The sequence below is a fragment of the Rhipicephalus microplus genome, chromosome 6, assembly GCF_043290135.1.
Source record: "Rhipicephalus microplus isolate Deutch F79 chromosome 6, USDA_Rmic, whole genome shotgun sequence".
NCBI classification, from domain to species: domain Eukaryota; kingdom Metazoa; phylum Arthropoda; class Arachnida; order Ixodida; family Ixodidae; genus Rhipicephalus; species Rhipicephalus microplus.
In genome coordinates, this window is record NC_134705.1 from 197,371,022 (window position 1) to 197,514,877 (window position 143,856).

The 143,856-nt window shown below is 47.8% G+C and overlaps 2 protein-coding genes and 1 long non-coding RNA gene across 5 annotated transcripts; 1 reads left to right on the top strand and 2 right to left on the bottom strand.

Annotated features, from left to right (window-relative positions):
* The first annotated feature begins 1,337 nt into the window (after positions 1-1,337).
* On the top strand, positions 1,338-120,470 carry smg (sterile alpha motif domain containing protein 4 smaug). 3 transcript variants are annotated; one of them, XM_037418227.2, is made up of 15 exons: positions 1,338-1,475; positions 38,448-38,496; positions 86,024-86,406; positions 89,893-90,047; positions 93,412-93,728; positions 93,996-94,135; positions 96,285-96,462; positions 100,193-100,302; positions 103,593-103,679; positions 105,297-105,693; positions 108,123-108,372; positions 109,015-109,234; positions 111,412-111,514; positions 117,829-117,927; positions 120,048-120,470. In XM_037418227.2, the coding sequence occupies exons 3-15, from the start codon at positions 86,074-86,076 to the stop codon at positions 120,065-120,067; spliced, it is 2,409 nt and encodes an 802-aa protein (XP_037274124.1). In that variant the 5' UTR covers positions 1,338-1,475; positions 38,448-38,496; positions 86,024-86,073; the 3' UTR covers positions 120,068-120,470. The 3 variants fall into 3 exon arrangements, with proteins under 3 accessions (XP_037274124.1, XP_075723587.1, XP_075723588.1); XM_075867472.1 differs by lacking the exons at positions 1,338-1,475; positions 38,448-38,496 and adding an exon at positions 60,353-60,536; XM_075867473.1 differs by lacking the exons at positions 1,338-1,475; positions 38,448-38,496 and adding an exon at positions 60,353-60,536 and having other exon boundaries at positions 96,285-96,447.
* On the bottom strand, positions 68,558-73,780 carry LOC142765109 (uncharacterized). Its single transcript, XR_012884061.1, has 3 exons — positions 73,447-73,780; positions 73,228-73,374; positions 68,558-68,733 (listed from the first exon to the last, which is right to left on the bottom strand). It is a non-coding gene; the product is annotated as an uncharacterized LOC142765109 (long non-coding RNA).
* Positions 120,471-132,397: 11,927 nt separating the features above from the next.
* On the bottom strand, positions 132,398-133,680 carry LOC142766120 (uncharacterized). The gene is made up of 3 exons (XM_075867970.1): positions 133,614-133,680; positions 133,176-133,406; positions 132,398-133,083 (listed from the first exon to the last, which is right to left on the bottom strand). Exons 1-3 carry the CDS (start codon positions 133,678-133,680, stop codon positions 132,398-132,400), a joined length of 984 nt encoding a protein of 327 aa, XP_075724085.1.
* Between the last annotated feature and the right edge of the window lie 10,176 nt (positions 133,681-143,856).

Genomic DNA, 143,856 nt, shown 5'->3' on the forward strand with positions numbered 1-143,856 from the left:
GATGACACACGCTCTGTATACAAAGTCAGAAGACTGATAACAAAGGCTAGCATAAAACAAAGAAAGATGGCGACTCACGCATGTCCCTACAGCAATCAGAACGTGTCTTGCAATTCGAAAGCGAGGAATCTAGAAACCCCCTTACGTCCCGTCTTCTCTCTCTTCTCTTTCTGTCGTGTTACTCTCATCCGTGTAACGAGTCTCAGCCAATTAGCGTGACAACCATAATAGTCGTACGGAGTGAGGTGCAAGGGGGTTGTGGCTGCCCCCCCCCCCCCTTTTTTTTGCCTTGGAATTTTGGATATTTTTCTATGCAGTTGTAATAAGCTACTCTGTTTGATTAGCACACTCAATACTCCTATACGTGAAATGCCCTTCAGTATTACTAGCCAACTTAACACGTCGTACGGTCAGGTCATGGAAATTTGGTTACCTCTAGTAAATGCCCCCACACACACACGGTAGATACAGAAAATCCAATATACGTCTTGTGCGGTACTTTTCGGCTTGGTTTAAAACTTCACTTAGGAGAATATAAAAACTGTACGTGTCAAATAAGTGTCTACGTGCATCGATCAATATTCCTGTTTTACAGCTAATTAGTTTTCTATAGTTCCTGTGTTCGCGCGCGCGTGGCTGACTGTGCCAAGCGGAGGAAATACGTCTGCAACGTTAAACTAACTAACTAACTAACTAACTAACTAACTAACTAACTAACTAACTAACTAACTAACTAACTAACTAACTAACTAACTAAATGCAAAATATTTATAAACACACATGACACGCTTATCCCTTCCCTCGCGCCTTTGACATGAAGAAGTCGCTGTATTGGGGAAAATTATTATATGACTTGTAGACATGAATGTTGAAAGCGTGGCAGCGTGTGCCTTCCGCCATTGCCCAGCGAAAGGCAAACGAAGTTCATAGCCCTAAGACTGGCGTCAGGCCAGGCCATTGGTGCTTCCGCTAGCTGCGGAGGACGCATGCACGCTTCAACAATGCTCGCGGGGTCATATCGCGCAGGTGCCAGGTGCGTCTGAGCAGCCGCCACCGCTACCTGAGCGCGACCCAAGAGAACAGCTGTTGCGCCGCCGTTTCAAATCCGCTTTCCGTTGGCGCGCGATGACGTAAAGTGTTTCCGCGTTCGTTTTCAGCAGCCTATCAGCCTGAAAATGCAGCCACAAACATTTTTACGGTGGTTTCTGAGGCAGCGTGAGCTGCCGCAAACTATTGTAAACGAATAAATCACACTATTATTGCACAAAAAAGTATTCCGATGAACGTCACCGATAGCTGTGACGCAGATTGTAAACAACTTCCTGTGACGTGCGCAACGCACCACGACATGAGTGGAGCATGTGGGTGCTCGCTGAAAAGTGATACTTCGGTGTTAATCCCTAGAAGGCTACCGAGTTAGCCTTTCCTCAAGGCGATGACATGTTCGTGATCACGAAAGACGCAGCGAAGCAAAGGTGAGCGCACCGGCCCTCTTCACTTTCACCTCCGAGACGGAGTTTTTCCTGTTGAATCGGATGACCTATTTTTCCCACTGCCATTAGGCCTATCGCAGCGTATAACGTGTATGTGCGCGCGCGCGCGCGTTGCTCTCGAGTGCGGTGTGTGTGTCGCATCTGTGATCGCTGTTTTGGTAGAGTGTCTGTGCAGTGTTAAGCCTAAGCATCAGTCCGCTTTATCGCGTGTCAAATCCGTAATGAACTGGTTTCCGTTGCCTCCCGGAGCATCACCATACTCGTACCAACGGAAGCGACTTTTAGAGCTCGCCGGGTGAGTCACGGAGTGTCGCTTTTCGCGTCCGCAAAGCGGAGAAAACGCGCACGGTCGGATGGTCCGTTGCATCTGTCTCGCTCTGGCGAGTGTTTACTTGCCACTGATTGCGTGCATTTCTATGCTGCCCGTGTGCGAGAGGCTCGTCGGATCCCCGTCGGGTGATACAGAGCATGTCCGAAGACTTTGAAAGTCGCATCCGTAAAGCTTCTTCAAGGGCGCCGCATGGCAGCGTTGAGGAAATGTAAACATACGGAGTGCACGATCACAACTTTCGCTCGGCCGCTCACGTCTTCCCCGTGACACTTTCGACTTCGGAAACGTCTTCTTTCACGAAACCTTCAGCGAAGCTTTCACGCGTCGTAGGTTGTGTGGTCGATTCGTGGACTCGGTCGTGCGATATGAAAAACGCTTCGTCCGGCGAAATGTGACGTGAGTCGCCTCTGCGTTGTCATAATCGCGATCGAGTTTCGCGTCGGGTGGTATTTGCGCGGTTCTAGCGCTTGCGAAGCGATGCAAACATGACGTTGTGCAGCGTTATTTCGTAGTCTGCTTCTAGGCTTACCTTCGCACAAACACTGCTCAGGTGCGGTTGTTATGTTGTTACGTCATTGCGTTCAGCGCCCGGCAAAAACACCCTTGGTCAACACGCATATTTTTGTGGCTTTGATAACGAAGCTGTCGAAATGGACTGTCAGAACGATCGCCGAGGGCTTGTGTCGGTGTTGTTTCCGCTTGTCGATTTGCTCAGATGTCTCGCAAGCCGGTTTTCGTGGTTCGTTGGGGGATCCGGTGGCTAGATTACCGTGTTAATCTCGATCTGTGATTAGTACCGAGCATCGAATTCTTCATTTTATCGCCGCCCGAAACTAGCATATGGTACACTGAAATTAGTGGCATGTGGATAGTTTTCCTGAAACATTGCTATCGTCCCCTCCTTGTGCGTGTTGCTGTTGGAATACTTTAGCAGCTGTCATGTCCTTAATGCACACTTTGAAAGGGAGATGCGTAGGTACTAGTAGCCTAACATGTCGCCGTTCGAAGCAGGATAACTATTTATTGTGTTGCTTTAACGCTGTGCAGTTGTCACTTTAGATAAAGCTGTGTCGTTCATCACAGTTACATGCAATAATGTTGAGTAACGAAAGTGGAGTACATTCACCTTGCTGTCACAGCAAGTAGGTTGCCAAGACTTTGTCGCTTCTTTTGGAATTTCAATGACAAATCATGCTCATTGACTTGCATGACATTTCTGGCACATGGGAACAGGTGTTGATGTGTCATATGATTGAATGGAGCTGTTTGGCAGGGACTGAAAGGGCACATGGTGCACCACTTCCGTTAACCGAGGCCTGGGTTACGTCACTGGTGGAATTTATGTTCTTTCTTTTACGAATAAAGCTTTATTCTGCAACATTGCATTATCTCATTAGCTGGATTTTTTTATATGACGATCTTATATGCTAATGCACCTTTGTTACATTAGAATGCTACATCTTCATGACATTTTATCGCTGTTATTGTTTGCGTGCCTATTTCACTGTTCATTATTTGTATTTTCTCGCACATATTTCACCAATGCCTCGTTGAACTTTCCGTTGACCATAGGCACCATATGCTCTGCAACGTGATGCTTTCAATGCTATGCACTTAGTCGATCGATGGCTAGACGATATGCGAGACAGAGTGGTTTAACCTCACACATTGTCCGGTAACACCTGCTCAGTTGAGGCCTGCATTTTCAAAACAACGCACATGGTCGGAGATGTGTTTTGAAGCAAGTGTTAACTGGCCTGAGGAACAGAACTGGTGCTTGAAGGGTTACGGAGAAGTACTGCTGGAGTGCGCAGCAAAGTGTCGTCCTTAGGGGAACTCGGCAAATTCTGACATTTGCTTTCATCGATGAATGCGGTGTTGATTGCACGTATCTTTCGAAGACCTGCAATGGCAATGTGCACTTTGCTAGTTCCCTAAGCTTGGTTGTTTAGCAGCCCGTTCACTGGATACGAGTGGCAGGAAGATCGGTCAATAGTTGCATGATGCTGATAGTGATGTGACACTACACATTGTGTGTGATGGAGTCACTAGGAGCACGTGTCATTGCTGTGTTTGTCGCCTTGTGCGGGCAACAAATGTGGTGCGTCCCAGTAAACCATGTGGCATGTTTCAGCACATTATCTACTGATTCAAACTACTTATACATCTTGTGTCCATGCTTGCCAACTCAACCGTAATGACGCTATTTTCCCATCTTCTGAGAACCACAGTGTTAGACCGTCCTAAGCCCTTTCGTATTATGACACCTTTGTCTTCGTGTTGCGATATTCTTCAGTAGTGAGCAACATAAAGGGGTACACTGTGCTTACCTTCAAGTGGCCATCGTGGCTAAGCATAGTTTCCAAGCATAAAAGTGTTTGTAACGCTATATGCTCAAGCGGAAAGGTGTATCTTGAGTGTCAGTGCGTCAGATTTTTATCCTTACATCGCTAATATTCGTGGCTTAAACATGAAATCGGTGATCCCGTTTGTGTTGCTCATGACTACATTGCAATTGGTACTTCCTATACTCTTCCCACTTGCTATTGGCTTCCGCAACACTTTGATCATGCCGGGAATGGCTGCTTAGCAACACGGATCAGAAGGGAATTAAATCTGAAGAAGGATCTCTGATATTCTCTTGTTTTTTGGTTATATTTCAATTTTTTTTTGTCACGTGCATTTTGCTTATTATGCCATATTTTTTCATTCACTAATTCCGCTTTGGCATCATTACTAGCTCCGCTCCTGTGGTGCGTGCCAAAACGGATGGCTTGCAATAAATTTGCGAAGTGAGGAAGGGACATACAACTGCAACTCGAGGTGTTTGTTTCCAAGGTGGATGTTATTGTCAACATGAGCAGTAGAGTACAAATACGGAAAACGTGGACTGTTTGTGGCAGCTGCTGCGTGCAATTGCGATGCGGAGTCACAACTTCAGGGAGAATGTAAGCAGGCTAGTTGACGCCGCTGAGGCGACACAGCATTTTGCAGGGACCCAGTTTAGGGATGCCGCGGCGTGTACGTTTGGCTGCGTAGGGGAACTTTGTACTTCCACTTGATTACTAGAACTGCGTTGTTGCACCTTTGAAAGATCCAATTTTGGTGATTCTGGATTCATTCATTTTACAAGATGCCATTGCATTGCACTGAATTATGCTGAGTACTCTGCATTTCTTTCTGGGACATTTGCCTCCCATCCATTTGCGAAGTTGATGTTGTCTTGTTGCCACAAAAGCTGCCTCGCATTTACAGATGGTATGGGCCTTAGAAAATGGTACAGTTCCTGGTTACCACATTGCGGTGAACCTGTTATGTCGACTCCATCATCCTCCTTGGTTGTGTTTCTGTTCCTCGAATTGTGTAATGTGGGTTATGGTCGGAACGGACTTGCTGGTACAGCCTAATTTGGTACAGTTTGGTCCGGTGTGGCCGTGTCACTGAACTCGACGCATGTCTTGCCAGTGGTTTATCGTTCGACAGTGACTGACATCGTTGCTTGTGCCTGTACGGGACATTTGTATTCATTTGTCAGGGATATGCATGCAATAGCTTGAAAGGACTGACAACCGTTCAGAGCACGTGATTTTATTCTGGTGGCAATGCGAAGACCGCAAATTACGGCCGAAGTGTCCACCACTCCACTTGCTATATGAATGGGGTTCGCATATTTAAATTGCATTTGAATGTCGCAAGAATCTGCATTTTGGGCAACCTTGTGGAAAAGCTCTTGCACTGCATGAATGAATCGTTTATGTTGCTGCATGTAGTCTGCTGTTGTTTGGAGTCACAGTGATTTCTGCTCAGAAATAGCATGAGCATGTGAGGGGTTTCAAGCTCACCTTAGCTAGCTGGTCGTAGTCGCAAAATTTAGTCTCATAAGAGCCGGGATCGTGGGAGTGGAGATAGAGGAGGTGGTGAGAGCTCGAACAGGATGGCGCCTAACAGTGCCATCATTTGAAAGAATGCCTTTCAATATCCCATATATGGGTAATTCTTGAAGGGGATTTGATGTCAGGTTTCAGTACTGATTTCTACGATGACTAATAAATTTTTCATTATCATCATTTTGTCATCATCATCATCATCATGACTATGATCTGGATGCTGATTCTGAAAAGTAGTGTTGGTTTTGACGGTGATGCTTATATTCATAGTGACTGCATCGGTAGCCTCTCGGGAAAAAAAGAAAGAAAAAAGTGATGGTGCTGGAACGTCTGTGTTTTGCCAAACAAATTATTATTAATTGTAATAGGCAAGAAAACAATGTGAGTAGTATAGTAAAGTCGTAAAAAATTGTTCTGTGAAGCCAAGGGCTGCTTGCAAAAGTTTCTCAGGCTGCATGGGGCCTATGAACTGTGTGTTTGAGGCCTCTTTTGTGTAATATTAGGCATGCCTACCTTATTCAGTGCTTACTACACTCAAACCTCATTTTAACAATGTTGCATCTTACAAGAAATTAAGTTCGTTATATCAAAAGATTTGTTATAAAGGTTATTCCTAACACTGTATGCATTCTAATATTATTTTTTATTTACTTTGTTATAACCAGTATTTCGTTATATCGGGGTTTGAGTGTATACGGTAACAGGAGTGGACACTGAGGTGCGGGGCACCCTTCGTGGTGGCTGGTAGAACGGTTTGAAACTCGTGTTGAGCAACAGGGCAAGCGTTCGACGTGAATGCATAAACCGCACATGTGGGACTGCCACATTCATGTGCGGTGAATCTCCACATGCAAACGGGAATCGCAGCAACTCAGGCTTCATAAATGCAAAGCTTTGTTTGTTTGCAGGTGTGCAGTCATTGTCGCACTCGCCTACCACTGCTGCATGTGTTGTGTGTACGGCTTGATTGGTGCCTCGGATTGAAAAAAAAAATCTAGAATGTTTCACTGCGTTTTCCACGGTATCATGATCACTCTGAGCTTTCTGTTGCACTAAGCAAAAGTTGCCCTGAAAAATTTGGTTGCCAGTTCCTTTGAATAGATACTGAAATAGACTCTTTCACAATTCCAAAATCACCGCGCTTGCCACAAAATAACGTTTGGTAAGTGAGAAAACGTGCAAAATGGGTTACAATGCCGCATTGAAATTTCCTCACCGAACGCCGTGACATAAGTTTTGATGGCGTCTACTAAATCCTGTATAGTTTCTACTTCATATTAATGACATACATTATCCTCTGATAGGCCACAGACTTAACATACCAGGTTTTAGGTAGTTTCGTCATGTAAACTTCACCAAAATAAGAAAAATACACTTGAAATTCTTGATCTAGCGCATGCAAAGGTTTCGGCGTGAAATTTTAAAACGAAACTTCAATGTTGACTTTCTCCGTTATTAGTGAACCTATGATAGCGATATTTAGAGTTCAGAATACAATTCATCAATCGAAACCTACTCGATTAACTTTAGTTTCTCTTTAAACTTTACCAGGCGGCCTCTAGGTATGGGCCTCTCGAACGTCTGTTGTGGCATCAACGTGCAGTAGAAAAGTTCTGGGATTTGCAGTCTGCGGCCATTGGCCTCATGACTCGAATTGCACACCTTTTAATTAAAATTCACTATATGGACTGCTCGCAGTCCTGTCACATGCTGCAGTCCTACTTAGCTTCTTTTGCGAAGGTTAATGGGGGGGGGGGTGCATCTATTTATCAGAGTACATTTATGTGCTGTTCTGAAAGTTCTTGCTGTACCTGCGACTCTCCAAGCCGCCCGCTACGTAGGCAGTGAGGTGTGCATGCATTGGGAACAGATTGAATAGTTTGCGCAATGCTGTCAGGTGGCAGACGAATAAGGTAACGGTAGTTCCTCGATGCACTGTAGTAAAGCAGTGGAAATTTTTCATTCACTTACTACACAGCGTTCCTTCTTGAAATGGTGTGGGCGGTAGTGGTGTGATTCTTTGTTGGTGATAATGTTGCTTTTTAGGTTACCGACAGGTCGCTGAAGCTTCGACCTTTTTTTAAAAGGTTCTCGAAATTTCACCGGTGAGGCATGGGTATTTTAGACTGGAAGACAAGCACTCTCACCTGTTGGCAAGTAAATTAATATCTACCGTGTACGAGTAAATCGTACTGGTAATGTTGTGCCTCTGGGCAAACGTGAAATATTTTGAGCTGTTTCCAATTATTATTCGGCCATCACTTATTTATACGATGTGGAACCAATGATTACGAGCTAGTATTTTGTGTATAAATGGTCATCGACATATATGCACTAACTTTCCTTGTAGGCAAATAATAATAATATCCAGGTTTTTACACCCCAAAATTATAGTGTGATTATGAGCGACACGTAAGTGAAAGCTTCTGGAATTTCGGCCATCTGGTGTTCTTAAATGGGCGCTGACTTCACACAATCTACACAGGCCTCTGGCATTTCGCCTCCATGTAAAATATGATTGCCGTGGCCGGGATCAAACCCCTGACCCCCGGATTAGCAGCCGAACATTATGAACGCTACACTGCAGTGACATAGTTTTTAATATAAGCTCTGCGCTGCCTGTAATACAGATTAGGGTAGTTTTTAAAGGTGAACCATAACGTATCGTGTGTCCTTTCTGCAGAGAGAGAGAGAGAGAAATGGCGAGTAAAGGCAGAAAGTGGTAGCCAACCAAACTTTGGCTTGGTTGGCTACCCTATATGAGGGGGGAGGTGAGGAGGATTGATGGCAAGAATAGAGAAGAGAGAGGAAAGTAAGAAAAATACAAATAAACAGTCTGCTTGAAACTACACAACACGATCTCGCGTTGTTCATTCACAAGTGTTTTCAAAGCCTGTTCTATATACTTTCTATAGAAGGCATATATAACTTTCTAAGAAATATACATTCTATAGAAAGTAAATTGAGAAGGTTGTGGCTCAAAAATGTTGTTGAGCAAGATTGACATGCAATGGCAGGCAGAAAAAGTGATTCAAAAAGTGTAATGCTCTCTTTGACACTTGCTGTCTTCTGAACGTGTTCAATTTGAAGCATAGCGTGTCACGGAAGTGCTTGCTTTCACTTTCCTCCTGAATAATAAATCTCGCCACTGTCTGATTTACGCAAATCAGTACTATGGGCTGTAGGTGGGCTCAAGCTAAGGGCAACATTTTGGTTTCAAAGCCAGCCACGGCAGCTGCGTTCAGATTTACCCCTGATGGTGAAAATTTGTCTAAGGACTCTCCATTGCAGATGAAACGCTCTTGGTGGTGTTATACCTTCAACATTGTAATCTATGCCAGTCCCACACTGCTTCGTTGGCAGCAGTGCTGCACATTGTCGTGGCAAAGTCAGCCTAAAAGAAAATTTTGTTTTTCGGGAGCTTGTTTTTTTAGGGTATCTTTATTGTCTGAGCCTACCTAGGCAAAACTACGTTGTATGTAATGCTGTACTTCCCGAGCGTGCGTGAGTGCACCTGCCCCATTGTCCATTGTGTGTTTCTCGAGAGAAGCTGCCTGATGGTCAAGATGTTGTTGTGCCCAACCCAGGTGCCTTAAGCCTAGTCACTGTGAGCAAGGCGGGATATTTCTTCCTGCTCTTGTGAGGGCACTTGAACAAAATAAAACTTTACAGCAAGATGTGAACACGTGACAGCTGTTGCTTTCGCGTGCCGCCTAAGTTATTGTCTTTAAGGCGACCGAACTGACGCCAAAAGGAAATCAATGCGTCTATGAAATGTGCATTGCGCGTTGTGTACGTGGGGGGTAGTACTACTACAGTGCGGTCCCCATTGTTTTGCGTTGGCCTATGTGTTCTTGCATGGCTTCAACCTGGCGTTCGGCACTGCCACGTGTTAGGAAGTGTGTACTGCGCTCAGATCAACTAATAGAACAGTGCTCATGGTTGAAAGCGAGAGACTTGACTAGCACTTTTGCAAACACGTGGCAAAAATTTGTGTAATAATGGGCATTTAGTAGTGGCCTACAAATAAGATGCATGCTTCCTGGCAAAAGTAACACGTATTTAATTTTGCATAGCTTTCAAATTACCATGAAGGTTGCCTAATTTTTTCTGGATACAAATAACACTGCACTGGAAATGTATTGCTCGTTGTGCTGTAGTTGCCAACAGCAGAGGCACATGGCCAAAAACATTTCTTATGTGAAAGGGATGAACTACCCAACATGCCTATCACTCATAGGTATTCGTTATTGATTTTCATTAACATTGTGTCTAACAAAGAAAAGCAAACCCTCAAATTTCTACTTCTTTCCTTCATGGGTTACTTGGACTCACAATAGTGCATAAACTATTATTGTAGTAACAGGTTGGGTCCAGTTTTGATGATGTTGCAAAAAAATCTGCCGAATAACTGTAACATTCAGCGTAAGCTATGGAAGAATTGCCAGCAGAACTATCACCTGCAGATTATGTGATAGTAAAAAGGAATTGCCAATGAAACAGTCACACCTGCCTTGGTGGCCTAGTGTTTAAGCTGCTTGATTGCTGACCCACAGATTGTGGGAACAAATCCCGGCGGCTGGAGCCACATTTTTCCTGGCGAAAATGCTGGAAACCCGTGTGCTTAGATTTAGGTGGCCATTATAGAACTCCAACGAGTCAAAAATTTCAGAGCCTTCCACTACGTCCTCTCTCATAATCAGTATGCTGGTTTTTGGTTGTTCAACCTTAACAATTACTATTATCAATGAAATAGTCCGAGATGTAGAGTGAATGGAGTCTTTTGAGTCGGAGTACTATGAAGGGCGACATATATTCTTGCATTTGGCGGTTCGGCATGCCGTCATAACGTATCACATCATCGTTGCTGCCATCGTGTATAAGGTGTTGGAAAACATTCTTGAAATTGCTGTATGTATGTAGACGGGCAAAAGAACAGTGCGTGTTACAGTTTACATGGTATACATGAAACACTGTAGCTAACAGGCCTGTTAATATGAGTGGCCTCATAAGTGGCTCTAGCTTGTGTTCTAAATTTTAACTAGACTGACACATTATTGTGACAGTCCCCTCCTCTGTTAAAGAAAACAAAAAAAAATGAGAGGCACTGAACGTAAGGATCGTAAGGAATGTAAGACACTGAACGTAAGTGCGATCACCTACCGTTGGGTGTGACTGATTATATTGTAACCATCCTTACCTCCACAAACACACTCCTTTCATATGGTGGAACCACATGGGCGTCTCAAAGGCATGTCTGTGCCATTGTGACTGAATGCTGAATATAGAGGTGCCACTATCTACACTAGCACTGCCGTCTCCAGGCTTCAGTAATGGGATGTTTAACGAAGTATATTGTGGCATTTATTTATTTATTTGTTTATTTACTTACTTTGTGATACCATCAGCTTCATCAGGAATTTTTACAGGAGTGGGTTGAAAGAGTTTGCAGACATGGGTTCACACTGGTATAAAATAGTTAGAAATGGTTACATAAAATTATTGTAAAATATAATGATGGCTGTGGACCTATGTTTTTGATTGGGGCTCAAAGATAAGGCATAATCTCTTCTCAGTTGCATATGAAACACTGCATAAGAAAATTAAAAGAAAAGAAAGAGTGAGCAAGAGAAAGCTTTGCACATGACATATAAAATAGTATATGTACGAACAAAAGCATTTCATTCTTGCACTGACATTTTCGGCAAATTACGGGAAGTCGATCGCGTTGCAACATCTTGTTGGTTCTAGCCCTAAAGTAACCCAAAAGATTACGTGAATAGACTTGTTGTTCTTGTGTCTTGTTCTTTTGTCAGTTGGCATTTAACTGCTCTTCAAACAGCTGTCACATTTGTGGATGACTATAAAAAGCCTTTATTTTGACGACTTTGCACATGTATGGTGTGTTCCATCATTCAAAGGGCTCACGGAATGTGTGACAAAAGCAATATGAGTGAAACATTGGGTTGTCTTTATTAGAAATGAGTAGCCGATATAATCGAGATCGCTTTAGTTTGATATCAGTCCCTGTGTGTTCGAGCTATATCTTGGCACCGTGACATCACAATTCTAACTGCCTATTTCTTTAAACACTAAACCACTACCGTTTCAGAGGCCCGGTTTTGCATACATGGTTACAAAAATGCTGCCTGTTTTTTTGTTGTTTTTTTTAAACTATTTAGATGACTGCATAGTTTGTGTTTTCATCTGGGGTCTGTTTATACCACTGCTTAAGTGCTGTCTTCCTTGAAAGATTAGGTGAAGGGGGCACTTACATTGTTTGTATGTATGTATGTATGTATGTATGTATGTATGCATGAGTGGGTATACGTGTGTGTGTGTACTGCTTATTATCAGGCATGAGGGTGAAGTGTGGCCCCCTGTTAGATTTTTGTGAAGCCCACTGTTCTAACTTCAAGCCCTAGTGCATACCATACCTTAGTAATAACTGTTATCAAAGTGCTAATGTTTTCTTCGCTTTCACATGGTATTATACCGTACTTTCGTTTTGGCAACCATCTTTTTAAGGACAGAGCTCATGAAGATGTCTTCTTCATGACATTTTTTTTTGTTGCCTTTTTAAAACATTCAGAATATAGCAGGATTGCATAGCTTTGGTTGTGGCCCACATTAATTATGGCTCACACCAGAGTTTCCACTTCCACTTATAATAAGTGCACTTGGGCTTTTTTTTTTTTTGCCGAGTCATGTGTAGAATTTTTTCAGTTGCTTGTCGCATTTTTTGGGGGGTTTATTTGTAGTTATTGTAGTAATCATCGCGTTTTCAATAGCGTGTTTGTCGTTCATTAACAGTGCATTCATTGATACCATTAGTAGTTGAGTGTTGAAGTCAAACATTCATTGGGAGAATCAACAAGTCACTTTACTCATGCAATTTTAAAAGGTAAATATGTGCTTTCATCCATAGTTGTGCAAATTTTCTCTCTACAAAAATAATGAAAGCAATTTTTCAACTCCCCTTCATATTTGAAAGACATATTTATTATAATTACAAATATTTTTGAGGATGAAAAATTAATTAAGCTTGTGTTTATCGCGGGGATGATTATTTGCTTGTCAGCTCACTAGCATCTGACAGCTCCGGCTCTAGCCGTTATGGGAGATTGGCCAAGTATTGAGTGGTTCTGCAAGTTTTTACATACTCAGAAGTATGGTAATTTATAGAGTTGAAACGTTGTGAAATTACACAGGAAATTTCGGTGCACGGTGCAACGTATGCATACAAACAAACAAATACGTAATACTAGAACTGAAATCTTGGTGAGTTTTCAAGATTACATACCTGAGCGGGTAGCGCAAACAACGAAGACAGAAGTGACAAACAGACAATATGCCATCAAGAGCACGAGACGAGCACTAACTTCTCTTAACTGCGTCGCCATTCACTTGTGTGGGTTTTGTTACACGGGCTGATTATGATGCGGCGTTTTGTAATTGATTATCGTTGTGAAAGTTGGATGAGGCGCTCTTTCTTGAGGGACGATGGGGTGTTATCTCTTCTTATGGGTGGTAAAGAGGCATGGATACTGAGGGTAAACTTTAGTTTGAAGTTAGCGCTTGTCTCGTATGCCAGTTCCTCACTTGTATTTTGTTGTTTGGGGTATCAGCTCAAGTAAGATATTCTCTTTTTACCAGTAATAGATAGATATAGATTGCTTGCTAGATTGAGTGATTGAAGCGTGCAGAGAATTGTCTCCCATGTCGCCCAGTGAGGTACGGGAGCTTATTAGCGTAAACATGAACAAAAAATAGATGAATACCCCGATTCGCGTTGGTTTCTCTTCGCTCTTTTTTTTTTTGCTTTAACCGCGTGCTGCACGTGCGACGTGTGTGGGTTTCGTTCTGCCGAAGTCCGCGAGGGGCCGCCATCGTCGCGCCCCTATTCGAGGCCCGGCGTCGAGGAAAGGGTTGGCGAAAGAAAGGGGGCGACACGGGCGGGCTTGTTGTAGAGGCCATTGCCCCATTGTGTACGCAGCTCTTCGAGTCCGCCTGGGCGGCTTTAACTGGACGCGCGCGCTACGCACTCAGCTGGCGTGTTTGATGAATGCCTCCGACGAAAGGGTTGAAAGACGCGAAAGAAAGGCCGCGTGTAAACGGGAGCGCGCTTGGGGGGGCCTGATTGGCGAAGAAAGCCGCCAGTTTCTTCGTTTTGGGCGGTATTGTTCTTGTAAGCGATGTCTGCTGCCCGCGAAACGCTCGAGTGAGTGCGTCGGGTGTTTTGGTCTCCTGCCGCAACGAACGATGGGCGACGGCTGGTCCCTCGGCCGGGCCTGCCTCGAGATGTCGGCCGGGTCGCTCACGGACGGACGTCTCTGGGAGCCCAACAACGCATGCTTAGATCCGTCCTAACCGTTGTGGTGGTTGTGGGACTCGGCTGCTGCTGACCCGAAGGATCGAATCCCAGCCGCATTTTCGATGGAGGCGGAAAAAATGCTGTAGGCCCATGTGCTCGGATTTGGGGAACTTTCAGAGCCCTCCGCTACGGCGCTCCTCGTAATCATATGAAGGTTTTACTAGCACGTAAAACCCCTACAAATATTCATTTTTTATTAAGGTGGCGTCCGATGTGTTTGCCCTGAAGATAGTGCGGACCGCTCAGTCAGCCGTTCAAGGAGGACGCTTTACTTTAGAGCACGGCTTTGCAGCAGATGACCTTGGTGGTTTTGGGACGTTAAACCCCACAAATCAATCAATCGGCAGATGACCTTCGCGTAGGGTATACCTTTGTGCACGCCTGCTCAAGGCATGCACCTTCAGACTGACAGTTGCACATCCGGAGTACCGGAAATGCGAGTGCAACGTGATTGGACGGACGTTCGTTCGCTTTAAGGTTGGGCCTTGACGTTTAACGTTGTGGTGTTGATTGCCTACGTACTGCTGATATGTACCAATGGCCGCACGATGGTTATCGCCTATGACGTGGTCGTCAGTGTGGTGATGGTCACGTAGCCTGTGTAAGCAAAAAATCACGTACGGGCTACCATATTGGAGTTTGTATTTGCGCTAGAGTGCTAGCGCATCTGGCGGCAGAATGATGTCTGCAGCATCTTGGGTTACCAACTCCTCCATGAAGTCGAGACTGCGTTCCTAAAACGTAATTCATCCCAAGTAGATCCGAAGCCTGTACTTCTCATCACTGCCATGGTACTCGATCGTGCCGGCCCCTGCAAGTGCAACCACGGTGGAGCCACCGTGAGTGCAACTGAATGAGCCGGCATAGACAGTAGGGAGTTTCAGAATGCCGTTTGCAAGCTCTGCGGGCGTAGCCGGTGCCGTATGAGTTTTAGAATAGCGCTTGCCCTGCTGCAAACCGCAACGCACGATCGCAGCGACACCGTAGCCTCGAAACCAGCGTTTGCGGGCCAAATGCGAGCCGCGATCGCCGCACGTTATTTCGCATTTTCTGCGTGCGGTCCGCGAACGCCGACTCGCGTTACGACGCATGCGCAGTGGCAGCGACCACACCGCAAGGGCTCGCAGTGCGCTATTTTAGAACTCCCTAGTAGCGCCAGATTCCCCTCTGGGTATTACAGCACGAAACTCTGTGGCCATTAGGGTTGCCAACTCTTTAACGAAGAATGTTGGGATGGCCAAGGGGAGGAGTTGAGTACACTACTCTAGCGCGCCAGCAAACGAGTTTTTGTTATTGCGGTGTCTTCCGGGCAAATCCGTCGTTTATAGTTGCGGCCTCTCGAAGCTCTTGAGCTGACTACGTGCTTTAGCAGTACTTCCCCTTGAATGTACTCGCAAAGGGTGTCGCACTTCGCGCGGAAGTTCAGCCGAAGTGGCTAAACCTTCTCGTACCCAACGCTATAGCCACCGCTGCATTACTTTGCGTGTGCGATTTGTGCGACCTTCATGCTTGGAGGGCGTGCGTTGTATCGCATAAAAAAAAATTAACTGGATGGTTTGTAACGAATCCGTGAAGAACGGAGCGGCACTCGGGAGGGTGCCTGTAAAGTCCGTACTGTCCCGCGAAATTCGGGACGGTTGGTAACACTAGTGCCATTCCCTCCCTTTCTATTTTTGAACATTTAAATAACATTTCTGTGTTATGTGAGTATATAATGGGTATACGTGCGCAAAATGTATTATTCGTTCTTTTCATGTTTGGTTCCCCCAGAGTCAGAGGGACCTGTGGCTATGTGTGTATGATTTAAATCATACAAGGTAAACTGTGCCTGTGGCGTTACGGCCGTTCCAGTCCTCGCATTTCATTCGATGTTCGCTTTTTTGGTTTTTCGCTGCCGACCTGTTGACCCCCCCTTTCACTTCAAGTGCTATCATTATGGCTTTCATCGTGTCTTGTCCCGGCCAGTCGAATCATCGTCGAACCGTCGGCATCAAACTCTATCAATGCTTCAAAGGACAGATGGTTTGCAATCAGATCTCGCAGTAGATTAACGTATTCGCCGACTGACGGTAAAACAGCGCTGTTTGAAATCTGTCGTTGTACGCCGATTTCGCGAAACTTTTTTTTTTTTTCTGTTTCCACATCGCCACCTTGCGTCTTTCTCCTTTGTCTTCCCGACCGTCCGTCCGTTCGTCTTTAAGTCGTCGATAAAATGAGCGACATCCTCTCTCCGTGCGCTCATTCCTCTTCAAGAAAGAAAATAAAGAACGCTTGTCCACGTTCCCTTCGAAGGACCGCCTGGCGCGTATCGTGATTTCGCATCTCCTCGACGCAGCTGACCAGGAGAGATTTCGGGAGCACCGTCCTGCCCAGTCTTGGCGAGAGGAGAGAGCGACTCTCTCTTCGTTGCATCCGTTTTCCTGGAGTCTGCGCGCCCGTTCACTTTCACCTCGGCTTCGTCGTCTTCCTAGTTCCTCGTCGTGGCCTTCTCTCGAGATCCCCTTCCTCGTCATCATCTTCATCTCTCTCGAACAAGGAGCGGCCGCGATTGTCGGGCAAGGCCGTTCCCCGTACTCTTTCTTCTTCTCCGCAGCCTTTGAGGCCCGTATATTTGTGTAGACTCCCGGAGCTTCTTCCTCGTCTGTTATACCTGCTCGATGATGACGATGCGAGCTGCGCCACCCCTCCTCTTCTTAACCTTTGTGTGTGTGGCTGGGCCGTTTTCGGCATCGCCCTCAAAAAAAAAAAAAAAAAAACGAGGGCAGCAGTTCTGCAGCGCTAACGGGCGCGGGGCGGGAGAAGGATGTGCAGCGGAGTAATATTTACCCTGCCTCATTTTCCAGCCTGCGCTCGTGTTTAGGTGGTAGGAACACACCCCTCAACAGACGCTGCGCTTCACCCCCCCCCCCTCCCCTCACCTTTTTTTTTCTTTGTACCTGTCGTGTTTAGGCTGGGGTGGTCCTGCATAATGAATGCGCTGGGGGAATACCCACGAATGATCCCGTGGGCAACACCTGTGTTTTTACACTACACGGCGTTAAATCGCACCAGACGAAGACGCACAAGACGAAACTACCTTAGTGACCTGTATTTTTTTTTTTTACGCGGCGCCCTCTCCCAGTGGAGAGAGTTGGCCCGCAGGTTGGCGAAGCCACACCTCCTCTCTCTCAATAGGGAAAGGGTGTTTAATGATACATATACCATGATACATAATATGAATAATAAAATTGCGTTGAACTTTTTTTCTCCATTTTTTTGGTTTGTTGTTTCTAGAAATTTAAGATTTCGTTAAAATCAATTGCAAGCATGTTTCAATAAATCATATATCAACTGTACACCGTGTTCTTTGATAAGCACTTTTTTTTTTGAAAACACGTTTATATAAGTTATGTTGATTGCAATCTTTATCGTCTGTAATTAGTTCGGTACTACGTGTTCGTAAATTACGTTTCTTGTACACATTTACTTTAACTTGGTTCTTTCCATATATCTTTTTTCCTATATGCCCTGCTTATTATTTCCTCGCATTTTATTTCTTGTTTACTCTTTTTTTATTGTAACTTTCACATCCATGTAACAAAAAACTTCGCAAACACTTGTTTGGTCCCATAGCCTAACTGGCTAGTAGAGGGACCAATTGTGTGACATACCTACATACTTGCGCAAGTGGTTACACAGCGACAAATGACATCAACCTGGATACAATGTTTAAAATAGAAAAAAAAGCAAAAAAAAACACATGATTGACTTTCACTGCTTTCTGACATTACATGCAATTTATTGATATTGACAAATATTAGGACGGGTCCCCCTGACAGTTTTGTAACTCCGGGACCTCCTTATGTACTAATGGTGAATAGAGAATTGAATTGAAAGTGCTGGATGTAGCCAGGAAACTGGACTTGTTCCATCGGGTTTTCTGGATATAGCCGACGCTTAATCAGGACCGGATTCAGAGTACAACGCACCTCGATGGGGGGGGGGGGGGGGGGGGGGGGGGCTCGGCTGTGGCCTTGCAGGGAATTTAAGGCACTGAACTGATGCTATTAATCGCTTTAGTTTGATTAATTGTACTTGAAGAACTTAAGTGTTTTTAATATCATGAGTAGAAGTTTATTAACAGGCGAGGAAATGTCAGAAATGTCACCCAAATTACACTCTGGAAGCTCAATGGCAACGTCACAGATTTCGAAGCTTTCTTTTTTTTTTCGTATCGTGGTCACATTGGCTCCACAAAGTTTACTGGACCTTGGTGCGCTTAGTCTGTGACTTCGTCAGAAGACAATGTGTTTTCACATATTTTCCTATTAGAAACTGCATAGAATGTAGTAGGCGATGTCGAAATCAGTAACGTCATGGCGAAAGGTGCGGGAACTTCACGAGTGGCGTCGCCACCTGCACTTTTTTTTTTGTGGCGCGTTTTCTCGCTTACCGCACGCAGCAAGTGTGGTGTTTCTGGTATTTTGTAAAAGTATAGTGAAAGAAATACGCTGATACGAGATACAGCAGAGACAGCAAGATAAATATATTTTGTTTTGTCTACCTGTAGATTGGTCGGGGTGGAGGACAATCCCGGTTGTAATTGGGTGCAACCTGAGAATAAATACACGCTTCGCCTGACCCCCCCCCCCCCCCCCGACCCCTCCAGTGCTGCATAGCGCATGTTATTCATCTGTGCAACGCAACATTGGCGATTTCCGTTCCAACCATGAGCGCATTTTCGCTGGCAATGCTAATACTACGCATACTGTAAATTAAATGTTCGTCATTCCTCGTTAAAACGTTACGTTTCGCACAGCAGGGACATCGGAATGTTTGATGAAATTTGCCGAGTAAAATTTTTTTCTTCCGAAAAGTAGCGAAATGAACACGAGCGTGTAGTACAGACAAGTGATATGGCTGAAACTGTAAAACCTGCCTGACCTCACGTAAACGACCAACTGCAATTCAGTAAGACGGTGACCGCTGTGGGCGGAGCGTACATTTATTCTTAGGCTATAACCGATCCAAGGAAGAGTTTAAAAAGTTGCTGGAGTGGAAATGATTGCCCAGGAGTGAAGCCGTTCCTGTGGCAAGATAGCGGCCATCTTACTAGGGGTATGATAAAGTATCACCGTTCAGCGATTGAAAACGTAGCGTTTCCCTCGCGCGCCCAACGAGTTTAATGTAGGAACTTTTTCGGGTCACATTGTCCTCCAAGTGGAGGAGGAGGAGGAGGAAAAAACCTTTATTGATGCTGGCTGTGCCAGATAGCGCTTATCCCTACCGGGCTGGTTGACATCCCTAGTCCGGGACGTCATTAGTCGAGGCCGCCACCCGAGCCCGCTGGACTAGAGTTTGCTGTTCCTCTAGTGTGGAGCTATTGAGTAGGGTAGTCTCCCAGTCCTCTTTGGTGGGGTTGGGAAAAGGGGTTAATTTTGGGTTCATTTGGCAGGCCCAGACCATATGGTAAATGTTGGCCACTTCCCCACAGTACTGGCACTGCCCACTTGTTTTTGGGCCGTAATATTTTAGTATGGCTGGACAGAGCAGCGTATTTGTCTGTAGGCGCCGCAGGATGCGCTCCTCCGTTTTCGAGGCTCCAAGTGCATCCTAAAGTTACTAGTTTTCCTTAGTGAGCCTCTAATTGGAAGCAAAGTTCTTTGAAGATTTAGTCATCCATTCTCGTTTCTGTGTGTTATTATTCGTCGGGAACAACTTTCTTGTAATATAGAACTAACGTAGCATCTATATAACATATCAAAGCCACTTGATCTTTAAGTGGGCACTATCGGAGAAGAGCATGTTTCCGCCATCTTGGCAGTGGCAAAATGTGGCTTCACTTCTTCTGGCAAGGCATTGCGGGAGCTTCCACTCCAGCAATTTTTTCTTTAATCCTCCTTGAACCGAACCCCTGCGCTCCGGCTTGGTCCTCAGGGAGGGGGGGGGGGGGTGCCAAGGTACCAGGTTCCCCACTGCCTCCCAATCTGAATTTTCCGGCCCTGCAGGGGGCCTGTGATGGGAATTCCCAAATATTACGATATAGGTCCGCCCTTGACAAAATTTACTTTTGGCTGAAAGATGTTTTGGGTTGAGGCGATTACACTTCACCGGGGGGGGGGGGGGGATCGGACACGTATTTGCTTGAGAGAACCGCCATGTCACCCACCGCCCGCTGCATGCTTATTGAGTGAAGTGCAGAACCTCCCCCAGTGTTTAGTGGTCAGTGAACTCCCCCTAGTTGATCGCCCAGTCTCCTTCCAGCTTTTACCCCCGTATTCACAAACGCTCCTCGACTCGACTCTCACCTTTCACTTGATAGAGTTGAGCACTGCGCCGCTGCTCGGCTGAAAATGGCGCTGCGCTACTCAAGAATAGCATCAAACTATCACTGATATTCAGTGACTTGCCCTGCCTAGAGATGGCGCTCCCATCGGCTTTCTCAAGTGAAGGTGGAGCGTTGAGTGAGGGGGCGTTCTAGAATACGGGGGTCAGTGTTCCTTTGCGATTTTCGCAGATCGGGCCATCTTGGAGACGTTTTGGTGAGCGTACTTGCATGCTCGCCTATAAACCTTACGGCTGAAATCGAGGCTTTGAACGAAAAGAAGAAGACGGCCAACTACAAGGGAATAAAAACATGCGTAAGACGTATCGGCACCCAGAACGGGAGCCTTGTTCAAATATATTGGGGTGTCTAAACGCCTTATTACATGTTTTTATTCCCCCGTGGTCGGCGTCTTCGTCCTTTATTCAAACCTTTGGCTGTGCCCCGACAGCCAGCTAGCTACCTCGTGCGATATACGCCGTCGATTGATAACTAACACGTGGGTGGGACATTTTATTTCGACTGTCCCGCGCGGCCGTCTTTGCATCGAGTGAAATTAGAGCGCGCGCACCCGTGTTATGAGATCCCTCCAAGATTTCATTCGGGCTGGCGCTTGCGTTGCGGGCCTGGCTGCATGTAGAATGGTGTTCTAGGATGTTCTAGGATGAGTTGTTGTCGCGTTTTACACGACTCCGAATGTTTTACTCACCAATAAACGAAGAAAAAGCAAATAAAAATGTAGGCAAAACAAGCGTAGACAAGTCTTCGGGAGAGTATGAAATCGAGCTTGTTGGCAGCAAAAAAAAAAAAAAACAAAAACAAAAAAACGCGCGCGATAAAGACGCGGCGTGAAAGACCAAGCAGGTCGACCCTGGTAAAAAAAAAACAAGAAACAAATGAAACAACAATCAAGAGCAGCACGATAAATACTGGTGCACCGAAGTAGGCAGCACCATATTGTCGGCACAGGGCCTTTTCGTGCTTAGCATCGCATTTTCAGCGCAGCCTAAGAAACACTGGGATTTTTAGAATCACGTATCTGTGTGTTTTCTAGTAAATGGACCTATCTTTTAATACTTACGTCTTGACGTTGCGTCTCAGATATGCGCAATATTTGCTTTTTGATCGACATTGTTCGCATGTATGAACGCAGCGACCAGTTCAGGGCGGCTGGCAGTTCAGCAAATGCTTAAACTTTGGGCCGGGGGGGGGGGCTGAATTGTTTTACAGACAGACGTTAAGACAGACATATGGTTGGTCGCTCTCGCACTTGCCACTTTGCACCCTTGTGGGCACTTGCTATCGTAGCGCGACGTATAGAAGAAACCGTGTCGCTGCGATCGTGCAGTCAACCTTTATATAGCCCCGTTAAGGGGACTCTCGTAGCATCCATCCATCCATCCACCATGGAAATGATGGTAGAGTGTATTGGAAGTCTTTTTGGGACACTCCAGTCATCATGGAGCTTCCTATAAATACACTAGAGGGAAGTCTGGCTCTAGCATCGCAGCTCTGTGGGAGCTGCGATGCGTGGCACTTCAGCGAGCAGTACACATGGATTGGTCTAATCTTCGTACTTTCGACTCCGATTGGCTTCGCGTGGGTTAAAGGTGCTTTTTTACGAAATAGAAATGGGCGAATGTTCAACAGTTGCACTTGACCACCTTGACCTTTTCAGGCTCGCTGAGGCGAATGTTCAGCAGTTGCACTTGGCCACCTTGACCTTTTCAGGCTCGCTGAGGCGAATGTTCAGCAGTTGCACTTGGCCACCTTGACCTTTTCAGGGTCGCTGATGGGCGAATGTTCAGCAGTTGCACTTGACCACCTTGACCTTTTCAGGCTCGCTGAGGCGAATGTTCAGCAGTTGCACTTGGCCACCTTGACCTTTTCAGGGTCGCTGATGGGCGAATGTTCAGCAGTTGCACTTGACCACCTCGATCCTTTTCAGGCTCGCCGATTCAAATCGGCTCACTAAGTTTATTGCGGCCCGTCGTTTCATTCGAAACAAAAAACTGAAACACAGCAAGAAACAAAGCCGCAAGTGCGTTTCGAAGCCCGCAAACACGAAGACTAGACGAATTTGTGTACTACTCATCATCCCCATGGTCGCTGAACGATCGCAACGCAAGAGTCCCCTCTATATAGCTAATTTTAGGAAACTCTATGCTAAATATGGACAAGGTAGTGCTTGTGTTTGGCGGTAGTGGACGCGTTTGCGGCTTGGAACTCACTTTTGACTTTGTTTATTGTTGTGTTTAGGCTTTTGTTTCGGATGAAAGATTGGCTCGCTGTGGAACCTCTCGAGCATCAGACTCTGATTGGTCAGCCTATTATAAGGGTCAAAGTGGTGAGGAGGGAATGCGGAACTTCAGCGGAAGTTTCCCTTTGCAGCAAGGTTGCATGCCACATGGTGCCGCAGAAAGATCAAATCCATCTGCACTACACATCATTCCCACGTTCGACAAAACTTGTTGTTGTTGGGCTAGTCGGTGATTCGTCGTGTTTCTCGCGTGGAAGAGCGTGTGAATGTACGAGCGTTTGGCGAGAGTACGAAGTTGCGCTAAATTTCATACAATATTCCCACGCCGGCCGAAGCGCCTCGCGACAGCTACCATCGAGTTTCCCTCCGTTGTAGTGTAGCAAACATTATGCCTATTATCGGCTGGTTTCTCGAGTCTAACCGCATTTGGGGAAACTAGAGCGGCTGTTCTGTTTCTGTGACGGCTATTTGTAAGTGCCGTCTCGGACCTTTGACGTCCGTGCCGGGTTCCTGAAGGGCAACCACGGCAACGAGGAACTCAAAGGTCTCAAGATAGAGGCGGAAATGAGCCCGCTTCTTGTGGTTCTTGAGACCTCTGCAGTTCCACTGTGTTAGTAACAACGGCTGTCGGACCAAGGTGGCGCAGCTGTGCGGCGATGAAGGAACACTTCTTTAGTGAAAGGGGGAGAGAGATGAGACGGTGTGGAGAGGGTGGGAGGACGGCTTCGCAGCAGCGGCAAGCAAGGCGTCGCCTTCGTCCTAGTTCTGGCAATCAGGCGGCCCTGATTATTTCCCATTCGAAGAATAGAAAAAAAAAAGAAAAGAGAGACAAGCTCGCTTTCGCTCAGGTATAGCGCTGCGAACGGTCGGCCGGCCGGCCGGTCTTGAAGGGGGACCGCTAGAAAGACGGGTCGAACCGGTATATGCGAGAAATAAACGCGAGGACGGCGGGAAAGGGGGGGCTTGACGAAAGAGGTCTGGCTGGCCCAGCCTGGGTGAAAACGTGCGCGGTTTGTGCGCTGCACAGAGCGAGAGACGAGAAACAGGAACAAACGCCCGGGCTTTCTCTATACTACTGTTGCCGAGGGTCTCTCTTTCCAGTTGCTTTGCCTAAACTCGTAGTATCCTCCTCCTCCCTCCACTCCCTTGTTTCAAAAGCTGTCGGCTCCCCCCTTCTGGCCCGGCTTTTCACGCGTTCCAATTGAGGAGAAGGAGATAGCGGGCAGGTTCTCATTATTTGTTATCTCTCTTTTTTTCTCTCTCTCCCTCGCCATTTGCTCTGTTTCCAATTCGTTCGTCGTTTTCTGGTCCACAAATCTCCTTGCTGGGACAGGTGTTCCCCCCGCTGTGAGGTGTCGGTAGCGTGAAAAAGGAAAGAAATAATTAGTGTTGGAAATCAGGTTTTTTTTTTTTTTTCTGGAGCCTGAAGAAGTTGAGGGCTGTAATGCTGTCAGCGTAGTTGTAAGAGGTGTTTAATCGAGGTTGCATGGCTCTTTGTAATTTACAAGGGATCGTAATGGCTGCTTCGTTAATATTCAATGAAACAAGAAAGTGCTCAGATTTGGGTGCACGTTAAAGAACCCCAGGTGGTCTAAATTTCCGGAGCCCTCCACTACGGCGTCTCTCATAATCATATAGTGGTTTTGGGGCGTTAAACCCCACATATCAATCAATCAAATGAAACAAGAAAGAGAATGGTCAAATCGTGATAGTTAATGAATTAGCTGTCGCTGCGCACGCCATGGCTGGGCTGTGTTCGGGGCAAATGCTGACAGCTGTTGCGTGAATCGAAGGCTGGCTGAACGGATGGACCTCAACTTGGCATTCGTGCCCTTCTTGTCTCTGTGTCGTCGTTTTGTTCTCGCGCTATAACTATCGTCATGCCATATCAACTAGCCCAAGCTGCCACACTTCTAAGTTGGCATTCCAAGGCTGAAATTGCGTGGCACGTGGACGTTGATTTGTCGGACATCTTGTGTGCTATATCTGTTGTGCGGCCCGTTGTGCATGCCCTTTTGCAACACGATGGCGAGTCGGCGGTGTAAGACTGTACTGTTCCTGGTTCCTGCGTCGCCCCGCGTGTTGCACGACTAGTCCGCCTTCCAGCGGTTGACTTCTGGAATTGAGCGCCAAGCTTTGGCTGCTTGTTGAAGAACTGATCCGAAACTGATAAGCAGCCTACGGCGTTCCTTTTATTAAGCTATTGTACGAAACCTTAAAAGCGGTCCAATTTTATTGCTTCAACTATGGAACTGGTTTGGATATTCCGTATAGTTTACGTAATCACGCAGTTCGATGACGTCATTACATTTAGTTCCCGCGGAAGCGTCGTTTCTACGCGTTCGTTTCTGGAAGTCGCACACACACACAGTCTCGCGCCCAGCAGCAACCTCAGCTGAGAAATATCGCTCCCCAACCGACGGCCAGCGACGCGCGTGTGTGAGCTTTCTGAAAGTTTAAAAAGGGATCATCATTGGCACTTCGCAGTCGACAGCGCATATACGATGACGTAATTCAGCCATTAAGCTGGTGTACACTCAAAACGTGTGGCGAGACCAGGCAGCCATAAAAAAAAAAAAAAAAAACAGCTCTGCGTAGCGTCAAACCTTGACGGAAAGGCTTTCACCTCCCCTTGCTTTTTCGTCTTTAACACGTGCCAAGGTTTCGTGCTGTACAGTTCAGTGTCATTTGATCTCCTTGCGCTGAGTTAGGGTTAAGCAATAGTGGAGGGAGGGAGGGTGGTAGTCTTTAACGTCCATTTATTATTTTTGCATAACAGCCAATAATAATCGCCCACGTCTCGTGAGTCTGCACGTCCGTCGCTCGCCGGCGCCCTTGCGTTCTCGCGCGGTTGTTGACACCGATAGATAGTTGCCGCAACCTCGAGCTTTCTGCCGCCGCTCAGCTTTAGCGTTCCTTTGTCGCACTCTCGCGAAGACCTGACGAAACTCTTACTGTGCCTCCGCGCTGCGTTGCGACTTCTTGCGTGCTTCGCGCGCCGTCGCCTGCAAGGCCGGCCGGCCGGCTGGCGTGGACGACGACTGGCCAGATGGCGGCGGGTCCAAGGTCCGCCACCACCGACTGACTGTCTTACCCATCTTGTACGCCTGCCCGCGGACTCGACGTGCGCGTGGACACTAACCCTGCACGTCTCGCGTCTTTCGTGCGCGCGTCCGTCCGTCCGTCCGTGTCTTCTGTGTGCCTTTGTGTGTTTTCTGTGCGCGCGCGTGGTTAAGACGCCTTTTCGGAAGCTTCTGTAGCGTCGCCGCAGGTCGTTGTCGAAGGCGACGTTTTCCCCTCTTTCTTTCTCGTGACTTAGCCGCGAGTTCTTGCGAAAAATGGCGCGCGTTGCGCAGAGCGAGAACGAGCTTGCCGGAGGTGAAGCAATCACCCTGGCCCCGGCGATGGCCGTTGTTGATGTGTCCGGGGGGGGGGGGGGGGGGGGTTGGAGGTGCCGAAAGTCGGCGTGGCCATTAACGGAACTCCCTCCTCGCCCGTCACGTCATTGCTTTATGACGACGCGTTTTGACAAGATTGCTTGCGCCGGCGCGACATTTTGGACTTACTGGTATATTTCTGGTATTTTCTTTGTTTAGTACGAATGCGCAGGACTAAAATAAGTTATTTTCCTCCTATCTTTCCTTGGTTTTATGTGAAGTAAAAACGGATTTCTATATCGGTGGTTTTTGGGCCAGCGTTAAAGGAAGAAGACCTTTTTTCGAGCTAATGTTGTGAGAACTTGTGCTGCTTATAAATTATTTGAAAGTTGAAATATCGACATCGCACCTTTCGGTGTGGATAGATTCACTGCATACAATGCCTTATGTTCGTCCCTAAGCCTCTCCTCCCTGTGAACCGCGGCGGCATTCTTGTGATCGCGCGTTCCGTCCTTGCCTTTCTCATTTTCAAGACGGACTCCAGAGTATTCAATTTTGCTGTTGCTTGCGTTTTTGTTCCTTCTTTGCTGTTTCAATGTTCGTCTACAGCTGGTATTTACAACCCCGCCCCTTCTCATCTTATAAAGACAGCCACTCAGCCACACCATACAGCGTTTTGGCACAACAGCAAAGCTTTGGTTTGAGCGATTCGGTGATGCATACCCGCGCAAATGTCTAGGTGCGAAGCGTACGAGTCCAGTCTAAAGTGTTTGTTGTCCTTACGCTTATTGCCTATAGATGTTCGCATATGTCTGGTAACAGCCCTGGCCAAAATCCAAACACTGGAGTAAGCTGCTGTGTGCACGGCGCGTTTAGAGGCTTTGGGGCTCGGCAGTGTGTGCCTTGGGCAAGTGTACGATACAGCTAGTGATCCGACGAATAAGTGGCCGCGTATCTCCGTGCATCTCTGAAAATTTCGTCAAAATGCGATAGTCTACTGCCTTTGGCCGTCTTTCGTGCATGGCGTCGCATTTTCAGCGCAGCCTATGAAGCAGTAGAGTCTTTAGAATTGGGTATATCTGTATTTTCTAATAAAGGAACACACCACCTAATACTTGCGTATCGATTTTACGAATCAGATATGCGCAATATTTACTTCTTGACCGACAACGTTCACAATGATGAAGGCAGACACCAGTTCGAAATGGCAGGGCGTTCAGCATGGGCTTAAAGTTTGGCCGGCTGGCTGAATCGTTTCGTGTGACAGACAGACATACCAAAAGTTTTGTATCCCGAGCAAAAATCTTTCCCCCTCCCGTAAGCAAAACAAAAACGGTGTTGTTGTTGTTGGGCGGTGGGATGAACACCCCACCCCTGTATGCTTTTTTTTTTGTTGCTTCACTGCTTTTGTAAAACCAAAAGTGTCAGAGGTTTCTCTGCAGATGCTTAGTGCAAAATAATCAACCCTTATTATTGTATAAGTTACCCCCCCCCCCCACCCCACGTTGCTTTCGAACGCCGCACAAGTGAGTGATGTGTAGTGGTTTGTAAACACAACAAAAGTGTGATTGTAGCACTTGTAATCAACATTAGTTCGAACTCTGGCCGATAGGTCGCAGTCCATGCGGTTGGCGAGTGTACGATGATTGATTGATTTGTGGGGTTTAACGTCCCAAAACCACCATATGATTATGAGAGACGCCGTAGTGGAGGGCTCCGGAAATTTCGACCACCTGGGGTTCTTTAACGTGCACCCAAATCTGAGCACACGGGCCTACAACATTTCCGCCTCCATCGGAAGAGTGTACGATGACACGGTTGTAAAGAGACAAATAAACTTCTCTTTTGGTGTATCCCAAGTAAGATTATCTCCTTTATAAGTTACCGCGTTACGTGGGCGTATCAAACGCGTGTTTTCTTTGCCTCGTCTTGCCGTCGAGTGCGTGCGCCGTGCGCAGTCGGGAGAGAGCTGGTCGCGCCCCGATTCCGCCGGGGGTTCCCGTTATTCGGCGTGACTTCAACACTCCGCGGCCTGGCTTCTCCCGTGGTAAGCGGGGCGCGTCGTCGGGCACGCAAAAGAGCGCCACGATACACGGAGGAGCAACCATTGTTCGCGGCCATATGCAAGTGGGCGGTATACACTTTCACTCTCGCGTTCCCGGGAGGTTGTTGCAGAAAGGGGGGATCTGTATATTTTCACGAGACGGCGATCCTACGGAAGTAGGCTCCTTTTATGGCGAGTTCGTCGGTATTTTTTTTATTATTCTCGCGTCGTTTTATTGCGCAAGTACGGCCAGCGCCGCATAATAGTTCAATGAAGAACTTTCATCTAGGAAAATGGCCGACACGAAGGAACGTGTATCCAAATTTCTACACTGTCCTGGGGCGCGCTAAGGTAGCACGTTATCGATTGATCCTTCTGGTAATAGTTTAAGAACCCCAGGTGCTCGAAATTTCCGGAGCCCTCCACTGCGGCGTCTCTCATAATCATATGGTGGTTTTGGGACGTTAAACCCCACAAATCAATCATCAATCATTCTGGTACTATAATATAATACCTTTGTATAAATTATTTATCGGCTGCTTATCCATTGATTCTTCTGGTACTGTCTTATCACACCTCTGCATTAATTGATTTATTGATTGATTGATTGAACTGTGTCGTTAGCTGAAGGCAAACACTTAATTTGTGTTCTGTCCGTGCGTGCGTTGTTCGACCTTCTCAATCCTTTTTCTTCGGAATTATAGTTCTCAGCCCTGCGACGTTTTTTTCTGTTTCGGCAACATTTTACAATTTCAGGCCTCCATCCTGACGAGTGAAACTTCAGTAGTTTCTTTTGCAACACGAAATTTCACCAATGCCACACGGGCTTTCCCGCTGTTCCATTCAGTGACCTTATTATAAACTCGAACTTGAGGTTTACTTGTCAGTTCCTTGCTGTAATCGGGGCACTAGCGCCTCATTTATCTGCGTGCCGCTTGTTAAGCCTTTCGATGTCATAATGAGGGAACCGTGAGGGTTATGTGTGATACATTTTAGCTAACTGTTGGCGGTATACTGTGCTATTGTTGGGTGCCACGGTAATGGAGGCGCGAAATAAACGTTATGCCAACAGCCTTTGTGTCGCATTTGCTGCTGTGGACCTGTTCTTCTTCAACTTCAGTTATCCCGACGAAAATGGCCTGGCGTCCAGAGTCGTGTTCAGATGATTGTTCTTTCGGGGATGGCCGATCCCCATCACCATGTTCGTGCGTGTTATGTGCGTACGTATATGTAAACGCTCATACAACGTGACATTTCCGGGATAGGTGGGTGGAAAGTTAAGTGTTGGCATTGAACCTCCCAAATTATCATTTCCACGACTATACGCCACGGCTGCCGTCTGAGATCTCAGAGGCTACGTTGCACCCCTCTCTTTCTCTCTTGTCTGCACAGCGCCGCCAACTGGGAAGTGTGAAAAACTTGCGGGAAACGGCAACGCGCCCCCATTTGGCCGGTGTTTCTGGGAGTGAAAGGCTGTCCGCTTCCTGCGTTGGTTCTGCTGCGGCGGCGTCAGTCACACTTCCCTCTCGTTTGTTTCTTTGGTTTTGCCTCTTTTAGCTCGCCAGAGCATCGGGAAAATGTTTTTTATCATGCTTCCTGTTCGTCACGCTCGCTTTTAAGCGCGCTCCTTGCTTGCTCGTTCGTTTGTTCGCGGCGAGCCGAAAGCGATCGGTTGTCGGGGTCCTTGCTAACACATCCATGACCGACTGGCCAGGCGTGTCATGTTTTCTGCCCTTTTTAAGTAACTCGAGAGACTTTGAACTGAACGACTGTCAGGTAACAACGGGGAAGAGAGGCGCTTGTCCTCGCCTGCTCCGTGCGTTATTTCGGCCATTCGAGCAGCTTTTTTTATTTGCACTTAATTAAGGTGTCATTAAGCGACACGCATCATTGCTGTCGCAATATTTGCAGGCAGGCGTTCACGCGACGCGAGGCCGACACGTGTACTACTGGTGGTGTGCTGGTCAAGCACTCTGTCATTACTGCGCGCTTGACCACCGTGACCACCACTTGTTTTCGCGCTCCGTCCACGCGCGCTCGCTCTGCCTGGTTTTTTTGTTTCACTTTTCCGTAGTCGCGCTCCCAGCAAGGGGGGGGGGGGGGTATTTTTTTACCGTATATACCTGTCCCGTAAAATAGCTGGGCACCTGGGCCTTTTGACGATAAGTGGCGGCCAATGACCCTTGATGTCGCGCTCCAAGAATTGTTTATTTCCTATAGGTACACCCGGAAAAAAAAAGTCAGGTACCAATGGCAGGTCCTTGCGAAAAGCGCTGAATTCCCCCACACCCTTTTTTTTTTTCATCGACTGAGAACCCATCTTAGGCCCATATTCGCAAATTGACCTCTGACCTCACGCTTACCTCGAGTTTGCCTTATCGGTTTTAAACCTTCATTGCGCTTGATGATGATGATGATGATTGCGCTTGCAGGTCGCGGGGTCGAATCCCGACTGTGGCGGCTGCATTTCCGATGGAGGCGGAAATGTTGTAGGCCCTTGAGCTCAGATTTGGTTGCGCGTTAAAGAACCCCAGGTGGCCGAAATTTCCGGAGCCCTCCACCACGGCGTCTCATAATCATGTGTTGGTTTGGGGATGTTAAACACCACATATCAATAATCATCAATCCTTGTTGTTATCGTTTACCGTCTTAACGTTTTTGTGCCCTTGTAACGCATGTAGAGAGTACAGAAACTTGGGCAAAACGTGAGGTGAGGCCAAGGTTGGTTTGTTGTGCCTTCGAATGTTCCGTGGACGCCGAACGAAGCCAAACGCTAGCATACTTTCTTCTCTCGTAACGCACTGAATCCGCCAAAGAAAGAGCGCCGTGTCTTTGAGGCACTGCTGCACGGCGAGCCGCTAATTGCTTCGTTTCGTGTTCTTCATTTCTTTTATGTTTTTCGGCCTGCCTCAGCCTGCAGCAGCCATGAAAACCGCACACCCTTGCCAGCGGTGGTATACAGTGCCCGTACTGCTAGCTGTGCATATAGTGCTGAGCCGAGTTGGTAAAAACTAGGTCACGTTCGTTCACTTCCAACTGTGTTTTGTTTGTTCAATGTTTGTTCGTGCGCTGTCTTTTAAATAGGTTTTTGCGCCGAGGTGGACTGCGCGGCTCAGACGCTTGCAGGAGTCGGGAAGGAAGGTAGGGAGCTGCGCTACTTAACGAGATGAGAGAGTGTGCAGCACCTCATTAAAAATGCATCTGTATAAGGCGACACTCTCAGAGCCAATTGGTACGGTTCCACCTCGTCGGCGCCCCCGGTGGTCGCTACTCTGTTCGCTTTTCCCCTTTCTTTCTTTCTTTCTTTCTTTCTTTCTTTCTTTCTTTCTTTCTTTCTTTCTTTCTTTCTTTCTTTCTTTCTTTCTTTCTTTCTTTCTTTCTTTCTTTCTTTCTTTCTTTCTTCATTGTACAGTGTACGTTCTTTGCACAGTATGTTTGTGTGTGCGTGCACGTCTGTTCTTGTAGCGTTGTTCAGTACTGACAGGTATACGCATCAGGTGCAACGCTGTTGAAGCCGCGGGGTTTGCTGTAAATACACTTGAGGAAACTCGTGAAGGCGCTAGTGTACGTGGCAGCTGCAACGCACCGGCGCTTCAGTTCAGCATCAGAGTGATGGGGGCAGCACACAAATTTGTCTAACCTTCTTACTTTGGGATCCGTTTGGCTTCCTAGCGGCTTGGAGCATGCTTTTTTCACGAAGCGACAGTCGGCAAATACTCAGCAGCTGCACTTCACCAACTTTGGCCCCTTTTAGGCTCACCATTGGAAGTCGGCTCACGAAAATTTTCACAATGGTCCGCCCTTTTATTAGAGAAAAAAAACAACAAAAAATGCAACAACAGACAAAGCCCGCAGGCACGAAGGCTGGGCGAATTTGTGTGCTAACCACCATTCCCAAGGAGGCTGAACGATCGCAGCGCTATAGAGTCCCCTCTGGCCAATTTTAGGAAACTCGCTGGTCGTAGCTATGCAAGAAGCTTGGTCAGCAAGATGTACTGTCAGCGTCAGACAGACAGACAGACAGACAGACAGACAGACAGACAGACAGACAGACAGACAGACAGACAGACAGACAGACAGACAGACAGACAGACAGACAGACAGAGAGAGAGAGAGAGAGACAGACAGACAGACAGACAGACAGACAGAGAGAGAGAGAGAGAGAGAGAGAGAGAACTTTATTGGGTCCTGAGAAACGCTGCTCCTTTAGAGCAACGTCGCGGGCCGCTCCCACGTAGGAAAGGGGAGGCCTAGCCTCACCGCCGCGTCGTGGGCTCTCGGGACAGCCCGTAGTTGTGGTAGCAACACTGAACTTCGTAAGGCAGAGTCCCAATCTTCTTCTGTGAGCCGACTTGGGCCCCGTAACGAGGGGCACTGCCAGAGCATATGTGCTAAGTCACTAACCTCACCACAATCAAGACAGGTAGAGTCGAAAGCCTCTGAGGAGACTATGCTGAGGAAAAATAGGCTTGAATAGGACCTGGTTTGGAGCATTCTAAACGTGATGGCTTGAGGTCTAGACAACTTGTTGTGTGGTGGAGCAAATGACCGCCTACTCAACTGGTCAGCGTCAAACGAAACCGGAACAGCGGCAAGCCTTCGCGATGGTTATAGTGCGCTCGGTCCACTCTTCGCCATGGACAGGCACGCATATATATGCGCGGAGGTATACACCGAACGGCATGCGCGCGCGCCTGTCGATGGTGCTGATAACTGAACGGTGCGCGCACCATACCACCGTGAAAGCTTGTCGCTGTTCGGGTTTTACTTGACGACTCTCGTGGTCGGTTACTGGAGGTGCGAGCCGAGAGCAAGCCTGGCCGCCAGGCATCGCACATCAGGAAACCGAATCCAACGAATCGCCAAGTGATGTTCAAGAGCATGTTGGTAGCCTTACAACGGAGCTAGTTGTTTTCTAACGCACAAGGAAGCCCCGCCGCGGTGGTCTAGTGGCTAAGGTACTCGGCTGCTCACCCGCAGGTCGCGGGTTCGAATCCCGGCTGCGGCGGCTGCGTTTCCGATGGAGGCGGAAATGTTGTAGGCGCGTGTGCTCAGATTTGGGTGCATGTTAAGGAACCCCAGGTGGCCGAAATTTCCGGAGCCCTCCACTACGGCGTCTCTCATAATCATATGGTGGTTTTGAGACAAGGTGGTTTTTTGGGACAAGGTGGTTTTGGACATATGGTACGTGGTTTCTTTTTTCTTAAACAAAGTTTAAGAAAAAAAGGGGGGGGGGGACGTCACTGTGGGCATTGAGACCTTGGAACTATTTCTTCGGGCAAACACATTTAGAGTGCGAGGTCTCCCTAGCCCCTACAGTTCTTCAACTGATGTATGCATATAGATAACCCGTAAACTGCCCTTACATGTCTGTATTACCCACGAGGAGGAGGAGGCTTGTCACAGCTCGTTCTCGCTGACCGGTGCAGCTATAACCCCCAGTCAAGTTTTCCCGGCGCTGCGTTTGCCTTTCCCGTATCGCTATTATGGATCACAGACTTGACGTGGCCGCGACGCTCAGTTGTAATTAGTGGCACGCTAATCGATATTCCCCGGCTACCATTATGTATATATACTGTGCTAATGGCGCCGCATTAGCGTCACAGCGTGTCAACGGTAGTTGAATATAACGGGCCGTGGAGCGACATTGCATGCGGCGAAGCTAAACGCGGAGAGGCGTATGCCGGTGCGAATTTTTATCCCGTTTTTTTTTTGTACGCGTGTTACATACTTGGTCTAACGGTAAAAAAAGGTAATAATATTGTGTCTGGTAAAGTGAAGTTACTGATTCGATTGGTACACACTATAGACAAAAGTCCTTCGAAATAGTATCCTCCACACCTCTATAGGTGCCAAGTTGGCTGCCGTGAACTCAATCAGAAACGCCGTGGACAGCCTTTTGGATGCCGGGGACACCGTTCGTATTGTGACCATTCATTCATTCTCTTGAGAATGCGGATCAGGGAAAAGTCTGCCCGGCTCGTATAAGGGGGGGGGGGGGGGGGAGGGGCTGTTTTCTGAAACTGACTTTAATGGAGCCTTCGCAGCGTTCGATTCACGTTGATAGCGTGGTATCGACGCTCAGGCTAACTATGTTGGAGAACTTTGATTATGTGTGCCGATCGGATCGATAATCTTTTACCGGGTCCAGTCTGATTATTTTACAGGCAGAGCTTGTATACAGTTCAGAAAAAATGCCGCATTCGCGATGTCACACGGAGATGATGATCTCTTGAAGAATTTATTTCGTGACACCGTTTGTTGACCGTCTTCGCCGCAACTACGTAAAGACGGACCAAATAGAACACGAAGCGAGGAAGGCAAAAGTTTAAAAAATACTTTAGAAAAAAAAACAACAACAACACATACCTGTAACATTGTTGTCGCATTCAGCATGACATACACACACACAAAAAAAACTGTAGGAAATATGGCGGACCATTGTGATCATCCTGTCACTCATAACCCTTCGTCCACTTTCCGGTATTCCGCAGAACTCATTCGTAATGTTCTGTCTTCACGACTCAAGGTGTTAACTAATTCAGCATCGCGCTGCTATAGTTGCTATAGAAATCCGCTTAATAGTCGCGGGTTCGATCACTGGACTGGGACGAATTTTTTTCTGGCTGAAAGGCTTTCCATTGTGAGAATTATACTTGGATTTGTGTGTGTGTGTGTGTGTGTGTGTCTGTGTCTTCTTGCTACAAAAAGGTGTTCGTAAATTATCTCCACTTTTTATGAGATACCTGTGTGACACTAGCAAGCTTCATGTTATATAACAGCTTTTCACGCATTCTTAGCTTTTTTTTCTTTGATACTGAACTGTAAAAGAAGTATCGATGAAGAATTGTAATCTTTTATTGTCCAAAAAAAAAAAAACCGCGCTAACGCAGGTGCGGCCTGGCAACTGAGGTATAGGGTGTGGTTTTTATGTTGCAGCGTATGCCGAAGGGGAAGTATACGATGCCAAGTTTTCATTGGCAGCCTCTTTCGAAATGTGCGGAGACGTCGATGCCACCGAGCACCCCCCCCCCCCCCCCCCATTTTGTTTTTCGGATCAGGTTTTATTTCATCTGTTGCAGTGAAGCCTGAACCTCGGGAGTGTCACGCAACGCGTTGCACAGATTAATGACCAGTGGTCAGTTTTAGAGCGGTGGAACTGGCATCCAAGCACGGGAAACGTAGCCAAAAACGTTATATAGAGGTTTAAAGTGGGGGTGGGGGGGTGGGGGTAGCTGAGAAGTGCGCAATCATAAAATGGCATCAACTTGCGCAGGACAGGGTCAGTCTGACGTCAGCAGTGGATGTAAAGAGGGGCGGGTGGTGATGACACTTGACTGTACGTTTCTTTTTCAATTTTGCCGGCAAGTGTATATTTATGGGCTAGTTTTCTTTGTTAAGCACAATATTAATGACAACTTAATGCCAGGGAAAGTATAGGGGAATTATTAGAAGTAATTATAAATGCGAAGAAAAGCGGACAAAAAGATAGCTTGCCACTGGCGAAATCCGGACTTGCGAAGGCTTCGAATAAGACGTTCGATGTTCTGCCACTGAGATACGGTAGCAGTTATCCCCCCATCCATTTTATAGGGTGTATATGTGGATTAAACGGGGAGTGGGGGTGGGGGTGGAGCGTCAGTCAGCGCCACCTGTTGCCATTGCAGCGAGTGTAGAACGCTTTCTTGCCTGCTTGGTGTCACGTAGTTCGTCATCTTAGTACGATATGGCGGCTGGCCAATTATCCCTCTCATACTACCTCAAGGCACTCTTTCATTTACTCATTCGAACCTCTCTTTCTAAGTTCTAGTGTTACCTAGTATCATAGTACACCTCTATTCGAATGACTTTCGCTTGTATATCCAACACATGAAAAAAATAAAATAAAAATAAATGGCAGGCCTACGTGGAAGGCGTAGCACAGTCACAGCGAAAGCTATAAGAGCGGCCTTTCATAGCCTTTTGAAAACACTCATTGGGTAACTACTGCAAGCGCACTTGCTTGATACCCATTAGGACACTAATAATTTTTTCTGTGTAGTAGGCCGGCATTCGCTATGCTATTTTTCATCATTCTTCTGAGAATCGTGGTATCCGCTAAACACTTGAAGGAATCTTGTGCCGATTGTTCATGCAGTGGCTGACGACGATGAGGAAGTATGCCTGAAGTGGGCATGCGCCACAGTTAATAGGGAAACAAGAACAAGCTTTTGTAATGGGTCGGAGCATTGGACGACCCACTCGTTACACTATTCCCGTTGCGCGACGACTGGTTGTTCTTTCGCTGTTTCAAAGCTTTATGAGTCATATTGACGCGATTGCTTTCCCGACATCAAGCCTGCCTTGCCTAAGGCAAGTTTGCCAGCAGGGCAAAAGCACCGGCACAGCTCAGTGATAGAATACTGGGCTGGCACCCAGTGGACCCGAATTCGAGACCTACTGTGCCATCGGTGCAAGGTTTTCCTTTTTTTTTTTCCAATTTCGCGCGATGTGGTACGGACACCGGCGGCAGTGCGTGACCCGAGTTGTGCTCGCATAACAGCTTTCGCTGTTAAAAAAAAAGGAAAATAAGCACGCTACAGTGAAAGTATGTGGGCACGTAGCTGGACCTCGGGTTTTTGCTTGGAAGGTAATAACTTGGTCGAAGTTTAGCTCTGTACCTTATACTGGTTTCATACGGGCACTTTTCATCATGATCAGGGTTTCATCATGTCAATGGGGGAACAGGATCCATCCGGGATCTGTCTCTTGGATCACGACTTGATTGGCGTATGCGCCTAACTCGGTCCGGATTATCTTGGAATGGTTTAGCGAAGACCTTATGTTCAGCGCAATCATGAAATCCGACCCGGAACAGCAGTGATCGCGGTCCGAAAAACCCGTGTGACACCGGCATTTGCTGTTTTTCTTTCATTTTTTTAGGGGCGAAGCTCCTTAAGGCGTGGGCTGTGCGTCCCCTGTATGTAGACACCTCTCGTTTAGTTCTTGCAGTGTCCACTAGATGGCGGTACCGTCTCCTGTATGTCGCCCCCTCTCGTTTAGTTCTTGCAGTGTTCACTAGATGGCGGCACCGTCTCCTGCATGTAGCCACCTATCGTTTAGTTCTTTCAGCGCTCTGTAGCTTATGTTGAAAAGATGCAAGATGTTATAAACTAGACGGCGGTACTTGTAGTTGATGATGAAAGATGCGAGATGTTATAAAATAGGAAAGATGTCACATATGGCACGTGTCATTGGTGGAAGGCAATCGTTCGATTTAGTGCGGCGACGTACGCTAGGGGGAGCATTGTAACAAAATCGAGTAGGCAAAATGTACGGAAGATTCATGGTTTATCAGGTTTTCCTCCAGAGCTTCGCCCACTCATCATCATTCACTTCGTGGATATGGCGGCACTTTTTTGCTTTATCGTCTGACGTCTTTTTGTTTGCGTAAATAAATAGGTGTTCGAAGTATGCGAACCACACCAGCTATAGTTCGTATTTTGAATATATTATTGCCTCTTGCTTCTGTCAACCGCTTACCATGCTGATGCTTAATCCCGCTCGCTTTGAATCCGAGAGAGGTTGTGAGAGATGCTCGTTCTTTTCCTGGTCTTGCCGGTTGAATGTAATGACATTCCGTCAGAATGTGTCGAGTTGTCTCCGTACCATTTGTTGCAGTAGACGGGTGCGTCTTTGTACTGCGCATATTTGGGCTGGGATGTGCATGTATGCGTATACCCTGCTTTCGCTGGCCTGGAGAAACCAGGCTAGTTGTTCTCGACGGTCTGTAATTCCTCCATATTATTAAATTTTCCCAATGGCGGCATTTTAAACCAGTTCGAGAGGTCTCTTTTGGCCAATCATAGTTCACTAGATGGCGGAAAACGGCAGTGTCCAGAAAAGCTAGTCATTTGTGGCTTTAGTGGGTGCTTACGGGTCGTCTGCAGGATTAGTTCTTACAGCGGAGTGTCTTGGTCGGCCCTGTGCTGTCGTCATAGTAGTAGTAGTAGTAGTAGTAGTAGTAGTAGTAGTAGTAGTAGTCACATACGCCAAGTCAGATAATCACAAGTAGGCATCACACGGGCCACGCCAGTGAAAGGGGGTACGACTAATAAAATTGACGAACTGATGATGGTAACGGTAATACTAAGTGATAGTGATGATGATGGGGGCGTTGCTGTTCGAAACGATGATGTCGATGCTGATTATCATAAGGATGACTCTCGAATTGTGGGAGCGGGCGTATTTCAAATCTAGCGGTGGATTTGCGACACCACGTGATCACGCGAGCCAATCACACTCGCGCGCTTCGCTGTTGGCTGTGTTCACAACGCTGAGCGGGAAAAACAGTTGTTTCTTTTGTTTTTCTCATCGCCTCTTCCTCTTGTCTCGCAGGTGGCCTCCGACTCGTCCCTGACGACGGTGCCTTCCCGGGCCAGCTCCGGTGAGTGTGTGCTTCTAAGCTGCCAGCTTGGTTAGTAAGCTAAGAGATAACTTGGGAAATGGATGTGTCGATCGAGTGGTGCGGATGGGGCGGAGGCCTGTCGTGGGCCACTCCAGTTTCATCGGACGACCATCCTATGTATGGTGGCGTGGTTGGGGCATACAATCCACTACAATCATGCGAGCCTCCCTATATAGCGCTCCGCCAGCCAGATGAGGTCGTATTCGTGCTTTGGCTGTTTGGTTTGGAAATATAAACACTGCTTATGCACGCATTAGAGACCGGTGCATGCCATGTAGTTTTCGGTATGGTATACCCCTTGTTCGCTTTCGATTCTGTGCGACGCTCAAGCATTCTGGGCTATAAGATCCCCTTACTGGACAAAGAGTGTCGCCCACTGTACACGCGACCAAGAGCGAATAGTTTTGGAATGACCGCCAACTATCGGACAAAGAGAAAACAAGAACGACGCGTGCACTATAGATGTACCCGTTATGTGTAATATCTCCAATCCTGCTTGTGCCATTTTTTTTTTTTGTCTTCTTACGTGTAGTGGAGCCCTCGTCGCGTCTCATCTCGCACGGCCGTTTTCGTGTCGCCTTGCCGCCGTTCTCGGCCTCCAACAGTATTGTCACGTGTTCCTCTAGATAGAAGGAGGACTCCTCCGCGTCTTTGTCGCAGTGGCATTTTTTTTTAGCCTATACCGGTGCCTTTCTTTTCCCCGGCATTCCGAGGTCGGCCGCGCGCCGTCTATTTAGAGCTCGGTGGGCGCTCGTGTCTTGAGGCGTGTTTGTGCGTTTACGAATGGGCTTTTTTTTTTTTGCCGTATAGTCTTAGTCGTGGTAGTCGTCTTCACTGTCTGGGGAAGACCCGTCGTCTCTCTTGAACCGCCGGCATTCGCGTGCGCGGTCTCGCCCCATCCCTTCCTTCCTATAATATAGTATATACACCGCTAACCGCCCATCTTTCTCCTCATCTGTATAGTTAGTACACCGTGAACCGCGCTATGTAGACGCGCTCGACTTTGACTGGTGCGCCAAGATAGCTATAGGTATACACCTAGCCGTGCGCGTCGGCATATTCCTTCCTTCCTCTGCCGCTTCCGTATCGGGGTCAGCCCTCCGCCATGGCTGCTGCCTCTTGCGGCGTTTCCTCGAAGCATTCCTTCCTTGCCTGGTTCTTCTCCGTTTGGAAGAAAACAAAAAGCGGAAGTTCTACTTGCTTTCCTTTTTTCTGCCATAAATATTTCGGGCGCGTCTAGTTCCTCCGCTGGCAGTTTTAAGGACGATAGCATTTCTTGGGATGCTCGAACGCAGAAATTGTGGTCTGTCTGTCTGTCTGTCTGTCTGTCTGTCTGTCTGTCTGTCTGTCTGTCTGTCTGTCTGTCTGTCTGTCTGTCTGTCTGTCTGTCTGTCTGTCACGCGAAACGATTCAGCCACCCGGCCAAAGTTTAAGCACTTGCTGAACGCCCAGCCATCTTGAACTGGGGGCTGCACACATACTTGTGAACATTGTAGATAAAAAAGCAAATATTACGCATATCCTAGGCGCAGCATCGATACCTAAGTATTAGGCGGTGTGTTATTTTACTAGAAGAAACGTAGATACGTAATTCTAAAGTCCCTCTAGAGTTTCTCACGCTGCGGAGAAAATGCGACGCGATGCACGCAGAAGCGTTCTGCCGAATGTATGGTGCTGCCACCTGGCTGTGGCCCCGGGTTCGGCACAAGCTCGTGTTTCCCGACGGCGCTGCCAGATGGAGTCCATATCTCACGCAGTGCCTTCTCTGTTGTGTCAATGCCATCCAGATGTGGCGTATTCAGCATCGAGGAGGCGCTGTCTGAGGCGTAACGGGTGGCCGCGGTGGTCTAGTGGCTAAGGTACTCGGCTGCTGACCCGCAGGTCGCGGGTTCAAATCCCGGCTGCGGCGGCTGCATTTTCGATGGAGGCGGAAATGGTGTAGGCCCGTGTGCTCAGATTTGGGTGCACGTTAAAGAACCCCAGGTGGTCAAAATTTCCGGAGCCCTCCACTACGGCGTCTCTCATAATCATGTGGTGGTTTTGGGACGTTAAACCCCACATATCAATCAATGAGGCATAACGGGTGGCCGCGGATGACACCAGCACCCATGTAGTTACGGCCGGCAGAAAAACGGTCGTCTTTAGACGACATTTGCCGAGAAGCACGCGGATACGCGGCCAATTTTTCGCCATTGTTTATTTGTTTTGTTTTAGGAATCTCTGATGAAGAGTCAACAAGCTTTAAAAGAAATCAATGCCGATAAAGCGCCAAAGGCTAAAGATATATTTATACGCACCATCGTCTCTTAATTGCACGTTAAAGGACCCCTGGTGGTCGATATTTCCGGAGCCCTCCACTACGGCGTCTCTAATAATCATAAGGTGGTTTTGGGACGTTAAACCCCACATATCAAAGTTGGGTCAAACAAACAAAGAGTTAGGATGGGAATTACTCTCGTCGCGGGGTCGAAAGAAACTGGCTAAAGCTCTTGTACCAAATATTTTGTGGTAAAACCAGCATTTGAAAAGAAAATTACCTTCACAGTCCTCATTACATTTCTTCGCGAAATGATCATTGTTTCCATCGGATCTAATTTGTATGCTATCTCGGTTTTTTGTTCGTTCAATTAGGGAATGGAATCGTTTATCTAATGAACGAGTGTGCTATATAAATGAAGATGTGTTTTTCTTAACATTGTGACCCCCCCCCCCCTCTTGCTGCAGCGCCTTCGGGCTAAGCGGGGTAATCATTGAATAAAGAATAAATAAAGAAAAAAAAAGCGGGCCCTGAAGATTCCCTTTCTTAATAATCGCATTTAGGTGTCGACAAGTGAAAGCCCATTAACTATTATCATCGTCGCCCTTTCCTTATCGCTTCTTCTGTCTTTACGTCCCTCATATCACTAAATCCTTTCGATCGCGGAAGAAGGTCGCCAGGGTGTCAATGCGGAAAACGACGTGAAAGAGGCCCGATATTTCTCTCTCTCTTTGAAAAGCAGGATCTCCTTAAATATGATGGGGCGGTGACGCGGCTTCACCTATGGCGCCATGAAAGAGGGCGCAGACATATGTGGCTCCTCGAAGCAGCCAACCTTGACTAACGTGACGTCATTCGGTGCATATCCGTTTTAAAACTGGCGATACTTCTTTCACGAGACGCTCGCGACACGGTTGCGACACTCCTTACGCCGCCGGTCGCACCCTGCATTCGGACACGCTAGAGCGACGTCGCGTTTTTTTTTTTTAAATTTAAAAATCGTTTTAAAAACCATTTCTTCCTATAATAAATGTGCGCGACGTACGTTTCTCTCGAGATGCTACATGCTACTCCGAGGTGTTTTACGGCCTGGTCGAGAGTTGAGCTCGGTTAGGTTACGTTAGGTTAGATACAGTCAAGTTTCTTCGCAGAATTATGGATGACATTTTCATTTTGCTATATCCAGTATTAGTTGTGGCAGTAATAACCCTACGGAAACGTTCCGTATGCGAGTCCAATAATTCCATATGTTTCCATAAAGAATACATATGTTTCCCATATATTTTCCATATATTTCATAATTCCGTATGTTTCCGTAAGATTGTTACGGAAACATACGGAATTATTGGACGTCGCATACGGAACGTTTCAGTAGGGATTATAATGATTGTCGGGGGTTTTACGGCCCGAATTCGCGGTATGGTCATGAGAGACAACCGTAATCGGTGGCTCCTGTGATTCCGACCTACAGTTTCGACGGTTCCGATCGTTTTGACGTGCACCTTATAATTGAAGTGCACGGGCCTCAAGCATTCGTGTTTAAATCGAAAAAAAAAAAAGCGGCAGCCGCAACTGGAATACGATCCCTCGACCCTTGGGTCAGCAGCGTGAACCCACAATCGTATACTTATTTCTTGAGCGGAAAGCTTTTTTTTTTTAAAGCTATCGAAAAATTCGTCCCGGTTCGGCAATCGAACCCGGGACCAACGTCTTCCCTAGTGGGTTTTTCCGCCGATCGAGTTATCCAAGAAGCTATTACTTGCCTTGTACTGTTATTAGTTGCTCTGTAGTTGCTTTGTGTTGTGGCAGAAGTGTCACCCACTAGCATTCTTCCTATGCACCCACCTTACTCTGTTCTCCATAATATAGCCCGTAAGGTATTTTAAATAAATATATAAATAAATAGCAATTGGCAGTGCGAGGGCGAATCGATTGACAACCAAGAACGCACGGAGACAATACTATTGCAAGTCGGCTATGCGGGTTTTCGCAAGGTGGTGAAACGTTTCATAAAAGGGAAATTCACCGCCACTTCTTCATGCTACAAACGGGCACTTGTCGACTTCCCTTTGCTAAACCGCAGAACCGTTTTGAGTATGATTCATTACAATATTTCGAGCCATCTTTTTTCTCAGATTATTTATTGTGTTTGCGAATTTTCGGGCTCAGGGCGTGCTCTTTCTCCGCTTAAACGACCGTCTACGCGGTCGTGTTGTGTTGCTGCTCGCGCGTTTCGGGCCGTCGTACTCGGCCGGCTTCTTCTCCTTGCAGTCATCTGCCTTCCGCGTTTTGCCGACGAGATTAGAAACGTCGGAGCCGGTGGCCATTTGCATGTGCACGGCGGCCGGCCGGCTGGTCCCAAAGCCCTACACCCCCCTTTCCCCTTTTCTCCTTCACCCGTGGACCGGACCGGCCGTTGGCGATACTTTTGTCCAAATCGTGCCTCTTTGCCTCCCCCCCCTCTCTTTCACTTTGGCTTGCCCGCATACGTGTATAAGTACGTACTACTATACCTCTATACATTTGTACTTATATGGGTCGCTTGTTTGTTTGCTAGCGCATATTCCGAGCGTCCGCACCACCGCCCGATATAGAGGGGCCCTCTTCCAGCACCCCCTCCCCCCACCCCCTCCCCTGAACCCCTTTGAGCCAGTTATGAGGAAAGCAGGAGTTTTGTTGAATAACGGTCACGGCATTAAACTTCCAGTGCCCAGAGTTTTCGAAGGAACGGGGAACGACGTCTGTCTGACGGAGGCTGGCAAGTTGATCAGATTCGCGTCCGGTTCACTACTCTGTTTCCGGGGAAATACTAACCGGAACTAACAGACCAACAATGCGTTCGTAAAGCATCGGACACGTTGTTCGAAGGTCGCAGGTTTTGTCACTGGTAGCAGCTAGTTATCCTTCTTTGCCACGTTTACACTTCACTTTCCACCTAACAACGTCCTCTGTACTTTTCTTGTCATCATTGTCTTGCTAGTTCTCATTAATGTTGTCTCTAGCAAAGAAAAAAAAGTAACGAGTCCTTCATCTTCGACTTCTTTCCTTCACTCTTATTGAATTTGATTTAACAGACGAGAATAACAAACAAAAAAAATACATAAAAAGAGTGCAGGTATTATCAATGTGGAACATGTGTATTGGCTGCGCATTGCACGCCTGCTACAGTCGATCACTGTCGACGTCAGAGGCTGCAGCAGTGCTGCGCCCGTCGGTTTTCAGGCCTCTCAACAAGAGTTCGGGAAAGGGCTCTGCGTGAAGCATTCGGTTTTTGTCACAACGCGTCGCTTGTCCCATAATCGAAGGTTTCAACGCTCGCGTACTTTGATTCTTAGCTGCGTTCATGCAAAGGACACAGTGTTGTATAGTTTAATGTAGAGTGTAGCCTAATCTGCAACTTGGTACTGGGAAACATCTCGCTCCCTGTCTTGTGCGCCGAAATATTCATTTCACATCTTACGAACATGCATATGCGTGCGCAGGGTTGCCTTAGGTGTGGGGGGTGAAGGAAAAGGCGAAAGTACATCGCAGTCCCCCCCCCCCCCCCCTCAATGTAAGGTCGATGTATGGGGCTGACATTGCGCTCCCCTACCCTGTGTCGCAGCACCCCCCCCCCCCCCCCCCGTCAATGTGCGGGTCTGAGTCTGCGCCTGCCGCTAGAACTTTCAAGGGGGGGGGGGGCTGCCCTCCCCCGCCACCTTGTTCGCACGCCTATGCGTACATGCAAGATCAACTACTACTTGCCCCCAAAACTTGCGCAATTTTTGTTACACTATTGAGGAAAGACACACATGGGAGCTGTAGGTTTCGTCCGTTGTCTGAAACATTTTGCGCAAGAAGTAGGTCATCATGGAGTACCAGCTCGCTAGAACCCACACCTTGTTATCCAAGAACAGTCACCTGGGTGGATCTCATAGTAATGTCGTGTTTCTTGGTACATCGTTTCCGATGATTTATTTCAGAGTGCCACCTATACACGTCTACCTACAAACTTAAAGAAACGACTGGTTTCGCGAATTTGACTTTCAAGCGCTTCCAAGGTCAACGCTGGGAACGGGAATAAACAAGTTGGACCCCCCGTATGTGGACGTTGCGCTTATAAGGGGGCTACGGGAACGTTAACCGCGACGCCTGTCAATCAACGCGCAGTGATGATGATGATGAGGAAGAAGAGATCCTGTGGCGTGCGCGCATCGTTTCGCGCGCCGGCCGCGTGCCATTGACCTTGGACCGGCCGATGGGGGGCGCTGCTGACGTCAGCGCTGTTTCGGGGGAAGCCGCCCGGCGACCACTGTTTCTAATCGAGGGGTGTGTTCCTCGCCGGCCGCGGCGTACAACACACTATACGCGGCGGCGGCGGCGGTCCGGTCTTCGTGCGGCCAGCTTTAGTAGCGCGACCCCCTTTTTTTCTTTAAGTAGCACCACCTGTGCCCCTTCTCTGTCAGTGTTGTTTCTGTTTTTGGATTGGCCGAGCTTAAACGGGGCGCGACGCCTCGCGCTCGCTTCCGCGTCCATCCACTGCTTCGCGTTTTTTCTAGGTGGCGCGTGCCCGTCACTTAGGTTCGCGTTAAGAGAATTTAAATAACCGAGGGGAAACTGAATTTAGGAACAGCGCAACCTACAAGTAGTTACTTCGTAACTACGGAAGCGAAAAAAACAAGGACAGAAAAAAAAGTTCCTGAATTCAGTTATGTCCTACCAACTTGCCCAAGCTTCCACGCTTCATAACCGAGGGGAAGTATAGAATATAAAAAAAAGTTTATTACGAAAAAGAAAAAGGAAGAAGGGTTAGAAGCTGGTGGGTGGGGCCCCCTAGTTCAGAGTGGAGTCCACTGGCCACAGCAGCGCGCGCCGCGCCTTGTCCAGGAGCGCCGCTCGGGCCTCCATTTCCTCGCTGGCCAACAAGGAGTGCTCCGTCCTGAATTTTGCACCGAAAGCTGAGGCGCGTCAAGTTTGGGTGGCCTTAACTCACATTCCCACGTAATGAATGTGGGCAGGACTTGGCTGTCCTCCACACCACGGGCAGGAACCGGCGAATGCGCTTGGATGCATCGCACGTTTTAAATGCACACGTGCGGATATGTATTTGTCTGCAGGTGGAGCCACTCGTGCGCTTCTTTCACACTCAGCCGAGAGTGGGACGTGGGGGAAGTATTTGCCGTTTTTGTAGACGCTGGTGTTCCAAGATATCTCGAAGAGCGTGGGGAGCCTGGAATAGCAGACGGGTATCTGGACGAGGGACAAGAAGCTCGGTGAGTAATAGCTCCAGCTGCACTGTCCGCTCCATCGCTATCCGTCCGTCCGTCCGTCCGTCCGTCCAGCGCCACTGAGGGACATTACGGGAAAGGTGAACACCTCCGCGACAGGTAGTAATCGGTCCACTTTAATGAAATCGCAGAAACATTGAAAAACGCCGACCGAAATGAAAAGTACTCGCTGATGTCTCTGCTGACACATGGCAGCCATCTTCGCCATGCTTTGTGAAGGCGACCTGGTAAGAATAGCTGGTATTTATTTTTTTTTCTTTTTCATCCTGGTCGACGAATTCGAATGCCTTCAACAACGTTTCATTCCGACCATACAGGAGGAGGACACGACTTAAAAGAAAGTTCAGGGGTTCGGAGCTGTCTGGTCATCGTCGGGGAATCGTATTAAGGGCTGCCATGTCAAGGTTTTACAAGACCATCGACCTAACAAAACGAAGAAAGACTCAGCACACACACACGCATACATACATACATACATACATACATACATACATACATACATACATACATACATACATACATACATACATACATACATACACACACACACACACACACACATTATGTTGGCGATATTTAGCATTAGTATGTCTAAGAAGCGATTGCTCGTATTACCGCTTTACCTACCTGCGCACCCCATTTTGAACGCAGCCTCATCCGTATTGCGCCCCGCCGTGGTGGTCTAGTGGCTAAGGTACTCGGCTGCTGACCCGCAGGGCGCGGGTTCAAATCCTGGCTGCGGCGGCTGCATTTCCGATGGAGGCGGAAATGTTGTAGGCCCGTGTGCTCAGATTTGGGGGCACGTTAAAGAACCCCAGGTGGTCTAAATTTCCGGAGCCCTCCACTACGGCGTCTCTCATAATCATATAATGGTTTTGGGACGTTAAACCCCACATATCAATCATCCGTATTGCACTCGATACGGAAAATCGGGTGCTGATACTCGGTTACATTTAATCGCGATCAGCTCTCCGATAGGCATCAAGGCGATCGCTAACTGTGCATCGAGATCCAGATAAGAAAACTGCGCAGTCTGGTTTTCGATTCGCCATTTGGCTGACGCCTGCGGTGAAATCGATCCGGATCACTTTGTATCGTCTAGTGGAGACAATTGTTGATCAAGATTGAGAAATCCAATCCGGATCCGTGTCAGCTGATAAAAAGTGCCAGTGGGACACCGGTATCATACAATGTGAGTTCACCCCATTCTTGCTTTACTTAACGCCGTGCCGAAGTGTCTTCGTACCTTTGCAGTGTTCCCATCTTTTTTTTTCTTGCTTTGTTTTAATATATGGTCGCGCAATGGTTAACTCTTCTTTAGAGCACACTGAAGGGCAGGAACAACATCTCGGGAGATTAGCGCGTGCTTCGCCAAAACGTCAAATGCCGTACGCCATAACGGGATATCGAGTGTACCATCGATCGCGCTCTTGTTTTTCATCTTTATTTCGTTTACGTATCCTCTAAAGACCTAGGTGTCTAGACGCTGTCTGAGCATTTGTGTCCGTGTGCGTGCTTGTAAAGGCTTCTTTCGCTCTCTTTGTCTCTCTAGTGAAAACTGAACCTGTAAAGTGTGTCCTTCGCCCCGCTATCGGTATTCTCGTGTCGTGCATTCTCGCGTCGAAAGCGAAAGGTGTAACTGTGGGAAGAAGGCACGTGACCTCGCGACGTTTCGGCGGCAAAGACTATACTCGCCGTGAAATCCCTTCGCTTCGATTATCGATGCCAACTTCCTTCACGTGTGTTTTTTTTTTCTTTTCTTTAAATATAGGAACGAAATGTCCCTATACAAGACTACGTGCTCTCTCTCTCTCTAGCATGTAGATATCTACGCGTGCTAGTCGGTGAGGCGAAGAACCCTCGGGCACCATCACTCTAAAGGAATTCGATGCGATTTCGATTTCGCAGAAGTCTAATCCCCGTCTCCGTTCTTGTTGCAGCTGATCGAATGGCGCACGTATAAAGGCAAGGTCGATTGCCTCGCAGATTAGAGATTGTTGTACGGTCGAGTCAAACCGTTCTTTTCTTTTTTTGGAGCGGGTGAATTTCGAGGTGAACGACGGGGATTAAATGGTCGTTCTCGTTCATCGCGTGCATACATATCGAGAATGTCGTTTGGTGTACGAGGAATGTTTAATTGTTCAGCGGTGAACCAGTGAGGGATACGTCGCTTAGATCATTTCTCGTGATTACTTGGCTTGGATACACACATACACACACACAAAAACCATGAAACACAGAGCAGGTAAAGAAGGGAACAGGGTGAAAAAAAATAAAAACGAAAATAGCGCGTAAACTTGGCTATATTTAGGGGCGTGATAAAGGAACGTTAGCAGCTGGAAATTCATCCGTATTCCCACACTATTAGGGGCGTGCCCCATAACCGTGTGGTGGTTTTGGCGCGTGCACAAGCATGTTATTTGACTTCAATATGAAAGAAAGCGGATGTATTTCTGTTCATGCCCCTTTTAAGCGAATGAATGCAGCTCCAGGTTGTAGTTACCGTGCGGTATAAGTATGGTATGTGTGGACCTACAGTCTGGTATTAGACTCTGTTTTTAGCAAGCTATACGGAAACGCGTTACGGAAATATGACGCGAATCCTTTCCGTATGCGCGTATACTATGTTCGCGCATGCGCACTCGTCAGCCGGTTCTGTGTGGCTGCCTTTCCGTACTGTGTTTCCGTTGCTTGCTAAGAAAAGGAAAAAGAAAAAAAAAACCGCCGTGCGTGCGGGTTCCTGCGAAAGCTCGAAGAGTGGCCTTTCAGAGTCTTTTCTTAAGTCTCTTTGAGTAATTGCTACAAGCGCACTTGCTGGCTGCCCATCACGCTATAAATAATTGTGTGTGTGTGTGTTTGTGTGTGTGTGTGTGTCGTAGTAGTAGTAGTAGTAGTAGTAGTAGTAGTAGTAGTAGTAGTAGTAGTAGTAGTGGTGGTAGGCTGGCTTACTTCACTATGCTATCGTTCATCATTCTTCGGAGAAGCGTGCTATATCCGCTTTGAGGCCCGTGTGCTCAGATTTGGGTGCACGTTAAAGAACCCCAGGTGGTCAAAATTTCCGGAGCCCTCCACTACGGCGTCTCTCATAATCATATGGTGGTTTTGGGACGTTAAACCCCACAAATCAATCAATCGATCGTGCTATATCCGCTACACACTTGCTCGGGATATTGTGCAATATTTTTATGCAAAGGCTGAAAACGTTGATGATTTATGCCTGATGTGGGTATGCGCCACGCTTAATATAGGTAATCAAGAACAAGCTTTTGTAAATGGGCTGGAGCATTGCACGACCCACACTTTACGCAATTCGCAGTGTTTGACGCCTGGTTGTTCCTTTTATGTTCGAAAACGCATTATTTATTACTCACATTAGCGCGATTCCTTTTTCCGACTAGAAGCCTGCCTAAGGCCAGTTTTGAAATCAGTTTTTTGAAATGCGTTTCAAGCGCCGTGTGGTTCAGTGTTGGAAATACTACGCCGGCAAGCAGCCAAATCTCATTGTGTCATTGTTTTTGTTCATCGATTTTTTCTTCTTGCGATATCGGTTATGGGCACCGGCGGCAGCGGACAACTACGGTGCCGCTCGTACCCTGTGTTCCGATCTCGTAACAGCTTTCGCTGTAAAACCTCTGTTACCTTCGACTCGGAAAATGTCGTACTATAGCTCTATCTGTCCCACGGTTTCGCCGGCAAACTTGCAGACACGCCTCCGATGCGGTGGTCCCGCTTGCCGCGGTGCAAGCCGCCGCGTCCGTCGCTTTGTACTCCGCCGAGACCGTCGCTGATAACGAAAAAAGAAAAATAAACTGTTTACGCACGCGTCTGGGCAGAGGCGATCGTCTCGACTGACTGCAGCAGGTCGCTGAACCAATACCCGCGCGGCGATGTTTGTCTCTGCGTTCGGAACAACACCGCCGGGGAGTCGACGATTACTGTTTTCTTCCAAGCGGACTGATGTCCGCCTCGGGGGATCAGTGGCTAGGTTGCTCGGCTGCTGACCTGAAGGTCGTGGGATCGAATCCCGGCCGCATTTCGGGGAAGGTGTAATGGTAAAGGCTTGTGTACTGTCAACGCTTCCTAAAGAAAATTATGCCTGGCACGTGAGCCGCGAACGCGATGCCCAACCCTCTGATTTTACCCTCCTCCTTCGGTACGAAGGCGATATATAGATAGATGGATATGGCTGTACCCTTTAGATCGGGCGGTGGCTAGCGCCACCAAGCCGTCATACTTAATGAACCAAAAACTAGATTTTTTTTTTCGTTTAAATAGTGAGGTTGAGGATTCGTACTTTGCAGTGAAGGGTTTAATTTTTACTCGTGCCTTGACTTCAGCCACCAATCAGATAACCTCCTTCTAGTTAAGTCTACCCGCTTAAAGTTTATTTTGCCCTCTCTGTCCCTAAACCCCAATGCTTTGAAAAACTCTGCGCCATCATCCTCAACTGTAGGGTGAAGCACTTTACAGAACATTGTCAAGTGTTCGGCAGTTTCCTCCTCCTCTTCACACGCACTGCATACCGTGTCTACCCCTTCGTATTTGGCCCGATATGTCTTGGTTCGCAGTACTCCCGTCCTGGCCTCAAACAAACTACCCCGAGTATTATCATAGAGTGTCTCTGACGGCCGCCCCCTGCGGACACAGCAATGCTCCCGCAGTTGCCTCCGAGCAGCCGTCATGTCACGTGACTGAGCGGTACGGAGGCGAGCGGTCTCACGCGGCGGCCGGTCGCAACACAAGGCAGGAGGCATGGCCTCCGAGATCGCGGGCTTGCAGGAGGCTCCCAATTGAAAAGAGAGCGACGTTCCAGGCATGGTTGTTTTAGGAGGCGTTGGTACTGTACGGTGTCGGTGCACGTTGAAGAACGCCAGATGGTCAATCACGAGCCCAACGCTATACGGCATCTCTTTAATACGATATCGTGGTTTTGGGGCTTAAGACCCCGCATATTATTATCATTATGAGGAGGCACTGGCACAAAAATCTTCTGTGGTGTGTTTTTTTTTCTTCTTTTTGCACAAAAGAAAGGCCCGACCTTCAGGACAAGACAGATGCTTGGGCTAGTTGGTGATTGGGAATCAACATATTTGCATAGTGCAAGACTACGAGTAGTTGCGACGTAACTACAGAAGAAGAGACAAAGACAGAAAGAGCGCCCTTTCTTGTTCTTGTCTCTTCTATTCTAGTTACGTCGTAACTACTCGTAGTCTTGCGCTGTGCAAATATGTTGACCTTCAGGAGCTTCGAAAGTCTAGTGATAAGTGTGAATTTTCGCAACACGTTTTGAAATCTGGTTTTGATTCTTACACAATGTACCCTGATGTCGCGGCACGCTCAGAGTTTCTTTTTCTCGTAGCGTGCTCGCAAGATATTGCGAAGTTTCCACGGCAGCTCTGCTCCGTGGCTCTGTCGGTGACACGGAAGCGACTGACTTGAATGCTTTGGTACGTGACGTCATAGCGGTGCATTGAAGAAACCATAACTGACGCCGTAACCTGACGTCATTCTAGTGTCCGCTGGGAGTAAGTGCGGCAGGCGAAACTCCACCTTGATCTCAAAATAAAATGTCTTATCAGCATTCAGTCATTTTCGCACTAGCTCAGAACCGACTGTGCATACAGTCGGTCCCGACAGAAGTACGGTAAACTCTAACCCGGTAGTTGGTGCCAATCGGAAGGGTTCTTTGAAAAGGTTCTCGTGAATGTGCGTTGTCGTTTGCGACAACTCACTCTCTCACTCACGCTCCTCCTCACTCCATGCTCGCCACTCACCAAAAACGTATTCACCATCATCAGCCTGACTACGCGCCCACTGCAGGACTAAGTCCGCTCCCATGTTCCGGCACTCGATTCGATCCTGTGCTTGCTGCTGCCACTATGTACCTGCAAACTTCCTCCTAGTCTCATCAGCCCACCTAACTTTCTGTCTTCTTCACTCGCTTGCTTTCTCTTGGAATCGAGTCTGCGATCCTTAATGACCAAGCGGTTATCCTGCCTACGTGCTGGATTGCCCATGATCATGACCATAGCCCTGCCCGTGACCATTCTTCTTTATTTCGACTATGGTGTCCTTAACACCCGTTTCGGCCCCGATACACTCTGCTATATTCTTGTCCCTTAGGATTACACCTATCATTTTCCTTTCCATTGTTCGCTGCGTCGTCCTCAACTTAAGTAGAACCCTCTTTGTAATCCTCCAGGTTTCTGCCCCGCAGGTAAGTACCGGTAAGATGCAGCATTTATATACCTTCCTCTTGAGCGATATAGTGGCAATCTACCAGTCATGATTTGAGAATGCTTGCCGAATATGCTCCACCCCATTCATATTTTTCTAGTTACTTCACTGTCGCGGTTTGGCTCCGCCGTTACTACGCATTCATCGGCAAGCAAATCAAAAGTCACAAGCCCGCGCAGGCACACGCATGGTGCGAAGCTTAAACGTCGGAAACGCGAGGCCGTCATTCCGAGTTCAGTACCCGTGCATGCTACCTAACGCCATATCTATGCACCTCTCCGGCCATTAGAAAAAAGAAATCAAATAAAACGGTGGGCGCTGAGTGGCACTGACTGGAAACCGAACTCAGTACTACAGCGTACGCTGTACCAGTATTCTGGTACACTATTCCAGTGCGCGGTTCCTGTTAGCTCCCGTTTGAGTCGGAGGCGGTCGCCCTGTATAGCCACAGGTGTGGTATTTATATTCGCGCTACCGTGGTGGCCGCAGCGCAACGAAGCTTTTCGCGAGAGAATAAAAAAAAAAAACAAAAGCAAAGAAAAACAAACAGTGTAAAAGTATAAAGGAAAACGGTCATTATAGCGGGCGTACACCCGCAGAAAACGCGTTCGCTTGCTCGCTTTATACGAAACGGGCGAGAAAAAAAAGACACTCTCCTCTTTCGACACAACGCCACCCCTCTCTCTACTCCCTTCCTGGAGGAATGACTGGCCGCCGCGTTTGTTTCTTCCCGCTTGCGCCCCCTCCCCTCTCTTTCACATTTTTTTTTTTCTTCTGGCATCGTCGTTGTCCTCGACAGCGGACGGTGGCAGGGCGGCATTAACCGCGACGACGCAGAAAGCACCTGCCCAACAACCGGGTTCCCCAGTAGAGTGCATAGATGCCATAGGCTAAAAACAAAGTTTTTAAGACGCAAGGACAGACTATAGTGTAAAACAAAGTTTTAAGACGCAAGGACAGACTATAGTGTAAAACAAAGTTTTAAGACGCAAGGACAGGCTATAGTGTTGATGGACCTGGATCATCACCCCCGTGTGCGCTGCCAACGCTACTCTGTGAACCTGTTTCAAGCCAAATGTTAACCGCTAGAATCCAGTTTGCGCTACACACTCAAACCTCGATATAACGTGAAACTCGATATAAGGAATTATCGCATATAACGAAGTAATTGAAGAATGACCGTCATCGGCACAGTGCTAGTAATGTACGTTTTTAACGAATTTTCCGGTATAAGGGAGTATTTTTGTGGCAGATGTGACTTTGGTACAACGAGGTCTAAGTGAAGTAGTTCCGCTGTGGCTCAGTATGCACTACTCGTACGGTGCGAATAGCCCGGGCAAGTGTGCACTATCTGATCTCGCCGTGAAGTGAACCGGTCAATTAAGCGTCGCCTCACCACCTAATTCGACCGCGAACCGTTCAAGTTCAGCGAACACTACAGCGCTGCACCGCGCACCGTTCAGGGCCCAATGTGCTCCTTTAAATCTACCCCGAGCCGGTCGAACGAAATGTGCCCTATTAATCCTGCCGCAAACGGATCACGTTTGTGCACTACTAATTGTACATTGAACCGAACCAAGCCTAATGTGCACTATTATAACACAACGTGAAGCGTTCACATACAATGCGTGCTACTAATGCTACCGTGAGCTTACTAAGCCTGCGCATTAATTATGCCATGGACAGTTGAAGACTAGTGTGCAACGCCGAGCCTGCCGTGAACCAGTCGAAGCCAAATGGACGCTGCCAATCGTATACTGTGAACCGATCAAACCTGTGCACTAATTCTATCGTCAACCGTTCCAGCCCAGACTTCTCATCCGACGTGAAACGTTCGAACCGAATTCGCTCTACTAATCATACCGTTTACCCTTCTACCAACCCAATGTGATCTACTAATGATACCGTGAACCCATCAATCAGTGTCGTGCGACAGGAGGCCGACGATGGGCGAGCCTTTCCTCCGGTTTTTCAGTAGACTCTGAGCGCGATTCGTTAGCTTTCTCGACGCTCCCGCTCTGCTAAGTTGTTTATTTGGAAGTATGCAAATAGACGTATAGACATATCTCCCCCTTTTCGCTCGCTGGATTTCGTGCCAACCGGGTTGTGCCCTCGCGATCTCCGACGACAGTGCAACTCTGGCCGACTGGGTTGGTCCTACGCCACCTCCTGACGCCTGTCCCCGGCGACGATGACCGCGTAGCTCTGGCCGACTGGATTAGCCCTACCCCACATCTCCTGTCGCCGACAAGAGCTCTCACCGAGTGGTGCCCCGTCCTCGGACTCCTGCGACAGTGTCCATCTTTCCCGTCTTCTCCTTACTTCGGTCCTTGCGCCTCGCTCTCTTCTTGCCCCGCCGCGGTGGTCTGTGGCTAAGGTACTCGGCTGCTGACCCGCAGGTCGCGGGATCAAATCCCGGCTGCGTTTCCGATGGAGGCGTAAATATTGTAGGCCCGTGTGCTCAGATTTGGGTGCACGTTAAAGAACCCCAGGTGGTAGAAATTTCCGGAGCCCTCCACTACGGCGTCTCTCATAAATCGTACGGTGGTTTTGGGACGTTAGACCCCACGTATCAATGAATCAATGCAAACTTGTAACGAGAAGGCATCGTGATCAGTGAGAAAACGCGCAAAAAACGAAAAAAAGAGTATTAGTAGTGACAGCGCTGATGTTCCTGCACAAGCGGCCGTGGCGTTATAGTTTTTTTACGGCGTTTACTCGGGTCTCCGTACTTCCTAACCGGCAGAAATGTAGTACTTTGTCTTCGGAGGGGAACGGTGACTGAACATGCCAAGTTTCAGGTAGTTTCGTTGAGGCGATTGGGTCAAAAATGCAAAAACAAACAAACAAACCTGCTGTCAAATTTAGGACGGCACTATAGGTATCGCAGATATTGTCGGGATATTTGAAAATGAAACTCGTTGACATTGGGATCCTCTTGCAATAATAAAGCTGCTGTGGTGAAATTACTTGCACTAGTTTTCAGAATATAATTTATCAGACTTAGCTAATTGTTTAAATAACGCATTGTTTCACTTCTGTGTCCCTACTACTACTACTACTACTACTACTACTACTACTACTACTACTACTACTACTACTACTACTACTAACTACGTCGTCCGTAGTAGCAGTCTAGTAGTCGTGGGCTTTGTCCGTGCTCCACTGGCCCGCTACCATGATCGGGCGCTCGTCGGGCGGGCGCCTTCCGCGTTGTTTTACCCCATTCCTTACAGCGCTCTACAAGCAGCGCCTTCCCTTGCTTGCTCTTCTGTTGTGTGTTTGCATGCTGGCCGCGCGGTGGTAATGAACTGAATTGGACTGGCTGCGTTTTCTACTCCCTCGCTCGCGTTTTTTTTTTTTTCCAAGAGCGGCGTTTGTTCCAAGTGCCTGCCTGCCATTGCTCTCATCTCTCTCTCTCTCTCTCTCTCTCTCTCTCTCTCTCTATCTCTCTCTCTACAAGGCATCGCGGGGCTTCCTCCCCCTCCTCCTCGGCTAGCGCAATCGCTTTCTGCCGTGTTCGGTGGCGTTGGTGGTGGCCGGTGGTTTCTGGTCGTCGGTGACCGAAACGCGCTCCCTTTCGCCCAAACATTCAAGGAAGCAGGACGACTCTGCAGCCGAGCGAGCCCTCCCCTCCTCCTCCTCTCGCTGACCGACCGCCGTTCGGTCAGTCGATGCCGGCCTCCCCTCCTTGTCCGAAAGAAAAAGAAACGAAAACTGCGCGAAGCACAAAACTGGGACGCTTTCAGTTTTGTTGCTTTTTGGATCGGGATCGCATGTGCACACGTTGCGTTGGGCTTCACTGCCATGCTGGAATACCTTTACTAGAGTCGTGACACGGTCCACTGGCGTAGCTGGGGGCTGAGACACCGGGCTCGTGCCCGCCCCCCTCCCCTCTCCAAGATTTTTTTTTTTCGCCAGGCATACACAGCGTAAAATGACCATTTGCCTGGGTCGACCCTCACTTCAGATTAAGGAAAACGTTCCCGCCCCACTGAAAAGCTGAAACACGCACGCGCGAACGCATACATTTCTGTGCACATTCTGTGTCTTTACGGAGAGTTCGGCTGCACCTCAGTCTATAATGCTTCACAGCATTCGGCTGCACCTCAGTCTATAATGTTTCGCAACAAATGGATGTTCAATGAATGATTCTTGTTACGTTGCGGCTGTATTGCCAACGTCATGGTGCATGACCGTTGCGTTAACTTGTATCTTAGAGGTCCCTAGCATTTGGTTATAAATGCGTTTGGCTTCCATACAGGGGGAAGAGAACAGATAACGCCATTTCGACGTTCGTACGGAGTTTTTGGCACGTTACAGTCGCATTTTTTCCAATGATGTCGCCAAGCCGCCGTTCATCATTGCAGCGCCTGTCCCGGGCCCGCTGCGGTCCTCCTAATGCAGCATCGAAAGCATATATACCGGAAGCTCATTGACTTTCTCTAGGGTCGCTTTCATCGGCGTGAGAATCTTCCAATTGGGATTCCAGATAGTTTACCGCCGTTGATAGCCAAACTTGGATGGACATCCTTATCCTCCGCGTGCTGTACACGTAACCGTGAAGGATGATTAGCCAAACCGGGTAATTCTGAATAAGGGTAAAAGAGAAGAAGAAACTCGTGGGCAATAAAAAAGAGGATGCGAGCGTGCGAGCATATTGGGATTAATGGACCGATTAAAGTACGGGATGCAGATGACGTACTTGGGAAAATAGCGAAGTCAATGCCGGGCTCGATGATGTCCTCGGCTACGGCGTCGGCACGTTCTGATGGGGATGCGCAGGGCTAGACATACAGTCTTATACCGTGAACAAGTTCTTCGCGTTGGCCATGGTCCAGGCCCATGCTCTGTCTCGTCAGGATATCACCGTCATTTTGCTCTCTTGGCCAGGCCTTATTATCATTCACACCTTGGCTACGACGCCGAAAGCGCAATTTTTTCGAGTGAAACAATTTTTTTTTGAAATTTACCTTTCTCCCGCCAATTTCGCGGGTGTTGTCTACATTTTTGCCGAGAGTGAACCCTGAAGAACTGCGAACGTGTTCAGCTGGGCATGTAGTACTGTCAACGTAGCTCTAAGTGTGTATCGTAACGTAACTGACCACGTGGCGTCGGGTATGGGGTGCCAGCCGCGTATCGCTAGGTATGTGGCTTTGGGTTCGTGGTTATAGTGGTGATGTTGCACTGGGTTCGTGACATTGAAGGAGGAATGAAGCGAGGCATTGTGGCACCACTTACCGAGTGCATATGCAGCCAGTACCACGTACTCGAATGTTTTACTGGCCCTGTGCATGAACCGAGTATGTTGTGACACGACACTTGGTTGGTGACACTGACTACGCGGAATTACATGACTTGGTACGTGGCACTAGGCAAGTAGCCATGACTAAATATCTTGGCAACATGCCTTGGCCAATCCGAGGGGATTAAGTCTTCCAAACGGACACTCAGTAGCGAGAGCAAGCGAAGAAGCCGGCAACAGGAACAGACGTGTAACTTACGAAGCCAAGGGTACCAGAAATGTGGCTACGACGTGCGGTCATATTTCGTAAAAGTGAAAGCATTTTAATGCAAACATAACAAAAGCTGCGATTCCTGTTTTGATGGACAATATGTGAAAGCATTCCCCGAAGGCCGCCGATTTTCATCCGAGTGGTGTAGCTTTTGCTCCCAGCAAGTTTATTCCGACCAGTTGCCAAAAAAAGTAGCTAAAAAACGGGAAACAGTGATGTCGCAGGAAATAAGAGAGTTTGTTTTTCGGCATCAAATATGACCTTCGTTTTCTTGCATCCTGTCTTTGTCGTCGTGTGGATGACCAACTAGCATTGCTCCGTAACCTTGTTGCAGTCGCACGCATGCGAAAAATTCGATACGTCCCGACGGCTACATTGCCAGTGCTATGGCGCACGACCTTATTTCACCATCTAGTGGCATACTTAACGGAGTACGTTGAGGCCCCTGATCCCTTCGTCATAGAGTCCCATTGACTCTTGTTCAGCTGCCGATCCAATCGTTATGGAGTCCCTTTCACTCTTCTTGAGCTCCCGATTCCATCGGTATCTTAGAGTCCCTTTGACTCGTTCAGCTCCCGATTCCATCGTTATAGAGTCCCATTGGCTCTTGTTGAGCTCCCGATCCCATCGGTATAGTGTCCCATTGACTTTTGTTGATCTCGCGATCCCATGGTTATAGAGTCTCATTGACTTTTGCAGAGCTGCCGATCCCATCCTCATATGGTCCATTGACCGTTGTTTCTGCATTTCGTAAAAAAAGTCGGTGCAAAGCGCCTATCACGCCTATTATTTGTAAGAGTTTGACATCGACGGCTGCTCCACGGCCGTCCGTCTAGCGTTACTCTCTGAGAGGTCATCGCTCTCTTGTGTGCTGGAGTCCCTACACCTTCTTAGGAAACTGTCTTTCGCGACACACCTACCCGGCGTTTCTTCCGTGGTCCACAGTCGCGTAAAAAGGAAATATAAGCTTCGTGTGTATGTTGTTATTTTTGCTCTTTTTGTCCTCTCCACTCTGCCTTCCCGGTGCGTGAGTTTGGGCGCTTCTCGAGAGAAAAAAAAAAAAGAGTGGCAACAGCATCAACATCGGTCCGACCGGCGTCAGAACCTCCGGGTACCGAGGGGGGGGGGGGGGGGGGGATGGCGTTTTGTGGTGTGGCGTAGCGAAGGCGGTGGTGGTGGGCTTCCTTGTCTCCTCACAACAGCGTGGCCGTTCTCGCTCCAGTTTTGATCGCACGCCGTTTATTCTTCTTAATCTACTACTTCTTCTTCGCTGCCGGGTTTGTACCCCTCCTCCCCCTTTTTTGTTTTTGTCCAGGAAACAATAACGAACAGCATGCACACACACACGCACAACGCCTAGACACACAGGTACACCTGTGGCGCGCTTTCCCCGTCTGTCGCTTTTCTTTTTTTGCACTCTTCATTCCTTCTTCTTCTTCTGGTTGGGGCTCACCGTGGAGGCCGCCGCCGTCGTTTCCTGGACTGTTTTGGCGGCTAGCGTGCTTTATTTCTTTTACATTTCTACTAATTTCTCCCTACGTCGACGTGAAGCTAGAGAGCGAAAAAAAAAAAGAAAAATAAAAGAACGGGGAAGCGGTAGAGAACGAAGAAGAGGAAGATGACGATGAGACGTACAAGAAAAGACCGAAGAAATGGAGGGAGAGTGAGACCGGCTGCAGCCTTAGAAGAATGACGGGTGGGAGAGGAGAAAACAGGGATGCGGTAGTGGAGTTGTCCAACTCGCAGGTGGAGGAGGAAGAGGAGGAGACGAGGAACCGCGCGCTTGTTGTTCTTCACGACGCGAGCGAGCGCTCGCTGAAGTTGCTCGCTTGGCGCAGCGCGGCGCAAATGTAGGCCACCGGCCGATCGTGTGACTCCAGAGAGAGGTGGCAGGTACGCTGGCGGCAAGAACGGGTGGCCGCTGCTGCCAATGAAGAGGGGGGAAAGGAGGGATCGGTCGCTGGAGAAGGAGGGTAGTGAGGGGGGATGAGAAGGGGGGGGGGAAGGTTAGTAGCTGGATACTCCAGGAAAGAGAGCGCGTGGCTGCGGCGGCGTGGCCGGCTACTTACTGTACCTACGTGCGACGGCTCGTGGCACCACGGTGGACTTTCTCCGCTTTACTGGCCTCGCTCGCCCTGCTACCTTCTCCTTCGCCCGTGGGGGGCTGCGGCAACTTTCTTCGACGGCGCCGCGCTGGCCGACTGAACTCGACACGTTGTCCGAGAGAAACGGGCAGTGGACGTTGGCGGAGTCTTGGGGAGTCTTGTCGTGGAGTCTTTTCGGAGCCTTGTAGATTGGAATCCCGTTTTACGAGTTGTCTCGTGTGGTTGTGACGATATATAGGAACGGACATTCTCTTCGGACCGTCCGGCTGCCTGTCAGTTTCGTACCCTGCCGTCTCCCTCAGCGGCGTCTCTCCAGGAGTTTGGACGGGGAGTGCGTGTTCGTTCGAAGCTTTCGCGGAGCTTGCCGGAGGAAGAAGAACTGTGATTTGTCGCCGTCGACGCGGTTGTTGACCACCGCCACCACCACCACCACCGCGATGCCATCGATGTCCCGGGATCGTGCTGCCGTCCAAGGCCGCCGTTGCTGCATCGTGCCGTCAGGTCTACGCCGCAGCGGCTGCTGACCGTGCCCGTGGATCGTCGTCTTGGGAGCTTCGCTTGTTGCAAGGCGGCGCGATGCAGCTTATCCAGGGTGCCTGGCCTCCCCAGCGTCTCGGCGACGTGCTTTTCGACAGAGGTGCGTGCCGCCGCGGTATGCAGTTCTGGCCGTGCTTCGAGTGACGTGGATGGTTGGTTGTTTGGGTGTTAAAAGTGAGCGCCGCCGACGGGTCTCTTTGGATAGCTTGTAGTTGTAGTTGCGATGCCTCCTGGTTCATCGTTTGCACGCCGTCCCTGAGACCCCGTGGTACACGTGACGTGTATCTCGCCTCCCGAGTCACCGCCGCACGGGCTTTTAAGGAGTTGACCTTTGGTGACCACTTCACTGCTCGACCAAGCAGCGAGTGCTCTCGTAAGCTGTACGTATGCGCATGGCTTTCGTCTTCTTTCGAGACTCGAGGGTTGCGGTTGGTCGCGACCGCTGCTAGGCTGAGCCACGTGGCCACACGTGCACGCATCACGGCTGCATTTTGATCGAAATTTGAAAGGTTAAAATACATATGCCTACCACGTGTTATATGCACAGTTAAGAACTTCAAGGGGCGTGAACAACCTTACGGACTTGAAGAGGGCAGGGAACGAACACGTGTTAACGAAATCTTAATCGAAATGAAGTAGAAAAATAAGCATGCAGCGCCTTGAAGAGTTCTGGACTCCAGGAGAAGGCAAGCCCCAGGACGAAAGCTAGGTGTACCGACTAGGCTAATAAGTTTGTGGAGATGACGTGGCCGCTGTAAGCGTGAGACCGGGCCAAAGTGTAGAAACATGGAAACTTGCCTTTGCCACGCAATGAGCGTAGACGAGTCGATTATATTTACAATGGTGATGAAAGAACCCCGGGCTGGGGTAACCAGGAAGCGGTTCTTCACGTGAACATATACTGTTAGTGTTTCTCTCGCATTCGAAGGAATGCATGGTCAAATTTAGGTGCGATTGAGAACATCAGATGGCCAAAACATGAAACCAGGTGACCTCCCCTACGGCCGTGGAAATCCTTAGCGATAACATGTTTCTGTCGCCCTACGTGACAATAAAAGAAGTACCTGGCTTAGGCAGTGTACGCGATAGAGAACATCGGGCGGTTGAAACCAGCTCCATTCCACCAATGTACTCTTTCCAGAAAGTTCGAGGTGGCGTACGCCGTCGCTTTTCATTAACTCTGCTATGACTAACGGTATACTTTTGCAATGCACTTATATACTTTTAGGGTATTTCAGGAGACCGTGCAGGTAGTTTTGATACGTTAAGCGCCACAGTTGCATTTCAAACACTCGGGACCGCTACGGTTCAATTCTGGAACGTTGCCAAGACAGCCGACCTAGTCAAGTGCGACGGTTGGGAATAAGTATAAAGGAATGATCGCCTCGATTGATATGCCGCACGGTTTCAATATTCAACAGATTCGGGAATATGTGACGGGTCATGTGAACATTGAAAACCTCAGTATGGCGAAGGAGACGTCTGTTAAGGTGCGTCGCAATTAACATTGACGTCCCAGGATGCCAACATGCGATAAGGAAACAGTTACTTCTGTCCTTGCGAAATGTCGTGCCCTAACATTGGCCATACGTCGAAAAGGACACACGCCACGCACAATTATCTACTCACAAAAGAAGTGCTGCTGATATGCAAAAAAATGCCACGATTAACACTGTCACTATCGTCTAACCTAATTACATATCCACATATCGAAATGCAGACATTGAAAAACCTGAACGAACTATTTAAAATGCGCCTACCTTTACACCTGTCTTCTTCGGGGAAGATTCACCTGTACCTTTCTCATATGTCATAGTTTAAAATATGAAGTAACCTATGCTAACAGACTTTAAATAAGCCAGGTTTTACTGTTCCACCTCTATATACCTTGCTTTTGGGCAAGCATGGTCCAGTTCACGTTTGAGTAAATAAACTTGAAACTAACTTAACAACAACTACATCAAAATTAGTTCAAACACTCGGAATCGCCGTGCGCTCGAAGGACGAAAAAAATCTAGTTCTATACGCCGTGAAAATTGTTAGACAGTGAATTTGCAAGCGCGCGTGTGTACACAGTTGGCTAAAAAGAGCTTATGTGTATCATCACTGCGAGCATCTCTGTCATCATGATCGTCATCATAATCGTCATCATGACATCGTTAGAGATCATCATCCCCCCCCCCCCCTCTCTCGGTAATGGGACAACCACTACAACGGCATGCAGTAGGTTTAGACAGCGTCACTGTGTAGGGTAACTAACTGGATTCCTAGAGAAGGCAAGCGGGTTAGGGGGAGACAGAAGGTTAGGTGGGCAGATGAGATTAAGAAGTTTGCGGGTATAAATTGGGAGCAGCAAGCACAGGACCGAGTTGATTGGCGTATCATGGGAGAGGCCTTTGTCCTGCAGTGGACGTATAGTCAGGCTGATGATGATGACTGTGTAGTGAGGAGCCCTTCGACTCTTTTCGGTGAATTCCGGCTCGTCAGGCTTATGACTCGACTCTCTTCAAGCAGACACGTGAACTCTCCTTCATTGCACCCTCGTCGGATAGTCGTGAGACCCAAAAGACAGTGAACGTTCAAAGAGAGTCATGACGTGGCTAGTCAGGAGTTACCGAAAAGACTAATAGTGTGCCACCCCCCCCCCCCCCTCCTTTTTTTGTCTTACTTATAGAGTAGGTCGCCGTGGAGGCTTTCCGCCTAGTCTCTTTCCAATGTCTTGCTTGTCTGCGGATTTTAGTTAAGCCTCGTTTCGAGGCGAGCTCAATTACGGTCCTCACACCGCGTCGCAGCTCGCCGGCTCGCTCCAGAAAACGCGGGGACGAGCGTGGCAGCAGTGTTGCAAGCTGCGGCTCCTCGAACAAAGGCGCGCGCTTCGTGTTTCTTTAATTTTTTTTCGTATCTTTTTTTTTTTCTTTTCGAGCTCTTCGTCCCGTCGTCCTACGTCGTATACGGTTATTTTGTTTTTCGCGGCCCGTTTTGCTTGTGTTGTACGGCTTCCTCCTTACCCGTTATTAAATTTACCGCGTGGTCGGTCAGCAAGCGTGGCTACTCGTTATAATCTCCTCTCTTTTTTTCTTTTTTTTTTGTCTCCCCGGCGTCGGCTATACGGGTTTCTTCTGAGCCGTGCTTTACTGGCACGGCTCTCGTTTTTTTTTTTGCTTGTGTTTGTTTTCTTCTTTAGTCTGTATACAGCTACTGCAGTACTGGTTATGTATACGTGTAACGCGCCGCACTTGTGTGAACGCGGGGCTCAGAGAGGTGCGGTGGATTGGCTGGCCTGGCCGGCCCCTCGTCTCACCACTCTCCGCTTTTCGAGAAATAATTTGTGCGCTGGTCCGCGTTCTCGGTGCATGTGGTGTGAGAGCTGTGTATAGTCTGATAGCGACGTGATAGAGAGAGGAAAAAAAGATAAACAGAAGGAGCGCACGCACGCATTCTTGCTCCTTCTCACCTTTTCGCGCAGTGAGAAGTGTTTCGAGTCGCTTGTGTACTGCCGCGTACACTATGGCAGGCGTAATTAAAGAAATTTATTGATAGGGGGCGGGGGGTCCTCAAGCGGCTTGCGTATCCAAGCTCTCGTGATGTTCGTTCTTTTTTTTTATTTGAATTCATGGGACTGACTTGAGGCTGAACGCAAGAAAGCCGGGAAAGCACGTGAGTGCGCGAGAGAGACCTGGGCGCCCGACGACGAGGTGCACGGCTCCCAAACTGTCCACGCGACGTCAATGTATAAACTGTGTGCATTACGTGGTTTTCATCGACGTCACGGAACTTGTCATTATGGGAATACGGAGCCGGTCGAGGCGCTGCGCGAACTCTTATTTATTTATTTATTTATTTATTTATTTATTTATTTATTTATTTATTTATTTATTTATTTATTTATTTATTTATTTATTTATTTACAAGTACTGCTGTCCCATGCCTGGGACATTGCAGGAGCGGGTACAGAAAAATCAACGAAAGCACAGAAACAAACAATAGTGCGCACAAATTTATGTGAGTAACACATAAAATTTTTCCCGAACTCTACAGTGTTCAGTCTACGCAATGCACCATCAAGCTTGTTCCAAATTTCCACCACACGCGGAAAAAAAAAAGAGAATTTAAAACAATCCAAACTCTTGCTTGAACGGCGTGGAGTGTAAGAAAACGGTGACGTCGGATTAGTGCCCGTGTCTCTTAACTAGCCTTTGTTAGGGGATCCGCACCTTTGTGTGCCCCGCGTGGCGCGGCTGACAAACGGATGAAAGCGGGGAGAGCACAAAATAACGCGGGGGGGGGGGGGGGGACCGACGGACTGTTGTGTCCTCCTCCCCGGTACTGACCATCTCTCTAATGAGATGAGAAGTCACGGCGGCCGTCATGTTGTTAAGTTACTCTACGCAGATTATAACGTTGACGTGACGTCTGTGACGTCACGCGAACATCACTGATTTGCTTCACCAAAGTTCATTCTCTCTTCATTGGGCACTCGCAGTTAGCCTTGTTTCGTCTGCAACGCTCGTCACTCACTCACTCACTAACTCACTCACCGCGTGGGCGCATTGTCACCTGTTTAGATGCTTTATATGCTTCATCACTCGGCATTCTGGTCGTTTAATCCAAATGGCAGCCGGGGACGGAAACAACTAAAGAAATTATGTGTGCTTTTAACAACAACAACAACAACAATAACAACAACAACAACAACAACAACAACATTGACAAGATATACGCACTTGCGCCACAAAACGAACGCGCAACCTGCATCGTGCGTTGTGCAGCATGGCCGTATAATTTGCGGCACTCTTCGCGTAAAAAAAAAGACGCGGACCCAAACGCTGCATGCCGCGGATTCGATATCGGCGTAGCGTGCGAACACACTCCGCGTATCTGCGCGGCGTGTCGTCATCGTCCTACACACCGTTCAGACGTGCGGCCGATCTGCGATGCGAAGCCGCGAATCTGTTTCTTCGATCGCGCCTCCCAGCTGTGTGGGGTCGCTGCCTTTGACGCTGGAAAGTTTCGGAGCGACACCGGTCCAGAAGCGCGAACGGAGGAGGAGGAGGACGAGGAGGAGGAGGGTCAAGTTGCAGTCTTGCGTGCGTTAGACGATACTTTCGTTGCGTAACGCCATGTTCGCATTGTGATGTGGGCCGGAATCGCGTTGTACAGTCCTCGCGTTCCGGTTTCATTTTTTTTTCTTGCCGTTTTACTTATTTATTAAATTTCGTGCTTTCGTGACACCGACTGATCGAGGAGATTACCGGCTTCTCCATTCGTTAGTGCGTTATCATTAGGAGCTACGCCCTAAAAAAATAACAGAAACAAAAAAGTTTTGTAGCTCGGATGACTTGGTCGTCCACGAACTTAGCTTGTATTAGCGCGGTACATATAAGAACGAAACAGGACACGGACGTGAAGGGAAAAGTAGTAGCTAAACGCCGAACTCTTTATTCCATGCCGTTCGCAACCGTCTTATTCGCGAAAAAAAAACGCAACTCATCTTGCACGTGACGTCATATCGAAAAACGCTATTTCCTACATCGCCTACCTGTCTCTCTACGTTTGTGTCGTGTTTCGTTGTTATTTGTATCGTGCTAATACAAGCTAAATCTAACAAAAACAAGTAGTAAGTGCAGCTCAATTATTCGTGCATGTGTTGTGAGACCGGGCTATTCGGTTGTGGAATGCGAGAAGAAAAAAAAAAAAGTCAAGGCCTTCACATTCTGTGACCAGCGAAATATGCGGCCTCCGTGTGTGTGTTCTTACACTGTATTGATCACGGAGTCATTACACTGTGCTAAGCTTGTGTATACGGGTTCGATTCCCGGCAGTGACAGCAATGACTCCAGAGGACCTTTGTGCACTCGCCTATAAGACGAGACATTTTATTATTTTTCTTCTCATTTTCCCCAGCCCAGCCGATTGTATTACTGCCCCTCCCCCCCGCCCCTTCTTTGTCAAACACTTTCTGCAGGTAACGTGGGTATTGAGTGCAGCCGGTATCGGTTTACCTCTGTTTAAGCGACGATGTCATGTGATGACGTCACAAGATTAGGCGTCTGTGACGTCATGATATTTTGCATCGCCCATGTCGATGTCGATGACACCAGCCTTCGCGTTTGATGAGGCATCTGAAACATTCGCCTTTTATAAGACCCGTGCACCTGACTTCACGTGACGTCACAAGCTTTGGTGTCTGTGACGTCATGATATTTTGCATCGCCCATGTCGATGACACCAGCTTTCGCGTTTGATAAGGCATCTGAAACATTAGTTCTAATAATTAAGATCCGTCTACCTAGATTTACGCTCTGATTAGGGAAGCCCACGTGGTTAAAATTACTCCGGAGCCCTTTACTCTACGGCACGGCTCACAGCCGCATCGTTGTTCTGGTACGTAAAAGAGACCCGGAAATTTATAATCTGCAACGTTCAATCGTGAGGGTCCACGCTATAGCGATAACATCGACTAGAACTCATCGCATTATCCGCGGCTCTGCAGTAAGGGCTTTGCGGGTGGCCAAGCTTGGTATAAACACTCGGGGTATACCTGCGAGTCGGCGCACCGCTGAATCTTGAGGCCGAACTGCATTCCTGCACGGGGCGACTGCGGGTTTATTTTTGGGCCGAGTGTAGTGGGCGTGCACGCTTGAGCGCCCGCTATAACAAGACCGCCTCGCCTTTTTGTTTCTTTAATTGCCCGTGTACGACCAGTGGAGCCGCCGTGTTGTATTGTTTGAGGCGCTCAATCCGTAGCTTGGACTTGGCAGTGCGCGTGGTATAGCCTGCGCTTTCTTCTTCCTTTTCGTTTGGTTTGTTTTTGATACGTGTTTGTTCGGCTTTGCGCGCGCCACTACATAGGTTCGCTTTGTAATGATGATGACGTCGACTGCAATGTATACGCGCGCAGCTAGGTTACATCCCAGGCAACTATCGTTGCTGTGTGGTGCGTGAGGGTACTTGTGTCCTGGACAGTACGCCCTTAACCTCGCAACTAATTAGTTGTTCTGTACAAGTTCTGTCGAGTTTTCACGACCCTCGACATGGACTTTACACAAAACGCGTTGACTCTGTTTCGGGTTCCCATGATTCTCTGACTAAGGTGTAATGATCCCCATGGAGAGTTTACGGGTCTCTTTCACAGAGTCATGCAGTTTGCTCGTACAGTATACTACGAGCAAAGCTTTGCAATTAAGAACTCTCGCAAAAGAGTAAGATTACTCTCTTTTTACTTTGTATATTTCGCAAGAACTCACGCAGAAGAGTCCCATGACTCTCTTTTTACTCTTTTTTTCAAGTTCGCTAAGTGCGTAGCCCTTCAAGTGCCCGGTCTGTTGTTCATCCACTGTCTCATGAGGTAACTCAGTGCTCAGTACAGTCAATACTGGCTCAAAAAAGGCTAACGATGCTAAAAAAAAACTGTGCAAAATAAGCCAGCGAGCTGCAAAATAGCATAAACTGCGGCAGTAAAGTAATTAAGCGCTATAGTTCACGGAAGATCGTCGAAATTGCTCTTGAAACACCCGTCTGTTAACCGCGCCGCTCGAGAGAGGGCGCCACGGCCTCGGCAAGCGCGTGATTACCGAGCGAATCTCGGGGTTGCCCATACGCGCTCCACACTTTATCAGGTTTGACGGTAAAAAGAGCTGCATTAAGTGCCTACGCAATTATGTTATCTGGCATTAACCGCTGAATTGACAGTGACAGGTGTTTTTTTTGTGCACTTTACGTGGCGTGATGTCGCTGCAGAGCGCGCGTCCTTTATTTATTTATTTATTTATTTACGTACCCTAAGGGCCCAAATGGGCATTACATAGGGGGGGAATGGGTTGAAAGCCGACACAACGTACAATATTGTAAAAGGAAAGAATCAACACAACAAAAGTGACATTACAATATCATAAAGGCAGCAAAAGTACACAATTGCAAAGTACAGACACCTTGAGTTTAACTCCGTTCTCGCCTTTTTTTAACCTTTGCGATCTGTACTGTCTCTCAAGTCGCGTTTGAGGTGGTTGTGAGAGACGGATATAGTGCGCTCAAGCTGCATTCCACGTAACAGGCGCACTTGGAGCTGTCAAAGAAATCGCTTGAAGGTGTAAGACACGATTTTCCAACGTCAAAAAAAAGACATTTTTTTGTTTCTTTTTATTAAGTGTTAGCGCTCTTCTCATACTGGGGTCGGCAAACACGTATAAAATGTTTTAAAGTTTTTTCGTCGCTGAGCATCTGCGAGGCAGCCCCACTGCAATGGTTTTGGTCAGGATCAGTCAACACAGTTCCACTGTGCTTGCGAACTCTGCGTCCTGCATACAGAATAAATAACAGAAACCATTGTCCGGGGTCGCTTGGGACAAAGGACACATCGTTGTTTACGTGTACTACACGAGCAGATGTGAGATCTTCCGCCATAGACTACGTCACGAATTACTGTGTCCCCGCGACGCCACACCGCCATGACACGCCACGGAAAAGCCGCCCGCTGGATATCGGAACAGAAAGTGAGTTTTTAGGGCAGCGGCATTAAAAAATATCTGTGATGAACCCCAGTACTTAGTTTAGTGCTCTCGAAACCCGTGTTGTTATTTAGAGCAACAATATCAGAATAATTACAATTCACGTCAATACTCGTTTAACGCATCATTCTCTCTTTTTTTTTGCAACGGGGCAGTACTAGCGCGAAGTTTCTGATGAGCGTGTTTTGTTGGTGGCATAAAATAAGCAAAATTAATTGATTAAATAAATAAATAAAGCAAAAAGGAAAGGGAGGGGGAGTCGACCCGAATCCTTCATTCAGGTGTCTGGAATTTCGTACATTGGCGTTCATGTTCCGCCGTGCATTGCAGGTAACTATGCTCTCGAAATACGGCCGCCGTGGCAGCGGCAACTGACCCGAAAACGTAATGTGGAAATATACGAGCGCACAAGGTGGAAGGAGACGCACTTGACAGGAAAGACGCTGCGTATTTCCTGTCGAGTGCTTATCCTTCTGCCTTGTGCGCTCATATATTTCCACATTAGGTTGTACCGACTGGCCCAGCGTTCCACTTTATTGAACACGAAAAATTTCGTGCAAAGGCAGGAATTTTCAATTAGTTGGTGTTAATTAGTGAATCCTGGTGCCAACTAATTAGTGATATTACAGCACTTCTATAGGCGTGCGCGCGCCACACGTTATTTTACCCGCCGCAGTTAGTGCTGGTTATGGCGCTCGTACGCTGACCGTATCAGGTCCCCCGGGATCGAATCCTTGCCAAATTTCGATGGAGGCAGAATGATTGAGGCCCACGTTCCTAAATTCAGGTGCGCGATAACGAAGCCCAGGTGGTGGAAACTTCCGGAGCCCTCCACAACGGTACCTTTTGAGAATTTCAGAAGTCAAAAGATTGATTATTAAACGATGGGCAAAATATACACGCATTTACTTTACAAGAGGTGGTTCCCGCATGGTCTCTTGACTTTCGTTCAAGATGTTTTTTTATTTAAAAATTATCTGTCCTTTTACGTCCTGAAACCGCGATATGAGACACTCCGTAGCGGACGGCTTCGGAAATGTTTTCTACCTGGTGTCCTCTAAAGCCCACTGAATCCGCACAGTATGCGGGCTTCTGCCATTTCACCTCCATAGAAACGCGGCCACCATGGCCAGGACCGAACCCGCGACTTTCGGGCCAGCAGCCGAGCACCGTTGCTACCGATCCAATGGAGGCGGACGAATGAATTTTCGAATGTAGCGTGTGTGCACGTATGCGCGCGCACCAGAGAGCACGCGCCGGTATACTCGTTCTTTCGATATTCACATCTCTTCTTTCCTCCGCCGCGAAATAGCGCGCGAATCGTTGGTATTCGCGAAACGTAACGCGGAAAGACGCGGCTAAACCTAACCTTCCGCTTCTCCACTGCCTCCGTTTGAGCGCGTGCCGCCGTATCTGTGCTGCTTATCGGTCTGGCCGGCGGCGAATCGTGATCGCGGCTTCGATTGGGTGAGGGAGAAAGGGAAAGGGAACGTCTGCGATGTCGCTCGCATCGCCGTTTCCGATGAGACGTTTTTTTTCCCCTTCTTCTTGCCATCATCCGTTTCGCCAGCACATGCTTTCTATTTATGAAAGGAAGGTGGGCGATGACTATACGTTACACTCGCTTTGATTGCGTATTTATGTATGTATTTTTTATAAACCCGACATTTTCGACGATATGGAAACGGAGGGTCCCCTTCGCTACACGCGATTGTCGTCTTATAATTTCAGCCAGTTCCACGCCTTGAACAGCGTCGGGCAGTAGAAACTGTAATGACGACGATGATGATATCACTTTGGAGGGCTACTTCTCTGGACCACATTAACAGGGACATTTTCTTATAGCCGTACCTGAATTTCTTGGCGACACAAAAGAGAATTCGTTGCCTATTTATTTTTATTTAATAATGTGGCACTTGAGTCTATTATCTTATTAGTTGATTGCATACCATGGTATATATTGGTACGCAAAGTAATTATCTTTTAAAAATTTTATATTCCCCAGTCGACCGATTACTTTGTAGTTGTTTTTTTTTCCTTCCTTTGTCTGAATCGTAAACGTTATCTCTACATTAACCGCTCGTTTCATGGCGCAGAAGTGGACAAAGTGCCCAGTCACTAGGGCCAAGCAAACAAGCAAGCTTCACAGTGATTACTCGTTGCGTTTATGTCTAATCCCCCAGGCACTCTAGCCACAAGCGGTGCGCAATAGTGAGGAGGGGTTGAGGCTGCTCTGCGCAGCCTTAACAATCCCGCCATCGAAGACCACCACCTGTGGTGGGAGGCTGTGGACGCATAACTTGCTCGACGTCTAGCCGCACGAAGTGCTGACAAACGCCTGCTGGGGCGGGAACCAATAAACCTCGATATGCCCCACCCCCTTTTTCGCGGGCCTCTAAGGTGTCCTAAAAGCCGTAGTGTGGGTCATTAATTAAATAATTAAGGAATAGTTCTGATGTTCAACCTGTGACTGCAATGGTCGCAGCGTTATATTTCTCAACGAAATGTTTTGTAACCTAAGCAGACGGTCCATAGCTGCTCGTGTCTTTTGAAGGTGATGTACTTAGTGCCATAGTTTCCTGTATATACGCTAGAGGTAACTCTGGCGCTAGAGTCTATGGGAGCTGCAACGCATGTATATGGATTTGCATAATTTCCGTACTTTATGCTCCGTTCAGCTTCGCGTGGCTTGAAGCTGCTTTGTGACGAAAAAAAAAAAAAAGCAGTTGGCAAATGTTCCGAAGTTACGCTTCACCACCTTCACCTCTTAGAATCACCATTTCAAAGCAGCCCACGAAGTTTAGTGCGGTCTGTTCTTTCGTTCCAAACAAAACCAAAAAACACAGAAATAAACGAAGCCACAAGTGCGATTCGCCGCCCGCAAGCACGAACGCTATAGGCAAATCCATGTACTACCCATCTCTCCCATGTTCGCTGATCGCAGGGCCAGAGTCGCCTCTCGTTAATTTTAGGAAGTTCTATGCTTAGAGCAATATCCGTGTCACCCGTGTGCAAGGAATAACATCCACAATAGTTAAGGCTTTAGGTTCCTAAGTAATATATTTTTTTTATGATTCTACGCGTCTAAACTAAATGACATTTGATATAATAATGTCGATGACAGTGAGCATCCTTAATAAGCAATTCTTATATAATGATAATCGAAAATCAAACACGCATCTTTAGGAAGTCAAGTCTGGGTTCAGAACTAGTGAAATGTGAAAATATGGTACTATGATGTCATTATCTCGAGTTTTTTTTTAGCTGTCTTTTACAGAGTTGCAATCTACCATAGCAACTTTGGCCATTTCATCGCTGAAGCCCAGAATGGCTGCTTTCATGTCGAAGCCGTCGCAACGTTTCATGAAATGACTATAGTGCAACCAGGAAATAGGAGGACATTTGTCAAAATCCACTTATGTAATACACTTCTAACACTTAAGATGACGTTTCATATGTATTCTGCACTCGGCAAGTTCCGAAGTTCGGAATGCGCATTTATTTGTCGAATGAGTTCTCGCGAGGGCATTTGGTGATTGCAACTCTTAGCCGCGCAACAACCGAAAGGTGACAGTAGAGGACACATAGCGCTCGGTGTCTTCTCGTCTGACCATTCTGGGTTGTTGCTCTGCTGAGAATTCGGAATCGTGGATTACAAACGCGCCCAGTTCTACAGTCTACAGTTCTACAGCTTTAGGTGGTGAGCGGCTTTTATGCGAGAACCACTTGATTCGGACGCGATATTCGAAAACCGCAGGTTCGGACTCTGCTAATGGCAGGTTATCTTTTTGTGCACTTTTCTTTCTTCACAATACTTCTAGTAGCATCCGCTGCACTTCCCTTCTTATCACTGTCTGTGAGTTCTCATTAATAGTGAGTCAAGCAAAGATTAAAAAAAAAACCCCCTTAAACTCCCGCCTCTTCCCTAGATAACCCCGTATGACACCATGCATCATTATCAGCAGCACTCTGAATACGCCCACTGCAGGGCAAAGGCTTCTCCCAGGTTCCGCCAATCAACCCGGTCTTGCGTTTTTTTTTTTTTTGCCGCCACGCTACACCGAACTTTTTAATCTCATAGGCGCACCTAACTTTCTGCCCCCCCCCCCCCCCCCCTCGCGCGTTTGCCTTCTCTGGGAATCCAGTCAGTTACCCTCAATGACTAGCGGTTATGCAAAATGGCGTTAAATTTCGAAACATTAGGAAGTTGAATGCAATTTCCGTTGCCCTTATGCATCGGGTGTAACCAGTGTTTAGTCTGTCGCCAGCGGCTTTCAACCTTGCCTGCCTGTCTTCCGAAGGGGTGTGCCGATCGCTCTCGTCTTGAGGTCACCATTGTCCTTCCCTTCCTCTTGGTACGCCGCCTCCCCCCGAAGAAAGACAGTGGCCTACCTTGCGAACGGCCGGGGCAACGGTATGCAGCGACGCGGCCTGAGGAAGTAAGGAAGAGAGAGCTGGATTGTTGTTCGGCCGGAAGGGGAGAAAAACGAATGGAAAACAAACCACAAAGCGCAGGAAACCGGACCCGCTGACTTTCTCGCACGCTGGCTTCCTTTCGTTCGTTCGGTTTCCAGTCGATTCGGGGCGCGACACACTGTCTTCCTTGTGTACTCACACGAAACCAGCTTATGCGCACAACGGAGGCTCCACATCCGTAGCGCAGAGCTTGCCGCGAATATTGCTACAGACCTATTCCATCCACGTTGTAAACAGCCGTAGGCGCCGTCGACTTACTGGCGCTGTTGTAGCGACGTCGCATCGCGCAGGCTCCGCCCAGTCCTAAGCTCGCCACCGCCCTCAATGATCGCGTCACCACTGGCACAGCAGCTGCAAAGCTGCCTCTGAGCTTCGAGCACGGCGCGTCAGGCGATCGCGCATTATCGTGCCGTGTGTCGTCACTGTCAGGTTTGCCTATTATTTGCGCAAAGGTCGCTCCGGTTCTTGTAGCGGCTGTGTTCCCTTGCGCCAACGACAACGATAGTTATAGCGCGAGAACAAAACGACGACACAGAGACAAAAAGGACATGAAGGAGACTTGTCTCTTGTGTCGTCGTTTTGTTCTCGCGCTATAACTATCGTCATGCCATACCAACTAGCCCAAGCTGCCACACTTGGGCCAACGTTTTGTCGAGTTACGCCAAGATGCTAAGTTAGCTGCTGGCCTTACTTCGTATAACATTCCAATTTGATTGCTGTTGCTTTCCTTGCTTCGCCTTATCGGTGAGAATGTGACCCCTCCACCTCTTGGCCGTCGTGGTTTTATTGTTCATCGGCTATGGTTTCGAAATTCTTTGTCACCTTTACCTCCGCGTCGTGTGCTAAACATATTCGCTGACCTTCACGCAGTCGAGCTTCGATAAAGTTGTGATCATGAAAAAGGGACAGGGTGTAACAATGCTTTAGTTCATATCGTACACAACCGAGTTTTTTCGGTTGTAAATCGCGCGTATAATACAATCCGAGCGTCGTGCCTTGAGGTGATCCTTCATCCTCTATTAATGCAGGCCGCATCGTGGCTCCTTTCTTTGTTTTGTTTTCTGAAACGCGCCTCTTACATCCGTTATGCGCGTTCCCGCTCGCTCTGGCAAGAAGACGGCTAAAAGCTGTAGTATGGGGTTGGCCGGCTCGCCGAAGTCTGTAAGTGGTAGTCCTTGGCGGTGCCTGGCGGCTCGCTTGGCGGCGCCACCTTGACGCGTCTGACGTCGCGTCGCGCGCGTCCGTTTGCCGGCGGGTATTCGTTCTTTCAAGCCACTCGCGCATAATCCTGCTGCCCTTCTACCACTGAGCGTAGCTGCGAAAGAAAGGAACGTTGTTCTCTTTCCCTCTCACACAACCCTCTCTCTCATCTCTCCACCTTTGTTTTCTCGCTCTCGCCGCCAGCCGCTCGTTTCCTGCGCGACCCTTCGTCGAGGCTACAGGCCGATCTTAGAATACGCAAGCTATGGTAATTAAGAATGCGAGACTGGCCGCCTGGCTACGGAGCTCGCTATGCGTCGAGGTCGCGTCTGGCGGCGCGAGCTGCTTTCACATATATAGCGGACCGGTCGGCAGCCAGACGGCCGGCGTGTGTGCCACGTACGCAACCAGTCAGTCCCGTTCACGTGGCATTTTGTTCCGTTGGGCCGTCGTCCGCCGGCCGGCTCGGCTGGTTCGTTTGTGTGTGCGCTTGACGCTGTTCTGCGTGGCCGCCAGCGAACGGCTCAGCTTCGACCTCCGTGGCGCGCTTTTTCTCGGAAAGCGGCCCGACTGCGCCCGTCGTCGCCAGGGGCGCGGTTGAACCCGGATGCTGCGAGTGAATCGCTGTTTACATCGAGTCCCGCGAAATGACTGTCGTAAATAATGAAGGAAAAAAGTTGGCCCCGTATCTGCATTTTACACTGCAAATGTCGTCGAAATACGGTAGTCTTGCGTCTGGAGAGAGTGAACAAAACGTTTCTTTGATGTTCTGCGCAAGAAAATCGGTGAATGGTATTCTAAAGGCGCTGCGTCAGAGCGCCTCGAGCGTGCAGCGGAGTCGAACGAGCGCATCGAGTCACGTCACACGTGAGACATGAGCGTTATCTGGCACTTATCTTGGAAAACGAAGCGCGCGGCGTGCGCGCCCGTCTTGGAGGCGATAAGGTGTAGATCGCAAGGCGACGGGTAGGTGTCGCCACCGTGTCCTCTTAGCGAAAACGTTGGAAACACGTGCCTTTTTGAGCATCGTGTCGCACTGTCAGCGCAGCGTGATAAACGCTATGGTCGTTAGAATTATATATGTGGGCCTTGTGGAGTATAAAGCCACACAGAGAAAATATCGACGTGTTGTTACGGTGCCTCTGATATGCGCAATAACTGCTTTCGAATTGACAATCGCACAAGCGTGAACGCTTAAACTTGAGCAATATTGGTGGGCGCTGCGGATGGGGTCCGCCGTTTGGGGTATCGTCCGGTGTCGTTTGAGGTACCGTTAAGGGCGGACAGACAGACAAATGTACGGACAGAACGACAGACAGACCAAAAGTTTTGCGTCGAAGGTCCCCGAGAAAGACTATTGTCTTTAAAAAAAAACAGAAAGTTAGGGCTCTCTTTTCCTTGTTACACACACTATTCATAGGAACTGACTATAGAATAAGTGGTGGAGAAGGAAAGGTAAGGAGGTTGACCTGTCCGGGTATCCGGTTCGCTACCCTACACGTGGCAACGGGATGGTGAGACAGAGAGAGAAAAGAGAAAGAACGATAGCACATCACGTGGCACGTACACAAGCACGCAGTCGGTGACTATTCCATCAATCTGGCGTGAAACACGACTTCAATGCCACCGCCGCTTGTTCAGGCCCGTTTTTTTTTTCTTCCAAAAACCTCAGCAGTTCCTTGGTCGTGTTCATCTGCGATGTCCTCTGTGGACGACATGCAAGCAGAGATTCCCCAGACGTATTTGTCTATTGTCAAGGTGCGCTACAACGGACGCCAGCGAAAGAACACACAATGATGCGCAAGAAAGTATGGGTAGTATAAGTGGGAAAACAGGGGCCGAACTCGCGACCTTCGAATAAGGCTTCCGATGCTCTACCAACTGCACTACAAGGGCTGTCATCCACTGTTCACTTTATAGTGCATGCATGGGCATCTTAAACCCGGGAGGGTCAGTCAGCGCCGCCAGCAGCTACCACGGTGAGTGTGGAACACTGTTTTAGGGGCGAAGCTCCTTATAAGGCTTGGGTCTGTACATCCTTCGATGTATGTAGTAGTAAGTAGCCACAGGTGGTGGTACTTAGAGTGTTCACTAGATGGACAACTGGACGGATGCATGGACGGACGGACTAGCAGACAAATGGATGGACGCACGAACGGTCGGGCAGACGGACACGTGGACTCACGGACGGATGCATGGATGGTCGCGCGGACGGACGGAAGGAAGAACGAACGGACGGACGGAAGCACGGTCTCGCTGACGGACGCTTCGGCCCACTTATCATCATCACTCCGTGCATATGATGTGATTTTTTCTGTTTGTCGTCACGTAGCATGTGATCGATCTTACGAGCTGGCAGCTGACCAACAATCCCAATAATTGCGACTGTTGGTCGGCTGCCAACTCACGGGGTCTCTATGCATTTGCCTTCGACGACTCGGGAGGTGAAAGCCATCTTTTTTTTTTTAATTTTTCCCTCTTAGTCGGTGTATTGATTCCCCCCCCCCCCTTTCCTCGCCGAAGCATTCTGCACCTAACGTAAGTTTGCGCTGCTCTCAGGATCGGAGGCATTGCATCTGTGCACTGTACCTGGTTTTGCAAAGCCTGTGTGATGAACCCACCATAATACCAACTCATGACGTCACTATGTGACGTCGCGATTGCGTTATACGGTACCGTTATTCCGCGATGATATTTTGTATCAACATGTTGGCGCCGACTCTGGCGGTGGTCGATTTCTCGCGTCGGGTGAAGAGGCACCTTAAGCCCTAACTACATGCCTAAACCACACGTACGCGCTACAGCGCGTGGCATGTAGACTCGGTTCCGCGTCCTTTCCCTATATTGAAAGAGCGCTTAGCGCCGTGCGGCAAAGCTCGCTCTCCACAATAGGGAAAGGGTGTGGGGCTCCGAGGCTATGCGCGACGCGCTGTAACGCGTACGTGTGGTTAGGGCTGTAGGCTTTCTTTCGCCTTAAAATGTGGAATGTGGACAGTCATGTGCGGGCCGGGCGAAAGGTTCGCAGACCGCGTGTATGGCAGCCCCAAGGAGGATTAAAAATTGCTTTAGTGGAAATCATTGCCTAGGAGTGAAGCCGTGCCTCTGGCAAGATGGTGGCTGCGGCGGACATCTTACTAGGGGCATGGCAAAGTATCACCTGTTAAGCGATTAAGAACAGAGCGTATCCCTCGCACGCCCAACGAGTGTAATGTGGAAACTTTTTTCGGGTCACACAGTGCTCCAAGTGAGTCTTAGTGTTACTAGTTTTCCTTAGTGAGCCTCTTATTGGAGGCAAAGCTTTTGGGAAGTTCATTCACCCGTACTCGTGTCTGTGTGTTATTTCGTTGGAAACAACTCTTTTAATATAGGACTAACGTAGCATTTACCCTAACATATCAAAGCCACTTCATCTTTAAGTTGGCACTATCAGAAAAGAGTATGTTTCCGCTACCTTGGCAGTGGCAAAAGCTGGCTTCACTTCTGCTGTCAAGGCATTGCGGGAGCTTCCACTTCAGCATTTTTTTTTTAAATCCTCCTTGGGCAGCCCCCGTTCTACGCGTACCTCATCCTTTCCGGCCAGTGGGCCTCCGTGATGATGATGATAACGACCCAGGCGTGGCCGCCTTTGTAGCCGGTCACCCCCGCCATCTCCGGCCGTGCCACTAGGCCGTGACCGCGGCGGCGTTCGACCGAATTTCTCCGCTCTGTCTGCGAGGTCGGTTTCACCGCGTTCCGGTCTGCGTGCTCGCTGGCTGGCTCACTTTTCCTCGGCGCCCGTAAAAGAGAAAGCGGACGGGGAAGTGGCCTCTTCCGAGGTGTGCAGGGGGGGGGGGGGGGGAGCTCTCCGTTTTGGTGGCCCGCTTCCTCCACACGTCGTCTCCTTCCTCGTTGCCGCTGCTCTGGCGAGCGGCTCCTCGTCGCCGGACCGAGGCGCTCGCTCTGCGCCGCGGATTTGCTTCGTTGTGTGTGTGTGTGTGATCGTGCGTAGCAGTCGTGCTTGCACACGGACCCCTTGATAACGGTGTGGTGATTTGTTGGCGTAATCTCAAGAGTTTAAGATGGCCTTAAGTCTTGGTTGCCTAACTTAAACGACTACTGAACACACACACACACACACACGCGCGCGCGTACGCAGAGAGAGAGAGAGAGAGAGAAAATAAGAATGAACGAAGTACTGACACAGACGTTTAAAATGTGGCATAACTTGTGAGATATTTTTCTGGAAGAATTAGGCCTTTGACCTAATTTATTATCTATTACTAATAATGAAGCTTTCCAGTTGGTACATTTGAATAGGCATCAGAATTTCATTCCATAGTCTGTAATATTACTAATATAACCTTCAATACTGTAAAGCACCATGAGATTTCATCAGACCGCTCATTTCTTGACTACTCCCCCACGGTGGGCATATGAGCCACAAGAGAGGCTGAACAAGAACAATATTTGTGTGCGCACATGTGCTGTGCGCGTTCTACCTGACGACGATGATGATGATTGGCACCTACAAGATGTCAACGGTCAGTGTAGCCTGAAAACATCGACGTTATTAACGCCTGTGTCGCTCAATTGCACGGGAAACGGAGCAAAGGCTTAATTGAGACATCTACATCAACTTGGGGGGGAGCTCGGCCCGACCGTGGCGACCGCATTTCGACGGAGGCCAAATGGTAGAGGGCAGTGGGCTTATTATATTCAATTCAGGCTCAGATTAGAGAACGGTCGTGATTTTTTTTTGGAGCATTCCACAACGGCGTCCCCTTTTTTTTTAAATCATATCGGGGGTATGGAATGCGAAACTCGGTTATCGTTGTTATATCGTTCGTGCACTACATTGCACACATTGCATAAGGCCGACTTAATTTTTTTTTTTGGGGGGGGGGGGGGGGGCTTGTTGGCGCTCACGTCACCACCACGTTATCAAGGGGAGGCTCATGGCATCCATCCATCATGTACACATGACCGCAACATCAACGCTGCGTCAGCAGCATTAAAGGGGTACATGAAGAATGGGAAATACTGGGAAAAAAAAAAGAAGGGGGGGGGGGGGGCTGGTGTGCGCTTAACGTCAGTCTTGACGCTGTTCGGTCTCCTCGAAACAATGATTACGCGTGCGTGCGCGGAGCAGTAAATTACACGCCATTACACACCGCGGTTGCGTCACTGAGCGAACCCTTGGACTCGCCCCTTTTCGAGTGCGCCGGTCGTTCCGGTGTGTGGCCGCGCCGTTGTTGACGGAAACGACTAGAGTATACCATTACGTGCCGGGCCGTGGCCGCACTCGCACCGTCACGCCTCTCTTTCTGTAATGTGGGGCAGCGAGTCGCGCCTCAACTCCTTCGTGTGTGGCTTTCGAGAAGCGTCCGGCGAATTGGCATATAGAAGGATGTACGTACATATCGTACATCTTGTGAAGGAACAGCGCGGAAGTGGCCCATACACGCGATAGCATTGTTTCAGTGACACTGTAGCGTTGTCTGTAGGAACGAAACAAAGTTTTGCCGGTAAGTAATCGAGGCGTTGTGGGTGTTAAGAAGTTCGGAGACACTACGCCAGCCAGGTCTCTGTGTACTACTACCATGAAATGTAGATAATTTATCTTGGATGCTCATAAAAAATATGACGCGTTCCAGTTTCCATCTTGTTCTAGAGCTTGTTCATGCAAGAGTAGTTCATATAGGTGTTTTGCTTTTTATGTTGCTTCGTAAAAGAAAGCAGCTGATAGCACTCCTGTTGTCTGTTTACTCCTCCTTCCTTTGTTTCTTTTCGGCGCTGGTCCTTCAGGAGAGTGGGTGGATCCAGCGACTCATTTTAGGAGGGGGGGGGGTGCTTGAATTAACACTTTAGGGGGAGGGGGTCTTGAGTTTTTTTGTTTTAGTAGCACGAAAGCTCCGTCATATGCATAAATGCTGTTAATATGGACTCACAGTGGTCCCATTCACTCTTTGTAATTGGTGATAGGAGATGGATATCAAGCACTGGAGGGCTGACAAAGGCTTTGGGGGAGAGAGCAATATCACCCCCTCCTCCTCTGCCCCGGCATTGGCGTGCGCAGGGTTGTGCATTTTCGGGGAGGGAGGTAGGCTTCAGAGCAGCCCCCCCTCGCCCCTTCAACTTTTGGGTGCAGCCAAGGATGACAAGCCTCACACTGAATGTAAAAATGAAACTCATGCGATAACGCACTACTCGCAAAGGTCCACCTTTGGTCTGCTTTTCTGTCTTTACGAAAATGAGTTTAGACAGTCTATACACTGTTTATGTTCTTTTTTTTCTTCGAGGGGCCGTGCAGAGTGCAAAGTAAACAATTCTTCGAATGTGGCATGAGGGATCTTTGCCCCCCATTATTGTTCAAAAGCTTCACGTCCTTAACCGTGCACTCTAATTGAACAGCGATGGCACATACGGTACAACTGATTAAAGATACGGGACACACTTGTCGCCCCTCCTCCCACCTCATTCGATTATCATGGAATTCAGCACCATGCGTGTCGTCATTTTGTTGGTTAGCCTGTTTAAAGGGGCCCTGCAACACTTCTTCAGCATTGTGAGAAAACGGTGCCAATCGATAGTCGAGGCTCATGAGAACACGTGAGCTTAACATTGAAGCGTGGCACACGGCTGGGAATTGTCAACCAGTTGTCAAAGTCAGCGAAACATAGCTCCCTCTTGTGTCTACAAATGATGCCGTAAACCCAAATACACCGGCGTCGGCTGATTTGAGCATCGTTGGCTGCATAGTTACTGCGGCCGCCACGTGCCCGCGCTCGAGACCTCACTGAAAGTTAAGCGCGTGATAAAGAAAAGATAAAAAAAGCATGTGCTAAAGGTCATGACGGGTGCGTGACGTAACTTCTTTAGCCTGTGCCATCCCCCGCCCTATCTCTTCTAGCGTGCTACAAATATCTTAACTCCGCTCGTAATTCGTAGATTCAATTTATTCTCTCCCCCCCCCCTCCTCTTCCACGCGCCCGAGCCCTGTGGTACTGCACATAATATACCCCAAACGGTTCCCAAGCCCGGATTGCCCCCTGTGTGGTGGTTATGCGGACTTCGAGCATGTCCTGTGGAGTGTGCCTTTGCCGGTCCTCCTTTCCACCAAGAGGAAATGAACAGGTCGCGCGATGGCGGTCTGGTTTATTTAACCTGACCGTCTCGAGTAGTGGGCCTAGCCAGGTGACGTCGAGTTAATTCGCGCCTGTTGGGGACCTAATGAAGTTGTTTCACTCACTTATTCACTCTTCCGCTCCCCCCTTTGCTGTTGAGGAGTATTGCAGGTTCTCCTTAAGGTGGCCATCCTTAGTTACGAGTTACCATGCTCGGTAGGATAACGGCAGTTAGGCTTGCCGTCTTAACTGAATGAACGAAAGGAGGGGAACTCAAAGGCTCGTTTTTCATTGGTAGATGCTGCTTGGGTACGTCGTAACTAAGGCGAATGCGTCCGTGTAACTAGGGCATTGGTGACTATGCTATAGCCGGTATTTAATACGTGTGCAAGACCCCGAATAATATCGGTGTTTCCTGTTCGACGTGGGTTTGCCTCGAACCCCATATCCTTGCCACAAAGGTCGTCTGTAACGTCCGGCGGTGACGCCATCCAAAGCGCGCGCAAGTCGCGTCGTTTTATTGTGTGTGCAATGCGGTCTACGCGGGCGAGTTGTGTGAGGCTTTTTCTTGTGTGGTTCTTAAAGGGAAAAGAAGAGAAAAGTGAGCCCCGTAGCCATTTTGCACAGGGAAACAACAACAACTGTCTGCACCAGGTGAGACACCTCAACAGTAGCTCACAAGGGATGGAGGTAATGAGGGATTAAAAGGTATATATATAGAGAGAGAGGAAGGAGGAGAGCGAGGCGCAGGGACAGCGAGTGACGGAAGGAAAGAGAAGATAGAAAAGATGGACACGGTCGCAGGAGCCCGAGGACGGGGCACCACTCGACAAGAGCTCTTGTCGGCGTCAGTTGATGACGTAGGGCGAGTCCAGTCGGCCAGAGCTACGCTGTCGTCGGGGATCGGCGTCAGGAGGTGGCGTCGGGCCAGCCCAGTCGGCCAGAGCTGCACTGTCGTCGGAGATCGCGAGGGCACAACCGGTCGGCACGAAATCCGGCGAGCGAGTCCAGCCGCTTGTGTGAGGCTGCTTACCCTGAATCACCGTGCCCTGAATATAACGTTGTGCGGCGGTGTGTCTTCCTTTCTTCGTTGCTCTCCCCGCCCTCTCTCTCATTCTCTTCCTTGCTTTCTCTCGCTAGCCGTCTCCACGCGCCATGTAGTTCGGCTGGACGCGTGTCTTGACTGCTCATTTTCTTGTTTTTTTTTGTTTTTTTTTGTAACGGGGCGCGCTGGCAGGGCAAGGACGTCGGCTTGAAGGAAAGCCTTGACGGTCGCGGCGAGCCGACGCCACCGGCAGTCGGTAGGGCTTTTATGTGCGGGAAAATATCTAAGCGTATACCCACCCCCGATTTGTGAACGGTGACCAGTTGAACAAGAAGGGAGGGGGGTTAGCCATGGGTGTTGGCAGCATTTGGTCTTCAGGGGGGGCGGGGGGGGGGGGCAAACCCGTGTTTCATCACGGAGATGGAGAGAAAGGGGAGCTCTGGTAGGGCTTCAGGCCTAGTGCTTGCCCAGTTTGAGGGGGCAAGTACCCCCTTTGCTGCACACCCTTGTCGATGCCCATGGGGGGTCTGTTTTATACCTTTACTCCGCTGACCGCTGACTGGTCCAGTCAGTGTTTAACGCGCAGGGTTATAGGGGTACACTCGAGCTGTGGCCACACTTTTTTGCCAATAATAGGGAGCTTTAGGATAGCGCACCGCGATCCTTTGCGGTGCGGTCGCTGCCACTGCGCATGCGTCGTAACGCGAGTCGGCGTTCGCGTTCGCGGACCGCACGCAGAAAATCCGAAATTGCGTGCGGTGATTGCGGCCCGCACGTGGCCCGCAAGCGCTGGTTTCGAGGCTACGGTGTCGCTGTGATCGTGCGTTGCGGTTCGCCGCAGGGCAAACGCTTTTCTTAAACTCGTATGGCGCCCGCAGCGCTTGCAAACGGTATTCTAAAACTCCCTAATGGCGACCGAGAGCTTCAGAGGTTGCGTTTCGAGAACTACTGTTCTTTTATCCCTGAAAAGTTGGAAACTGGAGGCAGGGAGGGCGTTGTAAGCTTCATGTCAATACACCATTTTCATTTTATTTTTTTGTGTCTATCACGAAGCTTCAATAAAGCCTCATTTCGGCCTAGTCGGTACGTATTCCTGACGTAAATGTAACAGCGCAAACGCACCAGACGCTACACGGCACGCAAAGCTCTTGTCTTGCGGACTTGCGCTGTTACATTTAGCACAGGTTTATGGAGCTTGCTTACGTTCGGACTTGATTAACGGGGAGCTTGGGAAGGGGGGGGGGGGGGCTTTACGCACGACGTGACCTTCCCTTTCCTCCAATGAAAGAGCCCTGCTAATGCCTATGACCGGTGACGGCCTGACCTATCGTGTTTACTCGTTTACCACCGGCAGTTGATTAGCGTTTGCTTAATGATGACTATTGCTCGGGTTATCCGAGTGGTAGCCAAAGTTGGGTAAACGACTGGCAGTGCCGGTGTAAGGATGGTCATTGGTTTGACTAAGTAATCGCTAGCACTGGCTATTAGTGAAATAACGGCTAGTTATGCGGCGCGGGTTGACCTACGTCGGCGTAAGGATGACGACATCACCATAACCACATATCACGAATGACTTGTTGACTGGGTAAACTAATTTTGACTGTGGTTGGCTAATGCATAGCTGATGGTAGCTGCAGCTGGGTGCGAAGGGTACTGACTTAATAATTGCCATCGACTTGGCCGAATCATGGTTAACACTACAGCGCATATAACACGAGCTAAATTTCGAAAGTTAAATGAAAACCGCCAATCTGTTCTATCGGCTAACGTTCGCTTAGTTGGCTTACTATTGAATAGTGTCAGTTAAATGACGCAAATGCTGGTCACTTCCGTTTATTCGCTCATAGCATATTGTTTTGACTGAATCTGTCAAAATATAATATAGGAGGTGTTGTGTATACAGATGCAACAACCAGAGTTGATTTCACCAGGATTTTCCCTTTGTATCTTTTTGTTTGTCTTCGCTGAGACGGACAGTAGAAGGCATATTTTCAGAGGCTCCACAGCTAGCCTGTCACTTGATTTCTTAACCGCGGAGGCGGCATTTGTTATATAGTGAATGGGAAGTACGCTGTGGCCAGCTATTCGTACGTGATCGTCAGAACCGGTCAAAGTATTTCGTACGTTGTGCTTCTCCACCTAACATCAAAGTATTGAAGAAAAGATGCCTTGGGGTTCTAGGCTTCCTTTCTCTAATTGCCTTGGCATCCAGTGACCGGTCGTGATGTGCAGGACATAATTACGGCGATGCATGCATTTTCAGGCTCGTAAATAGGAACATTCTTTACTCTCACACAGGTGCGGCCGTGATGCCATGCTTGACAATAGCAGACGACATGAATGCCCCCCTCATGGCAGTGGGCATTGTTTCCGGTACTTGATAAGGAAAGCTGGAGTGCGTGGCTGATTGGGCACGGACAGCAGCGCTGAAACCGAATATCATTGATTGGGCATTTCACTGGATATCCCCTCTGTGGCAAGAGATCAGAAAATCTGCTCCCGCTTTGCTCCAGTAGCGGGGTGGGGGGGGGGGGGGAGGTGTTTTGACAGTGGTTCAAGAGGCATTGCTTTAGCCAGAGACGAAATCTGAACCACAGAGTAAGCTGATGCGAATCTGCTATTGGAATCTGGTAGCTGACGCTGTGAGGAACAGTGGCGAGGCAGGCATTGCGTGACCTTGGTTTTGCAGGAGCGTAGCCAGAACTTTTTTTCGGGGGGAGGGGGAGTACCTCTTTGATTTCGGGGAGGGCACCCACTTAAGGAAGGTCATGTTTCCTGCTGTATGCCATAGCGAAAATAATTGGGGGGGGGGGGGGGGAACCCAGGCTCAGTGTGCCACCCCCTCGCTACGCCTCTGTGCTTGTGTGACCTTGATGCCTCTGTGGCCCAGCCGTGGCGATCTAGTGGTTATGGCGCTCGGCTGCTAACCCGAAGGTTGTGGGATTGAATCCGGGCTGCGGGGGCTGCATTTTCTATGGAGGCGAAAATGCTGTAGGCCTGTGTGCTTGACACACAGGCCGACAGGCCTGACACACAGGCCTAAGATTCGGGTGCTCGTTAAAGAACCCCAGGTGGTCGAAATTTCCGGAGCCCTCCGCTAGAGTCTCTCATAATCAGTATGGTGCTTTGGGGACGTTAAATGCTAATTATTATTATTATTATTATTATTATTATTATTATTATTATTATTATTATCATTATTATTATTATTGATGCCTGTGTTTGTGACCATGGCACCTTGCCCATTTTGCTGCAGGACCGGGCGGGGCGACCCCGGCGGGCGCCGCGGTGGCGGGCGGCGGCGGCATGAAGTCGAGCCTGGTCTTTCGGGACCAGGTGGCGGCCATGGGCTCGTGGTTTGAGCTGTGGAACCCGTGCGAGCAGACGGTGGGGCTGTACTCCCTGCTGCGTCGGCTGGGCCCGACCCAGGCGCGCTTTCTGGCGCTCGTGCTCGACCGGTCGCTGGCCGACTGCGCCGAGCTGCGCCAGCGAGAGCGGCACGCCAACGACCCGGCCTACATCGAGCGGCTGGCTCGCGAGCCGCGCGACCAGGCCCTGGGCCAGCTGCTGGGACTGCTGCCCCTGCTCGCACCCGGGAACCAGGCGGCCAAGGCGGCCTACCTCAGCCTCATACCGCAGGTATGTTTGTGCCCCGCGTTTTGCGGTTGTCGAACGAAGATGGACATTAAAAGAGTACCGACTCGAAAATTTTCAGTGGTCGATTTTTAGTAGCTGTGCTGTTTAGGCCTGTCAAAGCCTTGTGTGGCATTAACAGAAAACCATCATCGTCATGAACAGCATCTACCTTGCATGAAATTGCATTGAAAAACGGAAAGTTGAAGCATAGGAGAAGTGTAGTAGAGGAGGAGAACAAATAAAAAAACAAAATGAAAATGTTTGACGAGCTGGGGATCGAACCCATGATCTGAAGGTGAGCATCATAAGGACTCCGCTGTTTGCAGTGATTCATTTGGGATTCAAATGTTTGTGGTGATTGATTTGTGAGGAAATAAACATAGCTACCGTAGCCATTCTATGTTTATTTTTCTATTTTGAAACCCCCTACCCAAAGAGCCCTGTAGTTCTTTTTCAGCATGGTAAGGAAATGGTGCCGGTCAGTAGCCATTCTAATATTAACAGTGTAGCTATTTAATCTTCTTTTTCCACTGTTTTACGTGACCAGAAAGCTGAACCGTGCATTGCGTGTACAACACAATCACTCTCTTTTTCCTCATCTTCATTTTAGGATTAAATAAAGACGGTGTGCTCTTGGCAACATGCTTATGAAGTGAGGATAAGATATTGTCAATTTTTCTGTATCACCTAGTAATTAGGCAGATAATGAGGCATGCGGATGGCACACCTGTTGAGGTTGTCATGATGGATGTTCAGTGTAGGTGGTTGTTAAATGTGTGGGCCATCTGGAAAAAAAAAGAGAGGCAAAGAAGAAATAAATTAAAAGGAAGAAAGAGACGCAGACAAGAACACAGAGAAGACCTCGCTAATTAAAGCTGTTGATTAAGATGGCAATAATTACACTCTTACAAATTAGGAAATTACTAATTAAAGTATTGATAATGACAACTGTCAATTGTATCATGGTAATGAAGTGAATGCTACTTAACAACTTGCTAATTATGTAGGTTGCCGCACACATCAGTGTTAGTCCAGCCTTGCACCACTAGGGCAACCTGACTCCATTGATTTATTTGATTGATTTGTTCATTTATTGATACTTCCAGCCTCTGGTGGGCAATTACAAAAGTGAAGTATTGCAGAAGTGTTACGTGTTACAGGCAGGGAAACACTTCTTGGAGAAGGTATTCAAAACCTCTTAAAAAAGCCTTTGACTTGATCTTGCACGTGTTCCTATAACAAACCTTTCGGATGTGTCCACCCAGTTGAGGTGTGAGAAAGGGCTAGTGTCAGCACGATTATCTATGACACATGCAGCCACAGCTTGTATAATTTCTCTTTACAAATGGTACAGTCTAATAGAGAATGGCGTATTCGGGGAGTAGTTCTACTGCACAACAATAATATTTATCTGACTTGCTCGCATTTCTAGGCTTGTGTGAATATTCGAATGCTTCGAATATTCTAACGAATAGGTGAGTATTTGAATTGGCTTCGATTCGAATTTAAATTATCGAATATTTTCGAAGTATTCGCAATAAACAAATAAATGTACATTAGTCCGCCTGTAAAGGTGGTTTCACTGCAATGTAGTAATGCAAAGCCGCGAAAGCATCTAGTCGGGAGAAATTTGCTTTGCCGCAAAGCCCCCCTTCAGATTTAAAGGGGCCCTGCAACGCTTACTGAGCATGGTCAGAAAACGCTGCCGATCGGTAGTCGAGGCTACCGAGAACACGCGAGGCAAGTATTATAGCGCAGCACGCGGCCTGAAATTCACAACGAATTTACAAAGTTAAAATTGCTCTCTTACCTCGGCAAATGACACTACAAGCTCGAAAGTTACTTGTCACAGCCAAGAAAGAAAGTATGGCTCTGGTCACAGTCATTGGCTGATTTAAGCATGGCGCGTTCGTCGTTATCGGACCGCCGCGTGAGGCCGCCGCTTGTTCACAAATACGTGCAGGATCTCACTGAAAGGCCTCGTATTCCAGGAAAAAAGAGAGAGAAAAAATGCTCAAGGTCACTAGGCGCTCATGATGTTTTTTTCTTTTCCCGTGCCATCCTTCCCTGCTTAGCTTCCAGCTCTTTTGACGGGTCGAGAATGGAAAATGCAATTGCAGCATGCGACAAATTTTTGGAACTCCGCTCTTACTGGACTGATTCTAAAAACTTTGCGGCGGTAAATTTGTGAGGCGACAAGCATGTTTACTGGCTCCATGGATACTTGAAAAAGTGTTGCAGGGCCCCTTTAAAGGAACATGTTACCCTCAAATCAATCCTTCATTTTATTAAGCTTGTTATGATGGTTTATATGATTTAAGTATAATAAATTTTAAAACGTTATGTATCTTATAGGTTATTACTCGGATCCTACCAAAACTACTAATCTAGGTTGTTTCGACTTCCTTTCAATGAAAAAAAAAAAAGGCATTTGCATAGAGCCCCTATTTTAATTCAAAAGAAATATCGTGCAGGTTAGTTAGGTTATGATAAATATTCCCTTTTTTTTTATATGTCGCACTATTCGAATTCGATTCGAAATTATTCGACCAAAATCACTATTCGCTTCGACCCTGAAATTCACTATTTGCACAAGCCTACGCATTTTCTTTCTTGAATACCCGCATTTTCTTTCTTAAAAACCTGGCACTGGCCACTTTCCTGTCAGGAATGCTATGTCACACTGATTGCGTGTGCGGCGTTATCAGTGCTGATAGCGCGAGGAAAGGGCTTGAACTAGATTACAATTATCTGTAGCAGAAATACTCCTCAAATACTCTATTTTATTTTAGAGTGTACGAATGATTTTGTGCCTGACAGATGTCATTCTTATAAGCTTTCAAAGTGAAAAACAATTTTTGTCATACTATTAGCAAATTACTCTGACAATTCCAAGACAGCCATGCTTGCAATGACGATATGGTCGGTAAGTGAGAAAACACTCTAAGAGGAAGTGTGGGTGGTGACGCCACTCTGAAATTCCTTCTACAAATCTCAAGATGTCAGATTTGGACGCCATGAAGTGCATCATCCTCTGAGGGGGCCATAGACTTGACATAGAAAGTTATAAGAAATTCCATTGCGCCAGTGTTACCAAAACATCAAAAATATGCTTTGAAATCTGTAATGTCGCATCCAGCGACCTCAATGTGAAGTTTAATATTGTAAGTATCAACTTGATTTCCTACCTTATAAATAAACATATGATGGTGAAGTTAACAACATTAAAGTTATCGAAGTTCTTCAGTCTAAATGTGTCCCTTTAGGTAAACGAGGTTGTCCTCAGTGAAGTACGTCAGCGCCACAGTGATTCACTATGCTTGATTGACATGTGGGGTTTAACATCCCAAAACCACCATATGATTATGAGAGACGCCGTAGTAGAGGGCTGCGGAAATTTCAACCTCTCGGGGTTCTTTATCGTGCACCCGAATCTGAGCGCAAAGGCCCACAGCATTTCGCCTCCATTTTCGCCTCTTGTGTTCCCAGGTGCTGGCACATGCCTTGGACTGCCGGCCACTGGTGGAGGGGGCGCGCCAGCTGCTCTCTTACTCGCTCATCCACCCGGCCATCAACTCTCGGGATGACCGCCGCCTGCTCACCCTCTGGCTCAGGCACCTCGAGGAGCGCATCTCTTCCTCCAGGTAGGGCATTAGCTGCTCTTGTTGCGCATTAGTCGTCATTAGATAAAGAAGAAAGCGTGGTAAGGTAAGTATGTGGCACAGTCTGGTCGAAAATGACATTGGGCCTCGGAGGGCTGTGTGAAGCGTCGTAAACCAGATGGTTGGTTACCCCGCCATCAGACAAGATCATTGAGCTCGTGAATGTGTCTACTGCTATAGCTGTGGAGGCACTTACTTGGCCACTACACTTTGGTAATTGTGGCGTACATAACTGCACTTACCAGAAATGGCTGCATGGTTTTACCAAACCAGTACCAAAGCATTTCGGCTGATTGGTGATATGTTATTCACCTGTGAGAAATGCAGTGCCGCCTGACTGATGCATGCACCGCCGAACACAGTCCATCAGCGATGGTCATGTGACACCATGTGTGTAGAAAGCAAGTGAATAGCACGTCTGGAGGCCCTCGGCACTGCCCGTTTAATGAAAACGGGTTCCGAATTCTTTTCTCGTCCCTTTGCCTGGTTGGCATGGACTGGAGGCTGAGGGGTGGCAGCGGTAGAGGGGAGTGCAAAGCGTCCTGGGAGTGCACTGTCTCTTTGTGAGGCTAGCTGGGCTGGTCCAATTGCATGCATCATTTGCATGGCTGTGTCAACTGCAGCATATTTGCTGCATGGGGTCAAATCTTGACATATTACTTCGTTCCATATCATTTTATTCCATATTGACATATAATTTCGTTGACATAATAATGTTCACTTTTTTGGGGGAAGGGGGGCTACATAAACTTTAATCCACAATTTTACTTGGTGAAGTCCTGCCAATTTTATGCCCATTGCATACGTGGTTCTAGATGCTTATTTTCGGCAGCATTTACATTATGCCGATTTAAGGCACAGGTGTCAATTTGTGGTTTCAAGTTAAAGATGAATTTCTGAATAGCAATTAAACCTCGACACATAATGCAGTATTTCACTTCTCAAGACTTCGGCGGCTGTGACGGTGCTGCTTTGGGACGCCGACATCTGTGAGCGGAGCCTACATATATTCTTAGGTCGCAGCCGACAATGGTGGGACCGATACTGCACTTGGTTCAAAGATAAAAATGTCAACTCCACCCGCAGCTATCGCTGTCCCTCCAACAGAGAATTTGCATGTATGCTCCATGCAGCTGTGCTTACTCACTTTTGTGGCATGTAAGCACTGGTCACGTTCTTCAGGTTGGTGACTTTGCCACACAGACACATCTATCTTTGTATCGCTGTTCTGTGGTTGGGAACTTGAATCTCCTTGTGAATTTTGTCAAGGATATTGACATCATTGCTCATTGCGGCGCACAAGGGCCAAGGCAGCTTTGACCTCAGCTGATGTCGGGAGCGGGGCACCATCAGTGCTTGCGGGATGCACCTCGGCAGAGTCTTCATTTGGCTGCTCAGCAGTAGCTTCGGCGACAATCTCCACATCCGTGAGCTCCGCCGTTCGGAGTTAGGCCTGTCGCGCACCACAGCGCGCGACAGCCTAACTCCGAACGCACGAACACTGCGAGCACAACGACCGATGCCTGCCGATGCTATGGAGGAGGAGCTTGCAACAAGTGCGCAGTGTGCCGTTGACACCATAGAGACTGCAACGACTGCAAGCTGCAAGGCTGCGGCGTGAGTCCGGGTGTAAAGCGCGCCCATGCCGGCTCGCCTGACTGCTTTCCCTTTCCCGGCAACAGCGCGGACCGCGTCCGAGACAGTCGTCTGCGTCCTTTCCCTCCTATACTTTCCTCCTCAATCTTTACCTCCCACTCCCCCTTCCCCCCGCGCGAAGCCTTGTCGGTGCCTTCGTATTGAAAGACAATAACAGCTCCGCGCTTTTCTCTTCACTTTCCTCATTCAAGAACCTCTACCGCAAGGCTGTGGTGCGTGTACGCCGCTACGTTAAAGTGGCGCTCTCGGCGCCATCGATCTGTGCAGCATTCGTAAACGCCCGCCGCTCTACCGCTACTTTCGAGAGTTGCGGGAAAGCTCGCCGCCTGTCAATGGAGCGCGGGGGGTTTGGGGTGGCTGAGTTCGATTTATCCATTATATGTCAAACTTTGTTCGAAATAAAAAATCAATAATGCATGCGATTTCCCGCGTGATACAGGAACCGTTCGATATAGGCAATAATTCGATATATCCGTGTTCGATATATTGAGGTTTGACTATCTTCCTAGGCAAGCTGCTGCTTAGGGAAGTTCAGCTTCACCTTAATCGACAAGGACTTGCGCTTCCTTGACACCATGCTGGACGCAACTGTCTCGAATAGCGAACTACTGAGCAACGTGCAGCCTTGCACAGGGCCCGGTCTACATGTCCCTAATTTTTTTTTCCCTTGAAGTAGCGACAATCACTGAGACCCCGTCAACGACTCTCATTGGATGATGCTCATTGGGTGATGGGGAGAGATTGGCGAGTTGCATTCGCATCTTTCCCGCTGAAAGGTGTGTGGCCAACATACTTAAATGTGCGTGGCTTTGTAGCTCTTCTAATGGAAGAACTTCCATGGTAGCCGACGCCGGTTGCATGGGCGACGGTTGCAAAGGGAGTCAGATGTAGCAAAAGTGAGAAATCTAGTGATTTAAGGTGTTGGTGTGTTGTGTAGCAAAAGCAGCACGTTCGTCATGTGCCCAAGCTTGGCGAACTGGAGTTGACTGTTTACGCATCCATTCATTATGCCACATTGTTAGCTCCGTAGCATTCTCCCGGATGTTGTAGCCATGTGGTCTGAACAAAAGTGTGTGGAACAATTGCCTTGGAACGATTGCATTGATCGGACGATCAATCGTAACAATTGAGTGCAGCAAAGAAACCGTCTACGCCGCACGGTGGCAGTGTGCCACTTGGCGCCAGCACGCGAGAACATTTTTTTTTCTTTGCGCACCTGAATGAGAATTTTTGACTGCATGATTTATCATACGAATGAAGTTTGCCGCAATGCTGAACATTGCTGCTGGATAATCTTATTTTCCGGGATCGTATTAACCGGAACGTATAAACACTTTGGGGGCATTTCTAGTTCTTGCGATTTTGAGTGTAGGAGCTGGGAAATCGTAGTAAGCGGGAAGGTATCAGCGAAGCTCTACTGTACTTACGGTTCGTATGGATATGTGAAAAGCTGACGCCTCACCATTGTGTGGGTAAAGTTGACATTTTTTTGTTGGGCAGTGACCGATTGCAGTAATGCGTCTTTATAAGAGACACTGATGTAAGAAAGACTTGGGGTATAAGAGACACCAGGGCATTTCAACTGTATAGTGTGAATGATATTGGTTGTTTGATATGAAGGCTAGTAAAGAGTAGAAGGTACTGGCCCAAAGGAGACCTCGCGAAATGTGGTGCCTGGCATCTTTGGTAGGTACCAAGAACACGGAGGCGGCGGTGCTGAGCCCCTGAACGGCACGGCCGGCCTGGACGACGGCGGAGGCAGCCTGGCTGCTGGGCGGCCCCCTACAAGTGGCCTCGACTCGTGGGCGGCCGTCGATGGCCTGGGCTCCCTGAACGGCCACCACCACCACCATCACCATCAGCAGCAGCATCACCACTACGGGGGCAGCGACCTGAACGGGTTCGGACTGGCACCGCTGGGCACTGCGGGCGGCTCCTTGCCTCCAGGTCTAGACTCAAGCCACATGGCACTGCACCCCAGCAACCTGTCCTCTTACGCGCCTGCTGGTTAGTGTGCTAGATCTCTCGTGCGTGAACGTGCCTGCGCATTCAAAAGCTTCGAGCTGTATTCGGCAGACTCGCGCTGATTCTACTACTTGTCTCTGCCTGTATGCCTCTCTACTCTGTGCCTTTACTTGTCCCAATCTGTCGGTCTGTTTCCACACGTGTTCAGTCTACCTACCTGCCTGTCTCTCCCTACGGGGGTGTTCAGCCCGCTGTCGTGGCTCTTACTAGATTGAAGCAGTTCACTGTGTCTCTCTTGTTGCGCTGCAGGCCAGTCGCTCTCCCAGCCAATGCTCAAGAGAAGCAGCAGCCTGACACCACCATGCTCCACTACATCTCTGCATCAGCAGCTGTCGCAGGCACAGCAGGGCTTTGGGCCAGGACGACTGCTCGGATCTCACCCCACCTCAGTGAGTCACTTGGACCACCATTAATAACACACCTGGAAATCACTGATTACTAAAGGGTTGCTTTAAAGCAAAAGCGTTTTAGTGTTCCCTATTCCATTGACATGGTCATAGTAGTACAGTCAAATCTAATTATAGCGGACCTCAGTATAACGATTTTTCTCAAATTAGTGACTTTTTGAAAATCCCCCTCCAAATGTCCATTGGTTTAATGTAAAAATATTTCACTACTACGAATTTCAGAATACCGAATGTTTCACAATAAAGTGTAGTTTTTCCCCCTTACATCTTCACAGCACTTCGAAATAACAAATAGCAATTTCAAAAAGTTACTCGCCGCTGTAGAAGTAATCCCCAGCTCCATAGCGGCCACTATCATCATCGTCAGAACGCTGGCGTATTTATCTGTCCGCCCTATTCAAATGTGTGGTCGCCCTATCGCCATCATCATCATCGCATGGCTATTCTTTTTCGCATCAGGCTTTGTCCCATTGCCTTTGTTTTCGTTGGGCAGCTTCACCTGCGTGCTTGTTTCTATCCTTTTGTTGGTGGCTGAACGTTCGAGACGAGCTCCAGAAGAAGCACAGAAGGAATGCTACGCCAGTGAAAAATGCAACGCGAGTGACTTACAGTTACCGATGATTTCTCATGCATGATTCACCAATGCTCCAACACTGCACACAGTGCGACGACGAAGCGTGCACATGAGCTAAAATGACGACCGATAAGATCCTTACCATTTATCGTGATAAGAAAATGGCCACGAGAGCAAAGAGGATGATGAAACAGTGCGCGTGAACCAATGTGAAGGATTGGTTTTAAACGCTGAAGCTTCGCGCTGTGCACATCAGGATAGATTGTGCTCTTCCTCAAATAAATGTGCACTGGTTCCATGATATTTCTTGTGTGTTTGTTCTTTCGTGCTTATTCGAGCATGATATGGTCGCGAGTGTATACACAGCACAGGTAAGCGACTCGCATGTTTGCCTTTACGATCTTTGCACAAATTTTGATACTTTCGCTATGATTTTCAAAAATAACGAATGATTTTTAGCGGTTTTTCGAGATCAGTTGTATTGAGATTTTACTGTAGTAGTAGTAGTAGTAGTAGTAGTAGTAGTAGTAGTAGTAGTAGTAGTAGTAGTAGTAGTAGTAGTAATGCAGGCCTTGCGACCAGTGGGGAAGTGAATAAATAAATAAAACTTAAAAAATCATTACAATGACGTTTCTAAGTAGTGATTATGATGGTGCTTGTGTTTCTGTGCAACCATGATAGCGATACATGCAGCGTGCTCTTATCCTCCATCTTGGTTCACGCTTTGTCGCTGTGCTGGTGTATTGTAAAATACGCCTTGTTTCCCTGTGTGCCTTCACGCAACATCTTTGGTGGAAGTTGCGACGTGCCAACGCAAAACGGAGCTTCGCAGTGGACACCAAGTCCTTATAACAATATTTATGGCATCGTTTGTCGAGAGAAGAGGAAAGGAATTTCTGGCTGGCTTTAGGAAATAATCGTAAATTTTATGCCGGGTGCTCTGCTATAATGTTTGGCTCGGGTGTTGTTGGCAGCCTCGACTACTGACCGGCACCGTTTTTTTACCATGTTGAAAAGGGGCTACCGGGCCCTTTGGATAGGGGATTTCAGTACGAGTTATGACAAAGCCATGATGTAGGCCAGTGAAGTGCCCCTTAAGCACTTGTGCCCCTTAAGCCTGGAAATTACGACCCTGGCTTCAATATGTATATCGGACAGAAAGGGTGGGGTGGGGGGTGGAGGCAAAATAATTCCAAAGTAATGAAAGGTTAAAAAAATAGACTATGCTCTGTTGACACGTTTCCTTCTTCCTTTTCTTGCTGTTCACTGGGGGCTGTCATATTTCTCATTCTGTTTTTGCTTCTTATTGTGCCGCTTTCGTGCCGCATAGCTGTGAAGAACCAAGATCACACGTGTGTGGCAAACATTTTTGTGTGGCGCACATTTGTGGTTATGGTGTCAGATTGTGGACACATTTGCGGATGTTGTGCTGCATTATTTTTTGTCGTACTGTCCCACTTTAATGTGCCATTTTTTTAGAAGATGTTGGGAGTTGGCTGATCTGGGCCACACAAGTTACTTACTCTACCTACGGACTTTTGTCTACGCTTTTGACAGGTGGACTGGCGGTGCGGCCCTCCACCCGGCCCGCCACACGAAGCCGAGACCATCGGCCCGCCCCTGTCGCCTCAGAGCAGCGGGGCGTCCTCCGGTTCGGAAGGTCATGGCACGGAGGACCAGGGCCAGCCTGGTTTCAACCTGGATGGCTCTGGCATGAAGGGCAAGTGCCTTTGCGGTACCCGAGTCCTTTACCAACTCTTCTTGTCTTGCTGGTGCACGTTACTGTCTCGTACACGCTTTCTGTTCTTGTGGTTTGCCGTGTCACTTAATGCGTGCGTTATTGACTGTGCATACATTGCATGCCACGAACGGTTGCTGCTTGCGACAACCAAACCCTCTGCGGCCAAGATTAGCTGTGAAATATTGGGAGGAATAAAAGTTGGAATAGTCTGTTGTGGTGTAACGCCACTTCGTAACCCAATGTGCTGCAGATTAGCCTTTTGTAACCTGGTGCCGGAATTTCTTGCCTGCCACATGTAAACTCAAGAGGCTTCTTTTCCCCACCTCGTGTTACCCATGGTTGACGTTATCCTTTTTTTTGCATCCACTTATTCTTCAATCAAAGTAATGCCCAGAGCACCTGCAATAATGAAAGCAATAAAGCAATAGTGTTCTTCCCATGTTTCTAATGGAAGAAAGGGAATGGGGGTTGTGCCCATTTCTGGAACAATGTTACAAGGAAGTCTGTGTAGCCCGGCTGCAAATGGGTGGATGTCAGTTATTGGCTTCCATAACACTTCTTTCATCTTACGGAAATCCGTAGGACTAGTTTACCAGCTATGCTGATTATTCACGAGGGGTACTCGCATGTTTGTGTTTGTTTTCGTTGTGGTATCATGATCTCTGTAACAATTCTTGTGTTCTTGATTGGCAAAGTCGAATCCAGATACGTATATTGAATCTCAAGGGGATCAGGAAAAAGTTCTATAGGTAATTTCATATGTAAAATATTCTGTATATATCGGGAAACATTTTTGAGGGGATTGTACAATTGTTTGATATAAACAATGCAGTAGGCTCTCAGCAAACAGGAAATCGGTTTAAATGGAAATGCTGCTTAAATGTAAGAGCTGCATCTAGGTAATATGGTTGGTTTCGTACAAGAATTCTGCACTGTTCATTTCTTGATGAACAAAACTTTTGTTAAACGGAAAAGATTTTTCTGCTCCCTTCTGGTTGCGTGTAACAAATCTGCTGTAATTCACCGTCTGTGGATTTGATATACGGTATTTACTCGATTCTACCGCACCCTCGATTGTAACGCGCACCCGGTTTCCACGTCGAAAAAGAAAGAGAGCAAGAAATCGATTGCAATGCGCACCCATTTTTCTCGTTGGCCCGCACGATCACACCCCTCATGAAAACGACTCCTTTTGGAAGCGTCCCGTTTAAATATGAGGTACGGGGGTAGCTTGTGCCCATCTGACGCGCAACAGAGCATCGCCATCACTCTAGATTTACTGCGGCGCGATGTCAGCACGCGAACTTGCTTCGCTCCTTTCTTCTCGACGGTTGTGGTGCCAGGCATGTCGAAGTAAAGAGGCGTCTGATCGGCATTCCCGATTTGCCCAAGCAGGTAGCCGTTGTTGTGCCGCAAGTTTAGGACGAACCTCTCAAAAACTGTGAAGCTTTTCATCGTACTCGTCCGGAAACTTTTCGCATATGTCCATTCGCCTTCGGAGGAAAAAGCCTTTCCTCTTCATAAAGTTAGTTAGCCAGCACCTGCTTGCTTTAAACTGGCTCCGCATCAGCCCTTTCTTTAAGGCTAACTGCATAGCCTGCACTTGAAGCAGTTCTGTCGTCACGGGCCGCTGTGCCACTCGCTGCTCAAGCACATACTCGCCGAGCAGCTCTTGAATTTGCGGAAAGCGACGCTGCTGTGGTCCACTAAAGCCTTTGCGTGAAGTTTTGCTGTTGACAATCTTCTGCTTTTGTTTCCGCCAGTCCTGCACACACGTTTCAAGAACTCCGAACGACCGCGATGCGGCCTGATTTTCGTCCGTTTCTGCACACGCGATGACTTTTCTATTGAAAGCGGCATCGTGGTGCGCTCGTCGAGTTTATGGAGTTGGCCCTTCCATGCCGTCGATGCTAATGCACTTCAAGATGACGAACTCCTCTGCACACGTACGAAGTGCCGCACATGGGAAAAACATAGGCAGAAATGGGTGACGCACCATGCCGACGCACGTAGGGGGGCGGCCATTTTGGAAATGCCGATTGCAATAGAATGACTGTATTCATTTTTTTTTTTTCGTACTCGATTTTAACGCGCGTGCGATTTATGAACTCTCTTAACCGGAAAAAAGGTGGGCGTTAGATTTGAGTAATTACGGTACTGTCACCCTCCATTTATTGGGATGCTAAAAATTTGGACACCTTTGCGGCACCATGATGCGTCTCATAGAAGTAATGTGAACTCATTACCGAAAATTCGGTTGCCCCACGGTGCACTGTTCATTTTTCGGACGCCGGCTGGCTGATCGAGTGCAGCGGTGAACGCAATAAGCAGCTGTCTGCAATGTTTAAAATATTTTCGCTAGGTTGCCAGCACGGAAAGGTTGGGCTGGCCACCAAGCCAAAAGTTATGCACTCCCCTCCACTCCGTGGATGCTTCCCACATGAACATCACAAACACTCACCGTCATTTTGTTTGTATCTCTTCCACATATTTCAAGTGTATATATATTTTTACCAACATACACAAACACTTCGTTGTCTTTGGTGGCACCCCAAACAAAGTTCGACGTCTGCTCCAGGGACGTGGGGAGCACAAGGCTCCCGCACGCAGACGTTCACCAAAAGGAGAAACCATGAGCATGTCGTGGCTCGCAGTGGAACGCTTTGACATGCCACACGGGACAAGGTCTCTTGCGGCTGTGTGGCAACTTTCTGCGACGACCACAGGGCCTGGTCACGAGAGCTAGGGCGAATCTTGCACGCGTAAGCCTTCGGCAAGTGTGGCTCAGTGTAGTACCACCATGTACGAGCACTAGGCACTGCTCTTGGGGTCATCGTACGGAGGCTGAGCTAGCACGAAGGTTAACATTCCCGCCGAGGACGCCGTACACGCATTGCGCCCTCACCGCCCCATCAATCTCCACACGCTGTCACTAGAGCGTGGGTGAAGGCAAAGGAGCAGCAGTGCGTCGAAAATACCTGCACATTGGCCGTGGGTGTGCGTCTGACCTTTACACGCTTCAACAAGTGGTGCTGTAAAGATCACAAAATGCACTCGGAGCATGTATCTTGGTGGAAACAGGGCTTTATTGTGCTAGTGGAATTAGAAAACAGTGTCATACTCTGTGCGCAAGCAGCACACGTTTGCCATCAGCAGCTCCGTGATAAAAAGCGAAGGAAACGCTTGTTTGCTGAAGTTCTGTGCGATGACGATGAAATTTAGTTCTGCTAAGAATGTGGCAATGACTATGCTGAGCAGCATATTTTCTCTAAGTAAGCGTATTCAAATGGTCGGGATGTGTCAATGTATCAACAGTGAATGATGGAAACAAATCTCCAGCTGCGTGTGCAACGTTAGTTTTCCCGAGATCACGTTTTTTTTTTTTAATTTCATCAATACAGTTAGTGTACTGAAGATTGAAGAGGTTAAGACACTTTCCAGGGTGCAGCACTGTACAGACAATCCTCTGCATATTAAAAAAAATATGTTTTGCCTGCACCTTGTGAATGAAGCGCCTTTAAATCATTTTTTGTGTCATTTTAAGGCATCTAAAATCAAATAGGAAAATGTAAATCTAGTATATCTGTAGTGTTTCTAGCCAAAGAACTCAGTTGCAGAAGTGTTAATGGGCAACATTGTCACGCCATCTTTGTTGGTCAGTATGCCCGTGCCAGCTTTGCAAGCGCTACGGTAGCTTCATAGCTCTACTGCCGCGTGCTTGCAGATGTGCCCAGCTGGCTGAAGAGCCTCCGGTTGCACAAGTATGCCTACCTGTTTGCCAACATGAGCTACGAGGAGATGATGAACCTCACCGAGGAGAAACTGGAGGCCCAGGTGCAGGAGACGCTCTTTTTTCTACTTTTTTCATCTCCTTTCAACATGCTGTTGTTTAGCCACTGAACACTGTGGGCAGCCCCTCTCCCTCAGTGATACCTGGAGAATACTTTTTTATCTTGATGTTTTTATGTACTAACATTTTCTGTGTTGCATCCTAACGTTTTCCATCTTTATGTTTGAAGCTGCTATGCTGGGAGGGTTTAAAGGGACACAAAATAGTACACTAAATTAGTTGTATTATTTAAATAATTGCTCTCTCATACCACAATCCTTAATCTTGCTACAGGAAGATGCATGGTAAATGAGAAAATGCGCAAAATAATGATGTTGGTGACATCATCACTTCAAAAATTCTCATATCAGTTGCCATGACATCATAGACTGATGGCATCTACGAAGGCCTGCACATTTCTTAATTTCTTCTCCAAGAGTTTTCCAAGAGGGCCAGAGATAGGCAGGAAATTTTGTTGGCTCAGTGTTGCCAAGACACACAAAGTACACTTCAAAATCCGTGACATTACACAAAAAGATGCGGCATGAAACTTAAATATCAAACTGTGACCTTGATTTGATCTTTTATTGTTACAACTATGGTAGTGCAATTAATAATATCAAGAGTTTTCAAAGGAACGTTTATGTTATCATAAACATTTCACTGCGTCACTTCAGTGCTCCCTTAAAGGTATTCATTTTCGGGTATGTCCAACACTTTAGTAAAAAAAAGAAAGTAAAACTGTGTGCATCTTATGACGTGCACTTCCGTTTTTACTCTTTGGTGAAGTGCTACTGCACTAACGTTGAAGGCCTCAAACGAAAGGGAAATGTTATATTTCAGCTATTCATTTTCAACATTGATGTCGGAGGCATAAAAAATGTGCAGGGGTGCAACAGCTTTGCCAATTGCACCAGTTTGGTATAATTCCCCATTTTCGCACCGAGCTACACTAGAAACGTGAAATTCGACGAAATTGCGCCACGCTGCACCAAATTGCTTGACCAGTCTAAAAATTTTTTTTTCAGTTGCGCTAAGTTAAATGGAGGCCACATGGAGAAATTGAGGCCACATTGGTCAGCTGTAGTTTCCGTCATCAATCAATCAGTCCAGGGATCCAAGCATGCAGACCCCCACCCTAAACTCATTAGGCTAACAAACTCGTGAAACGCGATCGACCAGTTGAAGTAAAAATGCCGTGCACTCATCGGTCCACTGACCACGGTGGATATTTATTGGCGAGGCGTCCTAATGTCAAGACAAAAATGCGTTGCCATAGCCTGCAACACTTCACGGGAAGTATGAATTTCCTAGTTGGCAAACACAGCTATCGCATGTTAGCAACTAAAGTTGGAAGCATAGGCCACTGATATTGTACGCAAACGCCGGCCATGCCGGAGGCCTTGTTGCCATAGCAACGGCACATGCGATTAAAAACTGGTGCCATCGCCGGGCCAACGGGTGCGTGCTTTTGTTGCATTATCTAGTCAAACGCACTTTGCAAGTTTGCCTGGAAGTCGTTCCCTTAACCTAACCCTATCGTTAAAAAAAGGAAGGGGGGATGGGTGTAGCTGTTCGAAGATTTTTAGGCCTTGTTTGTAGCAACTCGTGCAGAACGCCATTTAAGCAACCTTCGCTGCAGAACACGGGTTACCTGTGGAAAGGCGGCTTAAGATTTGGAAGGGGCTGTTAGCACTAGTCACGGGGCACAGCATAATTTGTTCAATTACTCATGCTTGTATATTTTGCATAATTCTGACTGTTAATATGATTGCTAATGAGTGAAAATTTACTGACAATCATTTAGAGCACTGTATGACATTTCTGCAGCTACCCGGGAAAATTAAGCAAAACTGTGTGCCAGTTCTTTTTTTTTTTTTACCAGCCGCACTTCTCAGTTTTACTAATCTCCCGAATCTCAAGGTCGCCAGCTTGGCAGATCCTCATTTGAATCCTCGGGGTCTGTCGAAGGATTTGACAGGCGTGGCAAATGTGACTGTTGACTTCATCATTGTTCGATGAATGGTTCAATATGCTACTTTTATTGAAATAGCAGTGCTCCCATTCACTCTGCACGATTTAGGGGATGTTGAATGTTTCTACATAATCTTTTTTTTTAAATGCAAGCCTTCTCTTTCATGTTGCTCCAAGTTTTTTGTATCGTGAAGAAAAATTAATGTTTTGTTTTTGCATATCCTGCTCCGAATTTGAGTTTTGGTGCTCCAAAAGTAACATTTTGCTGCTCCAAAAATTGCTCCAGATTCTGTTTTGGCTGTTTTGCACCTAAATGTGCTACCAAGCCTCGCAACACCTGGAATTTTTCAGTGCAACCATTCTCTCGGCCAGCTTGCATTTTTGTTTCCCAGCAAGAACGTTACCTGTCATGATGTCATGGCCGAGTAGGGGCTCACGAGAGAGCAGCGCAGCGTTTTGACACCTGCTCCTGCATGCCAATCGTTGGCAACACTACTGTGTTTGTCTTCATATCAAGTAGCCGCACACTGCGGTAATGAATAGAGACATGCGAAACGTTGGCTTCAGGCGTTACCGTCACGACACTGACATACGTCACGAAACAGCTTTTGCCACCTAGTTTTTCCCAAATAATTGCACACCATCGAGTGTGGGCTAATTCCCTAAATGCCATTGGCCTTCCATTTTTAAGTAAAATACTGTAAGAAAATGCTCTATTGTGGTGAATGGCGATTTTGTGACAGTTACTTGATGTTGCATTTGTTAGGAGCTTGTGACAAAATGTTGTGATGCCCTGGTCTCATGTGACCACTTATTGTGCATGCAGTGTTTTGAGAATCACAAGTTATTGACAGTGATAATATCAATCTGCCATCCAAGCTTCTCCCCAGTACATCTAGTTTCTGAATTAATGAGATGCTATGCTTCTCAAAAATTTTCGTTACAAAAAAAAAAAAAAAACTTTCACATATTACGTCGCATTACCACCGCTGGCTTATTCTGGCTGGCACTAAGCCTAGTGTTGTCAAGCAGGTGGATAATTATAACAATACTGGGCCCATGCTTGCTGGCTAATGATTGCTAATGGGGCCCAGTGGTAGCTGATGATCTCTAGTGCTGACTACAATTTGATAACTGTTGACTGAAGGTGACTAGTCAAAGCTTTAAATGTAATTGCAGGCAATAATTAAAGGTAATGCCACTGCATTTTTTCCTTGCTCACCATTAAATCGTCAATGAATTGTGGTTGTGTGTTCTTTTTCTTGAGCTCATCACGCATTTCCTCTGTTTCATGCATTCCGGATGCCGTTTTCTTTCGAAGAGCGTGACTAAAGGAGCACGTCACAAGATTGTGCTTAGCATTCGCAAGCTGAAAGAGCGCCCGGCCACGTTGCGTCAGCTCGAGAAGGTGAGGTCTTGATCCGCAGCTTTTGCAGAGGACCTTGTCATGAAGTAGTGTGGGGAACACCGCTGGTGCCATCTCGTTAGATTTGTTAGCTGAAGTTGCAGAATGCTGCAGTGTGCCTGTTGTGCATTGTTTCTTGCCTGCTGCACAGCATGTCAAGACTTTTTGGCAAACTGGGCAAATGGGAAGATACTTATGGTCGGGCCAGTGCGAACAAGATGCAAGTCTAGAAGGTACATGACACAAGCACACTCTAACCACTGAAATTCATTCTCAATTTCTAGTGTAAAATTCTCTGCAGATAGTTCTAAACTTCACCGACTAAATCTAGCCTTTCTGTATTCTATAGCCCTTCTATATTCTATGCACTTTCTAAATTCGGTTGGAGTTGACCTATGCCGACCCATTTAGCTTTTTGTCAGAGACATCGCTTCGTATGCAGGATAGTCATTTGACTTGAGCAGAAACGTCATGTATGACGTCGTACCACTGCCATAATGTTTGAATGAAAGGGAACGTTTACGTGGCATTGTATTATGAGCAATTCTGTTTTGCTGGTGTCAGTGGTTGGCCTGTGTCACTAGGGAGCCAGTGTGTGCTGTGTCACTTCATGATTCTCACACAGCATTTCGCTATTTTGCCAGAATCATAGTAGGCAGCAACATGCTGCTCTACTAGTGACGCCTGGTATGATGTTTTTGCTCCGGTCATGCGACTTTTCCACTTGTGACGGTGACTGGAAGTTTTGCTACCACACCCTTTAAAATATGGAAACACGCCACCCTGCTTATAGGACAGCTGCAACTTCAAAGGATTCAAGCATAAATTCAACTTCAAAGGATTCAAGCATAAATTGTCAACAACACTGAATCTTGCACAAATTTTGCCATTTTTTTCTACGATGCCTATGGTTTGACATGCTGTGTGTAAATTAATTGCAATACTTTGGTGCCATGGCCCCTTTAACCTTGTATTGTCCTTAGTTCCACATCAGGAACAAGTTTAAATGTCTTGTGCACTTTTATATTTTTGCACCAAGAGTGGGCATGTTCGTGCAAGAGGCACTGAAACATTATTGCAGTTGTAAATTCAATACTACACGTTTGAACTAATCACTAAATCATTTGCTGAAGTTGCGTAAATATGAGAACTCCAGCTCATTGAAAGTACTACATTAGAAGGCACTCTTACATTTCCCATGTACGAGGTTTAAAACAGTGTAGCACATACGGTATATTGGACGTTACTGAGTGGAGGAAGCTCGACTAATAGCATGAACGTTAATAATAATAATAATTATAGTTGTTTAACATCTCATAATCACCATATGATCATGAGAGAAGCAGTAGTGGAGAGACCTGAAAATTTCAACGACCTGGAGTTCTTGAACGTGCATCTAAATCTAAGCACACGGGCCTCGAGCATTTTCGGGTCCATTGAAAGTGTGGCCGTTACGGCTGGGATTCAATCTTGTGACTTGTGGGTCAGCAGCTGAGTGCCTTAGCCGCTAGACCGCCGTGGCGAGCGCGGGAACGTTAATAGCATACGCTCTAATGCTGCCACGAAAGGCCTTCCCACCTTTTTGTGGTTCCGACCACGTGCACGCCCTTTTGTCAACAGAGTCTCCAAGAAGAAGGCGACATCCGCACAGCCCTGGCTGAGCTCCGTGCCATGCTCCAGACGCCAATGAAAGCTTCAAGCCGCGTGGAGGATGGTCAGGACGGTGGATCGCTTCAGCGGGCATCTTCACCCGGCTCGTCAAGTTCTGCTGCTCCACATTCCTCCGGCAACGGCAACGAGATGGTTGGAGGTGCATCTGTGTCCTCCACGGCAGAGGAAGAAGGGGCGAGGTCGAAGGAGGAAGAGAGTCCCCCGTCTTCCCTGGACTCTGCCTGCGGTGGGCAGAGTCCAGCGCACAGTCCCAGTAAAGGGGGCGGCGCCGCCGCTTCGGCAATGGATGCTTCCGGCGAGGAGGACGAAGACCTGCCTGGTCTATTCACTAGAGTGGTTGGAAAAGGTGGGTATTGGGGTAGTGAAGACTTTTGACTGATCACCGTAGAATCTCGTACTACATACGTTTTTTAAGGGAAATGCACTATAAAAAAAAAAAAACATCTGAATAAGTACGGAATCCAAATTTACTAAACAATCCTGCAGTTTAGTTTAACAACAGTTGTGAATGTTGATACCAGAAAACTGTAAAAAACAGAAAACTATCAGCAAGGTTCTACTGTACAATGCAGTAGCACTGTACTGTCGGCACAGCGGAAGTTGGAAATATCGAATCTGTAAATATAAAGCTATTTGCTCCTCTGAATATCTCCAAAATCGTTTTGAAGTTTCATGCAAAAGTATAGAACTGCGTCGCACGGCAGTTTTTGCATACCTTCAACATTATGATATCTTGTTCCATTTTCGTAGTTTCATTTATGCAGCAGTCCTCTTGAGGCAGTATTTGTTTTCTAAAGTTCCACTGTAGTATTTTAGCTCGGTTAGTTAGTGGCTGCCATTAATGAAAAAAAGGGTGGAGGGGGAGCTATGCACTTGTGGCGTGAAGAATCGGAAAAGAGCAGAGGTAGTACCGTTCCCCTTTTGTTAACCCTCGCAGCACTTCTCCTATCCCTGACTTCAGTTTCCCACTTCCTTGTTGTGTTTAGTATACATGGCTACGCTCTGCTTTACCCTTTCGCAACCTCCTCGCATCACTCATCCTCTCTTTAATTTTTCTCCCTTTGCTGTACTATACATGGCTGTGCAAACCTTTACCTTCTCCTCTTTTTTCATACCCCTCGCCTGTACAACACTTCTAAACCTTCTCTCGTGGCCTTGCTATACTATACAAGGCTATGCTATGCTTTGCCCTCTCCTATCTCCTTTCCTTCATCCTCACCCTCACTGGCCTTTATCAACCGCTTGCTATATTATACCATGCCCGCATTTGCTTGAATCTAGGCCGCCCCCAAATGTGCAGTCTTAAAAGAAAAGAAAAAAAAAAACTTTCCTCGAATGTGGGCCGAACCAAACAGCAAAGACAGCGTTCACAAAAAGAAAACATTTATTGAAACAGCGGAGAGAGTGTTCACAAAAAGAGAACATTTATTGAACATGAAGATAAAACAAAGCAGTTGGTTCGGGATGTAAATAACTTGAAAAACATACAACTGCGAGTCCTGTTGTGTGTATTTTTTGTCTTTTTTTTTTCGCCCTGCTTCTAGTTGCGTCATAAAGATTTTGCGTTCATTTCGAGTCGTCATCGTTGCTTCCCTTTTCGCCGACTTCTTTGTGGCTGTCTGCAAGCGGTGTGCAGTCCTCGGTGTCATCAAGCGCATTGGATATGCCGCACTTCTTGAAAGAGCGCACAATCAAACTTTCTGGTTTGTCGTCCCATGCCGCAGCCTCTCCAGTGACGTACATTTTTTTCGACCACTCCCAAGTCCCGCCCTGCTTGCAGGTTGGACTATGACTCCGCAGCTAGGACAGCGTTCCTTTTATAAGCGGCACTATAATGACACCGCTTGTTTGGTGCCATTGAGCTACGCCACACACACCACTCGAAGCACGACTCAAAATGACAAACAACTCACCTCGACACTCGCCGCAAAGATCAAACTGGCGGCCTCACGTATGTAGTAAGCCAGGTGTTGGCTTGGCTACTAAAGGCCATGATACGGTCTAAGTGGCACTAGTTGTGCGTTACTTTTCATAATGAAAAATGGCACGTTTTTCAAAATCCTTGAGAATTTAAGCCGACCCTAAAGTTTGATGCAAAGAAATTTGAAAAAAAAGAAAAAACTATCGGCCTAGATTCGAATAAATATGGTATGCTAAGAGAGCCGCTTGGCGCGTGCCCTTTTCCTGTTGTGCGTACCCACTGAGTTTTTTCTAATACAGTGAAGTCAATTTGTAACGATACCGTTTATTACAATATATCATGTGTAACTATTGCATCTTCGACTTTCGTAAGCTTTTTGTGCTAAAATAAACCGCATATTATGATGCTGCAGTCCTGCATATCGGATATAGCATATGCATCCGGCTGCAGCACGTGCTGCAAATGGGCTTCCGCACCATGGTGCTGATAGTGGTGAGAGGGACAGCTCCAACGACGCGGTTGAGCAGCCTACATGGGCACTGTCATCGCAGGAGACCTAGCGGATGATGCAATCCTTTCGGGAACTTGTTTTCGCGAAGGACCTCCCACTTGACCATGTAGAGCATCTATGTGCTCTTCATAAAGGTGTGTGCCAACTATGCATGCAGCTATCGAAGCTGTATTATGCCTTTTCTGTGAACAAGTAGCTCGTTTCACTACCTTCCTTGCATGCAAATGAAATGTTTTCGTTTCAGTTGACTGGTGGACGACATGCACTGTCCCAAAAGGACAGTTTAAAAACCCGATTGCTCTCGATTTGTGCGGACGATGATCGGTCTCGGTTTGTTGCGCAGTGTGCAGCAGCCTGTTGGTGAGCGTGCGAGCAGAGGACCAGAGCGTCAGCCAGTTCATCACCCTGGTGGACAAGTGCCTGGCGCACGAAGCATTCAGCCCCGCTCAAAAGCGGCGCCTCTTCTCCTGGCGACAGCAGGTGCACAAGGCCTGGCACCCAGTGCCGCCCCGGCGTTCGATTGATGCCCGCCATCACCACGTCTCTGCGGCAACGGCTGCCACCGCCCAGGGACCCCGGCTGCCCCCGGCTGGGTGAGTGCCTCCTCCCCACCCCCCTTTTATTTGACGTTTTCGAGTCTTCCTTGCGATACTTGGACACAGAAATTTTGGTCTGTCTCTTGCACGATTCAGCCACTCAGCGACGTTTTAGCACTTTCTCAATGCCCAGCCATCTTGATCTGGTGGCAGCATTCATACTTGGGAACACTGCCAGTCAAAAAGCAAATTTCACGCATATCTGAGGTGCCACAATAATACAAAAGTATAAAGTGGTGTGTTCTTTTACTAGAAAATACATAAATAAGCAATATTAAAGGCCTAAGGTTTTTTTTAGCTCCACTGAAAGTGTGATGCTAAGAATGAAAAAGCGGGTCTAGCTATGCTTTGCTGAAAAGTGTCGATGCCATGCTATGCACGAAAAAGCGCTCTGCTGGCGACATGGTGCTGCCATCTGCAAGTGATTTTGGTTTCTGTAAATGTTCCTATTTCTGGACATTACTGCCAGATGGCGTTCGTATCTCGCGCAGTGCTTCCAGACAGAAGACTGTAGTGTTTCGACGACATTTGCAGCGGAGCACACAGATACGTGGCCAATTTTTTCGGCCTCTTTCATATGCAGCAGAAGTTGACAACCTGTGGCCACGAATATACAATTATCCTTTTCTCTTGCTACAGTCGTTGGTGCGGCTCCTCGGTGCTTCCCCCCCTGGCGGGGGGTTCGGACTTTGGCCGGCTGGCCGGCCCCAGTGGACCCGCAGTGGCCCCTCCGCTAGGGCGACCCCCCGCGGTGTTTTTTGGTGGAGGGGTCTCTGTCGACTGCCCCGGTGGCAGTAACGGTGGAGGGCCCCTGGGGGGACCCCTCGCCATGGTTATCAAGAGGCCCAGCCTGCAGGAGGTGGGTGTGCCGCTAACACTGCAGAGTCACATCCCTGAGGACTGCAAGTGTAATGATGTTGCCATATAACTAGTTCAATAATAGTTATTCAATTAAATTAAATTCAGTTCACTTCTATTTCCTTAACCCTTTGATGCCTAAATTATGCAACCTCTGAAGAAAATAAAAATTGTTTTTATTTTCCAGCTTTTAATAGCAACCTTTGAATAATTCCATAGATAATCATCTAAAATGCACCTCTAATGCGTACTTTTGTGTCTGTCACGAATTCTCCACATGCCACAGAAGTGAGTACCTTGCAATGAAAAACGTACTTCAGAACTAACGACATGTCATGTGCCACGTCTTGAGCGCATGCACACCAAATGAACAAAATTATTGAAGATGGAACTTGCGTCAGCCAGGCCAGAAAGAACGAAGAAGTGAGCGCTCTTGCATGCGCATCGCACTCTTCGCCATCACCTACAAAATAATTGGTTCTAGCTTAAAAATGCATTACACTAGATATCGCTAGGTTTTTTGTGTTGTAAGCTACAGTAAAACCTCGTTGATTCGAAGTCGCTGGGGTTGCGAGAAAGCTTCGTATTAAGCAGCTTTCGAATAAACAGAACTTACAAGAAATGGGATGCAAGGAACTTGGAACTATTCAAAGTAATCAGTGCTCGTCGTTTGCTGTGCCGGCTAGCTTGCGGTTTCGAAGGTCATGTTTTCCAGCAATACATGGTCTTTATTTTGCCACAAACATGGAGGAATGGAAGAAAAAACGCGGTTGTGATTGTTTGAAATGTGCGCCTGCAGAAAACAAGACATCTTCACTGCAACACAGTAACATGCGAGCAGCGTGTCGCTTGCTCCTTGCTCCGTCAGCACGTCATGATGCGGTCATTCGCACTTTCTTTCTATTATAATTATGAATTTAATAATGGTCAGTATGACCAAGCTCACTGTGTGTTTTAACTGAAAAAAATGATCTTTGAAACTTTCGAACTTAGTTTTCAAAGTAGCTGTTGCTGGCAAGCACTCCGCCAGCAGTGCAAAGACGCGAATTGCTGGAGCGACCGGCAATCGGAGGTTCGCATACATCGCAATTTCCGCTAAACTGTCCTTTATTAATTTCTTGACAATCCCAAAAAGAATGGGCAAACCATGACCCGCTGACGTTGCGAGAACCATGCAATAAGCTGCCCGCGTGTCACCGCTGTGCTGCAGTGAAGCACAACTCTTTTCCCACAGGCGCAGGCTTTGGCTGACCACGAGATCGTTTTTTCTTATTTTTTCTTTTTTGTGCTGAAAATAGCGAGGCTGGGGTGCTTCAGCTGCCACTCGTTAGCATCAATACGTCGCATTGCCTTGTGGCTATTAATAGCTGTCGTGGCGAAATCAGAATCTGGAACTGGCACATGGCACCCAAAGTTTTCAAATTAACCGGACTTGTGCCGGCTGCCGCTAAAAATTATATTCACTCAAACTTATATTGCAAAGTACGGGATCGTGGAAATCCTTCAAATTAAGCGGTATTTCGAAATAACCGAGTTTGAATTTACGATGTTTTACTGTATCTTCCCCGTGAGTACTTGAGAGCCAGCATTAAAAATTGCATGCGTTCCGTGACTTGCTTGCTCGAAGTTCTTCGGCATGTCGCGAATTCGCAACATTACGCAGTAAAGGCCCCCATTCAGGGGGTGTTACATAAGGTGTGGGATTACAAGTAAACGTTGAACAGCGATGATTCGATTAACATTGCAGAAACTTGGTGATGCATTCTTGAACGGTAGATGATGGGGTGATGTTGACAATGTCATAGGGCAGCAGGCCATTTCAATTTGAAGCTGCTTTGAGGGATAATGAAGCAGAAAACGAAGTCTTATGTGATGACGGGCAGGCAACTTGAAGTTGATGACTGGTGCTGTGGGAAATGCGTGATGCGGCTGTACTAGTAATCAACCAAGCTTGCATATGTGGCCCACGTAGCCTTAGCTTTCTTGCACACAGTTTACACATGCGCGAAACCAAGACATGGATTAGTCAATCTTTAACGCAAAGCCCCGCCTCTTTAATTGGCTGTGAGTAATTGGTGGGTCCTGTGACTTCGGACATTTTTGTGTCCTGTACCCTGCACAAGTGCAGGCTTCACGCTCTTGTGTGTGACTTCCCTCCCGGTGCTCTCCTGTTTACAGCATTTGAGCAAGCCACACGTGCAGATCCAGAGGACCCACTCGGCTCCCGTGCGGCCGAATCCAGTGGTTGCATCGCTGTACAAACAGGCTGCGACTAACAGTGGTAGGTGGACTCTTCTCCGACAGTGTAAATAAATAAAAAAAAATGGAGTGGGAGGATGCTTGTGTTCATGTTCTAGAGGATGATGATGATAAGAATGGTTGGTTACATTCACTTGCACGCTTGCAGCTTCGCTGTTCAAAAGTTTTAGCTACGTGGAACTGGCTAAAATGTCTTTTTTTTAATACATTGGCAACTCTTGTATGGACTTGAAAGTTATGAATAAACAAAAACTCAGTTCTATTTCATTGTGGCAATCGGCATAAGTGAATCTGTTGTGTTGCCGTATTTACTCGCATAATCATTGCACTTTTTTCGACAGAAAACCAACGCAAAGTTGGGGGGTGCGAGAATTGCGCGGGGAAAACTTTCCACAAAAGCGTACAGAGCGAAAAAGAAAACGAAGTGGCTGCCAATTGGGATTCTCATATCGGCAACTAACAGCAAGCTTTGAGAAGTACTAATTAAAATTAACCTCAACAATAAAAGAAGTTCAACACAGGGTAAGATTTAATTGAGACACAAAAAGTGCGAGCAAATAGTCGAGAATTAGAATGCCCTACGCAAAGCTTGTGGGCGTTGCGGTAGCGTTCGTCACTCAACCGGAGCTCTCAAAAAGGTAAGCGTAGGATGTCAGTATTGGGCTGATGGCTATTCAACAGAACCGTCCCAAGTTTCCTTCAGAAGAAATAATGTTTACCATCAATACCAGTCACAAGGCAGGCCCAACACGTCTTGGTGGCTTTCAGCTGCCGTCACCAGTAGCGAACACAAAACTCGTCGACTCCAAAGGGCCTACCGGCGGCCCTGTTGCCGTTTTTTACGGCATGATCAATCACTTTCAACTTTAAAGCAGCCGTGTAGCTTCAATATCGCCCCATAACGTGACAAGATTATCGACACAACAAACAAATCACGCCGCAACGCGCGCTTGCCGATTTGGCTTGGATTGGATCGAATCTCCATGCAATAATAGTACACTTGATAATTAAAAGATAACAACAGATGGCACACGCTATCATTATCAACTGCTGGAACGGGCAGACGACATTATAGGGGCAATTTCCGAGGGTGCGATTAATACTCAAGGAAAAAAAAATCTTATTTTTGTTAGGCAATGGGGGGGGGGGGGGGGGTGCGAGGATTATGCGAGTGTGAAGATTAGGCTAGTAAATACGGTATTGCTTTTGCAGTGGCTTTTTACCGAAAGCTGTAGTGTTGGCCACACACTATAGACAGTTTGCAGTGCTTGTTCTTTTTTTTTGTTTTTTTTTTTTCACATAGCAATAATCATCATTTCCCTTGCCTGCATTTCCACTCTTGAAAAGTTCCAATTTCTAGCATTCCTACCAAAAATTCTTTTACGCTGATGATGCGCACATCAGGGTCGCTGGTGGTCCAGTGGTTACGGTGCTCAACTGTCGACCCAAAAGGCTCTGGTTTGATACCCGCTGCAGTGGTCAAGTTTACATAGAGGAGAGATATTAAGAGGCCCATGCACCGTACACTGTATAACTTGTTATAAAATACCGTACTTACTTGCGTAATCCTCGCACTCGCATGATTCTCGCAACCCCCACATCGCCCAACAAAAATATTTCTTTTTTTCCTCGAGTAATTATCGCACCCCCAAAAACTGTCGCAATAATGTTGTCTGCTCATTCAAACCACTGATGATGATAGCACACACCATCTGGCGCTATCTCTTATGCATGAAGCGTTCTATTATTGCACAGAGATTCAATTCAATCCAAGCCAAGCCAAAGTGGCAAGTGCACGTTGCGGCGTGTTTTGTATGCTGTGTCGGTAATCTTGTCACGTTATGAGGCGATACCGAAGCTACACGGCTAATTTCAAGCTGAAAGTGATAGATTGTGCTCAAAACAACGGCAACAGGGCCTCCGGTTGGCCCTTCTGAGCCTACGAGTTTTGTGTTCGCTACTGGTGACGGCAGCTGAAAACCACCAAGACGCGTTGGTCCTTCCGTGTGCCTAAAACTGGGATTGATGGTAAACTTTATTTCTTCTGAAGGAAACTGCAGACAATTTTGTTTGATAGCCATTAACCCAATACTGACGTCCTACGCTTACCAACAAACGTTACCGCTACGCCCGCCACGCCCACAAGCTTTGCATTTGGTATTCTAATTCTCGACTATTTCCTTGCACTTTTTGAGTCTCAAATAAAACTTGCCTTGTGTTGAACTTGTGCTTTTATTGTTGAGGTAAGTTTTACTTAGTGCTTCTCAAAGCTTGCTGTTAGTTGCTGGTGTGAAAATCCTGATTTGCAACCACTTTCCCCTTAAGTTTTCCCCGCGTAATTCTCGCACCCCCCAACTTTGCATCGGTTTTTCGTCAAAAAAAAAAAAAGTGCGAGGATTATGCGAGTAAATACGGTACTACGTCTCACACATCAGGTGCAACGCCGTAGAAGCTATGCAAGGTTTGGCCAGCAAATTATATCACTCCACACATCTCGTGGTCGTTCGCATGTCATTTGATTGGTGCCGGTGCACCACCGCGTTTGTTCACGCTCCCCCTTGGCGCAACTGGTGCGAACGCTTGGAGAGCACAAAAAATAGCACGAGGACTGAACGACTCTGGTGTTCTTCTCTGCTGTGATACTGTCTCATGAGATAGAAAATTTAAGGGGGGGCGCGGCAAGTAAAGTGCCGATTTTGGTCAAAATATGCGATTTTCTGATTTATTTTTTTTCGTAATCTTCAGACCTTCAACTTCCTTGTTCTAAAATATTACAGCGAAACGTGCGCTACAAATCCCGCAAATAGTGTTTTTGCCGAGGCTAGTCGCCGAAAAGTGCGAAAAAAAAGCCCCTGAAACGGTGTTGTTCACGCCGCACAAACGCGCCAAGTTGTTGACCGTGGGCCGCCATTTTGGTAGCTTTGGAAAGAGGAGAAAGCCGGCTTCCCGATGGTCGCGGTCTCGTATTTCGCCGAGTGAAAATAAAAGCGCGAGGAGCAAGTAAAAAAACGAAAACGAAGAACGGCAATTGGCTGCGCGGGTCACGTGGTAGCAGGCGCGACCTCTTACTGGTCAAAGCTGCGCCGCGCACCTTGGCAACCTTGGAAGCGCGAGCGCATCTGCGGCCGCCGAGTCGAGAATCATCCGGCGTGCGCTTCGTTTTTTGCCAGTTTGCTGTTTTTGTGATAGTTCGCGTGCTTTTTTTACCAAGCTTTGTTTACATCGGTGGTCTCTTCTGAGTGCTTGCTCATACTGCGGTGCTATGTTGCCGCAAAAAAAGTTCCGGAGCGTCCACAAGTACGGCAAGCGTCGGAAAGCTTGGAACAAAGGGCAGACGACTGCGGCTGCCGTCCCAGTCGCAGTTCCGGACGGAGCATGCTCTTCAAGCGTCACGGAGCCTCTACTCAGACCCTTCGCTGATTGTTGTGAGGCCGAGAGTGTGGAAGGTGCCACATCGTCGTATGTCAGACCGCCGGATGCCGTCGACCGTGATGGACGCTCTCGCGAACCCGATTGCGGTGGCACCGCGTCGGCAGCCGTTGCAACTCCGGGCGTGCGCGCGTCGAACATTCTATCGCGAGTTTCGGCCCAGATTCCGAGCAGTGAAGAAATCGCGCAGCGGGCGCAGACAAGGCGGGATGTTTTGGATGCCGTAGCATCGAAGTCCGCTTCAAAGCGGAAGCTCGAGCTTCTGAACGAAGGCTGCGACGAAAATGACGGCGGTAAGGACTCCACATTCTTCATTGTAAATAAGAAGATGCTGAACGGTCTGCTTTCGTCAGTAAAGTGCAACAAGTGCGACGAAGGGTCGATACGCCTCGAGACTACGCACTGCCTTGGACTCGCGGCGAGGATGGAACTTTTTTGTGACAATTGTGGCAGAGTGAACAGTGCGTGGTCGTCCCCGAGGTGCTCCGGGCAACAAAAAACGAACCCCTTTGAGGTAAACGTGCGTGTTTTGAGGGCTGTGCAGTCAGTTGGCAGAAAACAATCTGCCATAAATGACATTTTTTCTGCGATGGACATTTCGCATCGAGCACTGCACCACAAGTCCTACCAGAGACTGCAAAGGAAGTACAGCCACCCTGCCACCACATCAGCTGCCACCCGCATTGAAGCAGAAAGTGCACAGAAGGTGCATGACATTTACAAGGACCTAGGAGGAGTGCCAGGCAACATTGACGTCATTTACGACGGCACGTGGATGACGAGGGGGCACAGAAGTCATATTGGCGTGGGCTGTGTAATCGAGCTGTACACAGGCTTGGTCTTGGACCACTGTGTCCTGTCCAACTACTGCCAAGGCTGTGCTGTTGGCCCCAAGCCTGGTGACGACAACTATGAGGAGTGGCTTGAGAAACACAAGCCACAGTGCCAAAAGAACACCGATGCTAATGCAGGCCAAATGGAAGTAGAAGCAGCTAGGATCATGTTTGAAAGATCGTTTACCAAGTACAAGCTTCGATACATCAATGTGCTCTGCGACGGTGACAGCCGTACGTACCTTGCCCTCACGCAAGACAAGGTGTATGGCTACATGGTGATTAAGAAACAGGAGTGTGTGAACCATGTGAAAAAAAGAATGGGCACTTCCTTGCGCAACCTTCTTGATGAGCACAAATCCAAAGGCCGAGGACTGAGCATGGGTGGCAAAGGCCGGCTGACGCAGGGCCTGATAAAGAAGTTGACGAATTATTATGGCTGGGCCATTAAGAGCCACCCCAACGATGTTCCTGGCATGGAGAGGGCCATCATGGCCACTTATTACCATGTAACATCCACAGACCAGGATCCACACCACAACCTGTGCCCAAGTGGGACTGACTCCTGGTGCCCGCACAATCAGGCATTGGCCAAGGGAGAGCCGCTGCCGCCTCACAAACATAAACTGCCCCCTCACGTGCGAGTGGCACTGCTGCCAATCTACAAGCGCCTCTCGAACAAAGAGCTCCTTGAAAGGTGTGCGCAGGGAAAAACCCAGAACGCTGTGGAGAGTATGAACAGCCTCATTTGGTCACTCCAGTCCAAGAGCCAGTTCGCCTCCCTTCGAAGTGTGGAAAGTGCAGTTGCAGATGCAGTCTGCCGTTTCAATGGTGGATGCAAGAGTGCGCTGCAAGAGATCACTGCTCAACTGGGCTTCAATCCAGGAGACTGCTCTTTGCGGCGAGCAGCCGAAAAGGATGCCAAAAGGGTAAAGAGGGCTCAAAAGGCGCATTGTTCCACGACAAAGAAGCGCAAAACTGGGTTGCGCTCTACAGAGGCCAAGGCCACAGCATCTCAGGATTACTGCCCAGGAGGATTCTGAGTGTTTTAGGCATGTTGTGAACTTCCAAACAAGAGTGAACTTTCAAAGTCAGTTTTCTCAACTCTTGATTTTCGCCTATGTGCCTTCGCTAGAACATCCGTCATTTTCTAACAAAGACTGATAGAGTCGTTCCGTTTTTTGCACTAGGCTCAGGAGGCCTTTAGCAGTGCAATAAAGCTTTATCTCTCTTCTTACTCATCATTTAAAATTTTTAGAACACATTTTATAATTACTGCGATGTGTGCGCAAAACAACATTCATGTTTTGGAAATTTTATTTATGGTTACAAGAACTAGAAAAATCAACTAATAGCTTCTTTGCACAAGTTGATGCTTTGGGAACATAATAATATGAAAAAATAATTTCATTTAGCAATAATTATCTCTTTAAGTGTGAAGAGCATTAATTAGTATAATTATGCTTGTAACTCAAAAAGTACAAGAGGTATTTGAAAACGGTTTTCATATTTGGAATCCTCACAATCATCCACATACACACACCAAATTTCATCACAAACAGTACATTAATAAAAAAATTAGTTTTACTTGCCACGTCCCCCCTTAAGTGGCCGACATCGTGGCACACCCAGACCAGAGTGCGTGACATCACGTGAAAACTAAGCTATCCAGCAGCATAATAATGGACGTTTAACGGCGTTTTGGTTTGTAAGGCACAAAAAATCTTCAGTGACTTCTCGCCGTAATATCGATTTAGAAATTATGCTATTGGTGATAAGAACATTGAACAATGTTCTGTTGCGATTGCATCGACTGCATGAGGTCTCACTAGCCTCCACAGCGTTGCATATGAAACATAGTATAGGTGGTCAAATTTCTGTAGCCCTTCACTTCAGCATGCCTCCTAATTGGATCCTAGTTTCGGTTCGTAAAACCACGGCAATTAATATTATCGAGTTCAACTCTATTTACATAAGGTGAGGTCAGTGTATAGAAGGCTAGATAGGCACGTTTGAGGTGTTTGTGATTGGAGAAGCAAGGCTTCGGATTTGACGGGAAGCTTCACACGTGCAGGGCGCATGCAAGCTGACACTTCGGCAAACGACCCGGACCTGAACAACCGGCTGGAGTCCCTCTGCCTCAGCGTCACCGAACATGCCCTTGGAGGTTCTGGTAAGGGCTGCTTCTGAGCCCACATCTGCACGCTTTCGTATAATACCGCGTGTCATTTGTGTGCGAGTGCTGTTGCGAATGTTTGCTTACAGCAATGTCTGAAGCTGTGCTGTTTGATGCGTGATCGAAGGAGGTGAAGAACGATCGAAAATGTAACCTATACGGGAACAGAAGACTGCAGAATGAAAAAGGACTACACTCAAACCTCGTTGTAATGAAGTTGAAGGGGAGCCACAATTATTTCGTTATATCCATTATAAGAGTTTGTGGCAATGTATGCTCAGATGGGCGCGCACCTATAAGCATGCAAAGAAGGAAACTGCCTTGTGGCCCGATGTACCGCTACGCGACCACGCAAGCGACGGAAAGTAAACACAGTCGAATCTCATTAATTTGAAAACGCTTAATTCGAACTTCTGGTTGATTCGAACTCGCGCTGTGGTCCCGTCAAAGCTATGTGCATTCCAATGGGCGAAAACGCCCTGTAATTCAAACTTGCGACGATTAATTTGAACATACCGCGCTCCGAGAATGTTCTCAACACCATGCCCAATCCCGTGGCGGCACCTCTCAACGCTGCGCGCGAAGAAGGAAAAGAAGAAAAGGAAAGACTAGAGGATTGTTTGTTCGCTCTCAAATGCCGATTTGCAATGCGCCTGTGCCATGCTTCTCCCTTTTTCTGTCTCTGCACGTAGAGACCCTTCTCCTTTCAAGCTTAGAGTTTCTTAAAGAAACACCATGCTTTCAAGGCTGTGCAAAAGCTGTCGCGAAGAGTTGGCTCCCTCTCTAATGCTGATCTGCTTTTCTTTGCATGGAGACGCTCCTCCTTTCTCGGTGCAGAAGGCGGAGGTGTTCTGTGCAGAGGGTAGCAGCAGAGACGCAGTTGTTGCTGTCGTCTTTAGAGAGCGTTGGTGCTGGACGTAGCTGCGCGCTACTATGCTTTGCAAACTGTGTGTGAAATTGATTGATTCGCTGCAAGGGAAACATGTGCAGACGCCACCGATTACTTCAATGATTTGTGAATGAATGTAAGTCTTCTGAAGCTTCCCCCATCGTGTGTTCTTAAGTGAGAAGGAAATCGCTTTGCACAGCGGCATCGCTTCTCGGTCATGTGACTCGCTGAGCATTTCCTCAATCCTCTCCGCTGGCTCGGTGAAGATGACGGTTCTAACGGCCGCGCGTAGCGCGTCTGTAAAGTCGGCGCAGGAGTTTTGAAAGAGCAGTGCCTAATGAGGGTCAAACTCCGCAGAAAACGATATACTTAACACACAACAATTGTGTTTTTTGTGGACTATTTTATAGACTAATGTAGTTCCTTATATCCATTTACCGGTCAATTTTACTTCATTACAACGATGTTTAAGATGCATGGTTCTCAATGGAGCTTTCTAAGGGAATTTTTTCGTTATATCCCGTTACATTATAACGAGGTTTGAGTGTAATTTAAACTTTAATTGCAGAAATCAACAAATAAGTTAAATGCGGTGCGTGCGTGGAAACCATAACAGAGATGCCAAAATGTGTGCAACAAGACCAATTTTAAACTGAACACTCACTGTGGCAGCACTACAAAATTAGACACCTTTGTCACCAAGGTGTCAATATGTTGCACCTACATGTGTGCCTCGCGTTCTGGTATAAGCCACTTCAAGGGCCTCTAGTTTCAAAACGCCTCTAGTTCTGGCTTTGACTGCAAATCAACCCCCCCCTGACTTCAGGTCTTGAAGTTGGGTAAAATGGGTCGACCTGCAAGGGTGTAAATGCGCTAACCAAAGAGTCCTGTTTATTATTTTTGGGGTGGTATTGTCTGGTCGTTATCAAAAACCTGATAATATGTCCAATAGTTTTCGGCTTTGTACGGTCAACTGTGCAAGATGAGAAATGTGAGTGAAACAGATGTGATAAGTTATGTCCTACTTGTAGCACATTTAACGTACAGCCACGTCTTCCTGGCTTGACTGTAATGGTGGCTGCTGTAACCTCTCGATTTATAAGGACGTTTCCTTTTTCCCGCCACAGTGCCAGTGCACGTAGACTGCTTGCTATGCGAGTTTGTTACATCAAGGTTAGACTTCGGCTAACTCTAGTTTAACTGTCGCCGTGTTGGTTTTCTGTTGCAGATGGCATGCCTCCATTCTAGGCACCACCACGGCTTGCGACTCGTGCTGGAAGCACGGCGGGAACGATTTTCTGTCACGTGCCAATCCATGGCCTCATCAAAGCTTGTCGTTTCCCTTCCCTCCCACCCTTTGTTTTTTGTTTTTTATTAGTGCACGACCTTCCTTGAAGACCATCCTCATATTTTTATCTCCTACTCTGCATCGCCTTTCGTCCACCCTTGTCGCAACCAAAGTTCTTTGTTGACGTTGCCGGGCACGACAGGACCTTTTATTTTTCTGTAGGTGCCACTGTTGGTTGTTTCCTGTATTTTGTTTGTTTCTTGGGTCATCGCCTGCCGTATTGCTTCCCCCGGTGTTGGCGACGATGTCGTTCTTGACAAACGGCGATCTTTTTTTATCGCGAGACAACTGCATGTGCGAGTGTATGTGTTTGCGGGCATGCAATCCTTTTCTTCATCGTTGTCACTTGCTCAGTTGATGCGTTTTTATTTTGTTTACGATGTGTGGGTGCTCTTCTTTCTTATTTTCTTTGTCATCGCTTCTGGCTGTTGTACGGTTCATCCACACGACGGAACAATTTCTTTTTAAATGCGAATGCATTTCTTAATCGGACTATGTCAGGCGTTTGTCGGGATCCGTCCACCGCCCTCTCCCATAGCAACAGTTGCGGGCGCACGCATCTCTAGCAACCGGAGCCCCCACCATGTCTCTTGCCGATCGCTCTCTCTCCTCCCTGCTCCCCACTTTCCCGTCCACTTGCGCCTCACTCTCGACCGTTCGCTGGCTGGGCGCCTCTCAAGAACATCCTGAAATGTGTGCACGAGAGCCGCTGTGAAACGCCGAGCCGAGAACGCTGTTTGCTTTGTTTACCTTGTAGTAGTATTTTTCAACCGTGCACGCTAGCTGCTAGAGCTAGAAAGGGAAGCCACATTTCTCGCGACAGAAAAACGCCGCTTGCGGCGTACGGCGCTATCGGCTGCCCGGTGTAAGAAAAAACAGAAAACATTATTCTTCTAACGCTGGGTTCTCAGGTGCGAAACGCCGTTTTCGACACTACGCAATGCATTCAGGTTTCCTCAAGATTCCCTTCAGGGAAGTGGGGGCATTTGTTTTTTTTCCTGCCGAAGTGTGCAACGACCGACAGCACATCACTGATCGTTGTTTACAGCGTCTTATCCACGCTTCACGTAGACAAGCACATTGGTAGTCGTGAATTGAAACAAGAAAGATTCAGATCAAGATGTTTGCATGCCTCGCTACAATGTATGTCCTCTTAAAAGCAAGAAAGCAAGTATTTGTGTATTCAAAAGGGAAAATATCCTGTATGTGGTTAATTGCCAAGTTTCAGTTTTACAGAAATTTAGGTTGTAGCATTATCAATACAAAGCATTCGGAATGTGCAAACATTAATGATCTGCCTCTTTCACGATGCCATGGTGCATGCTCTCTTCCCCTAGCAGAAAATTTGTGAAACTTCTTTCGTTCTTGGAGCCTTTCGTTCTGGCGAAACCAGTTGTCGCCGCCCCCACCGAAATGATAGAGGGCAGCACAGGAAATTAAAAAAAAAGTGGATGTCTAGATGGGCAAACACGAGAGACATCGTATGGCCGTTGCAATCTTTCTTAGTATTCACAAAGCTCAGTAACTTGAAAAGAGGTCTCTTACACGGGGCAAATGGTGTGAGTGCCTTGCCGTCAATGTGTGGAAATGCAGATCTAAAGCAAGTCTGAGGAACAGTCTAGCCAAACAAAGCGTGACGACTTGTTTCTGAAACAAGTTCGCTGTGGTGGCGTAGGATATGGCGCTCGGCTGCTGAACCGAAGGTCGCGAGTTGGATTACAGCCGTGGCGGTTGCATTTCGGTGGAGGTGAAATGGTAGAGACGTGTTGCGATGTCAGTGCATGTTAAAAAATATTAGATGGTCGAAAGCTCCGGAGCCCTCAACTATGCTGTCCCACATAATCGTATAGTGGTTTTGGGACGTTAAACCCCAGATATTGTTGTCAAGTCATGACCACTACTTGACCGGGGCGATGCGCATGATGGCACCCGCCCATTTCGTCCATCTCCTCAACGCTGTCGTCAACAGCCAAATGAGCTATGGGATTCGTGCAGATTAGTAGTTTGTGCAGTTGTTTGCCGTGTGGATACACCTGCACGGGCAGTGCAGCAATGGTGGAACTCTCCACCCAGTCACTTCGTCCTGCGAAAAGCGAAGCCGAAGCATGTGGCCATCGTTGGGGATCCTGGCGTGCAACTTGGCGCCCCTCATCTTCCTTTCTTAGTGTGTGGATGCCTCCCATCTCCCCTTTGATACATTGCCGATCGATTGCGCCCATCGTTGCGCTGTAATTGCAAATTTGGCGCGCAGACTTTTTTTTTTTTTAGAGATGTGTGAAAACTTGCAGTTTTACGTGCCTTAGTCTATGATCTGTTGATCAGTGCCGTGTGCGCGTGCATGTCTTAGAAAGGGGTTTATCTGTGGAGTGCATGTGATCGTAGGCAGTCTTCCAGGCTCACCTTTTTTTGTTTCTTCTCGAAGCCTTTGCCTCCTCTGTTTACTTTCTTTTCATGGTATTAGCCTCCATATAATCATGTAAAGAAGAAAAAAAAAACAGCAGAAACTTGCTTTTCACAGTTTTTTTAAAAGAGTGCCTTCCCTCGGGGGCGGGCTTTTTTTGTTTATGTTTTAACCATTTCAACGAACCTAGTGGCTTGGTTCTTGCGTAGCTGCGCCGAATTAGAATTGTTGAGAATGAACTACACGTTAGGCCGGCTCAGAAAGAATGATGTGTAGTTTGTTGCACTTTAGCAGTGTATAGTATTGCGCTGAGCTGAACGTCAACTCGGACTCTACGGTGCCGTATGTTTGTGTGCGTGCCAGTGAAATTGATGATAGTGACCTGCTGCGCTTTCTGTGTTCACCCTGCACTCGAAAGCGAGGCTTTCTTGAAAGAAAAGGAAGACGACCCTGTCATCGTGTTTCGCGTGAAATGAGGCGCACGTGCATCGCTTGTGCACCTATTCTTATTTATGGACTCCGTCGTCCTTGCGGGCTCCATGGGTCGGATGTGCAGAATAATATCCAAGTAGCAGAAAACCCTCTAGGTTTTGTCAAAGAAGTGCCACGCCCGGTTCCAATTTTTTTCCACGACATTTCATATCGTTGCCTTCATCCTGCTTCCGCAGTTCCCACAGTGTGTGTCACGCGGAGTTCACTCCCTTTGGAGTTGTCGGGCCGTTATCTGCCGCACGCTCTGCGTGTCCAATATTTTTCTTTTGTACCGCGTGTGCTTCTGTTTGCCCTCCCCTTCAACACGGGAGTGGGCATCTAGGATTGTGTATGTATACATACATATAAATATAAATATTATATATATTATAAATATGGCATATACAGTTACTGTACATAATTTCTGGCCAGGTGCCATACTCTAGTAGGAAAGACACTTCCGAGAGACTGAAATGGTAAAAAAACTGGGCGTCGGCGCATTTCCCCCGGGGGCACTGCCCGTCACTGGTCGGGCGCGAGAGTGCCGGTTTGCGCAAATGGAGGGGGGAAGAGAAGTCAAGTCGGAGTTGCAGCAGTATTCGAACGATCCCAGTAGCCACCGTTAAAAATGGGCCTCTGCAAGCCTCACACTGAGCCAGTGACGGTTAAAGGTTGGTTGCAACCAAATTTCACTTCAATTAAACTCGTTACTACTGAGGAGCACGGTACTAGTGAAGCGTTCTCAACAAGGTAACCAGGCTCATCGTGTAACATTCTTGTGGGCAACCTGCAGCGATGGCCTAAGTGGGCAGTGCCCGCGCATGATGTCTGTCACTACAGCAAAATTCCGGGTAGATCGTGTCCGATATATTCAGGTCTTGCCTGTCTTGCCTGTCTTGCCTGACAAAATGCCGTTGAGCCACGCCTTCACGCTGGGGTCACGCATCACGCATCACAGTAGTAGTGTTTTTTTTACGTCTCCAGTTTTGTCGTCGAAAACCAGGTTGTTAGAAAAGCTTGTTGGGATGCGTCTGCTTTCAGAGCAAGAATTTTCGACACAAGCTTCTCTGCACCTCAGTATGTTAAAACATGCTTTTTATACGGTGCGAAAGTTTTGTTGAAGCTGGCCTTTATCGCCGCAGGGGATCAGTGATGAGCTTACATTGGCTGCGCACCTAGGTTTACTTCGGCGATGCAATGGCACAGATGTTTTGCTTTCACGTTTCCTATTTGTGACTCGCTGCCGATGGTATTTCTTCATTTTTCTCTCTTGCAACACCCCTCGAACGAAGCTGAGAGAAAAAGCAGGAGATTGTTTCGCTATCTCCTACCCTCATCGCTCTATCCGTCGTGCAACACTGCAGGACCGGTGTTGCGCATCGCCAAAAGGCACTCGCAGTGAAGTGTCTGAAAAAAAAAAAAAAATTATGGTGATGACCTTCATGTGCATTGTGGTGAATCTTAGGCCACACAGCACCCTAAGCTATTGCTTGAGTGTCTGAGAAAGCAATGGCCTAGATACAGGAACAGCATTGATCTGAGAGAGTTTTTGGAAGTAGCTGTATGATTTGGGGGGCGTAGCATGCCCGAAAAGTGTCGTCGGTCCTCGAAACCCAGCTGCGCATCCATGTTGTTCTCTTTGCGATGTCAGCAGGCTGCATCAACCAGAGTTGACATGCTATTTTTCTCTGCCAGCGATTTCAATAGAACTGAATTGGGAATTTGTGGCACTTTATGGAGGAGGTTCAGGAAATTATTTCAAAAAGTTTAGAGACGTGATCAATTTGTGTATTGTCGGCAAGCCCCGAAACCTGCTAATACTCATCACAAGGACACAAGGTCATCAGGTTATACAGTAAGCAGCATTCTAGGTAGATTACTAACGGCACCCAAGGTAATATGTGACACTAAAGTAAGCTGTCGTTTTCACTGTCATCACAATTGGGCACTTTCATTTATTGCAGTTAAAACAGAATCTGTGGAAAGGCTTTGGAGACAGTTACATGAGAAATTGTAAAATTGAAAACTTCTTTAACAATAAAAAAGAGGGAGGGGTGCCAATCATTAGATTGATGCTAAATGAGAGCAATGCCACACTATTTTCAGTCTTTTTGAAATGCTGCCTCCCATCATGTCAAAATTCAACTGCTGGATTGGCATCCTAGAATTGAAGCACACTAGAGAATTGGAATGATGTCATGCAGAGCTTTCATTTTCTGGCACAGAAAAGTGCCCCCTTGTTTATGTGACTGCGCTATGTAAGGTGCTCAGCCAGGAAAAACGAACTCTCGAAGGAACAACAATTTGATAGGAAATTATGGCCGTCGCCATCCCAAAAATCATAGTCTTCAGTAAAATGAAATTCGGTGTGTGCGTGTTTCTGTTGTATTAGCCAGTCATTTGCCAGTTGTAGCTGTGAGTTTACCAATATTGCAACAAGGATGTTACATCCAGCAGGCTTGTAAGGCAGAATCAACCAAATTAGCCAGGAAATTAGAAAAACCAATCAAAAAGTAGTCAACTTGAGCCAAAGTCAGTAAAAGTAGCCCGAAGTAGCCGTGCATATGTGAAAATGATTACGGTGCTTATAATCAAATGACTAAATTATATACCATCTTTGTGGTTAACTACTACAGCAAGAACCCTTCAAAGTGATACTCGGAGATAACAACATACATTGTTGACTTTACCAACCACTTCGTGTAGGATGACAAAGTTTCTGCGTAATCCCGGCTGCATTTCCGATGGAGGCGGAAATTTTATAGGCCTGTGTGCTCAGATTTGGGCGCACATTCAAGAACCCCAGATGGTTGAAATTTTCAGAGCCTTCCCCTACGGCGTCTCTCATAATCTTATGGTGGTTTTGGGACGTTAAACCTCACATATCAATCAATCAATCAATCAAAGTTTCTTCATCACTATTCACTTACAGCATATTGCTAATTTGTTTATATTCGGGCTGCATGAAACTAGCCAAAAAGTAGCCAATACTGTTTTCTTCTGCCGCCACCGGCCTTGAAAAGTTGCCAAATTTGCGCAAAGTAGCCACACCTGGCTACCCAGACATCCACATGCTTCCGAAACTTCACGTGTTTTCCTATGTATGATGATTGGATGAAATGGCATGTTTATAAGCAGCTCTCGAGAAAAGCAGTAGCATACCTGGTAGCTGGCGATCAATCTTCTGTATTTCTTTGATGTTAAGAATTTCGGCCTAGTGTCTGTAATTCCAAAAGCTCCAGCTCTTTCCTGGTTAAGGTTGGCTTAAGGTTGCCAAAACTTCACTTGCCCATGTACACGTGCTCTCCAGAGCAGTGTTTTCTTCGAAAATGGAATAATCTTTGTTGGAAATGAAGCTTCCTATTGGAATAAGTCTCGTAGCAAGCAGGCCAGTACGATCATGCGAACATCACTGGGGCGCCTTAATTTGCAAGATTTAACAGCAGGTGTGAGTAGGAATATGCAGTGGTGGTTAAAGGAAAATCAGGTTAAAACACTGTATCAATGTAGATTATATTCTTTGAAAGCAATTTTGTCAAATTGACAGTCATAGGCTAATATTGCCAGAGTGGTGCTAGTGCCTCGATGTTGGCCTGGTATCCCAGATGTCAAGTATGTCTGCTGATGTTAACATTTTTTTTTTACGAAATTTACTGCAACTAGTCATCTTTAACGGCTTGCATCTTCAAAACACAATGTAGCCTGTCTTCTTGTGCTTTTAACATTGTCAAAGAGTAGTTTCGCTTGTGCTAAAGAGAATGTTCCTTTTCCTTTGGTGCCCCGACAATATGAACTGACTTTGAGTACACCACTTTCAAAAACTTTCTCATGTCAGATGCACGGTATTAACTCTGGTGCTCATGGTAAAGATGTTAGCATGATTAATATTCCCATGGAGAGAGCGAATAGCCCACTGTTCCAGAACAACTTGCTTCTGCGCATGCATCTTGGAAGTTTTTGTGTGTTAACACATGACTCCTGCGTTTTCTTTTGGCATTGAGCGCGGACTGGTGCAGAAAACGGCGTCCCTCATCATGTAGTCGGCAGAGGCGACACTGTGTAAGCCGGTGACTCGCCTCGGATGTGTTGCTGAACGCTCAACAAAAGAAAACAAAACAAAAAACCTTCTGTATGACTGTCAAAAGATGGTTGTGGAAGCCTTCCTCCGTGTGCATGTGTGACGAGGAAGCAGTGTGCAACCTGATGTGACTTGCACTTGTGTTGCTTGTACTTCTGTCAAGAGAGATGATTTACGAATAAAGTTTATGACATCATTGCACCTGTTGGTCTGTTTCTTTTGAAGAATATTACTTGGTAGTGCTGTTGACTTGTAAGCACAGATTCATTACTTGAAAAAGAAACACAAAACTGAAACAATGAATCAATCGGTCGGTATTCATAAATGAATCGGTTGATATTCATAGATTGTAATCCGAGAACTGTAATACCCTCAATTTTAATCGTATTTATATTGTTAGAGGTAAAGGTAAAAGCTAGAGGTTCATTTTTAAATTTCGCACCATAAGCCTGCCACGTGATGTCGCAGATGTTAGTGGTTTTTCGTATTTTGGCGACAATGGCTCGGCAGAATTTCCTGAAACTTTGTATGGAGGCTGAAGAGTAAACATAGTTAAGCACACAGCGCATATGTTCCCAGCCTCCCTGTTGCCCTGAAGGAACTCGCTTGTATTGAGCACCCCCCCCCCCCCCCCCTTCCGGAGTACTGGCACAGCCGCTGAATGACAAAGCGCAGGCTTTTTCATCTAGCGGCTGTGGTACTGGCACCTCTCCTGGTGCGAACCGCCAAACTGGTGAACGAGATCGCAACAGTGATATTTGAACGTCTTAGGGGGATTGATGACATAGAAGGTGTACCTGCAGGATCAAGAGTGCGATCGAATCAGTCGCGGTAGAGTTCGTCGCCGCGTGAGCAATCGCAAAAAGGTGATGACTTCTACGATCCGGACGACAAAGTCTTTGCTTGACGCCAGAGAGCTGTTGCCGAAGGTGTCGCAGTGCTCAGTGCGACCGTTGTACAGGCAACCGTCGATGTACAGCCCCGCACCGTTCCTACATTGTTCAGGCAGCGACAAAGCATCGTTAGAGATGGGTCACGCTTTTTTTTTTTTCTGGTCGGAAAACGAGAAAATGTTCCATTGGGACGAAAAGCACCGGTCGCATAGGTCTCGCGATGGAGCATGGCATGGACGTGAGCAGTATTTTGCATTGGTGGAGGGGGAAGGGACAAGTTGATGACGTTCTTTTCCCAGCGGCTTGCTGATTGTGTGCGTGCATGTGTTTGTGTGCGTGCAGTAGAAAGTTGGACACACTCAGGAGCGGAGCAGGCGTATCCGGAGGCTGTATGCAGTCATCAGGAACTTTTCTACATAGTAACCCCCGTATTCACAAAGGCTCCTCGACTCTGCTTTCACACTGCGGCGCAGCCCGGCTCAAAATGACGCTGCGCCACCCAACAATCGCAGCAGATTATCGCTGATATGCAATGACTTACCGTGCCTAGAGACGGCTTTCTCAAGTGAAGGTGAAGCGTTGAGTGAAGGAACGTTCTAAAATACGGGGGTGAGGCACGTTCTTTCAGAACTTCATGATCCCATCCAGGAAGCTCTCGGCATTTAGAGCACCTTTTCGTGAAAAGCTCCCTGCCAAGATGAAATCATTTAAATGACGTATACAACGACTCCCGCAACAAAGCACTGTACTTGGTTAAAACTCAAGAACAAAATGCCAGCTCCACCCACAGGTTTGTCGCGCAAATTTCTCGAGGAATCTCGCCAGTCGCGTCCTTGTAAATCATGGGCTTCTGGTAACTGCTCTGGGACAGAAAATCAACCAATAAACACAAGCACCGAGTGCACCGATAGAACTTCCACTTCTACCAATACCTACTTTGTCAGGTGAACGCGACCATGTGCAATGAAAAATCCGTGAACAGGGTTTTTGTGCTCAAGACGACGTTCCGACAAGCAGAACTGTTTTCCTCAAGGCTAGAACAGAACTACCCTAGTTTACAAATTTTTCGTCGCAAGCTTCCATCGTCCCTCTCCTACCGTTTTTCGGGCGATAATGTCCAAGATATATTGAGTGAGAATGGTAGTTTAAAAAAAATAAATTGCCAGCTAATCGCTCGGCCAAGATTCCTTCGATCTCATTGCTAGGTCTTTAACTATGTCCGCCTTACTGGGTCATAAAACCTATAAATGAGCCTTGCGCTGTACTGTAAGCTTTAGAGAGAAATTTCTAACAGCCCCATATTCTCGTTTCCTGCTTTCTTCTTCACCCATTTTTTTTGTAGTTTTCTAGTTCTCGAGCGAGTCCGCCGTGGTGGCGTAATGGTCACGGTACTCAGCTGCCCAGCGGGAGCTCGCTAGTTCGATTGCTTCAGCGGCGGCCACATTCCTGTGGAGGCGAAATGGTAGTTGCCTGTGTATTGTGCAATGTCAGTGCACTTTGTGGGGGTGCTGACACCCCCTGTAAAGTTGTTTGCGCTGCGTGGCGCACGTGTCTCGCCCTAAAGCTGCACTTAGGGTTACAGCCACCGGGCGGTAGGTGGCGTTGTATTCGCATTGAGCACCACTATCATCATCATGGCTGTTACAGTGGTAGCGCCGGCGGTGACCTCTGGCGGAAAGCAAGCCTTGGTGGCGGACGAGAGTTGAGCGAGTCTCTTCTGCGCGTGGCGGTTGCCGCGAATGGTTGCCTCTAGCGTGGGTCCTCGGCGCGTGGCACCGCGGGCTGTATGCAGGGGGGCCCTCGTGGTAGATCAAGCGTTGGCGACGCTGCCTTAGGTGTGTTATTGTGTTTGTCATGTTATTATTATTGTGTGTTTGTTGTGTGATTGCGTTTGTCATGTTTGTAGTATTGTGTAAGGTTGTTAAGCGTATGATCACGATTGATGTATCGATTCGGCATAGTTCGGCGGATGATATCGTCGTCTAAATTAGTTAAATAAATGTGTATTGTTGTTTGGTTTGTACCGACCGCGCCTGTTGTGTCCTTTCACTCCAAGAGCGCGGCGTGGCGCTCGCTCACCGATTCGAGACCCCACAACTTTAAATCACACCAGGTGGTGGAAATTTCCGGAGCCCCCCACTAGGGTGTCCCTCATTATCATATTGCGGTTTTGAGACGTCAATCATTTTCTGAAACCATCGAACATGTTTTTCTGGATTCTTGGCAAGGTGTGTTCTTCTGGGACATTCTGCAAAGAACTATAGAAAAATTACCGCTAAATGCCTACAGGATCAGATTTCACCACTTAATGAAGACGGTGGAGCACCTTATGATACTGTTATGTTGCTCGGCCCTAAGAGTATTTGGAAAAAAAATACATGGCAGTCCACCATGCCGACATCAATACACTGCCCACCCATGCACATTTTCGCCAACTCGTCACGAACTCTATCTAAGACCACACAGAGAGAGGGAGAGAGAGAGAGAAACAACATTTATTTACGCATCCGGCGTGCGGGAAGACCCCGGCCACGCAGGGCGCGGGTATTCCCTATCTGAAGACTATGGCTAATAGAGTCCTATAGTCCCAGGGCCTAGATCTTGAGGACGTTGTGCTCCGGCTAGGCGTTGGATACTCGGGCTCCTCCGCTCCCGTTGTCCGGGGCGTCGGCTCCCTTTCTCCTCTGCTTTGCCAGGGCCTCCTCATGCCGCTGGATGGCCTTTCGTTGCGTCGTTGAGTCTTAGGAGTGTATCTATGCTCCCACCTCTTCGGGATACGTGGCGTCCTGGCACTGCCCGTTCCCATAGTTCACAGCACTGTTACACCCACCCCACATGATATGGCGGAGGGTGGCTAGTTCACGCTCGCACACGCTACACTTTGCGTCCACAAACATGTCGGGGCATACGTGCGGGGCCAATGCTGGCGTTAGCACGCATTCTGTTTGCAATTTTATTTAATAATACTGTCAACCCTCACTTGAGGGTCATAACAGGGAGGGAGTACAATATGAGTACAAACAGAACACCTAAAAAAACCACTAAGCAATAAACACAGGAAAACAGAATGGGCAGTACTTCAACCATTACCAAAATAAGCATCAATTTCTGTGTCAAAAGTTTGCACATCGGTACTATTAATAACATGTTGAAGTAAAGAATTCCATTGTTCTATAGCATCCGGGAAAAACGACCACCGAAAGATGTCAGTGCGAGTGCTAAAAGGTTCAATGGGGGCATCATGATTCAATCTAGTGCTACGTTTTCCGGGAAGGCGTATGTACTCGTCTTTAGGTATTTTGAATATCCCTTGGATTATACGAAATAATGTTTTTAAGTTTTTTGTTTCCGTCTTCAAATTTCCAGTGATTCTAAATTGCATGAATTTAGCATATCAGTTACTGATTCCCGCAGTGAAGCTCCGCCAATTGTCGGAGCTTCACTGCTTCCACACGTCACAGTTCACGATGCGGGGGCGGAAAGGCTCTCTTGGCCTCTCTGTATGCCGCCAGGATCCCTCCCTAGTCGGTGAGGGGATCGAGTCTTCTTCACATTCTTCACCGCTGGTTTAGGGGAGATGGGCTGCCGCGGTCCGGCACGTGATGAGATCACGGGCCACAGCGTCCGCCTCCTCGTTGCGGTTCTCGACGTCGGGAGCCAGTTGTCGTCCCATGTGGGCTGGGAACCATTTGAGGGCGATGGTTGGTCCTGCAGCGGCGCCGCGAGCAGCCCGCGAAGCCGCGATGGACCTCACTAGCCGCTCCGTGCCCCGCCAGACCATGCCTCGGGCAAAATTCTTGATTGCCTGCTTTGAGACGCTTAGCACCGTGCGCGTGTCCGGCCTACTTGTGGCCAGGGCTATCGCCACCTCCTCTGCCTGGCCGGCTGTTCGGGCGCGCATGGTGCTTGCTGTTAGTAGTTTACCGGTAGTGGCGCTGACCACCACCGCTGCGAAAGCATTGCATATTCCCAGATACCTTGCGGCGTCCACGTAGACTGCGCCCTCGTCTCTCTGATGTTGACAGGCCAGCGCCGCTGCTCTCGCTGCACGCCTGCCAGCACCACTTTCCGGGTCCGTGTTCTTTGGCAGCGGGTAGACAATGATCTTCCTCGCTGCCTCGTTGCTCAGGGGGACTTGTTCTTCTAGCTCCCAGTCCGGCCCTGCTCCCGGGCGTTCTCCTGGAGGTAGTAATCCCACCCGATCGAGTAATCTTCTGCCCGCGGCTGTGTTGTTCAGGCGGCTCAGCTGCAAAGCTCTCTGGGCCTCGCTGATCTCTGAGAGCGTGTTGTGTGCTCCCGGACACAGCAAGGCCATTGTATTTGTGCATGGTAGGAGCCCAAGAGCCCCCGCGTACGCCTTCCGGATGGCGTCGTCGATCTTTGCTCGTTACGCGCTGGTCCAGCGGTGGAAGGCCCCCGCATATGCCGCGTGGCTTATAACGAAATCCTGCAACAGACGCAGGAGCCCCGTCTCTTTCATGCCCCGGTAGCGGGACGACACTCGCTTGACCAGGCGCGCTGCGACGCCCATCTTGGTTGTGACGTTCTTGACCACCGTGGCGTTGGTTTGGGTGCCGTCCACGAACATTCCCAGGAATCGAAGCTCCGGGACGTGCGGAATCGGCATACCGTCACTGGCACGCACGATGATGTTCTCGGCCCCCTCTTGGCTTGCCTTTTTTCTGTGCCTCCCATGTGGTGGCAGGATGAGTAGCTGTGATTTTTGTGGCGAACACCGCAAGCCCGTGCCCGAGAGCGTGGATTCCACGGCGTCCACCGCCGCCTGCAGACCCGCTTCGATGTCTCCGTCACTTCCACCCGTGGCACAGATGGTTACGTCGTCGGCGTAGAGGCAGTGTCGGATCCCTGGGCCTAGCACCTCCAGACTCCTGGCCACCTCAATAATGACGGTGTTAAACAAGAACGGGGGATGACCGAGCCCTGTGGGGTCCCGACACTGCCCACCTCTCGTTCTTCGAGCTTCGTTCCTCCCACCTCCAGCCTGGCCGGGCGGCGAGAGAGGAATGCTCTGATGTAGTTGTACGATCTTGCGCCCAGCCGCAGGCGGGACACCTGAGCCAGGACCGCCGAGTGTCTAACGTTGTCGAAGGCGCTCTGCAGGTTCAGGCCCAAGATCTCTCAGTTGTCATTCTTCGGAGTCCCGCCCGGTGGGTCAAGGACTTCTCGTTGGATCAGGAGCATGGCGTCTTGCGTTCCCAACTTGGCCCGGAAGCCAAGCATCGAGTCCGGGTAGACATTGTGCGCCTCCAGGTAACGGTTCCACCAGGTGTTAAGGACGTGCTCCAGCACCTTGCCCACGCAGGACGTGAGCGAGATGGGACGCAGGCCCTCTATGCCCGATGGCTTGTTTGGTTTTCGCAGCTGGATCGTCTTTGCTGTCTTCCAGGCCTTGGGCAGCTTGCCGTTACGTTAGCATTCGTTGTAGTAGCGTGTCATCGATGTGATAGCTGAGTCGCTGAGGCTGCGTAGAGTTTTGTTAGTAACTCTGTCGGGTCCGGCTGCCGAACGACAGTTCGGGTCCTGCGCCGCATGCCTCACTTCCCATTCCTCTAGATCTCAGTCGAGGTGGGGGTTCGGCTGGCCGGCGTAGTCTGGGTGGTCTTCGCGACTGGTGATGGGGAGGTAGCGCTCATTGAGTCGCTTGAACATCTCCTCTTCGCCCACTTCACGAGCGGTGAACTAGAAAGCGCAAGCGAAAGCAACGAGGAAGAAGATGATAGCGCCTCGGTCATCTCGGTGGCAGCTACCAACAACGGAGACAGGACCATACCTCTCGGCTACGGGAGTCTCAGTAAGAAGATTGGTCGGAACGCGAGAGCTATAAAGAAATGGGCAAGAGCTTTGAGGGCCTCGAGCAGAGGATCCTCACGGAACGCGCCCAAGTCATCCAATAACAACTTGCGCAAACGATTCAGCTCCAAATCGAGCAAGCGCTAGAGAGGGCCCTGAGCCCCGAGAAGCTGCAGCCGCTAATTGGTGAAGCGGTGCATCAATATCGACAAACACAAAAGGCTCTCCCTCATAATGGACAGCCACAATAAGATCAATATCTGGCACTGGAACGCCAACGGGTTCCGGTGCCGAAAAGCAATCCTACAGCAGTACTTGAGATCGCTGGAACCGACGGCTCGCCCGGACGTGATAGCGGTCCAAGAAACCCACACCGAAGACACGCCGACGCTGCCAGGGTATCGGGCACACGCCTGCCCCCCATCCACTCGCACATGCGGGAAGGGCGCGGCGCAGGGCGTGCGCACGTTCATCCGGAAAGGCATCGCTTACGTGAAACACCAAGTTCCTGGGCATCAGGGACACCGCCATCGAGCTGTGCGTCACCGAGCTAGCGATTAGCGGCAAAGAACGAGGAGGCCGGGGTGAAAGTAAGAAGAAGACATCGACCACCGTCTTCATCGCTAACATCTATAGCGATCCAAGACATGGAAAGCGGAAATTCAAGACTCTCTTCCATAAGATCAAGAGCGCCACATCACAAGCACAGAAAGACCTGGTCAAGAGAGGAGACGCTGCCGCTATAAGCGGCGATTTCAACGCCCAACATCGAGAGCTCGGCTACACGACCACCACGTCCAAGGGAAGGGACCTTCTTGAAGACGCCGGCGAAGCCGAGTTCACGTTACTGACCAATTCAGCCCACCCATCAAGGATAGGAACATCAGCTGCCTGAGATACAAATCCGGACCTCACCTTTGCGATGCTGCCCGAAGACCGCGAAGTGGAGGAATACGGGAGTCAACCTGGGCAGCGATCACTTCATAATCGAAATCGAATTACCGCTGGCTCATCTCAACGGAAACCCGAACTGCGGCAAAGCATCAAAGCACAAGCTCGTCGAATGAAGCAAGTTCCGTAACACAGAACTCGGCGAAGTCGACAATATCGACGAGTGGTCAGCGAAGCTGCTGGCCGCCACAGAAGGGGCCACAGAAGAGATCGATGCACCCAAAGAAATCGAAACCATGGACCCGAGACTAGCCCACCTCCTCGAAGCCAGGCGCTCGCTCCAAAAGCGTTGGCGGCGGCAACGTCACAACAGAAAGCTACGAAAAATCGCCGAACTCGGCCGAGAGATCGAGCGACACAGCAGGCAGCTCTGCCCACAGCAGTGGTTTGCACTCTGCAGCCAGGCTGATGGGCAGCTTCACCATAGCGGCACTTGGAAACTCCTCAGGCAACTGATGGATGAGACCAAGAGCTGCGAATACCAACGTACACGCATGGCCCAAATCCTCTAAGACCAGAGTGCCTCGAACGAAGTGAGCCACTTATCCGTACGAAAGAATTCTAATGACAATATGTAACCATTTTGTTTGGTACCTCTGCAAAGTGGGTAACGACTTAGAGTACTAGGTACTCAACTAGGGGAGAGCATGAAGCCGTCCCGTAGGCCTTACACTTGATGAGGTCCTGGTGACAAAAATTCTAAACAATGGAGCGTTCCCCTTGCACGAGAGAGCTCCCTTTGCCACTCCTTTGTGTTTGGGAAAAGAGGGTAAAGATTTAGAGTACAGGGTACTCTACCATGAGAGAGCTTATGTCCCGTGGGCCTCACACAGTACTCTGCCCTCAGTACGGGGGCGCAGAGAATGGTTCAAGAGAATTTTATTTCCTGATATGTCTTACATAGCCTATGTGCACACAGAAAGATGGACGTGGGGGGGGGGGGTGGGGGGGTAGAAAAAGGGGGTAACAATTTAGAGCACAGGGTACTCTACTATGGGAGAGCTTAAAGCCGCCCCGAGCTGACAAGAGTGCAGTTAACTGAAACCAAGGAGGTTTAAGAAGATGGACGTGTGGGTGAAACTAGAGCTTAAGCAGATTTTATTACAAGTCTGGAGGCCGTGGCGGCGCGATGTTGGACACAAAAAACGCCGTAGAGGCGCTGGTCAAATGCGCATGTGTGTGCATCGTTTTCCAATTGCTGATGCTTGCTTGACTGTGGGCTTGTCAGGAGATCACCCCCTTCATATGACACAATTTTTCTTTTATTGAGATTACTTGTCATTTCACTTTGTTACGTTTCATGGTCGTCTGTATTAGGCGTGTGACCGTCGTTGTTGGCTGAAGCAATACGTGTAGTGCTCGGGTGCGTGCATAAAGGTACAACTGCACGCACAGAGGAAGAAAATATGAGGGATCATTGCGCTATGCAGTAAAACAAAATAGAGAGAGGAAGAGAACGAAAGAGATTTACTGATTGATGTGTGGGGTTCAACGTCCCAAAACCACCACATTATGAGAGACGCCGTTGAGGAGTGCTCCGGAAAATTTCGACCACCTGGGGTTCTTTAACAAAGAAAGAAAGAAAGAAAGAAAAAAAAGGAAAGGGAGAAATAAAAAAGCAGACAAGGCACGCACACGTCAAGCTTCGTTGCTCCTATTTTCTTGATAGGCGAAGGGTTGCCGAGTTTTTCCGGTCTCTTTTATTTCCCGTACCCTCCCTCCTCAGCACAGGGCAGCCAGCAGCTGTTCTATAAGAAGGCTAACCTCCATTTCTTCTCGTGTGTTTCCACCGTTTACTTGCTGAGGTTGCCTAGATTGCCACTCATCGCGCATTGATCATCAGCATAAGGTTGCCATTCCGTTTTGCCGCACCAAATTCTTTTCAGCAGCCTTCTTACCGAAAACAGCCGCCGATTGGAACCACCTTCCCTCTTCTGTTGTATCAATAACAGACCCTTTGTTATTCAAGACTGCAATTTCTCAGCAATGCTTGTAACTATACGCAGTTTCCATTATCTATCTTTGTCTTGTATGTGCTTGAATTCTTATACATTTTTAGTTGACTTCTGTTGCCTTCCTGATTTGCGCATCTGATACTTGTTTCTTTATTTTGTCTTTCTTTCTTGTGTGTTATATATGTTGTACCCACCCCCTCTGTAATGCCCTACGGGCCCTGAGGGTATTCTAATAAATAAATAAATAAATAGTGTTTTGTCTGAAATTTTCACAAGATTTCTGACAATCTACGTGGGCCTCGGTAATCCCGCGTACCTCGAGATTTCGGGGAGCATTAACGGCTACAATGTATCGATTATGTAAACAATTAAAAAAGTGTGCCGAAATAAGCCGGAACTACATTGCACACTTGCTTAATGTGAGAATCATTCGGTGCGCTAGACGTAAAAACTGGTAGTACGTCGATATTGTTGCGCTCTGCCTCGCCTTTCTTTTTCGTCTTCTTACTTCTGAACATTCGTGTTGGGATTGACTTGTTGGGGTACTCTCCTGCAGATAGAGAGAATATAACAGGGGCGCGCCGTGATAAAGCAGCATGAGCTTGTATTGTCGACCGATCACTTTTACTTAGCGGAGCTGAAAAATATGCGATAAATAATTAATGGTAAACGTTAGGTTAGTGGTATAACACGTCTCTGCGTTAGCTGGCGTATTGTATTAGGAAAGATATGTGCTGCCAAAACAGTCTCATAGTTTATATGTACCCTGTAATTATATATGCTATAAATGTGAAGCACATAGGAATGGGGGGGGGGGTCTCCATTAAGTGGAGAAAGTTTCGTCGCGACGCCACTCCTTTCCATTCACCGCAGGCCTTTCGGGGAGACAAAATCGGAAGTAAACAGTTCTTGGAATACAACATTCGACCAGCGTTATATTGGAAACCTTGCGTGGCCGTAACACTGATCTTTAACGCTTTCAGCCCCAAATTTGTAAGCAGCTCGCTTTTACATTTTCAGATGCGCATCACCACGGTAGTCCGAAAACCTGAAAGAACTCTTTGCTTACACTTTTATATGAAGAACAGTTATAGTGCCACTAAATATTTTTACTTAATAATTTACACTTTCTGCCTAATTCATTTCTTAAAAACTATTTATATGGAATAGCATGATGCGCAATAGCCAAAATTCAAGTTTTCGCCCCAGAGCTAAAACGTAAATGTTCCAAGACAAAAAAAAAGGCCAGCATTGTGGTTTGTTCCCTTTTATCTTGGTCCACGTCGTAGCTGCGCTGAGTTACAACATGTTCAAGATGGCGTTTCTTGGTTCCGCACAGCGAAAGAAGCTGGCTCAGCCAAAAGTGCGAAGGAGCACGACCGCTTTGGCAATTTCTTCGTTCACACGTGAGCTCACGTTACCATGCGTATCACGTTGGCGCCACGTGGGATGATGCTAAATACGCGCTCTTGAGAAACAACAACGATTTAATTTTACGATATGCTTGCAGACTGACCTACAATTTTTTTTTTACCAATAGGCCATCCTCATAATCCTCTTTATTCCTAGCCTCATATTTGCACATGAAATGGCGGCACCTGTCGTGCTTCAAGAGGAGACGCGGTCCTAGTTGAATGTGGTGTGGCTTCTCGGCTACGCGTGTTTATATCAAGAGAGCCGACTCTAAATTATCCACGTCATTGCGTAAGCAATCCAAGCCTGAACAGGCATGTTTGCAGTTAGTGACTAGCCGCCATTAGTTGCTCATGCTGCATTGCGGAAAAGCTAGCCTTACAATTTTGAAAAGGTTCTATATAGTAATCACTGGGCTTTAAGGAGACTGGTGTGACAGAGAATGTGTGGGGCAGATATTTCACCCCCTCATACTCCTTTTGTTGGTTAGAGGGTGCGGCTGCTTCCCCTGCATCCTCTTCTCCTTCCTCCAACGGTTGCGGTGAAACTTGAAAAGCCAACTTGCTTAGTATAAAAATTGAAAGGTAGGCCAGTTGGTGACAGTTCTTCAGCATAACGAAACACAACGAAACCACGACGCGGACTGAGAGAATATGGGACGAACCACAGCGTTACGGTTTGTCCCTTTCTCGATTGGTCCGCGCCGTAGCCACGCTGTGTTGCAATTTGTTCAAGATCTCGCGTATTAATCGGTTCAGTGTATGACCTTCTGTTTTCTCAGAGTTCGATCACCTAGAGTATGTAACCGGTATTTGAACCTAATCACCTCAATGCGCGGTTGTGGGTAAAAAAAAGCTACTTCGTCAAAACTAATGACAGTGCCGTAAGCAGCAGAAGTATATTGACGAGAAACATGGCACCACCTCCATCTACTTTGAAGTTGACAGACACAATTAGCGCGAGAATGCTGTGAAAGCTTAGTAAGATGACGCGTATTGATCATGCAACTATTTCATTCGGGATATGCTAATTGTACATAGCTCGCACTCCAGGGTCTACTGAGCCTGCATGCAAGTCTTGTTTGGAGTTTGCGGGATCTCAAAATGGCGAGCGCCACCACCACGCTCTTAGAGAGAACGGGCACAGTAGACACGGTCGGTACAAACCAAACAACAATATACATTTATTTAACTAATTTTAGAATGATGATATCTTCCACCGAATTGTTATAACATGAATCGTGATCAACCAACTAAGACATCCTTACGCAATATTACCATACACTCCAAAACATGACAAGCACAATAACACACCCAAGGTGGCGTCGCCAACGCTTGACTTACCACGAGGGCCCCCGACGCGCAGCCCGCGGTGCCACGCACCGGGGACCCACGCTAGAGACAATTGTTCGCGGCAACCGCCACGCGCAGAAGAGCCTCGCTCAACTCTCGCCCGCCACCAAGGCTTGCCTTCCGCCAGGGGTCACCGCCGGCGCCACCACTCTACCAACCACGATGATGATAGTGGTGATCACTGCTCGTCAGCACAACGCCACCTACCGACCGGTGGACACCTGCGCCACGCAGCGCAAACAACTTTGCAGGGGGTGTCAGCACCCCCACAAGTTGGGGCTACTTTTTTCAACGTGAATGCCTTGAAAAGTTACCTATTGGTAACGACTGTCGTACGTAGGTGTGAACGTCGGTCGTCTTGAGTTTTTGGTCGCCAGACGCAAACGGTTGCTGTGCTAGCCGCAAGTTTGAACGGGCAAACGGCTGAAGCGACGAGTATGACACTTAGGGCAGGATCTCGGGAACTCCGGTCCAGAGGCATTTGTTGAGACTTTCGGAGCGCAGTGAGTGAATCGTAGATGATGATGATGACCCTACAGAGGGTGGTACCGACGTGTGCACTGACCTTGAAATATGGGTTTTAATAACTTCGTTCTCTGGAATGTCCTAAAAACAGCGGCGATGATAAGACATCAGACTAACCTCGAAAAGCTAAATATTTGTTTAAATCTTCTTTCATCTCTTTTGCGACCTAGTGCGCGCTAAATATGAAGACAAATATAGGTGACAGAAAGTAGAGAGCCCTAACTTTTTTGTTTTTGTTTTATACGCCTCATTAGCACCAACATTTTCTATGTTTTTGTAATATTTCTATTTCGTAACCAGCCCTAATTAAACTTTTCGTGATATTCTATAAAACCACTCAATTCTTGTCTAATTTCCCACAGTGGGCGTCGGCCACAACTAATAGGTATTTAAAACTCCTCGTCATTTCGTTAGGTTAAAACTTGTGTTTTCAAAATTATTCCCGTCAGGTTACTACGACAGTCTGGAATACAGGCTCAAAAGCATATTACTTGTAGTTAAATTGAACATTTTACGTATAATTGCCATTTCATTTCTTTATTTTTGTTTTAAATTTTATAGCTTACCTAAAATAACATTTAACAGTCTCTACGTTGCATTCTTGGCCAATCCCCCAATGTGGGTACGTGCCATGTATCTAGGATAGCAAAGCAAAGCAAAGTCGCAAACAAATTACTTAACTGCTTTGACTAGAATCGCGGCGATGCAGTTATATAGCAGTATCGCTTTTGGATGAAATTTCCCAGTTGAAAATCGGAACAGCAGTTGCCATTGGAACAGCAGAAATTCTTCTCGTTACAACAGGACTTCTTTGTATTTGCTGCGAATTCCTTATGCATCGACAGATATTCCTGTTGTTCAACAAACAATTTGTGAATTCAGCCACCTGTGTGTTGAAATAACAAGGGGATAAAGTATTGCAACAAATGCTTGTATTATATCTGGATAACATGATTTCACACGAGGCACCAAGTTGTCACAACAGAAATGTCGCTGAAGTAGCGCGTCGAATTTCTGGTAGCGCCGCAGATCTGTTGACTCAGGCGACCTCCTGATGGCCTTGCGATGGACGGCAGGGCGACGGCAACATACCATTTCACAAAATGTGACAAACCACGAGAATGATCGGTCGTTGAGTTCTGTTCCTTCTTGAAATGCAGAGCTGCCAGTCTATCAGGAACTTCGTATAGTAGAGAATATTCACGAGCGTAGAAAAATGACCTTCGTGGAAGATTGTTCGCATGTCTTCTACAGTGGAAAGAAACTTCTATATAAAGAAAATGATATACAAACCAAGCTTACCAAGCTTGCGCAAGGACATCACAACGCCGATTTTTAAGCTTTTTTTTTTTTTGTGAAACCGTATGAATCGACGCGCAACCTCCACGCTACCTTTTGTCACGTTTGCTTGCTAAGAATATTCTGTGCCTACTAACCCTGCAACAAGACACCAGATAAAAAACACCAGCGACAAGACAACCACCAAAGAACAAATGCCTTTCTTTTCAGTTTTTTTTTTGCGCACATCAACTCCCAGCTACGGATACAGACCTTCAGTACAACTTACTTTGAGCCATCATGTTTAGTGCTATTCTAGGACACAGTGCTTCGTTGCGAATCTGTAAGAAATTTTACCCGCGAAAAACTGGTAAGGACTTTGAGCGCTTAGTTTTACTGCCTAGTTCGGAACCTTCAAGGTCTATCGGAACCTCATTAAAGCTACTTCTCTGCTGAAAAGTATACATATTCTCATATATGTATTAGCATATACAGCTTAATGGGGCATGGGCGCAGTTGAAAGGAATAGAATGCGTCTAAATCAGGCTTTCATTTCATTTCATTTATTTACTCTCAAGGCCGAAGCATTACGGAGAGGAGTGGGTATACATCGTACAGAAAATCAGGAAATACAGCAAATCAAAATTATATGCGCACAATGGCGATCTGAAAACCATAAAAGAAAAGAAAGACTGCGTGATGTGAAGAAGAGGCAGAGGGTTGTAACAACAATGTTCAACATGGTTGCGTCTTTGAATGACACGCGCACACAAAAAACTAACAAGAGAAAACACAGCGTGACTTAGGTGGCGAATTTACGCGAAATGGTTAGAGAGGGCGTTTTTAAACAAAGTGAGGTCAGTGATAGCAGCGATAGGGGCGGGAAGGAAATTATTATTAGTATAATAATAATTGTTAGGGTTTTATGAGTGAAAGCCACGATATGATTATAAGAGACACCGCAGTGGAGGCCTCAGAAGTTTCGGCTACCTCGGATTTTTTTTAAGGTGCACCTAAATTGGAGCACACAAGACTCGAGCACTTTGCCTTCACCGAAATGTGCGACCGGGATTCGATATTGTGGCCTCAGGGTCCTTGAACGTATTTTAACGCAGCGCACGACTACACGGGCACAAGAGAAAAAGGGACAAAGCATTGTCAGTATCTTTAAGTGGCCCAACTGACCCAGTTTTCAGACCTCTGGGTCAGTATAGTCAGGCACCATATCCACTATAGGCTATCGTGGAGTGTCAGAACGTTCAAATTAGCTATAGTAATAAATTTATTTTTTATGATTATTATTTTTTTTTACTAAAGGGTTCGTAGCCGGAGATCTTTCGAGTCGTTTCAGTGGAGATGTTTAAAATCGGATCTTATTCTTTTCCCCCGTTGTTCAGTGTGCATAGTTTGCTGCCCTTACTTTCTTACAGAACGAGGCGGAACTAGAGAGAAATAACCCTTGCATGGCTTGTGGACCAGACCACAACCATCCCCCCCCCCCCCCCCCCGCCAATGAAAAAGAAATAAAAAAATGGAGGGGGCCGCTTACAGGGTTCTCTCGCACACATGGCCAAACCTTTGTTGCTCGCACGTGCGTATGGGGGAGTCATGATTGGGCGGGGGGGGGGGGGGGTGGCGTATGGCCTGAACTGACTGCGTTGTAAGGACCGCGCATCGAGCAAATATTTGCTCGCCGTGCCTCAACGTATGGTCTCAGTTATTTGGTGATCCTTTATCTTCGTTCTTTGCTTGTACGGTCAGCCACACCCTTCTCCCGAGCTTGCTCGCGAAGTTGAGGCTTCCGCCGCCATCTTTGATCGCCCGTCTCCGTGCTTCGATCTTTTCTGTTGTTTACGTAACCCTCGTTCCCGCTGAAAGGCGTACAGGCAAGAAACGTTGGGCCGGAACGATGCATATAGGAAGGGGAGGGGGCACGGTGGCGATAGCGTGGGTGGATCGGGGTCTGAACTTTTTCCCAAGTATGGGTATAGTAGGAAACGCGGGTGTCGAAGTTCTTGGGGTTTCGAAGCACGGTTTGAGGTCTGTATTTTGGGGTGCCAGTATGAAAATTAGAGGCCTGGGGTTTCGGGCTTACTAACCACGGGCAAAGTGGTCCGCCGTCACAAAGCTAGTTGGGTGCAGCTGAGTTGAATTATACCGGGGTTCACTATCCGGCTCCGCACGCTTAGCTTTGGCTTGCTGGTAAACACTTTTTCTTGTGTTGTCAACTGTAACACCCTTTACTTCGTAGACGTGTACATGGTTGAAACTTGTAGATGTTTAAAGCAAATCATTTTATGATCAATCACAATCAGGTACGTTGATATCCTTTATATACTTTCTTTTTTGGACCACGTACTAGCAGCGTAGGCTGCTGGTGCAAGCATGCTCTACGCCTAATTGTAACTTGGTCCAGCTCTGTCCGCCTCTGTGGTACAGTGGTTGCAGTGCCCGATTGCACACCCGGAAGTAGCGGGTTCGATCCCAGCTGCGACGGCCGTATTTCAGCGGAGGCGGACGAAGAAATGACAGAGTACAATACACGTTAAAAAAAAAAACAC

What these genes read in the sequence shown, in the direction of transcription:
- smg (XM_075867472.1), top strand. Translation starts at nt 60,476, where the DNA reads ATGCAGCTTATCCAGGGTGCCTGGCCTCCCCAGCGTCTCGGCGACGTG. An exon ending in CGTTGCGTCAGCTCGAGAAG is followed by an intron (nt 103,680 to 105,296) that starts GTGAGGTCTTGA and finishes TTTTGTCAACAG; the next exon opens with AGTCTCCAAGAAGAAGGCGA. An exon ending in AGAGGCCCAGCCTGCAGGAG is followed by an intron (nt 109,235 to 111,411) that starts GTGGGTGTGCCG and finishes TCCTGTTTACAG; the next exon opens with CATTTGAGCAAGCCACACGT.
- LOC142766120 (XM_075867970.1), bottom strand. Translation starts at nt 133,680, where the DNA reads ATGTTCAAGCGACTCAATGAGCGCTACCTCCCCATCACCAGTCGCGAA. An exon ending in AGACCACCCAGACTACGCCG is followed by an intron (nt 133,407 to 133,613) that starts GCCAGCCGAACC and finishes CCTGGAAGACAG; the next exon opens with CAAAGACGATCCAGCTGCGA. An exon ending in AGAAGTCCTTGACCCACCGG is followed by an intron (nt 133,084 to 133,175) that starts GCGGGACTCCGA and finishes GTCCTGGCTCAG; the next exon opens with GTGTCCCGCCTGCGGCTGGG.